Genomic DNA, 121,513 nt, shown 5'->3' on the forward strand with positions numbered 1-121,513 from the left:
GAAATTTATCAAAGGGATATGTATAGTAAAGACTACTTTAGAAGCGTGTTGAAGAGTCAAGCGCACATATACTAATGAATTCAATTATGTTTCTCGCACTTTATATAGTGACATCCTTGGTGGTAATGTACACAGAAGGCTAGGAGGTAGGAATTTGAATTGTCTGATAAAATAATCCACGTGGAAGTGTATTTCACATGAATTTGTGATAACACGTGATAATTTAAAGTATCGAAAGATAAAAATAGAAAAGTCTGACTTCGCGTTGGTATGTAAGGTTTAAAGATGTCAATATCAGCGATGTGAGGTATTTTACAACAGGTAGGGCCTTCTTTTTCAGATTAAGATGAAACGGCTTAATATCCGTACTGCACCTTTACACGTCAAGCAATTTTACCAGGAAGTATGGCTGAATATAGTCTTTCCAGTAAATTTGAATTCTTTTTTTTTTTTTTTTTTTTTTTTGTTGTTTTCTTTTTGTAAAATTCTGTAAATAATAAATATATTTTATGTCTTTAACTGTAAAAGTAAACTTCTTTCCCGTTCGTCTTATCTTATTTCATGACGGCAGTAATCCTACCCTAATACACATCGAATTATTGCACCAGTTTACGACAATGAGATATGTAAATTGTTATATATAACACCACCCACCACACATATGCATTGTAATATACGACTTGCTTTATTTGGTTATCGATAAGATAAGTTATTATTGCCGCAGACATATCACCAAATCTCTCCTGTACAGATCGATCAACTTGAAAAAAAAGTTTTGAGAATGATAAACAAAAAATGTCTCGTATAAGGGACTGTATTTTCAATGCAGACAGTTTCGTAAGAGGGTAAATATAAGATCAAAGATGGCAACATCAATAATGTCTTATATAGCTGTAGAATTGTCTGAGTGCACCTAACGTCTTTATACTTGTTGACATAATGCCAAAGTAATGTCTATCGTAAACGAAAGTAAATAATAGATAGGTAATTATGATACAAAACCTGGACAGGAGGTCAACGGAAACGACTGTTGTATGTACATAGGGTAAAGTATGTACTTAACACGGATTTTATTTTGGGAATACCACGTGCAAATTTATAGATTATTTGGAAATTATTTGACGTTTGGCTGTTAGTCGGAAAAATTATCGAAATACATTCTTGCAAAGGAAATATTTCTGAACAAGAGAAAATCTTGTCAATGCATTCCAATATCTTATTGTTGCAAATCTTTTCTGGTGATCATGTTCATCTTAACAAATCCATCTTTCAATTAGAGTTTCGTGTTTTGTTTGTTTTTGGGGTTTTTTCTTGTTTATTGTGTGATTTTTGTTTTTATTTGTTCCCTATTACTGTCACTTAAGGTTCATAATTAATCACAGTCTATGCTAATGCATATCTGAGAAAGATGATCGTGATTTAATGTCTCATTAAATGTCAGTTTGCTATTACCGTAATAGATATGTGATACTTGATTATCAGTAGGAGTAAACACCATAATGGAGAGACTATATCTTTGAATCTCGTTTGTCAGAGTTTAAATACATATCTTATCAAAATACTGGGAGATTTGGATAGCAAATATAGTAGTGGAATACATGTCTTAAAGAAGAAATATCAAATCTTAAATACCTTTATTTTAATTATAGATATTCACATAATGAAAACGAACATCAATGCAGCCAGACATTAAAGTATAAACGACATGTTTCAAACTAAACTAAAAGAAAGACCTGATTGAATATCCGGTAAAAGGGATTCAAAGATTGAAACCTCCATTTTCCTGCTATATCGAATACACTTAAAATGCGATATCTGGATTGATGAACAGTAGTATTGTATTTGCCGCTGTGTTTGTTTACAGAGTTGCAAAAAGACGTGATTAAAATCGCCTCCATTTCGAGAGAGCTCTTTATCACGATAATTACTATTTGAAAGATAAATTGATCTATGAGATGGAATATTAGAAAACAAATAATAACTTATACATGTATTATTAATACCATTAAACAAGACTGCTTGGTATTTAATATAACTTCCTGTCGTTAATTATCAGTGTACATTTCTGTGTCGATAACTACAGAACAAAATAGCAAATAGCAACAAGTAATAATGACTTTGACATTTATGTTGCCCTATGTATGTTTATTATATAGTGCTAGACCAACGAGGTAAGGCGCTGTCCGTCACTGTTAGCAAGGTGATTAGGCCAATGGCTTTGACTATCCTGACCTCCCACCTCTCCATATCAACATCATACTACCTCCACTCTGTTCAAGGACGTGTAGTTAAAGTTGTTTGTGTCATCATTATCTGGTCCAAACCTGAAATCTCCCTCCATTCCAGTGTTCAACGACCTTAGGACTTAAGGTCAAAATGTGTTTTTGACAAGACAGACATCTACGGGGTTAAGAATACGGTTTTACCCTTATTATTTGCTTTGATTTAAACGCATTTTGATGTAGGTACATGTATGATGATTGGACATGAAACTTTGAAACCTCGATTCATTGGCTATTCAAAAAGTTATCTACACTACACTACTTTGGTTTGTTTCTATTTTAACAATTGGTGACTTATAATTGCTGGTGTTATTGATCGTAGTATTTTCTGGTGGACTCTATATCAAGAGTCAGTGAGAATTGAATTTCCAAATAGGCCCATTTATCATCGAGCTTCGTTTATATTATTTGCAGAACCACCGCCTTAGAACTTAGTCTTTGGTCTTGAAATATATACTCAACAAAAAAAGAAAGGTTAACATGTTTCCTTGGCGAATACCTGTAAAAGAGTGAAAACAAAATGACGTTTGTGCAATATTAGAAAATGGTAATATTTTACATTACAAAATCCAATGGGGTTACCAAAATCATTCAAGCGTGAAAGTCTGTATTAGCGAAAGAGCTGCACGAGGTTTTCTGTGACTAACTTGTATCTTCGCTTGAATTTCATAAACATTCAAACTGACAACTGTTCCTTAGATCCTTAGGACTTAGAAATCACCGAATCTTGCTATCTATCAACTTTATCATTATGCCCCGGCTGTCACAAGTACAGAGAGAAAGGGCTGCAGGCATGATCCAGGCTGTGGAGTCTCGCCGTCGAGTTGCACGGCATTTTGGTTGCAGTGTTAAGACAATTTGCCAGTTGGTAAGTCGTTTAAACCAAACTGGGTCAACATCCGATCGTCCCCGAAGCGGCCGACCCCGTAAAACGACCGCCAGGGATGACCGTCGTATACGATTGATACACTTGCGCAATCGATTCGTAACCGCAGTAGAGACTACAAGGACATTGTTTGGGCGTCGTGTGTCTTCCCAAACAGTCCGCAACAGGTTGAGGGCCTACCAATTGTAAGCGCGGCGTCCCTACACTGGACCCACTTTGTTGGGACGTCACCGTAATAATCGGCGTAACTGGACCCGTGTTCACCGTAGTTCGGCCTTACGACAATGGAACAATGTTCTGTTTTCAGATAAGTCCAGGTTTTGTCTGCAACACGGAGACGGAAGGCGCAGAGTGTGGAGGCGACGAGGGGAGCGTTTTGCGAACTGCTGCGTCGCAGAACGGGACCGCTTTGGCGGCGGAAGTGAAATGGTTTGGGGTGTTGTTTGTGGGGGGACTAGTACCAGGCTTGTTGTGTTAAATGGCAATTTAACCGGCATTCGATATCGGGACGAAATTTTAAGACCAGTGGTTCTGCCATTCTTAAGACGCCATGGCGTGGCGCCATTTTTCAACAGGATAACGCACCAGCGCACACCAGTCGCGTCAGCAGAACTTTCTTGTAGCAGAATAACGTACAGGTGTTAGATTGGCCATCTAAATCACCTGATTTGTCACCGATTGAGCAAGTCTGGGACGTTCTTGGGCGACGCGTGAGAGAACGTCAAAATCAGCCGTTAAACTTGCAGGAGCTGGCCCAAGCCTTGATCGCTGAATGGAACAACATCTCTCCTTGAATTATCCGCCGGTTTACGAGTTCCATGCGACGGCGCTGCAATGCTGTTTACTTCGCAAACGGTGGCCATACCCGTTTCTAATGGTGTTACCTTTGAAATTGACCCCGACGTCCTTTACAGTCGAATAAAATCAACTGAACGCAAAGTTTTAAAACGAACCATGACTGTAGTTTTATCAGATTTGATCAATTACTTTATTCGTTCATGATTGGTAAGGATTTATGAAGGGGTTTATTAATTAAACACAGAATAAAGTAGTGTTACCTTTCTTTTTTTGTTTAGTATATGTTTATCATATTATCATGATACCTCTTGTTCAAACATAGATTCTACATATTCACAGTTAGTGTTTGCTGCCTGTACTGCGTAGAGAATAAACAGTATCATTTTGAGGTCATAACTTTTTATAATGTCTTGTTAAAGTAAAAGTATATGGTTATGAAATATACTAGAATGCATTTCATGAAAAGTGCTTCCAAGGCAAAAAAGAAATATACAGGGGATAAAATAGCGAACAGGATAGAATATTTTCTATTGATTAATCTTTAATTTATCTCTGTTTTTTCTACGATGCTAAGTTTCTGGGAAAAGGTAGCAAGGAACTTTACAAGTTCTTCAATCTAACTTACAGAACTTACATATATATTGGTGATTCTTATTTTTAACGTTGGTTATCGTCGTCACAACACCCAGGGACATATAAGAACGGTTGCCATGAGAGACACAAATAGTTGAAAACAAAACACAGAAATATAAAGAAGGTAAAAAGTATCCGACGCAATCAAGCCTTGTTTTATACAATACTAATAACGGAATATTTTAATCCTACACGTTCGAAAAATCATTATTCTAAAACGAAACTTTATAGAGAATGCCGACTTTGAAAAAAGACATCCGTCGTTAAAAAAGTGTTTATTTATTAACTGTGAAGTGCTGTCAAGAGCTGTTTCCTAGCTAATCGATTTCATTATTTCATCTTTTTATATATCATATCTATAAAATAATACTTTGATATCACATGCAGTATTCCTATCACTGGCAAATCTGCATCAGTTCTTTAAGTTAGTTTCTGGATTATAAATACAGAGCTGAGTAGAAACATAACCAAAATCGATCATGTATAAATAACTATTATTTTTTCATGTTTGTGTATTCAACTCTCACCCTCAGTAATTTGATGCGTTTCTAGCCTTACTTTGGAATATTTTTATCATGTTTGCCACATCTATGTTATTTTTCCCATAGTTCTCATCTTTAATGATATTTATATATTTGTAACAACATTGTCGATCGAAGAGTAACATTTTAAACATTTCAATCGTTCGTTGATTTATTTATTGTGGTTAGAATAAAAGTTCTTATAATACAACTAGTAAAAAAATTCGATGTGACTTTTCGATGACTGCACTGTCACTTTCATGAGACAAATGGCCAATGTGAAGCGGACTAGCACTGAAGTACGGAGCGTACAAGATGGTATGGAATCGACCATTTTTGTTGGCTGTACTAAATCATATATATACGTTAAGGTCGAAAATAATGTGACGAGATGTTTTACAGATTAGAGAAAAAAACATACCCAAGACGATAACAATGTATTATTTATTATTTATTATCTATTTAGTACTGGCGCACTGAGGAGTGTATAAATGGCAATATTTCCTTGTCGATCTTCCTGAATTTTCCAAGTCGATGATATTATTTTGCTGCGAGGAGCCGATCTTTGACTGAGAATACTTTCGCTTTGATCTAGTAACGTTTTGGTCTATTTGCTTTCTCGGTACTCCAGAGGTTACAATCACTTTTGCTCTCTGCACCCCAGTAGAAAAAAAACCCCAAAAACCGAACAATCAAAGGATGATACGCTCCTTTTGAAGATTACAAAGGAGCGACACTCCTGTGCACAAGGTGGTTACATGGAACTTCGATTTTGCCATGACATGTTCCAGGGGTGCACAGAGCGAAAGTAAACAATGATGGCCTGCTTGGAACTCCATGTCTTCCCGATGTTCATTAATTTGGAGCCCGAATTTCCTGCCACTTTTTCCCTCATTTATATGTCAAGTATTTTGTATTTTTTGAAGACCAAGTTACAGTTTATATGCAAAAAGCTTTTCTATTTTCTGAATCCATACAAAATCTGGAGTGCACTTACTATGTTAACTATGATCAATCTAAGTAATTACATGTAAGACCTGGAGGGAACCTTTTTTGTTGTTAAAAGCTTGGTGATAGGAATTAATTAAGTAACAATTACCTACATGTGGAATTACGTCTGAATAAGTTGTTCCATCCAAAGGAACCAATTACCAGTGCATACATGATATGTACCAAAGTGTCACCATAGTACATATGAACTGTGGGTTAGAAATCCACGCAAAGTCCTCTCATGTGGTTCCTTGTCATTAGCGACTGCGCAGTTTTTTAACGTATTGATAATGCTCTCAGTGAATGTCAAATATAAAGAGTGAATGATTAGTAGTTCGTCTGGTAATTATCGTTTAAAATAATTAATGTATCACTTCAACGCTTGTAATGCTTGGACTCTCTACAATAATGTATACATGTGGTTAATCCATGCCAGTGGTGTTTATTTTGGGGTACCTTGAGTAAAGTTCGGCCAAATACCATAGCAATCATCTTTGTTTTGTTTATTTGTGTATATGCAAATTCTAGGTAAACTACAACGAAACAAGAAGCATATTAACGTATACATTTTGTCACTGTTATTTGAACAAAAGGAACTGTTTTTTTTTTTTTTTTTTTTTTTTTTTAAATTAGAAATCGGATTTTTAGCTCAGAACAAATACACAATGCCTCCAATGTTGACATTTAAAAAGTTGCTTGACACTTTTGTATCCACAGAATTCACTGTTAACTTTTATTGTATGTAGATGTGTCTCTTGAGTATTTTAGTGATATGTTTATAATGATGGCTTTCAAATAATGACCGTTACAACGAAAGTTATCAATAATGCAGAGTAACTGCGTTTATGGCGTCATCAAGACTCATTTACATTTGTATGGCAGTATCTATTGGGAATGAAATATTCTGACGGAACATGAATGTATTAACTTGCTAAGTACCGATTAAAATTATTATGGCAATCAAGAGACACAAACTGCAAAAAATAAATGCGTTCTGGAGAGTAATTCCTGTATAGAAATAACAATTTCTAAACAAATATTTAAAAATTAATGGTATCATACCTCACCTTCATCTGATAAAGTCCCGGCCGAGGCTAGCATGTACCCTGAACGTTCTGCTATATTAATCTTTTATTATAGAAATATGCTGGAAAGCGTCTAGCCAAATTAATGAACTTGCATCCCATCCCCTCCTTTACAAAAGGAAGATATACTGTTAGAGTTGACAAAATGTATCAGTGAATTAATCTTTAATCTCATAATTAGAAAGAACTTGTGTACTTTTGTTATCTCCACTCATAAAAGCCTAAAATAATGTGAATAAGTATGTAGTAGTTGTGATATTAGTTGTCACGTGTATTTACAATAATTATAGGTCAGGGATATCTAATCAACTACGACAGGTTAACACAGATGCAAGTCTGTAGCTATCCATAAATTGAAAATTCATAATAGGGAAATTGGAATCACTGCGCTTATCCTACAGTTATAATCATGGAAATCGATTGTGTAGGTCAATGATATGATTTAGAATCTCATATCGTTCACACGAACAAGACATTACTGTAAATGAAATAAATTGGGTAACTGTCAATATTTTGCTGTTTATTTGAATTGCCGACCTATCATGTAAAGATGCATAATATCGTTAATTTGTCATTATATAAATAAACATACCATAACTAATCAAAACACAAAATCCCAACACCAGCACATTGTACGTTCGTAGCATTGTTTTTCTTCATTAAGCATGATATCATTAGCTTTGTTAGTTGAACTATTTTTATGACTTTTACCTCACGTTCAATTTTTTTTTCTTTATTTCAACAAACACGAAATATTACCATAGGACTCTAACGTAACGTCAGTAGTGTAATTAGTAATAGAAAGACGAAGCTTAAACAGAGTCACTAATGTTTAAGATAATACTATATAGTAGTATACTTATCATAGCTTGCAGAAAACCTATATCAGTGTAGACAAGCATTTAGAAAATTGACATATTACATTTTGAATTTTACTAGCGGCATTTCTCTACCTCCTATATCAAAGCAGATCTTTCCGTTTTGCTGTATGCTGCTCGACTAGTGAGAACGTTTCTATAGATCTATCGGTCAAGCGTATATCAAGTCAGCAAGATATCCCGGGTTCGAATCTTGACGGAAACACTTATATATATAGAGAGAGAGACTACTCTTATAGAAAAATGTCACATTTGACATTTGATTATGCTGATGTTTGCATTGACGTCCCGACATTCGATATCCATGAAAGAAAAACTTGGTATTGTGACTCAGCGGCAAGGCAACCATTAAAAACAAAATGTCTGCTTCATCGTTTAAATTGAAATCGATTAACGCCACCATTAATCATTTATAATGAGTTGTGAGTGACAATATACTTTTTATTATTCAAATTACTGCACTGTTCAATAGTTGGGTTTTTTTATTATTCATAAAGGTAGCGTGATGAGTATGTGACCAAACTACCGCAATGTTCAATAGTTGGGGTTTCAATACAGAGTAGACATGAAGAACTTTAATGTCAGGCGACATTTATTGTGCTTTCTTACGTTGACCATTTCTTTCGCTAGGTGTGGAAATGATTATTGCTTTCAATATGGGAACAGACCATATTCAACGAACAATTATATTATTTTGAAGGAAATCAGGCAGTGTGGATATCTGCAATGTATAAGAGAATGCTACTTCGAAAGAAAGTGTGTTGATATTGTTTACCGAAAGGCAGATCTCTATTGCAGTCTCATTACCAGGTCCTACGAACTATATAACTTTACAGTTGCAAACTTTAATAAGGTGAGTTTATATTGCATCATACATGAAAAAACACATGCTTTAAGTTGTATGCAAGACAAAGATAATAAATAATTGCTTTATAATTATACATAGGACTTATTTCGCGGTAGCTTTATAATATATGACTTTTATTTCGCTTTTAGTGAGTGATATAGCGTCCTCGTGCGGATTGTATTTATGTGTAAACGTAATCCAAATGTGTCATACATTGAGACTCTCTTGGTGAGTCTTTAAGAATACAAACAATACTGTTGCTTAGGTACCGAAAAAGGCTGATGACGCTTTGCTGTCGTTTGCAAATATCAAAGGTACATGTACATGATTAGTGCAACAGTAAAAATATTAGTCAAGTCCATCATATTTACCAATCCTTATTGAAAATCAAGTAGTCGGCAGATGTTTTCTCATCGGCCGCTTACATTATATTTTCCTACAACGAAATCTGTCAACGGGTTGTATATAAAACGTGGAGATATTATTTTCCCTTTTGGTAATTTTCAATCTCTGGATGGCAACAACCATGCATCCCAAATCAAGGATGTTTACATAAAGAAAACCCGATATTCAAGGATCTGTTACAAATGTATACTGTCTGTTTTCATGCTAGATGAAAACATGGGTTTTGAGTTGTGCAAATTGATGAAGATTAAGGAGGAAAGTTTATAAGTCATCATAATTCATTGAAAAAAACTCTTATGCGATATGAAGTTGAACGTTTGTGGTGCTCTATATAGTGACATAGCGTTGCCTACATTGTTCTCATTTGGATACATGACATTATTGACTTGAAATTAGAATGATTTTCATACTTGGTGTCGTCGATGTATCAGAAGGCACGTTTACTTCCGGATGACCTAGTTTTATTATCCATGAACTATCTCGAGCCTCTATGTAAATCTTTCTTTTGTCCATATTTCCCCTATTTTCATTGAATGTGAGTTTAAATCAAGAATGCGTTTACATTGTTATTTGCTTATTTTTTTAAGTATTTACCTTACATAGAGTAAAACAATATACCTTCTTTACAGGAATTAGTGTTAGGGCCTTGTGCTCAACAGATTTGTGGAATCAACGATACATGTGTTCCGTTATCAAGTGGAACAGGTGTTTGCATAGAAGAAGGTAATAGCTAAATTGTTTGGTGTACCGGATGCTTTTTTGGCAATTCTCTATATTTTTTTATTCGAGTAATGATTTGCGGTTTTCGATTATATTTGATTCAGCCGTTAAAATAACAGGTTATCACACCGAATTGTTTATCTCTCACATTATCTCATTACAAAAGATATTTAAACTTTCACGCATTCACATAACATGTTAAAGTGCGTGTAGATTTAAAACAAACTGATATAAATGTATGCTTGATATTGCAGTGACCACCTGTCCTACTGACTGGTTGATGTTCCAATCTAATTGTTATTTCTTTAGTAATGAAAAGCGGTCATGGAATGAAGCAAAGGTAAGTAATTTTTTGTTTGAAAAGAAAGTCTAGAGAAACAGAAAGAACTCGTTCAAGTGGCTTTAGTTTTTTATACCTTTTTTCTGCTCAATGCTTTATTGTCTTGTTGTAAAAGTGGAAATTTTGATGTTCCATATCCCTTCCTTTACCATTTTTTCACTTGTGGAACTGAGTATCATAGACGGGTGTATATTAAATATTCCTTACGTCTCATTCGAGTCAGTCTATAGTCAACCTCTCTGTTCATATAACAAGGAAAACCCAACATGTCAACATAATCATAATCCTAACTATGAAAAACAGAAATATCTACACAGAGGCTCATAAAAAATGAAAAGGAGGCTAAGACCAAGTAGTCCAGAAGAGTAAGTGTTTCCTGCTTCATCTGCGACAAAATCCGTAATGTAAACCTTAGTCAAATCAAGTAAGTAATGTCACGTTCTCAAATGAGAATAAGGTATACAAGGTGCATGTAAAATGCAATCACAGGGCGCATTATACTGTAATAATACTGAAAGGTGATAATCTATAAAAATCGATTATCATAATTTATTCGGTCATATTAGAATGGAAAGACATGCATGGTAAGCTTTGTTGAAACTGACCACAGAGCTGCAGAAAGCAGGTAATCTTGGATGGAAGAGCGAAGCTGGAATTAATTCACTTTGAAAGAAAATCAGTAAATAAGCGAGTAAATGCTGCATTGGGTGATAGAAGGCAGCTAAGGCATTAGCTTAATTTATGTATCGGAAACACTATACAAGATATTTTTATTGTCGAATTTTTTGTTCAATAGATATTCGAGTTATTTCCCTTGATTTTCTTTCCAAAAGTAACTAAGAGTTCTGTCCCTTGAATTAGAGGGCCATCGGTCATCTGATTGGTTTGTTACTTTCGCGCGGATGCTGAGACCTCTCTCATAACGCAGCCATCTTTAATTGTAGCAATACGTATTTCATTTAGTGGAGTGGATTTGCATTTGTTATGCAAAATTTACCCACCTACTTCCACCCTATCATCTGTTCTATAGTAACGTTATTTATTATAAGCAATTGTGGCGGTTTTTTTGTTAACCCCACATTGGCGTTTTATTATAATTACTAAAAAATAATCTTTTGTTCATTTTATGGTTTATGTAACTGTAAGATATGTTTTTAATTTCATAAATAAATAGAAAGTCACCCTCTCTCTAAGGGTGGCCTTTTTCATTCATATTCATTGTTGTGTCGTTTCTTGTCGTAGTGTGCAGATACATAAAATGTTTTATACTACTGCTATCAGAAGCTTATCGTATTATATATATATATATATATATATATATATATATATATATATATATATATATATATATATATATATATTATATGAAGGAGGATATGATTATCAAACAGTGCAATTTGTATTATTATATACAGGATATTACCATCATAATTCTGTGATCAGTAACGTGTCTGTATTACATACAGGATATTACCATCATAATTCTGTGATCAGTAACTATCTGTATTATATACAGGATATTACCATCATAATTCTGTGATCAGTAACGTGTCTGTACTATATACAGGATATTACCATCATAATTCTGTGATCAGTAACTATCTGTATTACATACAGGATATTACCATCATAATTCTGTGATCAGTAACGTGTCTGTATTACATACAGGATATTACCATCATAATTCTGTGATCAGTAACTATCTGTATTACATACAGGATATTACCATCATAATTCTGTGATCAGTAACTATCTGTATTACATACAGGATATACCATCATAATTCTGTGATATTCTGTAATCAGTAACGTGTCTGTATTACATACAGGATATTACCATCATAATTCTGTAATCAGTAACGTGTCTGTATTACATACAGGATATTACCATCATAATTCTGTGATCAGTAACTATCTGTATTATTATATACAGGATATCACCATCATAATTCTGTGATGTAACTATCTGATACAGATATTAATCATAATTCTGTGATCAGTAACTATCTGTATTACATACAGGATATTACCATCATAATTCTGTGATCAGTAACGTGTCTGTATTACATACAGGATATTACCATCATAATTCTGTGATCAGTAACGTGTCTGTATTACATACAGGATATTACCATCATAATTCTGTGATCAGTAACTATCTGTATTACATACAGGATATTACCATCATAATTCTGTAATAAGTAACGTGTCTGTATTACATACAGGATATTACCATCATAATTCTGTAATAAGTAACGTGTCTGTATTACATACAGGATATTACCATCATAATTCTGTGATCAGTAACGTGTCTGTATTACATACAGGATATTACCATCATACTTCTGTGATCAGTAACTATCTGTATTACATACAGGATATTACCATCATAATTCTGTGATCAGTAACTATCTGTATTACATACAGGATATTACCATCATAATTCTGTGATAATTCTGTAATCAGTAATCTGTATTACATACAGGATATTACCATCATAATTCTGTGATCAGTAACTATCTGTATTACATACAGGATATTACCATCATAATTCTGTGATCAGTAACTATCTGTATTACATACAGGATATTACCATCATAATTCTGTACCATCATAATTCTGTGTAGTAACTACTGTATTACATACAGGATATCATAATTTTAGTAACTATCTGTATTATATACAGGATATTACCATCATAATTCTGTGATCAGTAACGTGTCTGTATTACATACAGGATATTACCATCATAATTCTGTAATAAGTAACGTGTCTGTATTACATACAGGATATTACCATCATAACCATCATAATTCTGTACATCAGTAACTATTCTGTATTATACATACAGGATATTACCATCATAATTCTGTGATCAGTAACGTGTCTGTACTATATACAGGATATTACCATCATAATTCTGTGATCAGTAACGTGTCTGTATTACATACAGGATATTACCATCATAATTCTGTAATCAGTAACGTGTCTGCATTACATACAGGATATTAACGTAATTCTGTATTATATACAGGATATTACCATCATAATTCTGTGATCAGTAACTATCTGTATTACATACAGGATATTACCATCATAATTCTGTGATCAGTAACTATCTGTATTACATACAGGATATTACCATCATAATTCTGTGATCAGTAACTATCTGTATTATTATATACAGGATATCACCATCATAATTCTGTGATCAGTAACTATCTGTATTATTACATACAGGATATTACCATCATAATTCTGTGATCAATATCATATCTGAATTAAACATAAGATTATTTCAACATAACAGCGTGATTAGTTGCTTATCGTACTGTGTTATATATAGAATTATTCCATCATTAACTGTTATCTCGGTTCATTAGGTACGTTTCATGTATCGAAAAAATGAAAGTGTACATATATTTTTGATATATTTCTCTATTCATGAATATGAAAGTGCTGAACAGAATGCGTACTTGCTCCTTATTTTTGATACCATGTTTGTTCCTCTTTTAGGTCCAATGTGAAACAAAAGGAGGCAGTTTGGTTTCAGTATCAACAGAAGAAATAAATAACTTTCTACATAATAAGGCATCAGCCTTATTACATGGTAAATAGAAATGCTATGTGTATTTATACAAATATGATACTATGAAAGCATATAACATTACATCGGAATGTTTTCTTTTCATTCCATTGGACAGTTGACATCACGTGATGAACGTTGGCTTTTCTAAACAGTCGTAGTTGAAGCAAGTACAATAGACGGTGTCATAATTGTACGTGTTAGTTCTGGATTTTAAAAGCCCATTTAAGACAAGTTTCGTTTTAATGTCATTAATTTGCTAGACGTCATATTGATTTGAACGGTATCTCTTTATGTGTTCCTTCCTTTCGGATTTAAGTACAATTATTTCTTTAGCTTACAGACCTTGTGTAAACCATTGATGTTAAATGTTTTAAGGTCAAAAGCAATGACACATTTCTTTACCAAGTTATGATACATCTAAAATGCCTCGTTGAAATAAATCAGTCCCGGTGACTGACCAAGTGGTTTTTTTTTCTGTAGACCCAGAATAACTAATTAAATTAATATACTATGTATCATAATAACATTTGAATGATAATGTTGATTACATATACAACAATGTCATTATTGTGTCACTTATGTAACCGTCCCTGTATAGCCGTTATAAATCAATTGTTATAGAAGTGGGTAATTATAATGAGTTTGTGGTATAGTACGCAAAGAGTATTGGGTTCATCGTTGTATTGAAGCTGCGTTCACTTAATTGGGATTGCAAATTCCATGCATTTTAGAAAATAAGTTTTATGTATTGCATGAAATATTACAGGGGTGAGCAATGCTTTGAAACTTTTCAAATTTTGACTCTTAACACTGGAAAAAGTATGGTATGGATTTGATGCCAAGCAAAGCAAAAGTTACTGATAAATAATTTCCAATGTCGACCTTGTCTCAAGATCGCCCCATCAGGAAATGTCTTACAATGTACGTGATATGCATCGTTTGAATACAGAGAATTTTAGATAATGCCATGACGCTTTGTCTACAATTCTCTTATCCAACCTTTCGTTTTGTTTGTTTTTTATTTTTGTTCTCTTTTTTTTTTAGAATTTTGGACAGGCGCTGTAAAAAACAATGCAGGAGATTGGAAATGGACGGCAAATAATAAAGCTGTCACATTCCCTCTCTGGCTCAGTGTCAGCCTATCTAACTCCGATAATGAAGACTGTTTGATATTGCATCCAATAGGCATATTGTTTGATATGCATTGCACTCAACTTTATCGTTATATCTGCCAGAATTACTAGTTTAAAACACCTGTTCTACTGTTGACTATAGATCTCAGCAAAATAAATAAATTTATATTGACCCAGAAGATATTTTAAAGCAGATATGCCAATCGTCATATCTGTTTTACATATAAAATTGTTTCAATAATGACTATCAATATGAAGTTTTGGCACAAAAAAGAAAACATTCTATCCATCCAACTGTGTCATCTATTACATATTTATGATTTGAAGTCATATTAACTGTTCCAACACTGCTTATTCCAAGTTCTCGTGCTCTATACAAAACATCTATTATAAATTATAGAAATATCGGTGTAATTTAGCAGCCCGGTCGATCATTTTAGCATCTAATGAATTGTCCATTCGTCTGTACGCCACAACGGGTTTTTTTATAGCATCATTAAACAATTGGATTGCGTAGATGTATTTCTTTTACGGTAGCTGTATGCCATGTAAAATCGGTATATATGCGAAATGAAAGATCATAAAATATTTAAAACAAACATACTTCAAGCTGTCAATATTCTTCGAAACATAACAATCCTCTTTTGGTCGAAAAATGCCAGCTTTACAAAAAACTACCTTGTTGCTAAACCTTTCACAATATCAGCAACAGTGACTTGTCTTGTATTAAAAATACTTTTGTCAACATGTATTGGTGATAATAGTATAGGACAGTTGTTATTATATGACATAAAAGGGCCGTAATCTACATCTTGTGTACTATTTACACAACATAATAATATTGAATAACTGATATATAGTTGTGAACTATACTGTTGTATATTTCGCGTAAATTACGACCAAATTTTAGAAAAAAATATACCGAGAACGTAATAAAAAAAATATGATCGAGTTTCTGGTTCACAACATGTTCGTCGAGTTTGGAGGTCAGATCTTCCAACAGACTACTGGCCAACTTATAGGAACTTACTGTTGTCTGACTTATTTTTTGTTTTCATACGAGGTCATACAAAGTCGTTTAGTTTCATTTTCAGGTATGTAAATAACGTCTTGTCTCTATTGTATTTAAATAACAAGAAATTTATTGGCCATGTCCGTCGGATATATTCACCAGATTTGATAATCAAGGATACGACAGAATCTTCTACATCAGCTGCTTATCTGACATGAAAACGAAACTACGAAACTGACATGAACAGCTTTTCACCAAGCTGTTTGATAAGCGTAATGTTTCAATTTTCCTACTGTGAATTTTCCATTTCTGGACAGCATAATGCCTGCATTCGTTACCTGTTTACATATCGCAGTTAGTTCGATAGGTATTCAAGGGCCTGTTTCCATTTTCAAAATTCTCGTGCAATAAGTCGGCAACTGACGGACAAACTAGTACCAACAGATACAGGTCATTATGGGAAAGTTTCACGGTCGTCATAGTGATCTCAATGTGAGCTTTTCTAATTCGTTGTGTGATATGTGAAGCTGGACGTGTTTGATGCTTGTTAGTTTCTTGTGTGTACAATTTTTGTAAAGCATGTTCTCATTTGAGAACGTGACATTACTTACTTAGACAAAGATCTACATGACGAGTGTCGTCGATGAAGCAGAGGACACTAACATGTTCGGGACATTTATTGTATTTTCCTTGTACTTTTTCAGGAGCCTCCGTGTTAATCTTTCTTATGTTGATATTCTGTCCTAATTTCATTGAATTTCAGTTTGGATGATGATTATATTGTCTTGATGATGTTTTCTTATTGTTTTTACCGAACTCTGATCGACAGCTTTTATCTGTAAAGTTATTTATCATTTGAATAAAAGTGAGTTTCAGAATTATGTTATGTTTTTAATTAAAGCATTGAGCGAAAAAAAACCAGCAGCAAAACAAAAATGATGTTCGTTATTATGGGTAGTCGTTCCGTAGTTGTTCTCGTTTGCGAACGTAATGGTACTTGGATTGACAAAGATTTACATGGCCGGTGTCGTCGAGGAATAAGAAGACGCTTACCCTTCCAGAACACATGGCGTTATTATCCATGTACTTAGGAGTCTCATTGCAAATACTTTTTTTCGTTCATATTTCGTTTGAAAACTGGAATTAAAGTTCCAAATGTATATGATATAAACTATTTGCAAATATATTCATTGAGGAAACGTTGATATATCATTTTCATTGTTTAGATTATTGTTCAGTTTTCATACTACTATTGCTGATTAAAGTTTACATCATTTAAGTTGGAGGAAGAAATCTGTCAATGTTGAAATTATTTTAAAAATGAGAAATATTTGTGGATCATGTTATGTTGGTGGTCTATATGCAAGTCCGTCAAACCAAAACAAACTTGCGCTAAAATTTCCCGGTATACGGTAGGATATTGTAACATCCGAATGAATAAAAAATTAACATTACACGATAAATGGAAATATAGATATTATTTTCTCATTAAATCACAGCATAAGTCGTGACGTGTTTAACAATTTTTTAATTAATCAATATCGTTGGGAGATCGACACTGTTGAATGATCATCACATGTCTTCTGTGTCGCTGTTCGGATTTTTATCAAATACACTTGTAAGTCATAATATGTAAATAACTGATATCAGCAACATGTATAGATGCAATATTGAATATCAAAAAGTTAATACCACAGGGAAAAGAAAGGTTAAAGTACGAACGTTCAATGAAATATCGTAATATAAACGGGAAAATAGATATGGCAGCATGAAAGGGGACAGAAAGATGGCAGTATGAAAGGGAACAGAAAGATGACAATATGAAAGGGAACAGAAAGATGGCAGCATGAAAGGGAGACGAAAGATGACAGCATGAAAGGGAACAGAAAGATGACAGTGTCAAAGGGAACAGAAAAATAACAGTGTCAAAGGGAACAGAAAAATGACAGTATGAAAGGGAACTGAAAAATGACAGCATGAAAGAGAACAGAAAGATGGCAGTATGAAAGGGAACAGAAAGATGGCAGTATGAAAGGGAACAGAAAGATGACAGCATGAAAGGGAACAGAAAGATGACAGTGACAGTGTCAAAAGGAAAAATAACAGAAACAGAAAAATGACAGCATGAAAGGGAACAGAAAGATGACAGCATGAAAGGGAACAGAAAGATGGCAATATAAAAGGGAACAGAAACATGGCAGCATGAAAGGGAACAGAAAGATGACAGTAAAAAAGGGAACAGAAAGATGACAGTAAAAAAGGGAACAGGAAGATGGCAGCATGAAAGGGAACAGAAAGATGACAGTATGAAAGTGAACAGAAAAAAGATGACAGAAAGATGAAAGGGAACAGAAAGAGGGAACAGAAAAATATGAAAGGGAACAGAAAAATGACAGTATGAAAGAACAGAAAGATGACAATGAAAGGGAACAGAAAGATGACAGCATGAAAAGGGAACTGAACAGAAAGATGACAATATGAAAGGAAACAGAAAAATGACAGCATGAAAGAGAACAGAAAGATGGCAATATGAAAGGGAACAGAAAGATGACAGTGTCAAAGGGAACAGAAAGATGACAGTGTCAAAGGAAACAGAAAAATGACAATATGAAAGGGAACAGAAAGATGACAATATGAAAGGGAACAGAAAGATGGCAGCATGAAAGGGAGACGAAAGATGACAGCATGAAAGGGAACAGAAAGATGACAGTGACAGTATGTCAAAGGGAACAGAAAAATGAATGAAAGGGAACAGAAAAATGACAGAAAAGAACAGAAAGATGACATATGAAAGGGAACAGGAAGATGACAGGATGAGAGAGAACAGAAAGATGACAGCATAAAAGGGAACAGAAAGACGACAGTATGAAAGAGAGGCGGCAGACGATAATATGAAAGGGAACAGAAAAATGACAGGATGAAAGGGAGGCGACAGACGATGATATGAAAGGGAACAGAAAAATGACAGGATGAAAGGGAACAGAAAGATGGCAGCATGAAAGGGAACAGAAAGATGACAGTGTCAAAGGGAACAGAAAGATGACAATATGAAAGAGAACAGAAAAATGACAGTAAGAAAGGGAGGCGACAGACGATAATATGAAAGGGAACTGAAAGATGGCAGCATGAAAGGGAACAGAAAGATATAAAAGGGATGAAGCATGAAAGGGAACAGAAAATGACAGTATGAAGGGAACGACAAAGAAATATGAAAGGGAAGGCAGCATGAAAGGGAACAGAAAGATGACAGTATGAAGGGAGGCGACAAACGATAATATGAAAGGGAACAGAAAGATGACAGCATGACAGAAAAATGACAGGATGAAAGGGAGGCGACAGACGATGATATGAAAGGGAACAGAAAAATGACAGGATGAAAGGGAGACGGCAGACGATGATATGAAAGGGAACAGAAAAATGACAGGATGAAAGGGAACAGAAAGATGGCAGCATGAAAGGAAACAGGAAGATGACAGGATGAGAGAGAACAGAAAGATGACAGCATGAAAAGGGAACTGAACAGAAAGATGACAATATGAAAGGAAACAGAAAAATGACAGCATGAAAGAGAACAGAAAAAAAATGACAGGATGAAAGGGAACAGAAAGATGACAGCATAAAAAAGGGAACAGAAAGATGACAGTGTCAAAGGGAACAGAAAAATGACAATATGAAAGAGAACAGAAAAATGACAGGATGAAAGGGAGGCGACAGACGATGATATGAAAGGGAACAGAAAAATGACAGGATGAAAGGGAACAGAAAGATGGCAGCATGAAAGGGAACAGAAAGATGGCAGTATGAAAGGGAACAGAAACATGACAGTGTCAAAGGGAACAGAAAAATGACAATATGAAAGAGAACAGAAAAATGACAGGATGAAAGGGAGGCGACAGACGATGATATGAAAGGGAACAGAAAAATGACAGGATGAAAGGGAGGCGACAGACGATGATATGAAAGGGAACAGAAAAATGACAGGATGAAAGGGAACAGAAAGATGGCAGTATGAAAGGGAACAGAAAGATGACAGCATGAAAGGGAACAGAACGATGGTGGTATGAAAGGGAACAGAAAGATGACAGTATGAAAGGGAAAAGAAAGATGACAGTATCAAAGGAAACAGAAAAATGACAGTATGAAAGGGAACAGAAAAATGACAGGATGAAAGGGAACAGAAAGATGGCAGCATGAAAGGGAACAGGAAGATGACAGGATGAGAGAGAACAGAAAGATGACAGCATGAAAGGGAACAGAAAGACGACAGTATGAAAGAGAGGCGGCAGACGATAATATGAAAGGGAACAGAAAAATGACAGGATGAAAGGGAACAGAAAGATGACCGCATGAAAAGGAACAGAAAGATGGCAGGATGAAAGGGGACAGAAAGATGGCAGTATTAAAGGGAACACAAAGATAACAGTGTCAAAGGGAACAGAAAGATGAAAGGGAACAGAAAAATGACAGGATTAAAGGGAACAGAAAGATGGCGGCATGAAAGGGAACAGAAAGATAACAGTGTCAAAGGGAACAGAAAGATGACAGGATGAGAGGGAACAGAAAGATAACAATATGAAAGGGAACAGAAAAATGAAATCATGAAAGAGAAATGAAAGATCGTAGTATGAAAGGGAACGGAAAGATGGCGGCATGAAAGGGAACAGAAAGATGGCGGCATGAAAGGGAACAGAAAGATAACAGTGTCAAAGGGAACAGAAAGATGACAGGATGAGAGGGAACAGAAAGATAACAGGATGAAAGGGAACAGAAAAATGACAGGCATGAAAGGGAACAGAAAAAGCATGAGGGAACAGAAAGACAGGAGGGAACAGAAAGATGGCAGAAAGAACAGAAACATGAGTATGAAAGGGAACAGAAAAATGACAATATGAAAGGGAACAGAAAAATGAAAGAGAGAAAGAGGCAGACGATGAAAGGGAACAGAAAAATGAAAGGGAACAGAAAGATGGACATGAAAGGGAACAGAAAGATGACAGGATGAAAGAGAACAGAAAGATGACAGATGAAAGGGAACAGAAAGATGACAATATGAAAGGAAACAGAAAAATGACAGGATGAAAGAGAACAGAAAAAAAATGACAGGATGAAAGGGAACAGAAAGATGACAGGATGAAAGGGAACAGAAAGATGACAGCATGAAAGGGAACAGAAAGATAGCGGCATGAAAGGAAACAGAAAAATGGCACTATGAAAGGGGACAGAAAGATGACAGTATGAAAGGGGACAGAAAGAGGACAGTAAAAAAGGGAACAGAAACAGGATGGCAGCATGAAAGGGAACAAAAAGCGGAATACAGCATGAAAGGGAACAGAAAGATGGCGACATGAAAGGGAACAGAAAAATGAAATCATGAAAGAGAAATGAAAGATCGTAGTATGAAAGGGAACAGAAAGATGGCGGCATGAAAGGGAACAGAAAGATAGCGACATGAAAGGGAACAGAAACAGGATGGCAGCATGAAAGGGAACAGAAAGCGGAATACAGCATGAAAGGGAACAGAAAGATGGAGTCATGAAAGGGAACAGAAAGATAGCGGCATGAAAGGAAACAGAAACAGGATGGCAGCATGAAAGGGAAAGGAAACAGAAAAAGATGAAAGGGAATGAAAGATGACAACATGAAAACAGAAATGACAATATGAAAGGGAACAGAAAAATGACAGGATGAAAGGGAACAGAAAGATGGCAGCATGAAAGGGAACAGAAAGATGACAGTATGAAAGGGAACAGAAAGATGACAGTATGAAAGAGAACAGAAAGATGACAATATGAAAGGGAAAGATGGCGGCATGAAAGGGAACAGAAAGATGGCACTATGAAAGGGAACAGAAAGATGACAGTATAAGAGGGAACAGAAAGATGACAGTATGAAAGGGAACAGAAAGATGACAGTATGAAAGGGAACAGAAAGATGACAGTATGAAAGGGGACAGAAAGATGGCAGTATGAAAGGGAACAGAAAGATGGCACTTTGAAAGGGGACAGAAAGAGGACAGTATGAAAGGGGACAGAAAGAGGACAGTATGGCAAGGAAAAGAAAGATTACAGTATGAAAGGAAACAGAAAGATTCCAGGATGAAAGAGAACAGAAAGATTACAGTGTCAAAGGGAACAGAAAAATGACAGGATGAAAGGGAACAGAAAGATGACAGTATGAAAGGGAAAAGAAAGATGACAGTATAGACCACTGGTCTCTGTTTTGATGAGGACCACTGGTCCTTGTTTTGTTTAGGACCACTGGTCTTTGTTTTAATATAGACCACTGGTCCTTGTTCTAAAATAGACCACTGGTCTCTGTTTTGATGAGGACCACTGGTCTCTGTTTTGATGAGGACCACTGGTCCTTGTTTTGTTTAGAACCACTGGTCTTTGTTTAAATATAGACCACTTGGGTCTGTTTTGATCAGAACCACTGGTATCGGTTTTGATAAGGGCCACTGGTCCTTGTTTGCTTAGGAACATTGGACTCTGTTTTGAGTAGGAACACTGGTCCTTGTTTTGAGTAGGAACATTGGACTCTGTTTTGAGTAGGAACATTGGACTCTGTTTTGAGTAGGAACATTGGACTCTGTTTTGAGTAGGAACACTGGTCCTTGTTTGCTTAGGAACATTGGACTCTGTTTTGAGTAGGAACATTGGACTCTGTTTTGAGTAGGAACATTGGACTCTGTTTTGAGTAGGAACACTAGTATCTATTTTGATTAGGAAAATTGGTTTTGTTTTAATTATAAAAATTGACCACTGGACTCCAGTCTGACCCGAACCACTAGGCTTCCATTTGATCAGGATCACTGGTCACCAGTCTGATCAGGTGTAGATGTTTCTAGTCTGATATGGACCATTGTTCTCAAATTTTATCAGGAACACTGGTCTCAAGTCTGATTTGAAATACAGTTTCCTGTCTGGTTAGGACCATTAGTCTCCGGTTTGATCAGAGTCACTGTCTTCAGCTTAATTGTGAACACTAGTTTCTGGTCTGCTGTTCCCTAGATTGATTAGGGCCGCTGATCTCCAGTCTGATCAGAACCGCTGCTCTTCAGCCTGATCAGGACCACTGGTATTTTGTCTTCTTAGGAACACTGGTTTCCAGTCGAATCAGGACCACAAAAACATTTTGACTCGGTTATTAATATCAAATTAATCTATATGCATATGATAAGGATCCGTATTCCGAGATACAAAATAAATAATACTTACAATGTATTAGATATGTATAATTTTCAACGAATGACCATTGCAGGTTTCCTTCAATAGAGATTGAAATAAATGATGGTTTACTGTTTCATAAACGTAGCATGTTTGGGTGGTGAAGGAAACCAGGACCCGTATTCATGAAACCATTCTCATGCTCAAGCATGAATTTTGTGCTCAAGCCTTATGGCTTGTTTAAATTAAAAATTAATAAATAAGGCTGATTTTGCCGAAGTTTTATGAACAATTTTGAAAGGACTTCAAGTCAAAGCTATATTCAAAGTTTAAATTTGACATTTGTATTATTTTATATTATTTAGATTAATCATAAAAAGGTTTGCTTGAGCACAAAATCTATGCTTGAGCATGAGAATGGTTTCATGAATACGGGCCCAGGAGTTCCTGGAGAAAAACCTACGACCTGAGGCCAGTATCTGGCAAATGCCACACATAGACCTCGAACACGGGAACCAGAGTTTGAGGGATAGTTTATAGACGGCCTTAGCCACTCGGACATTGTGGCCAATAATAGGTCACATGTAATCACTGAAAAAAGATGAAAGCTCATGTCTGATTGTGTACTTCGGTGACTTTTATATCAACCCAGGATCATACAAAAATAGCATTTGAATTTTCATCTTTTACACTGAAAGGGCCCACATGTTCAACTAAATGACCATATGCCAAGACATGCGTCAATGACAGGTTTTTGTAACACCTCTGACATAGAATATTGGTCTACATGTAGTATATGGGGGTAAATAATGAAATAATATCATTTTCAAAACCAGGCTACCGATCTGAAGGAATACCTACGTTCTTTTTTATGAGACAACTTGTTATGGTTGTGAACTAGATGTCGAAATCAAAGAAGAAATATACGGAAGTCAAAATCATGAAAAATGATTGGGTCTCTAGTTGGCAATATCTTCGTCAAATTTGGTGGTAAGATATTCCAACAGAATATAGGTATACCTATTTAATTAACAGTGCTCCTCTGTTGGCTAGCTTGGTTTTGTTTTTCAAACGAGGCTGAATTTATTGACGAGCTTACCAAAACAGGTCACAAAGATCTTGCAAAGTCGTTTAATTTAATCTTAAGAGATATTGATGACGTCTTGTCTTTAAAAACGAGACATTTATTGACTACGTCCATCGTACATTTACTCATTTGAGAACGTGACATTACACACTTGGATTGACCAGTGTTGTCGATGAAGCAAAAGACGCCTACTTTTCCGGAACATTTGGTCTTATTCACCTGCTACTTTTTCTGGAGTCTCCATGTAAATCTTCCGTTTGTTCATATTTTGCTCTAGTTTTAAGGTTTGAATTTGAATTATTATTATGTTGCCATGTTGGTATTTTCTTGATGTTTTTGCGGCACCTAAACATATGTAATGTAAAAAAGCAATTACTGGCCTGTGGATTATTTACATTTCACAATTGGAAAAAGAATGACATATTCAAATATGTTTTAGTATATTTCAAAATATCGCAAGTTTAAAAAAAATGGAGGGTTGATTTGTTTTATAACCTTTCGTATGTAGGTATTTGACAGTATTGTGAACATTATGGCGTATTTTTCAAATCGGACTAAATGGCGCTGTTTTCAATCCTCTGATTTAGCCAAATTTAAGTTTTCATTTCCATAATCTGTATGTACATGTTCTAAACGAATGTGAATCTGATTGTTGTTCACGAGTCAATTTAAACTTACCTAAGTGTTATTAGATCTATTTTAAATTTTAGGCACATCTTTGTATATAACACCTTTTCACAGAAGCGATGCCCCTGTTTCCGGTTTCTGTCCACTCTGTATTATCTGGCGTAATTCCAGAGGTAATGGTGAAACCTTAAGAAAATTCAGAACAAGGAAAATTGCCGTTGAAGGGTTGTACAGAAGACAAACAATTAAAAAGCATCTTTAGATACAAGATCAGAGTTAGATACTATATATCCAAACTATTAATGAAACTGAACCTTGTCATTATTGGAAAGAACTAAAATATGCCATGTTAAGGCAAACATCTGGGACTTAAATTCCACCAACAATGTCTATCAGCCGCTTTCTCAAAGATCGTACAAAAGGCGCTTAAGGTAATAACACATTTAAATACAGATTTAGAGCAAGATGCAGTAGAGCCAACCAATTAAAGGTCAAAATGTAGTGAGGTACATTTCAAAGAAAGTTCAATGACTATGGTGCTGTTTGAAAGTCAAACAACCATGGCTATATATGTTCTTTATTGTGTACAGTTGATTTTTCCTAAAGAATTCCTTTGAATAGTTTCCGTGATAACACCATGATGTCTGATAACAATGCGTTTAAATGTGCTAGTTTGAACCATACCTGCATTTTTTAATGAAAATTTAAAGATATCGATTTTTTGGAATACCGATTGAAGTGAAGACATGCGTCAGGGTTGATTTATATCATTCCTTGCTACGTAACACGCTGTTATCCTTCTCTGTTCCTGTAGGAAGGAAAACGATACTTTCTTCGATTTCTAGAGGAAATATTGTCATTCACATCGGATGGGTTTTTTTTTCCAGATTGATAGTTACTGGATTTCTTTCCTACCAATGATTATAAGACTCTTTCATATGCATGTATGTAGGATAGGGATATTCCACCCGAGGGTCACAAAATATGGTGAAACCCGAGGCACTGCCGAGGGTTTTACCATATTTTGTAACCCCGTCAAACTTCAAACCATTTTTCGGTATATTGCAGGATGAAAATATTATTCGCAGATGAAAAACAAACCAGAAATGATCTCTGTGTGATTATATAGTATGTGTAAGTAAACATCCTCGAAAAGAAATTGTTCCGTCAAATACTTCAAAGAAATCAACAAGGAATGGATTTTTATAATTCAACATATAGTTTTATCATCAAAATCATATATTTGATCATTTTAAGAAATATATAAATGTATCTTTTTAGTGTTTTAACAATTTTGCAAAATACTGTGACGCTGACATGACGTCACCAAAGTCAAAGGAATTTCATTCATAAATTCAAGGCGTGTCGTCACATGATCTCCTATTCCGAGTCGCTGTCGATCACCATGATTCGACGACGTTTGGGTGGTGGAACATTTGTGTGATATTTACGGTGATTTGGCAATTTTCAATGTGAGAATCAGCAAACAAGGATTTGATGCGAGTTTCAGATTGTTTCTGTGATACAGGATTGTAGGTGTTAACCGTGTTTTCTTGTTGTGATGACGATGACAGATGACAGCTGACAGATCGATGTAAACAAGCAGTCGACGCTGTAAGAGTTGTCTCCCCTGAACACAGATTACTCCGCGCACGTGTTTGCCCATGTAAGATTATAAGACTCTTTTCTATATGGGTATGTAGGATAGGGATATTCCACCCGAGGGGTCACAAAATATGGTAAAACCCGAGGCTTGCCGAGGGTTTTTACCACATTTTGTGATCCCGAGGGTGGAATATCCCTATCCTACATTATAATAAATAATAAGATTAATAGAATCTTCCCCTACCCTGAGGCTGTGATAGAGCCTCGGGTTAGACAACAACAAAAATCACCCCAAGGGTTGGAGATTTCTCTGTCACATCCTCTGAGGGTAGGGGTTGATTATTTTTCTCCCACCCCATTATTTCCGCCACGACGTAAAAAAAAAAAAAAAAAATCCCACGGTACAAGTGCCTGAATGGCGCATGAATACCACCATTCACGTTTCCAAAATTCTACATTTTTCCGCGAGAGCAAAATGACAGACTACAAACGCAATATGAATAACCATTAAAAATATTTATTTTTTGGAAATTAGATATTTTAATTAGCGATAGATACATGGAAATACTTGTATTGAACAACATTTAACTCCGTATCATTTATTAAGGTAGGGTAGGCTTGCCGCGATGTCGTGGACAAAAAGGGGATTTCCCAGTTTATAATGACGTCAATTGTTTATGCGCGCGAAAAATTGCAATGGTGTGAGTGTCACGCGTGTGTTCATTCAGAATTAGAGTCATAGATGATCCTCCGGCGTATATTTGTGTTCACTGGACAAGGATTGTTATAGTTAATGTTAACTGTGATGTTACAGTCGCGCATTACGGAGCCTGCAAATAAAGCATCCACTCGTCGGTTTGAGTCAGTTGTAATAGCCGACTGAGGTCACCGAGTGTAGTCATGTGGGATAGATTTGAGCCATGGGTGTTCCACATTGGACATATGTATCCTACATGGGCAGAGGTGGGAGAAAGAATTTTCTTACATAGCTATCTTACATGGGCAAACTCTATCCAATATGGCGGGATATGAGAGAAAAAACAATCATATTCATGTTGTTCTCAATGCTTAGCATACTTTTCTAAGAAACAATGTAATATGTATCTCGAACGTTTCTTGTGTGGTGTACAGTGTTATATTCGCAAACTATATCATGCATTTTTTGTTTCTATTTATCGAGACTTGACTTTTAAAAGCCAGCCATTGAGATGATAGCAGGCTGGTAATCGGATGATCTCTTTTAAGTAGAATATTAACACAGGTTTAATACGACTTTGCCCAATGAGAAAAACAACGTCATTAAGAGGTAAGCCATATCAAGTGAAGTTATAGATGTTTTTATTGAAATAAATGTTTGTCTTTTATTGGTCAGTACGGAAGTGAACTGGAATCAAGTTCCAATATTTCGTAATGTGAAAATGCAACAGTTTCCCATATAAGAATTAAACTGATCTTGGACTAATGGAACTTTTTCGAAGCTGTGGTCTCATTATATTTGCCTGTTTGTGGGTTAATTATATTAGCACCATTAGATGGACAACTGGATACTGTAGTTATTTAAGAAACACCAGCTACTCAGTAATCAACAATATTATTCTAAGAGAGATCCGACCGTGCAGATATCTACAGTGTATGAGAAAATGTTACGGCGTCTATAAATGTGCTGGTATAGTATATAGAAAGGAAGAACTCCATTGCACCCTCATGACCACGACGCATAATTTCACTACTGACATCGATGTTGATACGGTAAGATTTTTTTAATATTAAATCTTACAATTTTTAAAGTAGTATGATGTTATAAAATGATTGATGAGGAAATTAACCATGTGTATGTTACAGGTATCATTATGACCAAAACAAAACAACTGGAATATAGAGATAATTTATTTGATAACATTGGTTTATTTGGGCTTTTCTCAGTTGCCCTTTTGGCTTCGAAATTTTGGCCCTTAGCATTACTGCTGTATCGTGCGGTTGAATACAATGGTTGGCTCTACTGTATCTAACTCTAAATGTATTTTATCAAAATATGTTATTCACTTGTGTGTCTTTTGTACAATCTTGTATAAGCTTTCGATATACAAACAATATAAATGATTTACATTAACAATCAATGATACCGTTAAAGCATGTGAAGCAATCTCTAAATACAAGCACTTGATAAACGTTACATAACATACATGGATGGACATTCTCATAAATAAAACAAACTTAAAAATAAGACATCTCAGAAAAAAATGTATCATTTGATCTGTTATTTCAACACATGTATTTATTGGACTCTCAAAAAATCGTATTGTCACGTTGTGTTCAGTATGATGTATATTATCGGTGAACGATTAAGATCAACACCAGTGATGAACTTTGTTCATCAGAAGGTATTATCGAGGGCATGCGCTGGGAACCTGTGCGCTATTGGTGAAACGTGCGTGCGCCTCTCGAGCAGGTATGGTATTTACATAAGTGTACATTCTGTAACTGGGACAGGTTATCGTTGTTAGGGAAGCACTTTATTACTTTGAATAATAAAGGCAATAACTTTTGTTTATAGGCCTTAAATAAAGATTTTGGACACTGTCTAGTCAAAGAAAGTTACACATAGATATGTACTGGTTCTGTATTGGGCTCTGTTAGACGACGGGGTTTCTCGGTTCTCTTTTTATTTGTTTTGTAAATATCATCTGTTTTGGAAATATTGCCTTGGTGATTCGGTTGTTTGTTTTCTGGGCTTATCGCCATGTGGACGATCAGGGTAATATTGAAACGGGTCTCCTTGTAGTATGTAATGACTTACTCACAACAAACGAGAGACTAGTCGCAGCAATAAGGGTAAAGTCAAAGATATAATCACGTCATCAGAGACGTTGACCTGAGATTATGTAGGACAACACTCTAACAGACTGAGCTATCGCGGTCTCTTTAAAGATTAAAAATATGTATAAAAACATATTGCCATAAATGGTAGCAGGCATTTACAGACATCCGCCTGTTAATCTTTTTCATTCCGTAGTACGACATGACACAACGCATTAGATAATACGGAAATAGTTACAATTTTATCTAAATATCGTTCCATACTGTTTTGGTCTAAGAACATCTGCTTCACACAAGTATATACGTACTGTATTGTGAAATCGTTGTTTGTACTGCAACTGTAGGCAGTTTTCAGAAAATAAACATCTAATACCTGCATGTCGTGTAATATCAATCACATATACATATATCGGATGAGCCCGTGCGTTGAGGGGGATGCCTTAAATGTTACTATAAATAGATTCATATCGGAATCATTATCTCTTCTGTAAAAGGATGATAAAATCAGATTATTGGATCGGGGCTCACAAGCACAACTATTCTTGGATTTGGACAGAAACCAATCAGACAGTTATTTTTCCTCCCTGGATGAATATTTACATCAGTCGTGGCCCGACAGAAAACTGCTTAAGAATTGGACCAACTGGTAAATTGCAAGACAATATTTGCCTGCTATATTACAAATACATATGTCAGAAATGATTGAGCACTGTGTGCCCTGTCATAACATACTGACGCAAAACAATATGCGCATTTGTTCATAGTTTTCACGTTGGTTTAGTGATATACAAACTATCATAGAATGGAATAAAGAATACAACTTACGCAACAATAAAAGTGATAAACGAGAGAGCATATAAAAAATTAGGGTATTAATGGTTAAGTAACCATCATTGCGAAAATTAAGATTTAAGTGTAAATTGTGTTATAGCTATTAAGGCTTTAAAACTTGTATGATATCATGTTCCCTCGGTGAGTAACTCAAAATGATAGTATGGTACGATAATCCATTGATGTATACAAAACGCCGACAGAAATATATTGTGTTGAAAAGCTTAACATACTCTCTTGTGCATAAATTATCATTTTGCTGTGAAAGTTATTTAAAAAATTTCTTTAAAAAATCTTTATAAAAATTCTAAACAATTTGAAAACCTCTGCAGCAATAAGTGTCATAAAACAGAAATTATGACACTGAATAAAGACGGTGTCAAAACATGCATTCCACCAAAGTTGCCATTCTATACTGATGATTCTTATCAAGTTATCTCCATTGGGAAATAACCAACGTTATGCTCAAAAATACAATATTTCTATAAAAATAACAGTGAAGTCTCAAAAAAGTCCTACCCAGGAAGAAATGCGAAACTCATTTAAGTAATTAAAGCACCTTAAGATGCGCCTCCCATTCATGAAGTATTTGATTCTACCATATCTATGTGTTGAGAAGAAGATTTTTGAAATTAAAGTAAATTTAACCTCTTTTTGCTCCGCCCATCGGCCCCTGGGGGTCAGTTAGGATCACATTGGGCATACTATCAAGCTTTCATCTTTCACTCATAATTCTAACCAAGTTTGAAATATTCCAATGGAAATTAAGCAAATTATGCTCACAAATATAGTTTTCCTATATAAGCTACAGTAAACTTTACCCCCTCCCAATGGGAATATGTGAGACCCTGGGGTCATGAAATTCACAATTTTGGTAAAGCACCTTCAGCTGCTTCCATTCACGAAGAGTATTTGATTCTACCATATCTGGGTGATGAGAAGAAGATTTTTTTCAAAATATTAGTCAATTTGACCTCTTTTGGCCCCATCCCTCAGGTCCCTGGAGGTTGGGACCGTATAATTCCAGGGCCAGGGAATGTTTCTGCAAAATTTCATTGAAATTGAGTCAGCGGTTTTTGAGAAGAAGTTGAAAGTGTTAACTTGTTTACGGACGCACGATGCTCAACGCACGAGGCCGGATGAAGGGTATTAGGATAGGTCACCATGACACTTTGTGTCAGGTGACCTAAAAAATAAAATGCTCAGTGTTTTCTTTTCAATGACTAAATAATTTCAAATGTTGACAAATAACATTTAATAGGAAAACCAACGTTAGTTCGCTGAATCTTGTTAAATTATGTTATGAACTATCATTATCAAGCGGTAAAACGTCTATCGTGGATATGGTAGACGGATTGTTGATCGGTGTCGGAGTTTCGAGACGAAATGACGGTGACTGCATTGGGGATATTGAACGAGGGTCTCTAGTCGTTAATGGTGCCATCGAGTTACCTATGGAAAACGACGTTGACGAGTATCCAACTTTGTCGCTGTCCAGTGCATTGATATCTCCATTCCAACTGAAAGGGAATAATTTCACTATTTACTTAAAATGTATCTTCAGCAACAAGATAGTCGCAGATGCGGCAGACGACTGTTTCACAAACTGAAAAACCGTAATGGAAAGCAGTTGTCATAAAGGATTTGAAATTAAGGGTAAAATTCATCTTTTGATAAATAAAAAAACAAGAATTAATCAGTTTAGCACAATAAACTAATTGAACTTATCATAAAGATACTTTGTCAAAGACGAGGAGGTTGTTTTAGTACTACTTAGATAGTACATACTATGCGTAATATTACATTTACATGAAAGTGGACCATTTGGTTTTTGTGGTAGTATCTGCACGAGTCGGGTATGTGTTTTCAAGGTCCGCACTAAAAAACAAGATTCGGGTCTATGCTCACTTTATGCTTTATAACGGCTATTAACAATTTATATAGTTCAAATTAACACTAGACATATCCAAAGAAATAACATTTGATGTGGTTTACTCACAAAAAAATTAATATATTGATAAATTGATAACACCTACGACGAGAGACGAATGTGTACTTTATTATGTCTTGTAACGTACTGTTGTTGTAATTCATATTAATTACATTTGAGGTGCTTATTTTTCGTAATTTTGTTCCATTCACGAAAAAGCAACCTTTACAGTAGTTAATGACATCAATACCTTCAATAAATGTAATCCGTGAGGACAAAGTAGCATAGCATATGCACATACAAGATATTAGCCTGTATTTACATTAATGTATAAATACTTTATCTTATTTTCTTGGTTCTTTGCTACATATATTCTAGTATTGATATTTTGCCACAATAAATGTATACGAAAAGTTGTATTATGTGGTAAACACAGTTTGCATAAGAAATCTTCTTTATTAATTTTCTCTAAGTGAACGTATTTATTATACATATTCCATGACTTTCCTGAGAATAATTCGTTGAATATACAATATCATGAAGGATAACTGTTCTGATGTTTAAACACATGGCATGCAGCTATATTAGCATGTAGAGGTACAGCATCGCGTGTCCTTGATTAAACCCTGCTTTCAAATTACATGCAGATGTATTTTATTCAAATACGCAAATACACTGTTTTACATCTTGGTTAAGTGGCGGAGTTTGTCAACCCTCAATCATAATTCTCATCAGTGACAATGATGTTTTTGAATATTTGTAACAAATTGTGATTTGATTTTCCGAATTATATATGAGAATAATGCCATGCTGTATTTTACATGTGTGTCATCTTTATGATACGTACCTGTTATTCATTGTTATATTTTCATACACGACTAATAGAATATTCTATACATGTGATAAATGAATCAGTAGTTAAATATTGAAAAAAAAACACCTGTCAGTGGTAAGTTCTCTGTCAAGGCGCCTTGAAGTGTCAGGAGGCCGTGAAAATGATACTACATCTGATATCTTCTTTTTCGGGTTGCTGAAAAAAATATATTAAAAATGTCAATAACAATATCTGCTTCTTCTCCTTAAATATTCATTGTACATAGACGTGTGATTTTGAGATGCATCCTTGGTTTGATATAATATCAAACTGCGGTAGGCAATGTAAGATACATTAAGTAAGCTAATCATTATTGAACTCGCGAAATAATTTGAATAACGTTGTTTCGAATTTTTAACATTGTAATTTGCTGGTAAAATGACAATTCACAGCTGGATACAATTGATATATAACGTATATATTACCATCAAGAAACTTTAAAATAACAATAACATCTTGAATAAATGATCCTTACTAAAGCCTCTTTATAGTAAGTATTGCGATAAAAGTTATCACGAGTCCAGTTCCAGCAACAATTCCAGCAATCATCCCAACTGTAACAAAACAGTATGATATCACTTTCTTGGTTCAACGTTGGTTAAACAAATTATTCAGTTCTAAAAAACTCGAAGTTTTGAAGCATTTTGGTTTTAGATTTTTCAAAAAAATAGAATTAGATAAACAGACAACAAAACTATGCTATAGCAACTTTATTTAATATGATATTGACTATTATACATTTAAATATTATTATCAATAGTGTTGTTCCCTACATATATAGAAACATGTTCTCTGAGTGTTAAAACTTAATCTTATTCGAAAAATTCACAGTACAAATATAAAGACACTGGCAGGGAAGTAACTCTTACAAGAAATAAGTCTCTTGCACAAGGGAGAATATTCAGAATAACACTATTTGAAGTGAAAATCTCAATCAACATGATGAATAGATAAATTGTATCCCTAATTGCATATTTACATTTTAAGAAACAGCACAATATATATTCAAAATGTCATTTTTACATGGTAAAGCAATATTATTTACAGCAACTGACAGTTGCAACTAAAAGGTTTTTTTCAAGTTGTACTTTCAAATAATGTAAGATAATTTCATTATTAGTAAATAGGTGACTTCACTATTTCGTTAGCATTTTCGTTCCTATTTGATTAGCTTTTCAACAGTTCTGTACTCCATTCAGTACCAAACGAGCAGGTTTTACCTGACCCAATGGTTGCTTCTTCCATTTCTTTGGCGGAATCCTCAACGGGCAAAAGAACTAAAAACAATCCACAACATAGATTTGCATTAATGTGATGAAAATATATCTGTATATACATATATATTGTTGAAAATGCTGAATATCACTTAGCAACATTTGACTTTGACAATTAAAAAAATTCCTTGACTCTTTGTATGTTGACAAATCAAAGTGTACAGGGTTCTGATTTTTGGTAAGTGATATAAAAATATTGAAGTAAAAGTAAGGGAGCAGAATTTTCCAATGATTGAGGTTATGTAGATCACACACCGGAACATTCTGTGATGCTGATAGAACCAGTACCCTCCGTAGATGTTCCTGATGGACAGGCCTTACAGAAAGTTTGTTGTGTAGTGTCCTGGTATGATCCAATATCACAGAGTTCACACTCATCTTCAGTGTAATACCGGCCAGGTCCACAAGGAACTACAAACAGTCATTTGATATATTTAAAAGAATCGTTGAACTTTGGTTTTTTTTTTTTTTTTTTTAGATATAAAATACATACAAATACTGGCAAAGTTATAAACATGATATTTCATATTTAACCTATACACTATTTTTGTTAGTGTATTTAAACCTGAGTATGTATGAACTGCTGGACCTACCACAGAAGGAAAAGACTTCCACCATTCCTACAGGGCAGTTTAAAATGGAATCGGATACAGACTGACTGATGTTCACTATGTATTGAACGCCATCTATTATGATGTTTGTTTCACCTAGCTCCTCCAATCTTTCCAAATCAATCACCGCCTGTGTTAGGATCTCGTAACATTCAGCCGCGCCTTCTGATAAAAATGTAAACTGTCATTACATAAATACGTTTTTTTTATTTTTTCAGAAATCAAAACTGATAAAAAAAGCTATTGTATTTAAAACGTTCTATAAGTTGTATATTCCTGTCTTAGTCAAATTACACTTTGTTTTTATTTCTTCACTGATATGTCTAGTAATGATATGTCTAGTAATGTCTAATAATGATATGTCTAGTAATGTCTAGTAATGATATGATATGTCTAGTAATGTCTAGTAATTATATGTCTAGTAATGATATGTCAAGTAATGTCTAGTAATGTCTAATAATGATATGTCTAGTAATGATATGTCTATTAATGTCTAGTAATGTCTAATAATGATATGTCTAGTAATGATATGGATAGTAATGTCTAGTAATGATATGTCTAGTAATGATATGTCTAGTAATGTCTAGTAATGATATGTCTAGTAATGTCTAGTAATGATATGTCTAGTAATGTCTAGTAATGATATGGATAGTAATGTCTAGTAATGATATGTCTAGTAATGTCTAGTAATGTCTAGTAATGATATGTCTAGTAATGATATGTCTAGTAATGTCTAGTAATGATATGGATAGTAATGATATATCTAGTAATGTCTAGTAATGATATGGATAGTAATGATATATCTAGTAATGTCTAGTAATGATATGGATAGTAATGATATGTCTAGTAATGGTATGTCTAGTAATGATATGTCTAGTAATGTCTAGTAATGTCTAGTAATGTCTAATAATGATATGTCTAGTAATGTCTAGTAATGATATGTCTAGTAATGATATGTCTAGTAATGTCTAGTAATGATATGTCTAGTAATGATATGTCTAGTAATGTCTAGTAATGTCTAGTAATGATATGTCTAGTAATGATATGTCTAGTAATGTCTAGTAATGATATGTCTAGTAATGTCTAGTAATGGTATGTCTAGTAATGTCTAGTAATGTCTAATAATGATATGCCTAGTTATGTCTAGTAATGATATGTCTAGTAATGTCTAGTAATGATATGTCTAGTAATGTCTAGTAATGATATGTCTAGTAATGTCTAGTAATGATATGTCTAGTAATGATATGTCTAGTAATGTCTAGTAATGATATGTCTAGTAATGATATGTCTAGTAATGTCTAGTAATGATATGTCTAGTAATGATATGTCTAGTAATGTCTAGTAATGATATGTCTAGTAATGTCTAATAATGATATGTCTAGTAATGTCTAGTAATTATATGTCTAGTAATGATATGTCAAGTAATGATATGTCTAGTAATGATATGTCTAGTAATGTCTAGTAATGATATGGATAGTAATGATATGTCTAGTAATGATATGTCTAGTAATGTCTAGTAATGATATGTCTAGTAATGATATGTCTAGTAATGTCTAGTAATGATATGTCTAGTAATGATATGTCTAGTAATGATATGTCTAGTAATGTCTAGTAATGATATGTCTAGTAATGATATGTCTAGTAATGTCTAGTAATGATATGTCTAGTAATGATATGTCTAGTAATGTCTAGAAATGATATGTCTAGTAATGATATGTCTAGTAATGTCTAGTAATGATATGTCTAGTAATGATATGTCTAGTAATGATATGTTTAGTAATGTCTAGTAATGTCTAGTAATGATATGTCTAGTAATGTCTAGTAATGATATGTCAAGTAATGATATGTCTAGTAATGATATGTCTAGTAATGTCTAGTAATGATATGTCTAGTAATGTCTAGTAATGATATGTCTAGTAATATCTAGTAATGATATGTCTAGTAATGTCTAGTAATGATATGTCTAGTAATGTCTAGTAATGATATGTCTAGTAATGATACTTACTTGATTTTGAATCGCAGTGAAGCATGACGGAGTACCCCGCTGAGTCGGAAGAAGTATCTCGTTTTCGCCTATCCTCACAAGTGTTGATAAACTTCTGATCCTCCTTGCAATCATTATTCTGTACGCCAGTCAGAGAATTTACAACCACTCCGAGTTTACCCAGTACAGTTATTCGAGAGTCTTCGTTCGACATCAGAGTATCACAGTCTAAGCCATCGTAGTAAGAAGTTCGAATTGCCCTCATGTCGTCTGGGTCAGTCGTTGCTGATAAATGTAATGAGCAGAAATATTCACGACTTTGATATATAGTCTTACAAATAACGTCTGTAAGTTATAAAAGGCAACATGGATGAATAAATAAAAAAAAATAATTCTGATTCAAAATTTCTGTGCTGCTGATTACCCTGAAATCGAGAAAGATAGGGTTATGCTCACCTATACAGGACGGAAGCCGTGTGAAGACATTGGTATCAATTTTAAAATCCCACTGGTCGAAAGTAGAGTTGCCGCACGTGTAATTGTCAGGGATAGGGATATCTGTCGCAAAGCCTTCGTCACATTCCAGTTCGCAAACGGTATCCACGCCGTCATTGGCACAGTTCAGGGAACCATTGGCTGGCGGAACTAGTTCTCCACACTCTATATATAGAGATAAAGCAGGATTCAAATCATTGAGCATGCGTCAACAAAAATATACGAGCATGGCAAATACACTTGTTGTTAACTCATGGTAAAATGTCTGATTAATAAGCTGGTAATGAGAGTAAAATGACGGCATTTCGTATTTCTTTTGTGATTAATTATTTGCGATGATAATGAGTTGATATTTACCAGGACAGGTCTCCTGTACGCAAATCTCTGTTTCAGTTCTGTCACCAGCGCACTCTGCGCCACCATTGTCCGGGGCAGGATTGTCACAGGCTCGAATACGAGTCTGCGTGCCATTACCACATGTTACACTACACTCTGTCCAATTTCCCCACGCATTCCATCCACCGTCAACTACATTGTTATCCAAATTAAACAACTTGTTACTTTACTAAATCATCTATAATATTCATGTCGTTAAAAAGTGGTTTTAGGGTTTAATTAGTTTAATAGCTTATATATTTGAAGTCGTTACTTTTAAAATCATATTTCATTGAGAAAGTCTATCTATAAAATACATGCCGCAGCCAACGTCTTATATGAACAAATGATACATTATTGAGGTCGGTAACAAGGAAAGATCTACAAGCTCTATGTTTAATAATTTGACACCTATCGTAGTATTACAATTTGTTTTAAGAAAATCAATCTAACATCATTGACTATTGCCTCAACAGCAGCAACAGGAATGAACAATAAAAGGACATCTGGGACTAACGTACCGAAAGCAATTTCACAGAGAACTCCTGTGAAGTTTGGCAAACATTGGCATGTGTAGTTATTGACACTGTCCTGACAAGTGGCGTTATTTTGGCAGGAATTCGCGTCGCAATCGTCAATGTCAACATCACAATCACTTCCAGTATAACCAACATCGCACTGACATTGGTACCTGTGGTATTCGTCAGTACAGTTCCCATGGATACACGGATTTGAATCACATTCCTTTATGTCTGGTTTTAATCAAGATAATATTTCATTTAAAGGTAATTTTTATGAATAATTTGGTTGATGAAAAATATGTGGGAGTTATACGGTAGTCATAGTGAATTCTATTTCTTTGTGTGAATTGATGCTCGATTGTTTGAAGCTCGTCAGTTTGTGTGTTGGTTCCAATATTGTGTTAATTTTTTGATCATTTGAGAAGGTGACATGACCAAACAGGTGTCGTCAATACAACAGAGGTCTTATTCTCCTTGTATTTTCTCAGGAGTCTCACTGTTTCCTTTTGTTAATATTTTTTACTAGTATAATTGGATTTGAATTCAGATCAAGATTCACATTTTGTTATTTTCTTGACTTTGTCAACGTTGATTCAGCTTAATGTTTATTGAGAAAACTTTGTTTCCTTTCTTTGATACATAGCCCTTTACGTGAAATTACCGTATATACTGTGCTATATTATAATATGTTTCGTAGAGAAACATTCGCATTTATTGTTTTGTAACAATCAATGCAAACGAAAAGTCAATTGTGTAAGATTCTAGAATTTACCTCAGACATATTTATCTTATAGACCAGATAATCGTCAGATTTGGTATTCAGAATTATAGATAACATGTTTCTAACAGCTTCTAATCAACGGAATTCATCAGACAATATTGAAAATGATAAACAGACATACCATCACAAACACTAGGAATTTGTATAAAGGCGTCATTCATCGTGGCGTTTAGAATACTCCTCCAGCTTACTACATCACCGGTTGCATCGTTAAAACATCTGTCTGTTACCAACGGATTCGATTCGGTGAACACGTTCAGCTGGGATATGGTTCCTTCGAATGAAGTTCCTATGAAAACGGAATTATCAAAAGTAGTACCAGTGGTCCTCATTTCTTTTAATGATTTTCAAGAACACGTGAACAAATCATCATTTCTCTGAACCGGTTATAATCGTTTAAAATCAAAACATTTTTTGTATCGCCCATGTATATTTGTATTACTAAACATATTGTAACGTAACCGATGTATTATGTCCTATTACCCTCACAGTACAATATAGATGATTAGGAAGATACAATATCATAAGTATGTGCTTACCCCCAAGTTTGACAACACCGCCAAAAACGCTCTGCACAGTAATTTCAGTGATGTTCATTACAAGGGACATGTCCATATAACACTCTAGACAGGCGTGTCTTCTTTTTAACATAAACACATGCCACTCTCCGTCATCAGGAACAGTGAGACCGCTGTTGATTGTCTGTCTATAGTAAAAATAGGGATGAAAAAACAATAAGAGGAAGACACAAAAACAATCTAGCAGACGATGGTTGGTATTTGGTACATGTTTGTGTCGCATTGATTGCAGAACTCTTAAGTCTAAAGTTAAATATTTCACGAGAAACATAGAATTAACATACAGTAAATGGTTAAGACAAAACCGACAACAGATTAATAGTTTAAACTGGAAATCACAGGCTGATTTTAAAGAAAAGAAAAATACTAAAAGACGATTGTATAAATTCACGAATAATAAGACCGTGTGATCCGGAAGAGTTAATGTGTTCTACTTAAATGACGATACCACCTATGTAAAATTTGATGAACTAAAAACTATCTCTACGTTCACAAATGAGAACAAGGTGAATAATAACGGAACCACACGGCATGTTATCGGGCATAAAAGACATCCAGCTTTATATCTTACACGGTCTAGACTATTTTTAAGATCATTATGACGACCAAAACATTTTTTATCGACGAACACCTCTCGAAACACTGTTGTGAGTTTGTCAGTTGCCAATATCTATTAAGCATGGAAACCCCCATATTTGAAAAAAAATTCCTTGCATATCTCAATACGACACGTCAACACCACAGGAAAGGGAAGTGTAGCTAAACCGTAAACTGACCTGACAAGAGTAGTGTTTAACAACTCTTCTCAATTATTGTGTTGTATTATGTAAAAATGTTCATATTACAACCGCTATGTCGTAGGATACATCATTAACATTCATAATAGTCATGAGAAAATAAAGGAAGTGCTGATATATCTATTATGCTCTGAAGGTTGATATTTTCGAGTCTTTTTTCCGTTATATTCAGTATGAAATCGAACGGCGAAAAGTTAATGACGAGAAAGATATGTCTTTTCATGACTTCCCTGAAAATCGCACTAAGCATTCGGTAAAACCGAAAACAACCATGGTATAAAAAAAAACATTTTTGTTAAATTTTATCATTTTTTAAGTTACAGGTTTTGATCCACAATCAACTAACAATGGTCTTACATATAAATATACTTTTTTGTTTCAAGAATTTAGCTTACCCATCTACACCGATTACTATTGTCGATAGCATTTGCACGGTTAAGGAGTTCGTCCCTGTCTCATCATTTAATGCAAAGACTTCTCCTATGCATACAGTGCTGCACTGTTGCCACCACACAACAGTGTATTCCGTCAAGGAGAGTGTTTCTATTTGACCGAGAATTACGCCGGCGGTCTGGTTGTCAGGGAAGTACACATCAAACTCTGCAAATATATATTGTCGATTATGTGTTGACTGATGAATACTGAAATCGTAATTTATTTATTAGATGCCATCAAATTCCACCTTACAAAATTAGATTTGTAACATAAATGGTGTGAATAGGTTTAGTTGTAACGACTAGTTGTAATACGATTACACACTATCTATATATAGTAAAGGTATGAAGAAGGGTAGGTAATTAAGATACATGATGACATATATCAAGTTTAAAAATAAATTTATATTTCAATCTATGCAAATCAATAATTACTGCACTTTCAGATTGCCAAAGAAAGACTTTGTCTATTAATTATTTGCAAAAACGTGGTTACCGACGCAATCCGTTTCTGATGAAGAATTATCGTTCTTGGTGATTTTGTTCCCCGGGCAGGCACTGCAGACTGTGGCTCCGTATTCGCTTTGGTAGTATCCTATGTCACAAGGTGTACACGGAGGCAGAGAGGACGGAGACGAAGAACCAGGAGGACAAGCCGCTGAAATATGTTAACGATGTCCGCATAGGAGAACCGTCAAATACAAAGGCAATGCTATCAGTTCAAATCGAGATAATCGGAAAACCCTACGAAAAAAGTTTTTATTAGAAGTTGTTATAATTAATTTAGATCTTTTTATACTGTTATACTTTCAGTACGAAACCAACCTCATTTTTGTGATTGTTGTAAACTAAATAAAGATTTTTTTTTTATTATATTGTGCAGTTCAAACATAACACGTAACAAGATAATGGCTTCAAAAGCAAAAGTAACTAGCTTTAGTGGGGTCAAAATTGACTGACTTATACATGTTATACGTGAGTAAATATAATTCTTGTTTACCCTGACAACTTGTAGGACTTGAAGAGCCTGTTGTAGAAGTAGATGTACCATATGGACATTGTACACATGTACTTTTCCTGGACTCTGACTGATATTGGCCGATTGGACATAATACACATTCTTCACTGGCGGCGTCATAGTAACTTCCACTCTGACATTCAACTAAACATACATCATTTATATTGACAGAACATATCCATATCAAGAACTACGGAATGAAAAAAATATAAATAAGACAACAATAATAAAATGTTTGTAAATTCATCTTAGCATTTTGCCATGCGTTTTTATTCATTTATTTTATGAGTTATTTATTTTTTGAAATTGTAATATGTTACTTATTATTCTGATTTCTGATTATATTCTGATAATTGTTCATTTTGGTCAATTGTGATCATTTTCGATGACTTACCACAAGTAAAAGTTTTCATAGAAGCGACTGTGTTTTCTTCACATTGGAGTCCCAAATTACTTTTCAAGATTTCAGCAGCTTCCGTAGTGGTGTTATCGTTCATCTGTATTGTCAGTGTTCCCAATGCCATATCAACTCTCAAGCTCTCGATAAGTGACTCGCCTTCCATAAATTGACTGTAGTATTCTTCTCCGTCCATAACTGCTGAGGAATTCAGCGCAATGTCAAAGGTGATGGTGAAGCCTGTCGATCGCTTTCCATTTGTGTTGCCACATATCACCTGTGCACCAGTAGACATTTACACACAACGTATGGTGTACAAAACTTATATAAACATAATATATCTATAAATTAATGCTTCTGTCAACTTTCATACCTTGATCAAGTAATATATATATCAGTATATAACTTGATTCAGCAACACTTCAATCAATTTTCGCATTCTTGAAATGTTCCAGGTAAACTTCCTTTTGACTTGTATAAACCTTGATTTACCCACAGTTCTATCGAATTAACTGTAAATAGCTTGATTTAGTTAACATGCAGTTGGCATACCTTTACGTTTTTCCAACTACATTTCGGAGATATGTCACAACCATGACTGAAAGAAGTAGACTGAAGTTTCTGAATGAAATTTTGCTTGATTTCCATCTGTGTTGACTCGTCAGTGCAACTTCCCGTGAAGAAAACTACTTCAACAGTTCTTCTTGTTCCCCTAGATGAACTTGAACCTGTGTAAAAATCATTTCATCAATATTAATAGGTGTGAAAATTACGTGGCTGATATCATTTAACATTCATATGTACCTAAATGTATTTATTAATTTTTACTTAGTGTTGATGATAAAGAAACTCACGCATGCAGTTGGGGAGAGGCAGATCCCATGACAAGCTACCATCATCATTACAGATAAGTAGATCAACGGCAGTGCTTCTAACTGAAATATCGTATCCCATCTGGCACTGCGGCTGACAGAATCGCCCCCCTAACCAGTAGTCACAAGCCAGTGCTCCATTATCAGGCGCTTCAGGAAGCTGACAATTCTCTGACACTTAACAAAAAACATACGATATGTCGTTAGAAGATTTATGAACGATATTTCTCTATGACAAGATAGTTTTAAACAAATAATGAAATTATCAATTGTTTTTAATGTTTCATTGAGACAATGGAATAACACATGATAAGCAATCGAACGTAGCATTTTCAAGTTAAAATATTCTAATGTCTGCTGCCACTTTCACATTTGTCACGCTTAAGGATGGAATAACTGATCCATCATCGTTATTGTGGAAGTGAAACTAATTAAATTAAACTCACATTCACAAAATGGTTGTTGTGTTCCCCAGTCCCATAGGCCATACGGAGGAGTTCCCTCTTGCTCACAGCTGGTTATAGATGAGGAAGCATTCAGTGTGGCGCCATCTGAACACTCAAATCGACACGTAGATCCTAGACGGTTACCCGTACAGGTAACAGATGTATATGGCGTTGGATACACGTGGAAACACCTGATTTCTGTGTCATATAATGAAAACTACGTTTTGTATTTCCGCCAATGCTACATCGTATATTACTTCAAAGTAATCGAGAATAAATCTGACTATGCTATGTATTAAGATTAATTTTGTACACTGTTTGAACCATTCATCTAAAAAGGATTTATTTAGTATCGGAAAGGTTGTAATGGGAAATAACTTGCTAGTTTTGCATTTAAATGTGCATGATTTGAAAATATTTATATACCTCTGACGGTGATTTTGAAGTTGAGAGGCCTTGCGGTATTGCCAGCACTATCGGTTGCTGTATATGTTACAGTATATGTGCCAACCTCCAGAGCATCACCTTGAGAAGGGCCTGCAATCTGTACTACAGCTAAAATGTCTCCAGAGTTATCCTCCACTTCCGGGGCCTCCCAGTATACCGCTACAGTGACGTCATGGCGAGCAATATAGAAGGTCTTCGACGACGGATATCGTTTAAAACTCGGTCGCTCAATGTCTGAATATGTATACATCATACTAGATTAGATTACCTGCCTTAGTATAAATTTTCTCCGCTAAACTGCACTTGTGTTTTCGAAGCGAGGTCTAGTGGAGAGCAGAAACAGAACTAACATCATCTACTATAAAAAGGAAACGTTATGAAATACTAAGACATTTTAGAGCTAGGTTTGAAGCACGCCTGTAGATCAACAATGGAGAACAATATATTCGATACTGGTCACAATTCTTCAATCTTTTTGAACATCAAATTAACGCAAAACTGGTCAAACACAGATAGTGATATTCTTTGCATGCCTGAAAATATGTTCCTAAGGCAATAGGAAAAAAATGTAGGTAGGAATTTCTAATTGCACACATGTATACTACAGATGTACACACATACAATCTACATAATATAACGCTGACGTTAAACCATTGTTACCATGATTGTATTAAAGACAATACTTGCCTACACAGTTAGGAACAGGAGCACTCCATAACTGATCAACTCCACACACCGACACTCGCCTCATGCCCACAGGTACGTCATACCCACTGGTACAAGTGAACGTAGCGATAGATCGAAACAAATTACCATTGGTGTATGTGATGCTTAGCAGTGGTGAAGGTAACAGTGGACCACAGGAATGCTCTACACAATTATATAAATCAGTTTAATATGCCAATTGAAACTGTCATTTTCTTAATAATTTACACATTCCACAACAATTTGTTTCCTTTATAGTTGCGAAACACCTAATATACGACATTTTGACAATACAATAATTTTTTAACTAGTTCAGACAAAATTCCCTTTAGAAATTAGAATACATAAATTGATTAGCAAATACGGAGATTTTACTTGAATGCTTAAGAGGCCTGACAAATTTTTATTGAACAGATATGTGACTCTAACAAATCTTGTTGAAATGACTTTGGAAGAACGGGATGTGTTCCCTACTTTGGCAGCCAGGTTGTTGAATTGTCCATGACGACCAACGTCCCGTAGACAAGCATTCGGTATAGTTCGGTCCAATGAGTTCATGCCCTTCGTAACATCCGAATTCACAGTAAGAACCAAGCACCATGTCATCACTTCTATGGCAGATGACATAACCGTCGGTCATCCGTTTTAGAACTGGACACCGTATCACTGGCAACAAATTGATAAAAACCATGAATTCAAGTCATTTTTTCGAAAATCCAAAACATAAACCAACATTTGAAAATCTGGCAAACACGATATGTACCTTTCGATCAGTAGGCACTAAACTCGCTCTTTAACCCTGATAATCGGATTGGTTTTCCGGAACAGATGAGATGATATAAGAACTATTTGTTCGCAACAAGTGTTTCCCCCGAGTCTTTCCAACACCCGTGCTCTCTTGGTTTAGCTAACATTAGTCAGTATCTCAATAATTATTGTTGTGATTTGAGTTAGTTACTTTCCTCTGATATAAAACAGAATGATTGACACGCAACGTAGCAACATACCAGTGACGTATATATTAAAGTTGCATTTTGCCATGTTTCCACTCCTGTCTCTTGCGTAGAAACCAATTGTCGCGCCAGGTTCAGAAATGGGGTATCCAGAGTTACGACTGGAGGATTTTTGAACACTGTAAATATAATTGAGAAGCGATAGGGACAAAATAGTCAGAATCCAATTTTTATTTAAGAAGTTTTTCATGTAAAAATAAAATTTCGCGTACTTTCTAAACATCGTACAGGACATCTTGACGAGTGAAGATACAAGAACTTGTCCATCTTCGATCGACTAATAAGTTGTAAAAATAATTAATTCTAACTGAAAAATGAGAGACTAAATGCTTATTTCTGAAGCAAAATGGAAGAATTTTTCACTGATGTAACAGACCAGACTATAGATATTTTCATAGATTTTATTTTCAATTTATCTTCAGCAATTCCATCTCCAAAACATAGCAACCTTAAGAGTACATATCGAATACCAGGATAAAATCAATTTAAAAAGTTGACTAAAATTTTGAGGCAAGAGCGTAAGGTGACTTAACCTTACAATAACATTCTTGCGGATAAGCCAGTGAAATGTTACTATACTATTTTGAGTTTCAGTCAGACAACTTGTAAAGTCACATTAAGTTAAACTTTAGACACAACTGAATTACATATGTATATTCCTGATAAATATACATAACTGTGTCGTGTCGGACGTCGACGTAAGGTGTAAATGTACACAATTTACTAAACCAGTGTTAAAGTGAAGGATACTGAATTCGATAAGGCGGAGTCTAAATATTGGACTTACCTCACGGTACCATCCGGAAAGTCCCATGCGGTAGGCGTGATCCAGTTCACCTTGGCATGAGTCTGGAAAGGGTCGCCATATACATGTTGGTCAGGTGGGCATTCAAGCTGAGGGGGAGTGATGTCTTCTGTATTTGTATTAAGAGACAGTGTAGTTATGAGTAACATCAACACAAACAACTTACACATTAAGAAAACGTACTTAGTTTTGGCACAATGAAATTCAGTGCATTATCATATTCTGGCAAATAAGCGCAAAGATGATTTTTTGCAATGTTACATTTCAGATAGTTATTTAAAAGCAAAAGGCCACCGGAGTTAGATTATGTCCTACAGGAATATTCACAATCCATTTTTCACATATCATTCTTAACTTTGTTCCTGCATAACAGGCTTTATTAGTTATTTTCGAGGCTAATGGTATTTTTTTTTCAAAAAAAAAGCTCTTTCATTAACAAGCAGTAAAATGATTCGAGGATAGGGAAAAAAATGTAAAAAGCCAAACGATCATTAGTTTTAACAAGCTTGAAGCTGCATATAAACTAAATATGATTTTAATACCTAAACTCGCTTATTTGATTATCTATTGTAATTTATGGAGATATATTTGAGAATGTTTTTTCATACTCATTGCTGTTGTTAATATTATACAATTTTCCTCCAAATAACTATTTTTCCATAGTCAAGATACAATCTAAGAAATTTGTTATATGTTGACGTCACTTTTCAATATCTTATGTATATCATAAAGCACATGTACGTACTGGGCTGTCTGCTTCTCTTGCTACACCGGGTAAACGTACATTTGACACCTCGGAATACTCGTCTGAAGAAGCGGCCCCACCTCCTTGATCTGGGACGAATTATAGGTAATGGATCTTCTCGACCTGTTTGTATAGAGATTCCTATTAGGATTGAAAGGGGAATATATACGCATCTCATAAAAACACACGATGTTTGCGTTGCTTTAAGGAGGAATAGTCGCGTTGAAAAGTGAAAACTTTCTTGATAAAACGTGATAATTGAAGTATTTAAACGAAATGAGGATCGCGTTAAAACGAAATAATTTTATTAAAACAAAACGAAACGAAACACAATATTAATAATTTGATATAAACTTAAGATGATAAATAACTAACGCGTTTAAACGAGATCACTGTTGCGTTTTAACAAGAAAAATAATTTTGTTTTGTGTTTCAAATGGCCTTAAAATGACTAAATGGTTATATTTCATTACTTTCCCCATGCGTTTGTTTTCAGGCAAGCGTTGTAATTCTCAAAATTATACTCTTTATAAAATTATAAATTGATACAGACTATCAACTTTAAACTAACGCTAGCTTTGATCGGAGATAGCCGCGTTCATCACGTGACCTTATAGAGCCTCGTTTTAACCCGCCGCTTTGATATGATTTCTTATTATATATAATTATGTATGTGCACATAGACCACGACTGCACTACCCTACAACAATGAAAATAGTGTTCGTGTTTTTGTTCTTCATCATCATTTAGAAATCATTTATGTGGGAATACATGTACCAGTAAGATAACAGAAGACACACAACTGAATAGCACATTTAAATAATTTAGAGTAGATACAGTAGAGCCAAACAATGACTTAAATTGAATCATATATTTGTTTCGTCCTTCTAAGACTTGTCAGTGATGTTAAGATCCTAAATGTTGAAGCCTTGTGGCGACTGAGGAAAATCAAGTGACCGAAAGAAAAGTCAAAATCTAGACTGGGAGGTGCAGTCCCATAATGAAGTAAATTTCTTAATTTTCATATATCAAATCATTTTAGAACAGCGTCAAATGCACATGTATACTCTGAACCGTGCCTCTGTTCGGTTGAGTTGAAACGTGGTAGGTTACTGCAAACCTTTCTTCGCCATTTTTAGACTTTATCGTTTATTTTCTGCTTCTTGTAACTGTTTACTTACATATTTCAAGTTCACCTGACCATTCTCCATCTTTACAATATACCCATGTTTGCCGAGAATTCTGTGTACAAGTAAATATACAAATGTGTCCGGGACTGACAACATCCTCTATAGGGGTAACACGGTTGTTTTCCTCGTCCTGGCATTTTATGTTTGTCGACGGCAAGTCGGTGGTATCACAACCTCCCTTTACTGTACCCTACAATGGATATACGGGAAATTAGATCACAAATATATACAGTATTTGTAAATGATGCTGAAATTTTCAACTACCGAAAGGAAGATGGTATTCAAATGACAAAACAAATGAAACAAAAAGACAAATGGCGAAATAGAAACATCAGCGACATACAATGTACCAACATTGACAGATCGGCTGTATCGTACACAAGGAATAGATCCAAATTACAAATAGAATATAGTATATAAGGATTAAATAGAACTGTCAGGAACAGTGTTCTCGTCAACTAACATACATGTAGAATTGAATTAGTTTTCGTTAGTTATTCCGAATGGTAACTATTTAGTCCACTTTTAATATGTCAATTTATCTTATTGTAACATACCTGTACTGTAAATATCTCCCAAAAGGCTGCTACAATCCACAGATATACGTGAAACCTTGTCATGACGGGTCTTCGAACGGGCGTCTCTGCATAGGTATGAGTGTGCAGGTGGACATAAAACTAATTGATAAAGAACTTCCGGGTACGTTGTATTTATATCTGCGTATGTACATTTGTTCAAAATAGATTACTTGTATGACTGGAAATCACTGTAACTTGTTCATTTGGAAGTGTTTGCCCTGAATTATATGTTTACCTGCTACAAAATTGTATTCGAGGCCTAGTTTAATACAATTATCTTAGATACTTGATGTTCCTAATCACAAAAGTTCTACCAGTGTTTAGATAATTGTATCGTAAAAGTATGAAGTCTGAATAAACTGATGAATAAAATTATGATTATTCTATCACGAACTCATCTGAAATACAAAACTTTAAATCTGCGATTTTGTCAAATTAAACAATAAAACGTGAATGTTAATGCAAAATGGTATTTAACATGCCTCTGTACAAACGCTCTTTCTTTTATGGCCAGTTCAATGAAGATGGAATGTCTTAAGCGTTTATCTATATTCAGATCAAGAATGATCATCTTAACGTGTTTTCCTATTGTCAGATCATGGTTAAATTATCTTAACGTGTTTTCCTATAGTCAGATCATGGTTAAATTATCTTAACGTGTTTTCTTATTGTCAGATCAAGGTTGATTTTCTTAACGTGTTAAATTATTTTAACGTGTTTTCATATAGTCAGATCATGGTTAAATTATCTTAATGTAGTAATGTTATTTTGTCATTATTTTAATATATGTGCTATATGCATTTGTTATTGTTTTAATATTATCGTTATGCGTTCGCGTATCAGAACCGGAAGTCAGCCTTTCGTATTATTCGGTACGTGGCGCATTGCGACATGGATTTTACATTGACGCCCATGTAGGGACCCGAGAATAGTACTTAGCCATGTCCCACCAGCATCGCTGTAATCCCTGGAAACTCGAGGACGAGTTATTTCCTGAAGGGGGAATATGTAACCCTGGTATAATACTAGCCGCAATATACCACTCGACTAGAGAGAACTTCTCTTTAGCTCGAATGGTTGAGCGTCAGACTAGTCAGCCAGGGGTCCCGGGTTCGATTCCTGGCGGAGGCATTGCGATGAAAAATGACCTCTGTTACATTAACGTGTTTTCCTATAGTAAGATTAAGGCTAAATTATCTTAATTGTTTCCTATAGTCAGATCAAGGTTAAATTATCTTAACGTGTTTTCCTACAGTCAGATCAAGGTTGATTTTCTGAACGTGTTATCTTACAGTCAGATCATGGTTAAATTATCTTAACGTGTTTTCCTACAGTCATATCATGGATAAATTATCTTAACGTGTTTTCCTATAGTCAGATCAAGGATGATTGTCTTCACGTGTTTTCCAATAGTCAGATCAAGGTTAAATTATCTTAAAGTGTTTTCTTATAGTTATATTGAGGATCGTTATCTTAACGTGTTTTCGTATAGTCAGAATAAGCATTACGCACTCAGTAACTGTTGTTATATAACTAAATTTCCAAAAGTCAAAATTAATGTTAAAGAATACAAATATTTATGAAGCAATTTAAGTTCTTTTTATAATTCAACGTTTTACTGCATTTGCATTTTTTTAAAGAACCAAAATGAATTACATATTTGTTGTCAGCAAATTCGATTCATTTGAAAAATTCCCAGTTTATGTATGTGTTATTTAATGTTTCTGATAGGCTTTTGTACATTGTATCCATTTAAAACTAGCCAAAGTTCATGTTTAACCACAATAGTTTAAATGTGTATACATATGTAAAAGTTCGCTGTCTGGTAATTCCACAACTGTCTGGTAATTCTACATGGTAACCCATGATTAAAATAGGACTTTATTTTGATGGCCGTTCGAAATCACGTGGACATCATTCTAACGTGTTACATAAAATCGATACAAGTTATTATCACTATGGCTTATTGTAAGATATGTAGTATTGCCTACTTAAGCCACTCCTTCTATTGATAACCTTTGGATATCTTAATACGCTGGATTTCCACGACGGTAATTACTTCCTCGTTCTGATTAATATATCTACAATCTATGTCATGAACTTTTTAAGAAGTCTATTGTTTACCAAAATATTTATTCAATGGTGCCATGGATTCTGAGGACTATAACCTACGTCAGCTAAATCATGCGACTTACTTCCTGGATCGTAGATACTGTAAACAAAAACTAAATCTAATTAGATTTGAAAAAACTCCGGTCGTAAAATAGTATTGTTTTCTGCTCGTGAAAGGGGAGTATTGTACGTGTATATAAAAGAAAAATATATATCAAGGTCTAAGCTGTGATAGTTTACTCGGAAACAAGAAATAAAAATTAGATAAAGCTTTCGTGGAAGGGGTATATCTTTCATAAAACCTTCTAAAATATCGTAGTTGAATTAACAGCATTTGCATGTGGAGATGAAATATGTCATCGAGTTTAACAGTTTATTCTGCAATGAACACTTCCCGTAAGAAAAGACTGTAAATTACCACAGGTCGTAGGCATAGAGACATTTAAATAGCCCCTCACGTGAAAATTGCCTAAAGGCGCATAAATAGTAAGTATTTCAATTCAAGTGGTCTAGTATTTAAAACGCCAAGGACGGTTAAATTCCCAATGCCAAAATTTCTAACAGAGTGCTTAAAATGTCAACGACATCTACGCGAAAAAGTGGAGAGTAGTGAAAGGCAATAAACTGATTTCCACAAAAGTAATATTGCATTGGCGGTTTTAAACAAAGGAAAGTAGTAGCTAAACCCTTTTATTACATCTTTAGCAGTGAAATATAGGGATATATCAAACTGATAAAAGTGACAAATATAAAAAAGTGATATTTTTCACTGGTGAAAAAATATCACTTTGAGGATTGACCAATCAGAGAGCCCGATACAAAGCTTCTCCAATTCCAGGCAGTACTACTTTTTTCCCCTTTTAACAAATTTTATTGTGTATAAGTGACAACAATAAATAACAAAATCCATGTCCAAACACAAATAAACATTCATTATGATTTATTTATGAGTCAGTATATTTTTAATGATTTTTCATAAAATGGACTTTTTTTTGCCGCGCACAACATCGTTGTATAATGAGTGAGTAATGTCTGGAAAAAGCATGATCAACTTACCCATTTTATAGTTATTGTAAGGTTGCCATTGTTTTGGTTTATTTTTGCGAAGAAAATGTAATAAACCTATATTTATCACCCTTTGGTCCCTGTGACATTTTTGATGCTCTCTGGAGAAAAAGTAACTAGGTGATGCAAGAATGATGATCATATGGCACAGTATTTATTGAATAACTCTCGTATTCTCACATTTTGCTCATTCTCTGTCATATTTTTATTCATACTAGTTCTCTAGTCTCCTGACTTCGCTTTGATTTAAACATATTTCATTGGTATCAAATATACAGGTAGGATTGGGCACAAGTTTTCTTAAGCCCATTCCTATAAAGTGTGACAAAATACATTTTAACAAGAAAAGACGACATGTTTAAATACAATTATTATGCGAAGAAAGAGAGAGAGAGAGAGAGAGAGAGAGAGAGAGAGAGAGAGAGAGAGAGAGAGAGAGAGAGAGAGAGAGAATTTAATCAGTTTCTTGTAAATCGGTCTCTCCTACAATGAACAACACAAGCAAAAATACAAAACATTTAAGTGTTAAATGTCTTAAACATCGTAATTGGTACATCTATCTACTACTAACAATACTAGACTGAAAATTTTCCGTATAGTTTATCAAAATTTCATTGTGTTGTGAGTTAATCCTGTGATTCTTTAAGGCATACCCGACAAAACAAAATGTTTTAAAAATTGTATTTAGCACGTCAACAGGTCAACTGATAATATTCCAGAGATACCAGGAGTCTTTAGATCAAAATCAGTACATATATCAACTGCTTATAATCCTAGACGGGAATCCAGATACTTAAGTATGTTTGTTATAGCATTACGTAAGGAGAATATTGTGTTTATTAACAACTTTCTCAGAAACCAAAACTTAGAGACTAAAACACTTTGATACTGACTTGCTTTTGTACAATTTTAACTTCAGCTTAATTAAATGTTATCAGAGCTGTCATATCATGGTGAAAAATAAACATGTAAATTATATTTAATTTAATGTTTGTTTTCATTTCATTCTACCCCCTCTGAGTATTCTATTTTTTATTTTGACATTATACATGTGCAATATCTTAACTGCTTTCAATTACAAAACTTCTTCGTTCTATATGTAGAAATGACACGACAATTGTTTTCGAGAGAGATTTTATCTACTTCTTATTACCATTAACTACATACTGTATAATCTATTATAAGATTGAGAATTCTCGTAACATACATGAAATAAACGATTTCATCGGCAAGTAGCCTTGTCCTCGCTGATTCACTATTAATCATTGGACTTTGTAATGACTTTCACACAAATATTACCAACTCTGACTTGTTGATTTCTCGTTACTCTTTGTAATATGGTGCATTTTAAACATTTGAATAAGGTATTTGATTATGCACAATAGACATAATCAATCAATCTTCAATGTTTCCCTGCCATCCGTGTTTATTTAAACTTTAAATGTTTATTTAAATACAATATCGAGTTGTATTTAAATATCTTCCAAATCCAATGAAATAATCGTGCCTAAAACTCTATTCAGTGTAGGAGGTATATGTTGAAAAGGGACAGCATAGGGAGTTTCTGGTTTTTAACTATATTCCTTATACTGTCACTGAACAATTCATATCAAATTACTATGTAAAGATAAAACAAACTTTCGGGCTTTATTTCAATTTCAGTCATTTCAGCCATATTTTTACCTATCCTGAGTCACAGTCCAATAATATTGATACATCATAGATATGTCCCTATGACCTTCAGTCATTCTGTCATTACCTACCTTTTGATTGGTGTGTCTATTCATTTATGGTTCACTCCGCCATAACCTACCTTTTGATTGGTTTGTCTCATCACTTACGGTTTACTCCGCCATAACCTACCTTTTGATTTGTGTCTCATCACTTATGGTTAACTCCGCCATAACCTGCCTTTCGTTTGGTGTCTCATCACTGATGATGTACTCCGTCATTACCTACCTTTTGATTGGTGTGTCTCATCACTTATGGTTTACTCCGCTATAACCTACCTTTTGATTTGTGTGTCTCATCACTTATGGTTCATACCGCCATAACCTACCTTTTGGTTGGTGTGTCTCAACATTTATGTTTTACTCCGCTATAACCTACCTTTTGATTTGTGTGTCTCATCACTTATGGTTCATACCGCCATAACCTACCTTTTGGTTGGTGTGTCCCATCATTTATGTTTTACTCCGCCATAACCTACCTTTTGATTTGTGTGTCTCATCACTTATGGTTCATACCGCCATTACCTACCTTTTGATAACTCATCACTTATGGTTTTGCTATAACCTACCCTTTGATTTGTGTGTCTCATCACTTATGGTTCATACCGCCATAACCTACCTTTTGGTTGGTGTGTCTCAACATTTATGTTTTACTCCGCCATAACCTACCTTTTGATTGGTGTGTCTCATCACTTATGGTTCATACCGCCATAACCTACCTTTTGGTTGGTGTGTCCCATCATTTATGTTTTACTCCGCCATAACCTACCTTTTGATTTGTGTGTCTCATCACTTATGGTTCATACCGCCATAACCTACCTTTTGATTGGTGTGTCTCATCACTTATGGTTTACTCCGCCATAACATACCTTTCGATTTGTGTGTCTCATTATTCATAATTATTGCTTCTAATATGCTTTTGAACAACCGCTTTGTATTGTCGTGGTTTCAGGTCCAAACGTTGGCATAGTTAGACTTAAAACTATTAAACTGACCACCGTATACAAATACCAGTTTATCTGTATACCAAGTATTGAAAATGTCACTTAGATTAAGAAATTATCAGAATCGGGCCTACTTCAGATATTTTCCAGGACTTCGATCCGAATACTTTCACATTTTCAGTAAATAAAAATTACTATTTATAATGACTTCAAAGTGCCTAAGGTGCATGTTTTGTGTAATCTACCAGTAAACGCTGTCTCTGTTTTCATGTTTACTCTTCAGTTTAACCTTCCAGCTTAATTCTTCTCTTGCCAACTGTATATGACAATATTCTCTTTTGAGTATTCCCTATGTTGTGCATGGATGTCATTTACCAAGTCTTGTAAGTATCGAAGATACATTTACTGTTCATGACCAAATAATGAAAAATCTCCCCATTCTTACCCGTGTCTTCATCTAGGTGGAATCAGTATCTTTTCCAAGCTATACGCGCAAAATACTGAACAGATACCATGTACTTATAACTCCAGTTTCGAATTATCAATTGTAAACTTTATACAAATTACAGTGCAAGCTAAAATGCAAATTGTATGCAAGATGTACAGCTAATATTATCTTCTGACCTGATCAAACGTAATGGTACATGAGAAGCTGGGAACTATTGTGTTTATCGTGTAACATACGGCAAATGTACTTAAGATCACTCATTATCACATTTTATCAATAAGCCCAATGACGATTTTGTGCATCCACACTAATTGTTATAGAAATCACGATGACTATAAAGATATATAAATATTTTAGAGCAATATTGTCGTAGTGGAAATGGCGAACACTAGAAAATAGCAGATATGTATAAATGTCCAATCTTCACATCTAAAACACTGTTTGAAAACAAAACTAGCCAGATCAGATTTTATAATTTATTTCAAAGAATTGTATTAGATTCGGCTTTTGGTATTGATAGTGCACGAGTATCATATGTAGTAAGAACGCCGCACGCAGGTCTACTATTTCTTACTGTTGATATTTGTTTACGGCCTTGACAGATATGTCGACAATACCGATCTATAATTTACACTAAACCAGCTGAAATACGTCATAATGGTATTCCTATTCTATGTTCCAGTTAAATCCCTTCAAAACTTCCTGCTTTTGACAATGGTATGGTTCACAGAATATTACCTGTCCTAAACAGATGTTAAACAACACGCCTCCAGTACTAAATGCCTTTGGGTATCTGGATATTCTTTACTGGCGTCAGTTGCGAAAATCGAAATCGACCGACTAAGGGGAGCTGAAGTTGGTTCAAAATTCCTAGTTCCGGAACTGGGAGCCAGATCCAAGTTCCATTTAAGGAAAACTTATATGTTGACAAAACGAAAGTCCAATACGCATGATATAATTCTAATTCGGTACAGGAATCGAACCCACAATCTTTCAGATAAAAATTAAGACTATCATAGCTTTTGAAACGAAATATGTCTGATATGAAACTTATGTTTAAATCCAGTTCTATATAAGACCTATCTCACTATTTATAGGGAGTGTAGTACGCATCGTATAAAAATCAGTGTTAACATGGAGTACAGTACAGAACGTGTTGACATCAGTGTTAACATGGAATACGGTACAGAACGTGTTTACATCAGTGTTAACATGGAGTACGGTACAGAACGTGTTGACATCAGTGTTAACATGGAGTACGGTACAGAACGTGTTGACATCAGTGTTAACATAGAGTACGGAACGCATGGTATAAAAATCAGTACATTAGTATCGTGATAGTTCCACTACGCAATAGTACACCATGGGTTTTTACGTTACCAAACTACAAGAATGACGTGTTGTGTTTACGACAGATAATTGCCATTACTCAATGTCACAACTGTAGTCATTATATAATCATATTTGGTCTTATTATGCACAATGCAATTATTTGTCTGGAAAACTTCCAACTCACTAACGAATTGATTGACCTGAGAAGGTTGACCGACTTCTTCCTGTTTCCTTATATAGAAATGATAATAAAAACAACTCGCAAGGATAATTACTTACTGACTGCAAATAAAAAAAATATCATTTCATTTCAGAATATGTTATTGCACTGATATTGGTACAATTGGAATCGGACAGCAGGAATAGTCTACACAAACTATCTCCTTAAAGTAATAACACTGCATACTACGTGGTTGGGAAAGTGACCCCATACCTTGTCGCGTCCATTCGTGGGAATTGAACCCTGAATTGTATTCAAGGCCTAGTTTAATACAATTATCTTAGATACTTGATGTTCCTAATCACAAAAGTTCTACCAGTGTTTAGATAATTGTATCGTAAAAGTATGAAGTCTGAATAAAATGTTCGCATTCTGGTAATCCCACAACTTCTAGATTCTACATGGTAACCCATAGTTAAAATAGGACTTTATTTTGATGGCCGTTCGAAATCACGTGGACATCATTCTAACGTGTTACATAAAATTGATACAAGTCATTATCACTATGGCTTATTGTAAGATATATAGTATTGCCTACTTAAGCCACTCCTTATTCTATTAATAACCTTTGAATATCTTAATACGCTGAATTCCAACGACGGTAATTACATCCTCGTTCTGATTAATATATCTGCAATCTATGTTATGAACTTTTTAAGAAGTCGATTGTTTACCAAAATATTTATTCAATGGTGCCATGGATTCTGAGGACTATAACCTACGTCAGCTAAATCACGCGACTTACTTCCCGGTTCGAAGATACTGTAAACAAAAACTAAATCTAATTAGATTTGAAAAAACTCCGGTCGTAAAATAGTATTGTTTTCTGATAAATGTGTTAGCATCGTGAAAAATATATATCAAGGTCTAAGCTGTGATAGTTTACTCGGAAACAAGAAATAAAAATTAGATAAAACTTTCGTAGAAGTGGTATACCTTTCATAAACCTGCTAAAATATCGTAGTTGATTTAACAGCATTTACATGTGGAGATGAAATATGTCATTGAGTTTAACAGTTTATTCTGCAATAAACACTTCCCGTAAAACAGACTATGAACTACCACAACTCGTAGGCATAGAGGGATTTAGATAGCCCCTCATGTGAAAAATGCCTAAAGGCGCGTAAATAGTTAGTATTTTAATTCAAGTGGTCTAGTATTTAAAATACCAAGGACGCTTAAATTCCCAATGCCAAATGTCATAACAGAGTGCTTAAAATGTCAACGACATCTACGCGAAAAAGTAGAGAGTAGTGAAAGGCAATACATTGATTTCCATAAGAGTAATATTGTATGGGCGGTTTTAAACAAGGGGAAGTGGTAGCTAAACATTTTTATCACACCTTGGTCCATCTGACGTTTTTTGATGCTCTCTGGAGAAAAAAAGTAACTAGGTGATGCAAAAATGGTGATCATGGCACAGCATTTTCGTTATGGAGAGCAAAATCAGAAAGGGCGTTTCTGCCCAGATTTCTTTTTAAATTCTCCATTTGATTAATGACACTATCGGCAGAATTTATTGAAGAACTCTCGTATTCTCACAGTTTGCTCATTCTCTGATATATTTCTATTCATACTAGTTCTATGTTGTTATATACGATATGATGGTTGCAATAGATTTACCACCAAATTTCCAGGTGGGAGTTCCTAGTCGATGGAATGTTATAACAATGACTTCTGAATCACCGAACATATGTGTGATCACTGTCGTACGATAATATCAGCAATGTTTTGTTAGGTAGTAATACCAATCTTCCCGGGAAATTTTAATCATTATAACTAAGGCTAAACACTTCCTTCTTCTCTTCGTGGAATCCATGTCATGGATGTTTTGAAGAAAATTATTGTAAAATAATACCTATTTAAAATGGCACCTTGGAATGAATCCAGATTTATTCTCTTGACTTTGCTTTGATTTAAACATATCCATTGGTATCAAATATACAGGTGGGATTGGGCACAAGATTCTTAAGCCCTTTCCTATAGAGTTTGACAAAATACATATTAACAAGACCAGACAACATGTTTAAATACGATTATTATGCGAAGAGAAAGAAAGAGAGAGCGAATATAATTAATTTCTTGTAAATCGGTCTCTCTTTCAATGAACAACACTAGTAAAAATACAAAACATGTGTTATATGTCTTAAATAGATCGTAATTGGTACATCTATCTACTCCTAACAATACTAGACTGAAAATTCTCCGTATAGTTTATCAAAATTTTATTGTGTTGTGAGTTAATCCCGTGATTCTTTAAGTCATATCCCTACAAAACAAAATGTTGTAAAAATTGTATTTAGCACGTCAACAGGTCAACTGATAATATTCCCGAGATACCAGGAGTCTCTAGATCAAAATCGGTACATCTATCAACTGCTTATAATCCTAGACGGGAATCTAGATACTTTAGTATGTTTGTTATAGCATTACGTAAGGAGAATATTGTGTTTATTAACAACTTTCTCAGAAACCAAAACTTAGAGACTAAAACACTTCGATACTGACTTGCTTTTATACAATTTTAACTTCAGCTTAATTAAATGTTATCAGAGCTGTCATATCATGGTGAAAAATAAACATTTAAATCCTATTTAATTTAATGTATGTTTTCATTTTATTCTACCCCCTCAGAGTATTCTATTTTTCATTTTGACATTATACATGTACAATATCTTTACTGAATTCAATTACAAAACTTCCTCCTTCGATATGTAGAAATGACATGATATATGTTACCGAGAGAGATTTTATTTACTTCTTATTACCATTAACTACATACTTGTATAATCTATTGTAAGATTGAGAATTCTCGTAACATACATGAAATAAACGATTTCATCGACAAGTAGCCTTGTCCTCGCTGATTCACTGTTAATCATTGGACTTTGTAATGGCTTTCATACAAACAGTACCAACTCGAACTTATTGATTTACTCTTTGTAACATGGTGCATTTTAAACATTTGAATAAGGTAATTGATTGTGCGCAATAGACATATCTTCTAAATCAAATGAAATAATCGTTTCTAAAACTATTCAGTGTAGGAGGTATATGTTGAAAAGGAACAGTATAGGGAGTTTCTGGTTTTTAGCCATATTCCTTATACTGTCACTGAACAATTCATATCAAATTACTATGTAAAGATCAATTTAACTTTCGAGCTTTATTTCAATTTCAGCCATATTTTTACCTATCCTGAGTCACAGTTCAATAATATTGCTACACCATAGATATGTCCCTATGACCTTCAGTCATTCTGTCATTACCTACCTTTTGATTTGTGTGTATGTGATGTACTCCGCTATAACCTACCTTTTGATTGGTGTGTCTCATCACTTATGGTTTACTCCGCCATAACCTACCTTTTGATTGGTGTGTCTCATCACTTATGATGTACTCCACCATAACCTACCTTTTGATTTGTGTGTATCATCACTTATGATGTACTCCGTCATTACCTACCTTTTGATTGGTGTGTATCATCACTTATGGTTTACTCCGCCATAACCTACCTTTTGATTTATGTGTATCATCACTTATGATGTACTCTGTCATTACCTACCTTTTGATTGGTGTGTATCATCACTTATGGGTTACGCCGCCATAACCTACCTTTTGATTTGTGTGTCTCATCACTTATGATGTACTCCGCCATAACCTACCTTTTGATTGGTGTGTCTCATCACTTATGGTTTACTCCGCCATAACCTACCTTTTTATTGGTGTGCCTCATCAGTTATGGTGTACTCCGCCATAACCTACCTTTTGATTTGTGTGTCTCATCACTTATGATGTACTCCGTCATTACCTACCTTTTGATTGGTGTGTCTCATCACTTATGGTTTACTCCGCCATAACCTACCTTTTGATTTGTGTGTATCATCACTTATGATGTACTCCGTCATTACCTACCTTTTCATTGGTGTGTATCATCACTTATGGTTTACTCCGCCATAACCTACCTTTTAATTGGTGTGACTCATCACTCATGATGTACTCCGCCATAACCTACCTTTTGATTGGTGTGTATCATCACTTATGGGTTACGCCGCCATAACCTACCTTTTGATTGGTGTGTCTCATCACTTATGATGTACTACGCCATAACCTACCTTTTGATTGGTGTGTCTCATCACTTATGGTTTACTCCGCCATAACCTACCTTTTTATTGGTGTGCCTCATCAGTTATGGTGTACTCCGCCATAACCTACCTTTTAATTGGTGTGACTCATCACTCATGATGTACTCCGCCATAACCTACCTTTTGATTGGTGTGTATCATCACTTATGGGTTACGCCGCCATAACCTACCTTTTGATTGGTGTGTCTCATCACTTATGATGTACTACGCCATAACCTACCTTTTGATTGGTGTGTCTCATCACTTATGGTTAACTCCGCCATAACCTACCTTTTTATTGTTGTGCCTCATCAGTTATGGTGTACTCCGCCATAACCTACCTTTTGATTTGTGTGTCTCATCACTTATGATGTACTCCGCCATAACCTACCTTTTGATTGGTGTGTCTCATCACTTATGATGTACTCCGTCATAACCTACCTTTTGATTGGTGTGTCTCATCACTTATGGTTTACTCTGCCATAACCTACCTTTTTATTGGAGTGCCTCATCAGTTATGATGTACTCCGCCATAACCTACCTTTTGATTAGTGTGTCTCATCACTTATGGTGTACTCCGCCATAACCTACCTTTTGATTTGTGTGTATCATTACTTATGATGTACTCCGTCATTACCTACCTTTTAATTGGTGTGACTCATCACTCATGATGTACTCCGCCATAACCTACCTTTTGATTTATGTGTATCATCACTTATGATGTACTCCGCCATAACCTACCTTTTCATTGGTGTGTCTCATCACTAATGATGTACTCCGCCATAACCTACTTTTGATTGGTGTGTCTCATCACTTATGGTTTACTCCGCCATAACCTACCTTTTGATTTGTGTGTATCATCACGTATGATGTACTCCGCCATAACCTACCTTTTGATTGGTGTGTATCATCACTTATGGTTTACTCCGCCATAACCTACCTTTCGATTCCTGTGTCTCATTATTCATAATTATTGCTTTTGATATGCTTTTGAACAACCGCTTTGCATTGTCGTGTTTTCAGGTCCAAACGTTGGCATATTTAGACTTAAAACTATTAAACTTTCCACCGTATACAAATACCAGTTTATCTGTATACCAAGTACTGAAAATGTCACTTAGATTAAGAAATTATCAGAATCGGGCCTACTTCAGATATTTTTCAGGGCTACGATCCGAATACTTTCACATTTTCAGTAAATAAAAATTACTATTTATAATGACTTCAAAGTGCCTAAGGTGCATGTTTTGTGTAATCTACCAGTAAACGCTGTCTCTGTTTTCATGTTTACTCTTCAGTTTAACCTTCCAGCTTAATTCTTTATTTCTTTAATTCAATATTCTCTTTTGAGTCTTCCCTATGTTGTGCATGGATGTCATTTACCAAGTCTTGTAAGTATCGAAGATACATGTACTTTTCATGACCAAATAATGAAAAATCTCCCCATTCTTACCCGTGCCTTCATCCTTCATCATTTCCAAACTAAACGCGCAAAATACTGAACAAATACCACGTACTTATAACTCCAGTTTCGAATTATCAATTGTAAACTTTATACAAATTACAATGCAAGCTAAAATGCAAATTGTATGCAAGATGTACAGCTAATATTATCTTCTGACCTTATCAAACGTAATGGTACATGAGAAGCTGGGAACTATTGTGTTTATGTACTTAAGATCTCTCATTATCATATTTTATCAATAAGCCCAATGACGATTTTGTGCACCCACACTAATTGTTATAGAAATCACGATGACTATAAAGATATATAATTTTTTAGAGCAATATTGTCGTAGTGGAAATGGCGAACACTAGATAATCGCAGATATGGTTAAATTTTCAATTTGCACATTTAAAACGCTGTTTGAAAACAAAACTAGCCAGATCAGATTTTATAATTTATTTCAAATAATTGTATTAGATTCGGCTTTTTTTATATTGGTAGTGCACGAGTATCATATGTAGTGAGAACGCCGCACGCAGGTCTACTATTTCTTACTGTTGATATTTGTTTACGGCCTTGACAGATATGTCGACAATACCGATCTATAATTTACACTAAACCAGCTGAAATACGTCATAATGGTATTCCTATTCTAGTTCCAGTTAAATCCCTTCAAAACTTCCTGCTTTTAACAATGGTATGGTTCACTGAATTGCACCTGTCCTAAACATACGTAAAACAACACGCATACAGTACTAAATACCTTTGGGTATCTGGATATTCTTTACTGGTGTCAGTTATGTAAAATCGAAATCGACCGACACAAGGGAGCCTGAAGCTGGTTCCCAATTCCTAGTTCCGAACTAAGAGCCAGATCCAAGTTCCATTTAAGGAAAACTTGTATGCTGAAAAAACGAAAGGTCCAACACGCATGATATAATTCTAATTCGGTACAGGAATCGAACCCACAATCCTTCAGATAAAAATTAAGACTATCATAGCTGTTGAAACGGAATATGTCTTATATGGAACTTATGTTCAAAATCCAGTCCTGTATAAGACCTATCCCACTGTTTATAGGGAGTGTGGTACGCATCGTATAGAGAGCAGTGTTAACATGGAGTACGGTACAAAACGTATTGACATCAGTGTTAACAATAGTATCGTATTACATATTGTAGTGGTGATTAAGATACACAACGATAGTGTCCATACCAGTAATTTTTACTCCTGAGCGGAGGTTTATTTGTAAGGACATGTCATAGTTCCACTACACAATAGTACACCATGGGTTTTTACGTTACCAAGCTACAAGAATGACGTGTTGTGTTTACAACAGGTAAAGCTATTACTCAATGCCTCAACCGTAGTCATCATATGATCATATTTGGTATTAATTATGTACTATGCAAATATTTGGTCTGGAAAACTTCCAACTCACTAACGAATTGATTGACCTGAGAAGGTTGTCCGACTTCTTCCTGTTTCCTTATATAGAAATGATAAAAACAACTCGCAAGGATAATTACTGATTGCAAATAAAAAAAATTATTATTTCATTTCAGAATATGCTATTGCACTGATATTGGTACAATTGGAATCGGACAGCAGGAATAGTCTACACAAACTATCTCCTTAAAGTAATAACACTGCATACTACGTGGTGGGGAAAGTGACCCCATACCTTGTCACGTCCATTCGTGAAATTGAACCCTGAATTGCATTCAAGGCCTAGTTTAATACAATTATCTTAGATACTTGATGTTCCTAATCACAAAAGTTCTACCAGTGTTTAGATAATTGTATCGTAAAAGTATGAAGTCTGAATAAACTGATGAATAAAATTATGATTATTCTATCATGAACTAATCTGAAATACAAAAATTCAAATCTGCGATTTTGTCAAATTAAACAATAAAACGTGAATGTTAAGAATAAATACTGCAAAATGGTATTTTACATGCCTCTGTACACACACTCTTTCTTTTATGGTCAGTTCAATGAAGATGGAATGTCGTAAGCGTTTATCTATATTCAGATCAATAATGATGATCTTAACGTGTTTCCTATAGTCAGATCATGGTTCAATTATCTTAACATGTTTCCTATAGTCAGATCATGGTTCAATTATCTTAACGTGTTTCCTATAGTCAGATCATGGTTCAATTATCTTAACGTGTTTCCTATAGTCAGATCATGGTTCAGTTATCTTAACGTGTTTTCCTATGGGAAGATTAAGGTTAAATTATCTCAATTGTTTCCTATAGTTATATCGAGGATCGTTATCTTGTTTTCCTATAGTCAGATTTAGATTTTATCGTGTTTTACTATAGTCATATCGGGGATGGTTATCTGAACGTGTTTCCGTATAGTCAGATTTAGCATTACGCGCTCAGTAACTGTTGTTATATTACTAAATTTCCAAAACTCAAAATCAAAGTTAAAGAATACAAATATTTATGAAGCAATTTAAGCACTTTTTACAATTCAACGTTTTATTGCATTTGAATTTTTTTAAAGAACCAAAATGAATTATATTTTGTTGTCAGCAATTTCGATTCATTTGAAAAATTCCCAGTTGATACATGTGTTATTTAATGTTTCTGAGAGCCTTTTGTACATTGTGTTCATTTAAAACTAGCCAAAGTTCGTGTTTAACCACGATAGTTTAACTATGTATATATATGTAAATGTTCGCTGTCTGGTAATCCCACAACTTCTAGATTCTACATGGTAACCCATAGTTAAAATAGGACTTTATTTTGATGGCCGTTCGAAATCACGTGGACATCATTCTAACGTGTTACATAAAATTGATACAAGTCATTATCACTATGGCTTATTGTAAGATATATAGTATTGCCTACTTAAGCCACTCCTTATTCTATTGATAACCTTTGAATATCTTAATACGCTGAATTCCAACGACGGTAATTACATCCTCGTTCTGATTAATATATCTACAATCTATGTTATGAACTTTTTAAGAAGTCGATTGTTTACCAAATGTTTATTCTATGGTGCCATGGATTTGAGGAAAATAACCTACGGCAGCTAAATCACGCGACTTACTTCCCGGTTCGAAGATACTGTAAACAAAAACTAAATCTAATTAGATTTGAAAAAACTCCGGTCGTAAAATAGTATTGTTTTCTGATAAATGTGTTAGCATCGTGAAAAATATATATCAAGGTCTAAGCTGTGATAGTTTACTCGGAAACAAGAAATAAAAATTAGATAAAACTTTCGTAGAAGTGGTATACCTTTCATAAACCTGCTAAAATATCGTAGTTGATTTAACAGCATTTACATGTGGAGATGAAATATGTCATTGAGTTTAATAGTTTATTCTGCAATAAACACTTCCCGTAAAACAGACTATGAACTACCACAACTCGTAGGCATAGAGGGATTTAGATAGCCCCTCATATGAAAAATGCCTAAAGGCGCGTAAATAGTTAGTATTTTAATTCAAGTGGTCTAGTATTTAAAATACCAAGGACGCTTAAATTCCCAATGCCAAATGTCATAACAGAGTGCTTAAAATGTCAACGACATCTACGCGAAAAAGTGGAGAGTAGTGAAAGGCAATACATTGATTTCCATAAGAGTAATATTGTATGGGCGGTTTTAAACAAGGGGAAGTGGTAGCTAAACATTTTTATCACACCTTGGTCCATCTGACGTTTTTTGATGCTCTCTGGAGAAAAAAAGTAACTAGGTGATGCAAAAATGGTGATCATGGCACAGCATTTTCGTTATGGAGAGCAAAATCAGAAAGGGCGTTTCTGCCCAGATTTCTTTTTAAATTCTCCATTTGATTAATGACACTATCGGCAGAATTTATTGAAGAACTCTCGTATTCTCACAGTTTGCTCATTCTCTGATATATTTCTATTCATACTAGTTCTATGTTGTTATATACGATATGATGGTTGCAATAGATTTACCACCAAATTTCCAGGTGGGAGTTCCTAGTCGATGGAATGTTATAACAATGACTTCTGAATCACCGAACATATGTGTGATCACTGTCGTACGATAATATCAGCAATGTTTTGTTAGGTAGTAATACCAATCTTCCCGGGAAATTTTAATCATTATAACTAAGGCTAAACACTTCCTTCTTCTCTTCGTGGAATCCATGTCATGGATGTTTTGAAGAAAATTATTGTAAAATAATACCTATTTAAAATGGCACCTTGGAATGAATCCAGATTTATTCTCTTGACTTTGCTTTGATCTAAACATATCTCCGCCATAACCTACCTTTTGATTTGTGTGTATCATCACTTATGATGTACTCCGCCATAACCTACCTTTTGATTGGTGTGTCTCATCACTTATGGTTAACTCCGCCATAACCTACCTTTTTATTGGTGTGCCTCATCACTTATGGTGTACTCCGCCATAACCTACCTTTTGATTTGTGTGTCTCATCACTTATGGGTTACGCCGCCATAACCTACCTTTTCATTGGTGTGTCTCATCACTTATGATGAACTCCGCCATAACCTACCTTTTTATTGGAGTGCCTCATCAGTTATGGTGTACTCCGCCATAACCTACCTTTTGATTTGTGTGTCTCATCACTTATGATGTACTCCGCCATAACCTACCTTTTGATTGGTGTGTCTCATCACTTATGATGTACTCCGTCATAACCTACCTTTTGATTGGTGTGTCTCATCACTTATGCTTTACTCTGCCATAACCTACCTTTTTATTGGAGTGCCTCATCAGTTATGGTGTACTCCGCCATAACCTACCTTTTGATTGGTGTGTCTCATCACTTATGATGTACTCCGCCATAACCTACCTTTTGATTGGTGTGTATCATCACTTATGATGTACTCCGTCATTACCTACCTTTTGATTGGTGTGTATCATCACTTATGGTTTACTCCGCCATAACCTACCTTTTGATTGGTGTGTCTCATCACTTATGATGTACTCCGCCATAACCTACCTTTTGATTGGTGTGTATCATCACTTATGGTTTACTCCGCCATAACCTACCTTTCGATTTGTGTTTCTCATTATTCATAATTATTGCCTGTATTATGCTTTTGAACAACCGCTTTGTAAAGTCGTGTTTTCAGGTCCAAACGTTGGCATATTTAGACTTAAAACTATTAAACTTTCCACCGTATACAAATACCAGTTTATCTTTATACCAAGTACTGAAAATGTCACTTAGATTAAGAAATTATCAGAATCGGGCCTACTTCAGATATTTTCCAGGACTTCGATCCGAATACTTTCCCATTTTCAGTAAATAAAAATTACTATTGATAATGACTTTAAAGTGCCTAATTTGCATGTTTTGTGTAATCTACCAGTAAACGCTGTCTCTGTTTCCATGTTTACTCTTCAGTTTAACCTTCCAGGTTAATTCTTCTCTTGTCATCTGTATATGACAATATTCTCTTTTGAGTGTTCCCTATGTTGTGCATGGATGTCAAGTCTTACCAAGTCTTGTAAGTATCGAAGATACATTTACTGTTCATGACCAAATAATGAAAAATCTCCCCATTCTTACCCGTGCCTTCATCTAGGTGGAATCAGTATCTTTTCCAAACTAAACGCGCAAAATACTGAACAGATACCACGTACTTATAACTCCAGTTTCGAATTATCAATTGTAAACTTACAAATTACAATGCAAGCTAAAATGCAAATTGTATGCAAGATGTACAGCTAATATTATCTTCTGACCTTATCAAACGTAATGGTACATGAGAAGCTGGGAACTATTGTGTTTATGTACTTAAGATCACTCATTATCACATTTTATCAATAAGCCCAATGACGATTTTGTGCATCCACACTAATTGTTATAGAAATCACGATGACTATAAAGATATATAAATATTTTAGAGCAATATTGTCGTAGTGGAAATGGCGAACACTAGAAAATCGCAGATATGTATAAATTTTCAATCTGCACATTTAAAACGCTGTTTGAAAACAAAACTAGCCAGATCAGATTTTATAATTTATTTCAAATAATTGTATTAGATTCGGCTGTTTTGTATTGGTAGTGCACGAATATCATATGTAGTGAGAACGACGCACGCAGGTCTACTATTTCTTACTGTTGATATTTGTTTACGGCCTTGACAGATATGTCGACAATACCGATCTATAATTTACACTAAACCAGCTGAAATAGGCTACGTCATAATGGTATTCCTATTCTAGTTCCAGTTAAATCCCTTCAAAACTTCCTGCTTTTAACAATGGTATGGTTCACTGAATTGTACCTGTCCTAAACATATGTAAAACAAAAAGTCTCAGCACTAAGTGCGGTTGGGTATCTGGATTTTCTTTACTGGTGTCAGTTGCGAAAATCGACCGACACAAGGGAGCCTGAAGTTGGTTCCCAATTCCGAGCTCCGGAAATGGGAGCCAGATCCAAGTTCCATTTAAGGAAAAAAATTCTGTTGACAAAACGAAAGATCCAACACGCATGATATAATTCTAATTCGGTACAGGAATCGAACCTATAATCTTTCAGATAAATATTAAGACTTTCATAGCTTTTGAAACGAAATATGTCCCATATTGAACTTATGTTGAAAATCCAGTCCTATATAAGACCTATCCCACTGTTTATAGGGAGTACACATCGTATTACGTGATCACGGTATAAGCGGCGGAACAAATATTATCATTTAGTTTAATGTTACTGTCTGTTCGATTCAATTTGGGACGAAATCACAAGCACAGTGTCGATCATTAAAATGAAAAAGGAAGGGTTGCGCCCAGCTGTCTTTCTATATATATTTTTATTCTGATAAAAATCGAAATGTCAACACATAATGACACAAAGTAAATGAGGATAACAAAAGTGATTTAAAACAGGAAATGTAACGATCACTTTCTCCCCAGACACCAATCAATCATTCAAACTATTACATACACGTATTATGTTATAGTATTTACCATTACGCCTTAACTTATGGCGTAAACAAAACACACGGGGTACAGAACAAGTCAACTTTGGATTAGCGTTGATTGTGATAGAAACGGATGCTGTGATTGTTATATATATATTTCTTGAACTCTTGTTAGATTTTTTTTACTGGAAGTTACAAAAACATCGCTCGTGTTTTTTATGTTCGGTCTGTTTTTTCCCTGGGTTTGTTTTACATGTAACTTTAACAAGCTATATTAACATTGTTAGTATTGCACAAATCCCTGTGGTCGTCACAAATTTTACTGAATGCGGACGATTTGAGTTTGGCGATGAATTCAGTCTTTGCAGATAATATGAAAGTGGAGTCGGTACAGTTGATTGCACTACTTGTATTCGTACTTGTAAGAGAATATGCTGAAATATAGAAGACGTGATGTAATCAGTTGGAAATATCATTTGAGAATGAATAAAAGGCATAATATATTGTGGTATTGTACACTTGTTCATGACAAACAAGACAACACTTTTTTACAAAAGCTGCGATGTCAATATCGCGCATAAGTCTAATGTGTTAATTGTCTGATTAACTTACATTTTATACATACCAAATATTTTGTAAATTACTTCTATAGAGATAATACATATACGATATTATATAATGAATTGATGTACATCTATGAATTTTTATTGCTTTACTTTTTTTTTTTTTTTACATAAATCTGCACACATAGTATTCAACTTACATCTGCAGGTGAGCGGTTCCTGGGTGATAGGGGCCCAGTCTCCGGATGCCCCGCAGACATACCATTGGTCAGGGTCAACAGAGACGGGAAGAAAGTAACCAGTGTGACAAACAACTTGGCAGTACCGACCGAAGTCTGTCTTCCAGTCGTTACACACTACAGCACCGTTCTCGGGCACCAGCAGGTCCTCACACGGCGTAGCTGAATAGAGGACAGTAGACTATGACTACGACTCTATTTAGGCTGCACATGGCATAGTCACAAAGGAGTCAGAAAATATTCAAATCATCTTGTCCAATAGATATCTGAAGTATTGTTTACAACATACATGTACAAACATTTCTCTCATAGCGTGCGTTGTACTCTGATTAATTCTTAAAATCATATTTGACATGTTTTGTGTTTTAAAACCAAGCACAATACTTACGTTTCACATCAACATTTATAATACATTCTGCAGTCTGTCCGTTAGAGGGTTTCACTGTTGCATATTGTATCACAAAATCACCCCAGTGAAATTCGCTTTCCGGTTTGGGATAATTTGTGAAAACTTGTACCTCGTTCCCAAAAGGATCGAAGATTGTTGGTGCCGTCCAGTTGACGAAATGTAGTGGGGACGTGGCATTGGCACTAATGTTGAAATCACAGCCTGTGATCACAGGGGGCTGTATATCTGGAGTGATATATTCATTTAGATTTGATTATAATTATCGAGATACTATTAACTATACTGCTCTAATTGGACGTACCTTCATGAAAACGGAGACGTGCTAACCTTTTATTTGAAAAGACTTTACCTTTGTCCAGTTTGATGAGCTTGTTTATAACGTGTCTCCTTTCAATCACTTTTACATATCAAATATACCATGGTATTTCAATTAGAAATATACGTTATCGATCAATTAAAAAAATTTGTGCTTGTGCATTGCATTGAACACGTTCCGATTCGAAATAAACAGTCACTCAGTTACCATTTGTTTGTACATCTGTAATCTATACAACAATGTCTATTTACAAACCTTCTGCACATGTTAAACCACTCCAACCAGGCAGACAGGAACAGGTAAACATCTCTACATTATTAGTACACGTGCCACCATTAGCGCACGGGTTACTGGAGCAAGTGTTCGAAACTGATGAATAAACACAAGAGCACATTGTTATTAAATTTGTAAAACACTGGATGGAATTAAGTTAATAACCAAGAAAAGTACATATAATTCAAAATGTTAGATGTTTATTTCTAAATATAGTATATACTTATATTTCTCTACGTACATGCGCATCTTGGGTTAGTCCCACTCCACGTTCCGGACAGCTGACATGTCCTCGTCTGTCCACCATCCACCAGCGTGTAATGAGTGTTACAAGAATATCCTACACTTGCCCCATACGTGTACACACTTCCGGTCACCTGACCATTATCTGGAGGTCCCGGGTGACCACAGTTTATTTCTTGTAAGAGAGAAAACAAATAGCATTTACGGTATGACATACTGACTTTAAAAGTTAAATTGAAGAATGAAGTGATGACATAACAACTTTGTTTAATGTTTAGTTTTTCTTATGTTTGTCGGCTTGAATCGAAGCACGTGCAAATGATAAAAAAAAGTGTACACACTTTATGTACACGAAAATATCAGTTCATTACAACATATACTATTTTTACGACAAAATGAATTTCATAAAAATCTCCCATCGCACCAAATACCCATCGCACCAAATAAAATGCTACACCTCTCATCGAAAGCGTCCGAGCACAAGATGTGATAGTAAGATATAGTCATTAAAAATATCCATTTAAATGTCCCTTTCGTATCAACAAAAATGTAATAAAGAAGAAAAATTGTCTGTATTAGATTCCCAGTTATCATCAACATCAGCTTCGGATTAATATTGCAATGTACCAGTTCAAAGCTTGTTTGTACATCGCGTGTAGACGATGGTGTATAACAGTTTCATCAGGAGACATTGCAATAAAGTGCACCACTCACTTTAGATATAAAAGTATGTAAACAAGTAATAGCGACTGGTGGTGAACAGTTATAAAACTGCGATTAGACATAATGTGTCCTACTTGCAGCTATCAAAATGTTTCAAGAAAACTGGACAAAAATTACACTAGGTGTCGAAGGGCTGTCAAATACTATTCAAATAAAATCAAGCCAAACTCTGAACATAAACAAGATTGTACTAAAGAAGCACAACTGCATAGCACCTTAACACAATTGAATAGCACATTCAATACAGCTTAAGAGTAAGATACAGCCAAGCAATGAACTCAGCTGCATCATACAGCTATTTCGGCCGTGTAGGACTCGTCAGTGATGCTACATCATACTGCTGTCTCGTCCTTCTAGGACTCGTCAGTGATGCTACATCATACTGCTGTCTCGCCCTTCCAGGACTCGTCAGTGATGCTACATCCTACTACTGTCTCGCCCTTCCAGGACTCGTCAGTGATGCTACATCATACTGCTGTCTCGTCCTTCTAGGACTCGTCAGTGATGCTACATCATACAGCTGTCTCGCCCTTCCAGGACTCGTCAGTGATGCTACATCATACTACTGTCTCGCCCTTCCAGGACTCGTCAGTGATGCTACATCATACTGCTGTCTCGTCCTTCTAGGACTCGTCAGTGATGCTACATCATACTGCTGTCTCGCCCTTCCAGGACTCGTCAGTGATGCTACATCATACTACTGTCTCGCCCTTCCAGGACTCGTCAGTGATGCTACATCATACTGCTGTCTCGTCCTTCCAGGACTCGTCAGTGATGCTACATCATACTGCTGTCTCGCCCTTCCAGGACTCGTCAGTGATGCTACATCATACTACTGTCTCGCCCTTCCAGGACTCGTCAGTGATGCTACATCATACTGCTGTCTCGTCCTTCTAGGACTCGTCAGTGATGCTATTGGCCTAAATTTTGAAACCTAGAAGGCGGTTGAGGAAATTCAATGTGATCGAAAGAAAAGTCAGTTACCAGATGGGGAGGTGAACTAGCCTTATAATTTAAGAAATTTTGTAATTTTAAGCACGCTTTTACATAAACATACACAGGTGTAATTGCTAGCGTGACATGGTATTATCTGAATACTGCATTTAAAGATCACACCTCAGATATTATCTTAAATTGGCATACCATAAATTGAAAACTCCTACTTACGGTAATTGCAGCAATTTCCATAATAACCAGCAACGCATGTGCAGCCACTTCCGAAACTACTGCCACCGTTGTGGCATACCTCGTTACATCCGGAGTAACTATAAGCAAGATCACTTGTCGCACAGTCACTGAATTCGTCACATCCTTCGTAAAAGAAGATATTCACCAGTCTCTCACGTTGTCTCTGACCGAAGCAAGCGCTAGTACAGTCAGACCATGGTTGCCAAGCAACCCAAGAACAGTTGCAGTGGTTCCAGGTTGCAGCACGTCCTCCTGATACAGAGCGGTATGACAGCTGCCATTGTGTCAGCAGAACCAGAGATCCGCCGATGAACAACGCTATCTGAATTAATAAGTGACTTATCGGATACAGATTTAACAGAGACAACAAGTCACACCACCAATTTATTACGGGTTAGCTTGATAAGTATGTACCCAGAAGAGAGAAAATCCCATTATCGGCTCTACTCGAAACAAGACAGCAAGTAAAAATCGAAAGATTCGTATGAAAGTGATAGTTTTTTCAGTAGTTATTGAAAACGGTCGTATTTGTATACAAATGAACAAAAAACATGAACTCCGAAAGAGGTACATGTTATTAACAATATTTCGATTACCAGGGTCATCTATACACGTGTGCAGTGTGTTGTTTTAAATCAAATATAAAAGCTATGGCATATAATATACGCGAAAGTTAAACGATGAAGGATCTATGTAACTAGAAAAGTTATTATGACATTCTTAACGGCCCGTCAACACATAAAAGGTCATTAGGTCCATCAAACGGTAAAACACACAGCGAAACTAGAGAAGAACTATTATATAGGCACGATCAAATCAATAAGAATGGAGATTTTAGTGGGCATATCATCATCAAGAATAAAAACATACTTACATTTAGTTCCCCCATATCTCAACTGCACTTGGAAATTTTACAGGATACTTCCGGCTTGGTGGTTTATCTAATACATATTTCAAGCTACCTATAAATAATTTCACGTTAACACGTGCATGGTATTTCCAGATAATATAGGGATCATTAACCAATCAAATATATCGGTCTAATGTTCAATAGATATACGTACCCGTGCACGCCCATTCGGAAATACAAAACTTGATAGGTATATACCGATATCATGTTTACACATTGAAAGGAGAATATAACGGGTTGTTTGTAAAATATTTGAAGTATTATCTTGATGTTTAAGGAAGTGATCTTTCTGTACGAGATAAAAACATCTTCAAAATAGACCGTCGTAGAATTGCCGAAATGTTGCTGATATTCATTGGCCTGTTATGCTTATCAGGAACGCACGGATCGTTTTCTGACATTCAGCTGCGGGCTAAAGTAAGTAAATCTTCTTGTTTATTAATTATCTTTTTATTGGTTTGAAATCGTTTTACAAGTTTTAAAAAATGTGACGGTGTGATCGAACCTCTTTCGAGAGCAATGACATTTAGCCCACGGCCGATTTCAGTATATGCAATTGGATAACTTCTACGTAAATTCTGGTAAAAGTAGTCCGTCTGTTGTCATTTTCCTTCCTTACACTGCTCCTAATGATCCGCCATTAATTATTATCAGTATGAAATGGCAAACTCTCTAAAGGTGATTGATCTCTTTACGACAGCAGTCGGCTTTAAGCTGAAGTAACTGAGATCTTAAATCTATAAAAAAAATATTATTTCATGTCTTTTTAAGGGAGATCATTTCCTTTAAAATATACGGAATTGAATTGTTTTCTTTTTTGTGCCATGAAAAAGACGCTGAAAAATAGAGAGTATTTGTTTCTGCACGATTACTACTGCTTTAAGTAATATACGAAGTTATACTGTTTTCTTTCATACGGTAACAGAACAGTCGTGATTATTGTAGCAGTATATGACACACTTACTATACAGGTGATAGACAAGTACACATATTCTGATTTGTGGTATTGGGTGGGTGAGAACTAGATGGACGCCGGTACTGGTGAGTGGCCATCTATTTACTGTACTGTCACCGGAGATGTCAGCAGTAAACTTAATGGTCACGTGGAATTCATTTGCAAAACAAATGAAATTCTCAAGAGATTCTCGACCGAATGTCCACTTGATCTCAACGCCATCCTCGTGTGGGATGTTATGTATACAAAATTTAATGTAGCTTGAATTCGGGTGTCAGAGTCCTTTATGAAGATACATGTACAAATGAGCTTACAGCGGTTAGCTTGAAAGTCTAGCGGGACCACAATTAGTATCAATTATATCTACTGACAACCAGCATATTGTATTTTTGAGAAAAAAAATTGCATATATGCATCGATATGTCTATTTCATTTTTGATGTATTAGACACCAGGTAATTGGATATGTATATCTTTTATATCGATTTGTCTGTTTATATTATAGAGTTTTTGCTCGCTTGCAACGTTCAACGATGTAGAGGACGTTGTTTGCGAAAATGACGGTGTGCTTATAGAGACTGATTTGGTGCCATCCGGTGCGCACTGTGTCATTACGCGCAACAACGTTGACCAGAACCTCAAATGCAAGACTGGTATCTGGTATAACGTGGACGCATATGAAGGTGAGAACAAAGGTCTCCAGTGCTATACTTATTATATGTTTAGTATACGTTTATTGATGTTTTCATTTTGTAATGGTATACGTTTTCATCATTGGGACATATATGTAAGAGGTTACCATCATTTCGGGATAAGTAGTGTATGATTTTGCAATAAATCTGAAATTTGCATGGCTGGTTGCCGTGTCGTAAATAAGAATGAAACGCTTAGCCTTCTGACATCGTATCGACCTATCATTACCAATAACCAAATTGTTCTCCTTAATGACTAAATTCGTTGACGCAGTCGCTTGATTTTGTTGAAACCGAAATTTTTTCATATAAATCTCTTCAGTTGTCAAAAGTTGTTTAATCTATGGTGAGGCAAACACTCCTTTCTTACTTGTTGAACTCAAAAAGTAAACGAATCGTGCCTTTGAAATCTTATTGAAAAATAATAGATCGCAATAATGAAGCTTTACACAATTTTTTTTAGGAAAGATATTAAAGAGAGTGAGAAAAGGATGGTGGTGGGGTAAGTAATAAAATTAAAGTTGTGTACACTATTTCAGCATGTTAGCCTGCTTTACATCAATATGATAATACACTTTTCATTAAAGATTTAAAAGATATGTGACAAACAAATATATGTGAACATATATGTCAATTTCAACAGGGCAAATTTTATATTGCTGCCTAAAAGCCATACGTAATGTGACATGCAATACGTTAAAATAATATTTCATCATTAAGAAAACACCTTACTCGTCTTTAGGTCGCCGCCGACGCCGACGCAGATACAGGGCGCCTACACCAAATAAGCCCCCTACAGTCACGTGTCCGACCGTCAACAGTCAATATTTTACAGATGCTCGGACAAAAAAGCAAGTGGTTACATGGAATAGCGCCACAGCAACTGACGTCGATGACACATTAATAACGTAAGTCTGTTATGTTTCCATTATTCATTCACTTATTTTAATTAAAATGTTCGTAGTTATTCAGTAACAATATTCATTCTCATACCCTTTTCCATATATTACTGCATTGATGTATTAATGTACATATTACTTATTGATTAAGTAGCATTTAAACAAGATAATTTATGATTTTGTAAACATGTATTAAAACCTTTAATACTTTTTTAATTGCTGTTCAAGGTCTACATTGCATTGAAACAAGTATAAACTCACTGTCAGCATGATGAATGACCAGAATATTACATTATAATTTCAGTTAATACAACTACTCTTTCCTGATACAGCTTTAAGCACCTTATAGAACGTGAACAGGGTCTATGTATACCCGACATGTGTTCTGGTCATTACAATATTAAAAAGGACAAAAAATCAGAGTGAAGCTATTAAATTGGTTTCCTCAATGAAAGCCAATTTTTTTATATATAATAGTTTCAATTAATGATCGTAATAAATTGATCATATAAAGGAAGTTGAAACAAAATTACAAGCTTAGAACGTATCTGACAGACATAGCATGTGGACATTATTTCATTTTCCCACTTACTTTCCAAATTACTCTGAAATAATAAATACTTTTACACAATTTCTAAACGGTGTTGCATTGTAAAAGCTATTCGGTTTTGATGCATTCATTTGTCAGAATTAAATGTTTTTTTAATGAATTCCTAATTTGAGTGGGTTTTGTTATCAGAATTACACAAGCACATGGCTTAAAAAGTGGATCAGAGTTTAGCGAGGGATATCACTCATTTGGATATACTGCTAGGGACAGACATGGTAATGCTGATACTTGTTCCACACAGTTTGAAATTAAAGGTATGTAAATATTACCACAATCTATTTAAGAAAATTATATACAACCATAAAACAACTTTTCTGTTGTGTTAAGTCTAATATGCAACTGCGTAAAAATGTTTACTTGATATATCATTATATGTAGATTTTATTTCAAAGGTAAAACGTGAATGATATCTTAATAAAACATGTACGTATCTCTGAAGAAAGAAAGAGCCAACATACTAACGAAATCTTAATTGAAACCCATAATCAATGACATATGATCAAGAGAAAGAGTTCTGCCACGGAAACTCCAGGAAAAATACAAAGATAACACGGAGTATTCCAACCAGGTAAAATACAATGATAACACTAGGAATTCTAAACGTTTAAAATACAAGGATAACACTAGGAATACTAAACGGGTAGAATACAAGGATAACACTAGGAATTCTAAACGTTTAAAATACAAGGATAACACCAGGAATTCTAAACGGGTAAAATACAAGGATAACACTAGGAATTCTAAACGGGTAGAATACAAGGATAACACTAGGAATACTAAACGGGTAGAATACAAGGATAACACTAGGAATTCTAAACGTTTAAAATACAAGGATAACACTAGGAATTCTAAACGGGTAAAATACAAGGATAACACTAGGAATACTAAACGGGTAGAATACAAGGATAACACTAGGAATTCTAAACGTTTAAAATACAAGGATAACACTAGGAATACTAAACGGGTAGAATACAAGGATAACACTAGCAATTCTAAACGTTTAAAATACAAGGATAACACCAGGAATTCTAAACGGGTAGAATACAATTATAACACTAGGAATTCTAAACGTTTAAAATACAAGGATAACACTAGGAATTCTAAACGGGTAAAATACAAGGATAACACTAGGAATTCTAAACGTTTAAAATACAAGGATAACACTAGGAATTTTAAACGTTTGACATACAAGGATAACACGAGGAATACTAAACGGGTAGAATACAAGGATAACACTAGGAATTCTAAACGTTTAAAATACAAGGATAACACCAGGAATGCTAAACGGGTAGAATACAAGGATAACACTAGGAATTCTAAACGTTTAAAATACAAGGATAACACTAGGAATTCTAAACGGGTAGAATACAAGGATAACACTAGGAATTCTAAACGGGTAGAATACAAGGATAACACTAGGAATTCTAAACGGGTCAAATACAAGGATAACACTAGGAATTCTAAACGGGTAGAATACAAGGATAACACTAGGAATTCTAAACGTTTAAAATACAAGGATAACACTAGGAATTCTAAACGGGCAAACGTCTTCTGCTATATCTAAAATCATTCAGCGTATAATTTCGTTTAAACAGGAAACGCTGAGTTCTTAAAAGATGCCGATGTAAACAACAACGACAACAACCCATGTGTACTAACCAACACACGTTTACTATTCATCAAATATATATGTACACCTACTGGAAACCCTAGTCTGTCTGAATTGTTCCTATTTAAGACCTCATCTAAGAATTATTCTTAAAGTGGTTATTTGCAAATCAGGATAGTCATATATTATGTTTTGATTTTTTGTGATACAGTGAGGCGTTGTATCAGTATGCCACCTATACCAGAAAACGGGAAAATGTCTTGTGAACCCAGCTGGTACGATCCATTGCTTGGCAGTACCTGTACATGTAACTGTAATGCAGGATACTCATTGTCAGGAAGCTCCACAAGAACGTGCCAGAATACCGAAACCTTTGACGGAACACCGGCAGTTTGCTCCAGTAGGTTTGCTGTACAATGTATATACTGCAATAGCCTTCCGGTATATTCTCAAGATTGTTGTCACATCTTCTAAGTTTTGTAAATAATGTCCACATGCTGTGTCTGTCAGATACGTTTTTAGCTTGTAATTTTGTTTCAACTTCTTATATATAATCAATTTGGTACAATCATTAAGTGAAACTATTTTATATCAAACATTGTTTTTTATTTATCTGATTTTTACCTATTACTCCTTATATTGTATTTTTATGGAGATGTTCAGAACGTCATTTTCTTGTCCTGTTTTGAAGAAATCCAATGTCCTGACGTTCCCGACCCTGAAAACGGACAAGCGGTCTGTTTGTTTGGTAATCTCTACCAAAGTGTTTGCATGACGTCATGCCCGGTCAATCAGGGTTACGGCACCGTAGCCGTATTCATATATTGTCGTGACGACGGAACTTGGTCGGGTAGTCTGGAGCCATGTTATGGTAAGGAACCGTGGTATCATATTAATATTATAGATTGAGATCTGATGGTTCTGTTTGTATGTTTCTTTACAATGTTTAACAAAATCAATGACTAAGGGCGTAATATATAATTCATTTCTTTATGTGCTACAATACAATACTTTCTCGTCTTAAATGAAGGTGAATTTTACAGTTCGCCAATAATGCACATTTTCTGGAAATATATAGAAGATGAGGTTGATTCATAGAAAGTCTCAATTTTGTGGGTTCAATTTTTCCTGAAGCCATCAAATTCCCTCATGGCAATAACGCAAGTGCAAAACATGTACATAATGAAACCTCATGGAGGTGTCATCTTTCTCGATGATGAAATGCGAAGCTATATTTTTTATCTATTTTTTAATAATCTTTAATCAAGTCCGCGCCCTAATGCATAAAACAAAACAAAAATCTCGTTTTCTGAAGTTGAACAATTTTAGATCAGAATAAAAATTAGATTAGAATAAAAATAGCATATTAGCAAGAACACGCGTTATCATGAGCATTCTTTACAAAACTTACACAACGATGTAGTAGTGTATGCATATATCAAGATCGGTTGAAGGGAGATCACTCGTATTCTAGGTGCATTGAGGTTACCAGAAATTAGAATGAAATAATATTTATCTACAGACATGTTACGTTGGCATGACGTTTCCTTATTAGAAGTTATCGGAAAAATCGTCAATTATCAGAATATATATACCATTTCAGGAACCATCGTTTCCACGTTATAATCTACACCATGCTACGGCGACAGCACACAGATTTTAAGACATATTTATTCCTTAGATTTCATTTAAAAAGGACATCAAAATAAAAGACAAAAAAGAAGTTTGCGACAGAGTACTATAATTGATGGATGCTGCGTAAATTGTGTTATTTATTACAATTAATAATCACTTGAAAATTTACCAGTAACTGCTAGGTATATATTTGCACCTTTCTCAGATTTCCGTGCACCATCCTTCACTGAATGCATATCAAGTCCAATAAAAGTATACACAGAAAGAGGTCAAACATCTGCCATCGTCTCCTGGCCATCATTGAATGCCACCGACAACTCCGGTAACGCTACCATAGTGCAGACGTTAGGTGCTGCATCGGGGAGTGAATTTGCCGTGGGGTCCCACTCTGTCAGTTACGTGGCTCGTGATGCTAACGGAAATCAGTCTCCAAGCTGTTCCTTCACTGTTGTAGTAGAACGTAGGTATTCTGTACTGATTTTATACTATCTGAAACTGCTGTGGAACACATATTTGAAAAATATATTAAAATGATAAGCATTCATATCAAAGGATATATTAGCATGGCAGTCTAATAGAAAATATTGCTGAATCAATACGCCTGAATAACATATAATGAATAATAGTCTTATTCTTTCGGAATAAAAAATGACATTTTAAGTGACATACTGTATATCGGGAAAGTTTTGCGGGTATTCAATGATTGCGAATTTAAAAACCCTTTCAAAATCAAATAAAAACTCCAGATTGCTAAAAGTTAATGTTTTCTTCTTTGTTTATTGTAAATGCATGAGTAATACATCTATAGAGCTGATGTACCTACATGTATCTGAACATTTTCTAGTCGTGAACACTTCTATGATTATTAAATTCTCGTTGGTATGCAAATTTCATATCTAGTTTGACTGGTCAGTTTGATCGCCAATCGATGTTAGAATTTACACTAAAATATTCAGCCTTTTCAAAGTAGGCCTTCCAAAATTCTGAGACAATGTAATCGCATAAAATAAAGCAAGCAGAAATTGCAAAAGGTACATTTTCAGATATTTCGCGAAAATTGCGCAGCGCAAAATATCTCGTTACGCGGTTTGTTGAAGTATTTGAAATATGAATATACAAGGCCATTATTTGCCTGACGTCCTTTATTTTACAGAACTGGAATGTGATCCCCCACATGGCATATTTGATGATGAACTACTGCAAGTTGATTGTCCGGGGTCTGAGTACAAATACGGAATTGAATGTAGCATAAGTTGTATTCGGAATTATACTATCATAGGTAATACAACACTTACATGTGAACGCGAGGGAACAACTTCCGGGACTTTGTGGGACTGGGGTGGAGGAGCACAGCCCGAATGTGATGGTAAGATTATAGACTTATTACAATACTGGATACATTTCTTTTTGATCGAATATGTTGGCGGTTGGGGAGAGAAGGGTGGGGAGGGGGTGGGAGGAGGATGGGGTGGGGAGAGAAGGGTGGGGAGGGGAGTGGGGAGGGGGGTGATACTTCCAATTTGATATATGGTCCATATTAAAAGTGATATAATTATCATCATCATCCATTGTAACTGCGAGATCACTGTTAACTTGTTCATAACATTTGTAGGGTTATTGCAGGTACCAACAGAATACAATTCCTTTGCCTGGTGCATAACAGATATATTCAATTGTAGATAAGTGTCCTGAGCTCACACCACCCATCAATGGTGCCTTAGTATGCCAAACAGCTGCGAACTACTATTGTCGACAATCCTGCAATGCAGACTCCGGATATCCACGAGGAGTGTCACCGGGTCAGCTGTTTATTTGTACAAACACACAGGTTTGGGACCCTGTTGCCGTAGATGATTGTACAGGTATATATCATTGTAATGAAAAGCCCATCAGATATTCATTCAATCAACAAAAGTTTAGATGTAGTTGTAGTATTGATTCAATTGTTATCAAATGCGATTTTCATTTTCTGTCCTTTTTTCTACAGATTTAGATAAAAACTTTCTTCTTTACAGGACGGAAAGTCCCAAGCTCAAATGTGATCAGTGGAGAAATGCATTACTTTGTTGGTGATTGTTCAGACACCACTGTCCAAGAGGGTCTGAAAATCAATTTTATAACAGTGTTGGAAGATCTGATTGCAACTGGATGGAACGATGTGTGTTCGTCATCTGGTAAGCACCAAACATATCCATAACACATGCATTGGTCTGTATTGCACTTGTTTTTTAGTTATCCTTTTGAGACACAGGGAAAACGCTATCAACATGTTATCTAATCGTGAGGTGAATATGGCGTATTCAGTGAATAGACTCATGCCTTCCCCTCTCTGTACTTCTAGGGTGTTCAGTAGACGATGTCACCGTCACATGCGGTGCATTGTCAAGAAAGAAAAGAACGACTGCACATAATGGAATGCAGTTCGTCGCATCCGTGCAATCGAGATATGCACGTAGCACCTCTGTCATCACAATTGAGTTCAGCGTCACGTTTCCATGGCAAAACGGAACAACAGATTACAATGACAACCTGTTGTACGGAGTCATCGATGCTTTAGAAGAAGAGGCTGGCAAAACAGGTAGTCGATTAGACTATGAAGGGTTAACGCCCTCCCATGACATAGTTGCCGACCCTTATCCGATGATCAGTTGTGGACTTGGTGAAAATCCGTCATATGTAGGTGGTGAAGCTAACTGTGGTGAGTATAAAGTTATCAAATACACTAATCTAACTAGCTAGTGTGGTCCGGAAACATGGCTTTAAAAATTGCTTGGTAAATTTGTTTTACGGAAGAATAAAACGTTAATCTTGTTTGTTTATTACAGATGATAAAAGGGGTGGTGTCAGGATGTGTGAACAAAATGAGAATTGAAAATGTTTCTGAATCAAATTTAACAATCCTAATCTAAGTAGGTAACATGTAAGTGTTACTGTTGGAAGCAATCGTTTTTCATTCGAATTACTGTAACAACCACAACAATTTCAGAGCGATATATCTCAGTCGAGGGCTAACATTCTGTAGCGAGGTCAGACACCGAGATGAATCCGTCGGAATCCGTCGGAAACATATACATGTATTAGGGTTTTTTTTTTTTTACCAAAACCGCTAGTCTGCATATCCAAATTCTTGTTTGGACTAAATTACTCCCCTTTTCGCCTATAGGTCAGAGAGATAACTGGATATAATGACATGTTCGTTATGACATCACTAAATGTCACGTAAAAGTACCACACAGATTGGGTGAGACACAAAAATTATAACACTGAGAGCAAGAAAACCGATAAATTTCAATGACGAACTATGAAGATGAATTTTTCTTAATTCATAACTGTACACGTATTCATTCTGAATAAAAGTAATTATTTTCTTGTTTTGTTGCGAGGAAGCCCTCTTCGTTGAAATAAAATTGCCGGCAAATTGTTTTACAAAAGATCAGATGTTTCATCATTATAATCATAAGAATACAAAACACATAATAAATCATACCAATACATACAATCATCGCAAATTGTTTAATATAATGAAGAATTATCAGTTTTGTCTTTTAACGGCAACAGAGGGATGTGCCACTGGGAAATACTTCGACTCTACGGTAGATGATTGTGTGGTATGTCCAATTGGGACGTACCAGGACGAAAGTCACCAGACTACATGTAAACCATGTCCGTCTGACATGTCTACTAAGGAGACGAGACGGAAGAATATAACAGACTGTTTTCGTAAGTTTGTAATGGTGCACATGATAAGTAGAAATAATGCACAATGCAGTCGTTCTTAATTAATAAACATTCAAAGAAATCATATGATAAAACCTTATACATGTATCTGTTTAAAATGGTTTGGGCATTCAAGAAAATAAACCTTTTTCACGTTTCTTTTGTATGACTTGTCTTGAAAAAATAATATAGGGTGATTTTATGGAGGCAGTGGTTTTCTTAGATATGTAATTCATGTTTGTTTGAAATATCCATTTTCTTTCAACCGATTCAGATCCTCGTATACAATGCGACAAGGCAATGTATAGACCTTTAATCTATTTCATATATGTTCGTTAAGTAGTACAACATTTACTAAGTAAGCACATTACCTGTAATTCTAATTTAAGTAAATTTGGGTTACCTCTTCTATTTTTATAGCCAGGTAATTAAAATTAATATTACTCTAAAAAAATCGTTGATTTTAACTCCTTTATTTTGCTAACGTTAGTCTGAGGTAGTTTTTTGGTCCTGCTTTTGACGTGTCACTAAACGGCACTCAATGCTACTGAATATATTATTTTGACATACCATATCTGTTAGTTTACAAACATACTCAATACATCACACACAAGTTGAAAATCATGATACCTCCGATAATATACACACATGTGACCGCTAATGATAAAAATAAACCATGTTATTGGGAACACATTCCAAGTTATGGACATCAATTTGCGACAAATTAAGAATATAATGTTATAAATTACTGACGCGTTATGTTTCCAGAGGTCTGTAATGCTGGCACCTACTCAAACAACGGAGTTATTCCTTGTACCAGCTGTGCCATTGGGACGTATCAGTCGGCAAAACACAGCACTGAATGTCAACAGTGTGACGTGGCTTTAACAACCGTCAACCGAGGAGCACAGTCTTCGTCTGAATGTATCGGTAAAGATTGTTGAATGACCAGATAAGGCAAAAACAACCATATAATAAGATCATTTTCAGGAACAAATTATCCTACTCAAAAACGTTTCAAAATACATTTGATAATTAACTAACTAATCAATTCAAAGATATAAATCGATGTATTTCAGTTCACAGGATAGACATGAATGGGTCTAACGCTGACAAGGCTCTAAATGGAATAACACAATCTTTATTTTATAGGGTTCGACTTGATATTGGGATCAACTGGAGGAAAAGTCACATTACCGAGGTTAACTTCCTCGCTGAATGCTTTCTCAATGATGTTCTGGCTTAAGTGTCCTTTCGGAAATATCACAAGGCCTGCCATTCATTTTGTAGATAATGTACCTAATGTGGACGTTTTTCAGATCACCGACTCGCATATGCTTGAAGTGTTCGGGTAATATATTTATTTAGATATTCCCTACTTTCAAATTTTCTTCAAAGATTAAAATCTGATTCCTTTACTTTTAAGAGAAAAAATGTATCTTTAAAACAAACTAAATGGGAAACTTTCTAGTCACAGCAAAAGTATTTTAATTTTGGAAGTTGTAAAAAGGTTAATGAAAAGGGTACTTGGCAAATAATCTATGAAGAATTTGTTGAAAATGGTTTCACGTTTTCATTCTGGTTAGATTAGGTCAATTAATTCACTAAATCATATTTCCAAACGTCAGTACTTTCAGTGAAAATATTGATATGCCTGCAAACCAATAACTGATGTTGAATTTCCACTACTTCAAACATCGCATGTTAAGCCAAAGTTGTATTGAGAATGCTTTCATCTAGATTTTATGTTTAATCTGCTCATCTTTGTGTAATGCATTGGGGTTCAAATATGAGGTAGATTCTAAAGAATTATATAACTCTGTCACAGTGCTGGCCTCGGTAACTTTAATTCATTTATTTATTCAATGAAAGTATAGATTTAATTTGATCCACGGTAAATTTCTATTGTTTCTTAAACATCTTTTAGAATTAGACACAGTATTGCCAAATTATGATCGAACTGCTTTTCACAACCTTTCGCTTTCGTTTAAGACAGTGTTGCTAAGAGGCAGTTACCAACTAAGACAACTAAATTTTGTGGAATTTAAACATCATATTCCAATTACATTTTTTTTATCTGGATGCAAATTATTTTCTATGTTATCAAGATCCTCGTATTCCGTTGCTTTTGATACCTGGACACACGTAACAATGAGATGGGAAGAGACAGCCGGAATAGTAGACCTGCTGATTAATGGAGTCAATAAGGCGTCTGTAACTTTCACAGAGAACACAGTAACAGCTGGAACCAGTATCGAGATAACTTCACACAACGGTTATAATGCTGGTAGGTACACTGATTACATGAGAATCGTAAAGCTTGTTAGGAAAACCAAAGATTAACATTGCATGCACCAATCTGCCACTGAAATACTCATTTTGTAATGTTTTGAACAGTATGCGTAAATAGCGAAAGGAAATATATATTATTGTTATTTTGGAGTACTTAAAATATATATTAGAAGAAATCGAACCAAACCTATATTCTGAAGAGATTGCTACATTGCAATGATTCGTAGAAACAAGGAAAATGATAAAAGGACATCCTAAATATCATCTTTTAGTTTTTAACATATCTTTTACTTAATAACGTATAAAAGTAGATTTTTCGCCGTGAATTATTTTTATTAAGATTGAAGATACTGTTTAGAGATGTTTGGTAATCATACATGTTACAGACTGCAGGCTATCGGGGTTTTGGATGACTGATACGAAAAGAGCTGATGCTGAATTACAAGATGACTTGATCACTTGCACGTCAGATTCCACTGCTAGTGCTATCTACAACATGGATGATATTAAACGCCAGAATGGAGTTCTCCTAGACATTCCCTCTAAATGTGACGGTAGGTATGAGATACCGATCGTAGTATTCGTTATCGTGTGACTTTGATCTGGTGGTTACATCACATCGGTCGATATCAAGATAGTGCTTTATCTTATACACATTTAACAAAATACATCTTATTGAGATTATGGGATATAGCTTTGCCTTTACAAAGCACTGTATAATTATAAAATAAACACAGAAGCAAGTGTGTAATGTCACATACTACAAATTACACAACTATCACAAAATTCACCCAAAGACAATATTCTAAACATGATATATTTCTGTTTGACAGACTGATATTTTACCATTACGTATGTTATTAATATATGTTTTGTTTAACTGAGACACATCATGAACAACATGTATTATATATCAATATGTACTAAACCATTGAGGCCTACGAATACATGCCCTAATGTTCTAGATAATTGTTTAGTCACTTATCACCTCATACCTTGTGATCCAAATGATAATTGTGTTTTTGCAGCTGTTGATGAATGCGCCAGTAATCCTTGTGGAGTTCATGAATGTGAAAATCTTTTGAACTCCTACGCTTGTTCTTGTGTTGGCGGTTACACGGGCAGCAACTGTGATACTCCGCCTGATTTCTGTCTGGATAATGCTTGTGAAAATGGAGCTGTATGTTTAAATCAAGCTTGGAACTATACATGTCAATGCCTTGGTGACTTCAAGGGAGAACTTTGCGAAGAATTGATAGGTGAAGCATTTGAGGTTAAATTTAACTTTGTCAAGTGTACTGTTTACCTTACCTTTGTCCAGTAAGGAAATATCAATTTTCTCTGAGTCAGTGAAAACGTCCTTTCTGGTGTATCTGGCTTCATTACTAACTCGAATTTACCAAGATTTACATTGGTGTCGTCGATGAAGCAGAAGACACCTACTCCTGAGGAACACCTGGTCTTATTATCCTTGTGTTTTTTTCCCAGGAGCCCCGTGTAAATGTTTCTTTTGTTTTGTTGCATTGGATTTAGGATTATGATTATGATCTTGTTGACATGTTGCTACTTTTTACTATTTTTATTAACAAGTTCTTAATGATAATTATATCGACTGACGTGTTTATATCACAGATATTTGTAACATATTCGTGTAACGATGTAACATGTGTAACGATTGACAATATAAACTTATGAATTAAATATAGCATGTTTAATTAAACAGTACATGGACAATGGGCTGAATGGGGAGACTGGACACCGTGTAATGCTACGTGCAATGTTGGGCAACAAACTAGAATTCGTACCTGTTCCAATCCCCCACCAGGACCAGATGGAAATAATTGCACCGGAAATGATCAGGAGATTCAAGCATGTAATACAGAACAATGCCCCTGTGAGTCTTGGTAAATTTTATATAACTCTTAGATAAATGAAAATTTCTAAGTTTACTAATGCGTTATTGGTACATTTGTTTATTGGTCGCTCAGTTTAGTCTCTAGGAGTAAGGCTTCACCAATTTCACTTGCGAAATGTAAACATAATAGATTGGAGATGCAAGATTATTGCTATCCAGAAATGGAAAATGCACAATAGGGAATTCGAAACCATCACGCTTACCAAACGGCTTTATGGAAGGCTGTCCTAGTTGGTTTCGTTGTAGGAAAAGACAGAGGATAACTAATGTAGGAAAGACTGTTGTGATCTTGGTTTCAAAATCTGGCGGACATGGTCAATAAGTATCTTGTTATTTAACGACAAAACGTAAACAAAATATATCTGAACGTGAAAGCTATATCGCTAAACAGTGATATATTTGTATCAAACAGCGTGTGAACCTATCGCATTTATACTGCTGAAAGCTAGGAAGGTCATTACGGATCACTGTGACACAGTTGATGACTACATCAGATGCAACCTAACATGTGAAGCTGGCTATGACTTCAGCAATCAGCCTTTGGACTATTATGAATGCGGAGGAAACACATCTTATGAATGGAACGGGTACCCACCAAGCTGTGGACGTAAGTGTTTGTTGTATTCCCATTTTTAATTGTGAGTACTGTATTTTGTCATTGTTTTCAAGATGGAATGAAAATAAAATCGTACAAATGAATATAATGAAGAAATAGAATAATATGTAGTCCAAGTGATGGTTACGTGAAGAATAACGCCTTTTAGTATGAAGCATTTGGTAAACTCGTTTAAATTTGGAACAATGCGTATTGCTTATATAATTTAATTATTAAGATATAATAAATACAAAATTCAGTCTGGTGCACCTCCTCATTTAGAATTCGACATGTCCTTCAGTCATATGACAACCTAGCTCCTTAGCATCACTTATGAGTCCTAGAAGGGCGAAACAGCTGTATGATGCAATCTAACTCACGAAGTTGTTCTATATAATTCTAAATCAATATCAAAAAGTGTTACTTACTTGTGTGTTTTTGTGCAGTTTATACCGATTTATATGAGATATGTACATTTTCATCCGCCGAATTGCAGTCCATAAAAGTGAAACTGGAATATACTATTGGCTGAAACTAGTTTCCGTTTCCTTTAGGTATTAGAGGTGGCAGAAGCTTTAATATCAAAGCCTCCGTGAGATACACTGATACGCTAACATGCGGTTCCTCAACAAATACAGCTCTAATGGCGAATGCAGGGAACGCGCCATGTGTGGTTGACAGTACATGTAATGTCACCATTACTACGGACACTTGTCATAAAAGGAAACGCAAGAGCGCGATCGGAACGACAGTAGAGATGTCGTTCGTGTTTAATCTAGAAAAGATAGGAGATTTAAACGTCACAGCGTTCATCGAGTCGAATATCAGTGAGTTTATTTCTCAGTACATTACATGTAAACGTTCGTTACACAAAAGTTATTTGATTGCCTTGCTGCCGTACAAACTGAAAACTTTAAATAATTATTACATGAATTTCATTCAAAAGTATATACAAACATAACCATGACTAGAAATGTTTGTTTCACTTTAAGAATTAAGATACATGTATTTTGTATTGTGGTATGTAATATTCGTTTTGCACATAAATAAAAAAGTGGTTTAAATGTGAATAATACAATTTATCATGTTTGCTATTCGACCTAATTTAATTTTTCTATCAGTAAGCTCAGAACTGCAGGCTTACCTTGCTATACTGGAGGATTATGAAGATACAGACGACCTAATTAACAGCACGTCCGAGGCATTTTTCAACGTAATTATCAACGGCAATACTTACACAATTGATCCCGATACCCTCGTGATTGACAGTCACACAGCCTGTGAAAACGGAAGTGTAGACTTTGATGGTGGTTGTGGTAAGTCTTGTACACTGGTTATTTTTTCACTTTGATTCTTTTATTTCGAGATAATGAATGCATCCTTTATCATTATTTTGATAAATTTAACATAACTAGTTAGTTTTCATTTGTTTAACATTTACAAAAATACTTACATTTCAACACAATTTCAATCTCAAGATGTATGTAATATACAAGAACAAAACGACATGACAGCTTTCGAAGTACAACGAGAATAAAGACATCATGTTCCGGAAAGGGACGCGTCTATTACTTCATCGACGACAGATATCCTATGAATCATGATTAATCTTGTTAGTAAGAAATGTTAAGTTCGGAAATGAAAACTTGTTTAACAGCAACGAAAAGCAAGGCATCGAATTTATCCAGCTACATATCAACAGTAAACTTCTCCGTCGTCATCATCGATCTGCATGTGGAGTACGTTTATCTGCAAGTGATCGAAATTCAAACGGCCGGGTGAAGAATTTTTCAACATGCTTGAAATGGTCATGTTTATCTCAATCGGTTACAAATAACTGTTGAATTATTTCGGTCAGATTGACAATAATATTTCAGTATCGGTGATCGATATGTCACAAATCATTTAATAGAACAACCTCTGTTAAAGAATACACTATTTAACACTGATGTAAAATGGATGGACACCATATGTCTTGTGATTGATTATCGACCCATGTCTTGTTGACATAAATGCATGCACAGAATTACTTAAAATGGTGTCAATAAACGGAAATGTGTACATTTCTTCAGGAACATGATTATACTTTCAGTTGAATGCCCGGTCGGAACAAGACAAGATGGAGTATGGTGTGTGTTTTGCGACTTTGGCACATACCAGAATGAGTCTGGACAATCGGTGTGTAAGCAGTGTCCAACTGGTTATACGACTGAATTCGTGGGGATGATAGAGGAAGAGAATTGTTCTAGTAAGTGGTGGTCACTAAATAGCAATTAGATACAAAAAATGTCTGATGTCATGTTTCTATAGTCTTATCGAGAAGATATTCGTATCATAAACAAAACAAAACAAAACAAAAGTGTGTGTCTTTCAACGTTGATAACTGTTCCTATTGTACACCAGCATTTAGATCATCTGCAATTTTATCATTGTCATTGAGAAAAATCTGTAGCTTCTTTGTAACTTACTTAAGTGCAAAAACAACCGGGTACTGGTAGTCCTTTAGGCTTTAAAACTGTAATGTAACATATTGTATGCCAACATTAAGGTTCCAAATTATAAAGCAATGTGTCATATACACTAGTATGTGGTGATCAGCAAATTGAATATCTCATTTATATAAGTGTGTTTAGATATAGAGATGGAGTGTGCCATAACATATATTCCACTTCGTTTTAAAGTAACTGTCGTAACAACTACATCAGCCATATCAACAACGTCCACTACCTCATCAGTGGCTTCTGCAGTGACGTCCACAACAACGACAACCACGCCCATAACCACGACAGCACCGTCCACAACTACGACAACCACGCCAATAACTACAACAACCACACCCACAACTATATCAACTACACCAGCTACTGTGACTACCTCACCCGAAACTACCACGAGCACGTTGATGTCTTCAAAACAGACATCAACTACACCATCTGAAAAGACTTCAGTTACAAGAGACAGGGCTCCGAATCTGAACTATTCCCATACGGAAGAGTCTTTGAGTAATAATTTTATAAGATTCTCGTCGCTAAATAACATTCTTTTATTAGTACGAGATACTGTTGAACAAGGATCCATTAATGTAAAATTAGTCCTTTTAGAAACATATTTAATTTGATAGAATAAACCTTCCTTTTTGGGATTGCGTTTCCTTGTTTCTCTCGAATTTGAATAGAAATATTGTCTTCTGTTTTTGTGTTCTGTTGTAGGTTTACCAGTTGTAGCCATTATAGGGTCACTGATTGCTGTCCTGGTGTTAATAATCGTTGCCTTGACAGGGATTTTCATGTATAGACACCGACTGTCCGTCAGGTAACAACGTCCTTAGAAATATCATCAGCATAAAGAAACCTTGCTGTGGAAGTACGATTCTCCAGAAACAAACAGCCTTGGAGTTTGATGTTAAATAAGCTTTCACATGCTGAATTATATATATATTATTTAATTTATTTCTGAAACACAATTGGTAACAAACACAAAAGATGAAAATCATACTGGGAACCATTAACTTTGAATCAGACATATCATATAATTAATATGAAAACATTGAACATAAATACAAGAATTTAAGTTGAATGTGATGGTCCGTTTATTTTTATCACTGCTAATATAACCTTAGCTTCTTAACCCGAAGTATCCACAAAACATGTTTAGGTCTGCATACGCCAAATAAGCAAATATTTTATTTTGATTTCTTACAGAGCACAGCCACCGGAAACCCGACAAATTCAAGACATTCATTTGAATATTAGAATGCATTCCAATATTCCAAATACTACTTCAGATGTCGATCAGGGATTACCTCCCCATTACCTTGCTCGTCCATTACCATCCATAGAGAAGGGAGGATTGCCATCTGCACCAATTTGTATTACGCCTACACCATATAAGTCTGATTTTTGAGACTTAAAAGTGTCATATTAGGTATTTGAAAAAGGCTACCAGTTTGTAAGTAATACACCTATACCTGTGGCATCGATATGACATAAGTTTGATTTTTGAGACTCAAAAGTGTAATATTAGGAATCTGACGTCTTGTGGGATGATTTTGCCTCGAAATTTAGGAGATACGACATTCTTTTCCATGGATGCCTAAAAGAAACGCCGCCAGGTTGGTCAGTATTAGACGAACACACTAACTCAACACCAACCAGCTATTCGTCTGTGCTCCTCGCCGTTATTTTGGACGACAGCGTACTTGTTGTGCTGTAACCACAGTATAATGAAAGTTTATTAATTGAATGCTGGATTTCTGTTCTATATATACGACCTACAGTGTATATATGGTATCACAATATGTGTGCTTCTTCGCCTGTATATAGGAGTAAACAACTGTATGTTATCAGACTAAACAATTGTACATAGTGGATTTCGTTCTACCTGAGGGTGTCCTTGGCTATTTTAACATCATGTTGTATTCTTTTACTTACCATATTTTATATTTTTGTAATTAACATTTCTTTATAAAAACAAAAAGATTTATTGGGTTGTTTTTTCAATAAAATTGTCAGCTAAAAATCTGTTTTTGTGAGGCTTTTTTCAGTGTTACTTTTGTACTAAAGGTTGCTATGAATGTGTATGAATGATCTCTCTCGTGAGCAACAGGATTTTATCACATTAAATAAAAGTAGGTAGTATTTGTAGCACCTTGAGTGACTACCCATGCAATAGGATTGAAAATTGAAAAGGTCCGTGGGGCCTGTGCTACGACTCATTTAGTGTTGTAACCATAGGAGTATGACAGGGTTGTTTATCTGAAAAGAGTATTAAAACCATAGCGTACATTACCATATGATATACTGTTTGATTAACGACGACAAGTTTTACAATATGGTGGTAAATATGCGTGAGAATATTTCAAAAATGAAAAAAAAATTGTTTCAAAATTGAAAAAGTATTATTTTGTTTTGTATATTTTTGTTTTACATTTTTCGGGTAAGACAATGTTTCAAAGAAATTGTAGTTTGAGTACACCAGAAATCGTTTTATATAATTTGGTCCTTTTTTGTAAGAACATTTGGTGAACATTTCAGGAAAATCGAGAACCGTTGAAAGTGTCATTTAAAAGCCAAAAGATTGATATTTCAATTTTAGTAAGTTAAGTTGAGGTTCGACGGGTAAATGGCGCCTTCCGATACAGATTTAGAACTAGTAACAGTATCAACTGTTTTGTCTTTCTAGGACTTGTTAGTGACGCAAAGGACAGAAATTGTTGAAACCTAAGAAGTAACAGAGGAAAATCAATATTGGCAGAAGGGTTATGCGTGTGAAAAGGAGCTGTATATATAAAAGAATAAAATAGAATAACAGAGACAAATAATGAATTGAACTACATCATGTTACTGAGCTGTTTTGGAATGAAATAATGTATGCTAATAAGTGGTCGAGATGTATTTACCCTGACAAATCTTTGTTTCCTTTCAAGTAAAAAGAAAATCTCAGCCGATATAAATCACAGAAATTCCCTATTTTGCAAGTTTATATATTGAGTGTAGATGAAAAACTTTATCAAATGCTTTAATAAAATCACACAAAATAGCATCGACACATCCACCTCTATCCAAACTTTCTGTCCACTCATCAATAACATTTAGAAGCGTAGATCTGCCATCAATGAATCCCAGTTCTCATATGGTTCATAATTTCTACTCCATTATCTTCAACGCAACGCTGGTAAGACAGAAGGACCAATGATTAAAAAGCATCCTTGTGGTCTCCTTTTAAAAATATAGCCGGTTATGTTGGGACATCTCCAGTCTTCTGGTAGTTTCTCTGTATTTAAGAATGTTTAGAATATCAACGAAGACGGATAACATCTACTATCGCATCTTTCTTTCAGTACTCTAACATCAATCATATCTGCTCCTGAAAATTTTGCAGATTCCAAGTAGTTAGGTTCCCATATTTACCGGAGTAATATCGAGTCTGGAATATGGTTCGTCGTTTAGTTTTTCAATCTTGTGCATTGCTTCCTCCGAGTCTCTAATGAACACGGTCTGAAGGAAGTTCGCGGGAATGTTAGCTTTTTCTAGATCAAATACAGCTATGTCTTCTTATTTAATGTTTAATCAGATTAGAAATATTTGGCTTTGTTTTAGATTTTGCATATCGCTAGATCTTTTAACTTGTAGCGCTATTTGAATTTCATGCAATTAAACAATCTTTCTAATTATTGTCCTTATTTGGTCATTAACTTTACAATATTCTTTGAATACCTCTTGATTCCCAGTCCATAAATATTATCTCCATAACTTACTCTTTCTTTTAAAATTTGATAATGCTTGTCAAGGGGAGTTTTACAATTACGGCCCCCGGATTTCCGTCCTGGTTTATCAGTTTACCCGGAAAAATTTTTTTTGTACACATTGCTTCAGTTTCTTTCCTAAAAAGGTGCCATTGAATTTCCACATTCATATTCCAGTTTAAAAAATACTCTTGCAATATATTAAATTTTGCCGACAGTTCAAGGTAATTTCCTTTGTCATACCACCGTGAATATAACACATACGAATGATTTGCATGGGATGTGCATTAATGACAAGACTAGGTAATCGCAAAATGAAAGCAAAATTCAGATAGAAGTGGTGAATTGTGATCGGTTACGACTCAAGAGTTCGAAGCTCACCTGGGATATTTTACATATATATATATATATATATATATATATAGCAGCTCAATGAAGGCGGAGATGATGAGTCTCTCCACTGAATTTTACTTTAAATTTTAAAATTAGCTTACCACAATGGATATCGGGATATTCCTGCTACTTGTGGTAATGCTGAGCGTAATGCAACAAGGTCCCGGTGTATACCAGGGCCTTGTATGGTGAGTTTACAAGTTTTCTTTATAATGTCGCTGACAATTTTGACGAAACGCAAGATATTCCAAGTAGAAGCCAATGCTATTGCGAGCTTACTAAAATAATGCTACATTTCTTCAAAGAAATATTTTATCTCTAAATTTCTTTTTCTATTAAGCGTGGAACCCGAGCCAGGATATGTCCAAAGATTTTACCACTTTATCACCGCATCGGAATTCGATAAAATTTGTCCAACGTCTGCCGATGTTACACTGGCAAGGATATGATTTTCTTCATCTCGGATGTTTTCTGTCTACCTATTGTCTGTAACAATCATTATTCATATTTAAAAAAACATTTAATGCATGTTTCATTTATTTCAGCGAATTGGTAATGAGATATGGAGTACTCTCCTCTGTGCCCTTGTCAGCGTGGTGTTATGGAACGCTCCAGCCATTGGGAGATGTGCAAAAAAGGGATATTCTACCATGATGTCTACGATCCATGAATGGAGAACTCGTAAGTAATATTGACAGATGAGGTACGCCACACTTTTTGTTTTATTTACTTGACATGTTTTACTCTATCATGATGTACGTTATAATGATGTATGTTATAATCTTGTATAGGTCCTTCACGGTGTCCTCACTGCGGAACGGTCCCGTGTCAGGTAAAAAGAAGATCCTTTTGGAAACCCTCAGGATCCCGGATGACGGACAAAGCAAATTTCGTCAAGCGTGCAAATGCAATGAAATTGTTCAATCATGGACTCGAGTTATCAGTGGTGCTTACCAAAGAACTTCCCCAGGATGATCTCTACTGGAGGAGGAAATTCTGTCACGGTTTGAAGAGAAACACGTTGTGCTGTTTCCACTTTGCATCCAGCGCCAGATCAAATATTGGTACCCAGTTCCTCGCTAGGTCGGTAGAGTATTCCTTAGATTGAAATAGGTAGATAGTTGTTGATAAGAAAGCAGTCTTCTGTCCTACTCTTCCTCCAAAAATATGCTTTGATATTAGCTATCTATCGAGAGAATCATTAGAAAGATTCTGAACATCATAACGTCATCTGAACGTTTGCGACTTACGGTTTCCTCTCTTTATTTGAGACAGGACGAAAAATAAACATATCACTGATTGAAATGCGTTCATGTCTCTATAACTGCAATTAATTCTGATAGTTGCTGTATACGGTAGGAAGTTATATATGGTTTAGTTATGAGAAATCAGAACATTTATCAGTGATCACGGATACAATATTTGAATACACTCAGTTCTAAAAATACTAAATTGTTAAGATGAGAAGTTTTCCGTCGTTATTTTATATTTTGAATGAAAATATTTGACTCCAAATGATCTTATTTGTTGACGGATTCATTGTTAAAAGTAAGCTAACGAACAAAAGGTAGCGTACATTTCAGTAAATACCTTCCGTAAGATTATATCTACTATTGGCAGTATTGTTGACATTTCAGATTAATTTCCTGTCCTCAGCGAAAGATGTTCAGGATAATCGAATGATGGAGATGTTGCATCGACGCCATCAGTTATGTGATGTTCCACTCGGTGTGATGTGTTTATTTGTACTTTCGTTTCGGTCAGATGTAACCGAAGCAATCTTGATCATGAATGATCTTATCGCCTTTTAACCTTTGATTTTGATCTAAATTTGTCTTTTTTTGGTCACTGCGAGAAATTTTGAAATTGTTTCTACAATATCAACATAACTCGAATTGATATAGAATATTTCAGACAATATTACTCTCCATCATCCCATATACATGTGCTTTATTTTTAATATTTCCAATATGTACATTGCATTCATATCATATATTATGTAAGAAAAAAAGTCAATATTCAGTTTTATTTTTCTATATATTGTATATGAATTAATGGTTTAATTTTATATGGAATTTCTGATAACCTCTAGATAAACTTCATAAAAATGTACTTTCCTTTTTAATGAATCGGCCAGAAGAGAAATTAAATACCCTGAATATCCATTATGTAGTTGTTGTGTTCAAGTTATAATTTCACATACATGCAGTTATATGTTCACACACACGCAGTTATAATTTCACACACGCGCGCACGCACGTACACATCACAATTGATAACAGAACATAATAGTCTCATACAAAAACATGTAATGCTCTGTCAAACGTGCCATATACATAAAAAAGTAACCAATCTCTAAGTATCTTATACCGATAATAATTTGAAATACAAGGGGGTTTGACATAAGGGTTTTCTAAATCTTTTAATCTTTGGAAATTGGGTCTCACTACTAAATTGGTTTGAAAAGTATTTTTAAAATCGTAAAAACAGAGAGTTGGTACTAACGGCAAAAGTTCCAACTGGTCTGAAGTGAAAGCTGATGTTCCCTAAGGCCCCATTCTTGTGCCTCTTTTGTTCTTATTTTTTACTAAGGATATTATTGAAGATACAAGTGTTATCTTGTACGCCGTTATCGACTCATCAAGAATCAGTGCCAACATTTTTAATAACAAGCTTAGTAAAGTCCATTATTGGTTCAAGAAGTGGTCAGTAATTTTTAACCCTGCTGAAACTGAAACAGTTTTAAACAGTAGGAAATATATATTATCCTTTCCAACTGATTGCCATTGGAACAAAGACGTAAATATAAAATTATCTGTTTTCATACAATGGTTCATGTTCTCGCCCGCAATACCTACAATATATTATTCCTCGTCGTTACAACCCTATCCACGATCACTCTACCAGTGTCGGCAATGATTTTCGTCCAATTCCCAGTCTTACGACTTTATAAAGTGAATCTTCTATGCCTTCTGTAATTGAACTTTTGAATTCCTTACCAGACTTAATTAAAGATTGTCCATAGATTCTTATATAGAAAAATCACCTCTTCGATAGTTCCCACGAATTACCGCCTTTCTATTATATCGGTAGCAGGGTTTGTCAAATCCATCATTCCAGATTGAGAATGGAGTGTAGCCCTTTAATATTCTACTTATACTGTAGAAATCTAGCTGATAGCTCTTTATGTTCGTGTATGGAAAACGAAGATACTACTAAACGCTATTGTTACATTGCAGTTTTTCTGTGCACGTGCCTTTGCTGCAATAAATCACACAATCTCAACTAAATTGCTCTTATTCGGCTATGATGTTTTTTTTTGCTTGTTTTTGGTTTTGTTTTGTTTTTTTATACGCAAAATTTCCCCCTCAGATCGAAAAGGTTTGAATAAGTGTTTTTTTTCCTCTCAATACACGCATGTCTTTCATTTACCGTGGACTTTATATATATGCAGTTTGTATATATTTCAGATTTGTGTTATGGAAAATCATAGAGACTCAGTCCCCATTTCTCCCTCTTCTACACCTATAGACAATATACTATGAGTATTACTGTTTTTTTCTCACATAGTATGGTAGTTTATGTCCTTAATTTAGATTGCATTTTCTCTAACTGGAGATGGATTTATATAAGTTGTAAAACTTGTTTCCATTACATTTCAATTTCAATTATATGTTTGATGCTACTACTGATGCTATCCAAAGATAAAATAAAATACAAGCTTATAATAAATACATCTAAAAATAGACACATCAACCGGGACATAGATTTACAATTCTAAGTCCGGGATGTAACATCTATTGTTATTTTCTATATGTTACTTTTTCAGTATTGAAATTGTACATGTTGTTTACAAACATGTATTGGTTTGTTCATAACTATTACATACGGCACACTGATAACGGCACATCCCAAACGGTGTATCACATCAAGTGTGACATTTAAAAACTTTTCATTGAAAGTTAATTGTTAGTTGTGTAATTATTAAATATTTTAAAAAGAAAATATAATATAATATGTCAGAGGACAAAATTCTGACAACCCCTTAGTCCGGTTACAAGTGAAAATCTAGATTAATCAGGAACTTAAATCGGGTGCCACCAAAAGAGTTGATTCTTCTGAAAAAAAACAGGGAACATCACAAAATAGGCCATTTCTTCTTGATATCAAAAATTCTAATTTCTGATATCAAAGTATGATTTTTATATCAATCGTCGTTTTATATATCAAGTATATTAGATATTTAGTAATAAGCAGCGTATTATGTTTTACGTTATCCATATATATTCAACAGTTGCTGAAATTCCCAATACGGGAGTTTCAACAGCTTATTTACATAATAATCTAGTCTGTAACAAAGTATCAGGTCCTTGTGTAGTCATTGTTGGCAAATTTTCAAAAAAAACAAAACAAAACAAAACAAAAAAACGCAGTGATCTGGTTCCGGATTATTTAATTCCGTCTCCGACTCCTTATGTGAAATGGAAGAACGCCAGTTCATACTTCCGGTGTCTGTCATCTGTTTCTTATGTTGACAAAAAAGACAGCAAGATATGGATAACAAAACTCCGCACTGTCAACAGAATGGGGATATAGGTTTGCAGGTATTTACTCATTTGTTGGTGTTTTATAAGCGATCTCATTCATAAAGCGAAAACGCTGTTGGTTATTTTCTTACCAACGTCGTACACATCCATCACACATAGGCAAAAGATCTGTTGACTGTAAAACACCTGCGTTTGTTTCAAAGCAGACAAAAAGAAAACCGTGCGATTGAGTTTAGATAACAATGTTTTGTTGAAAATAGATAGAAAATTATTTATGCACAGGGAAAATAAATACACATTGATACTGAACATTTTTCGGTCTGACAAAAATGATCGTCACTCAAAATCATCCATTTGAGTCAAGTATATTGTATTTGAAGTCGGTACACAACAATAAACACTAGCCTTTTATAACCGACTATAAGCATATGTGAAATGTTTTGAATCAGCATGCAACAAAATGACATATCTATAAAAACATACTACTTATAGTTGTAAAATAAGAATAATACATAAACACATATAACATTACATATAAAAGTTATCAGAATAAAATTAAGATATATCAATGAATACACACAGTGTAACAAAAACTAACAAGAGCACAGCTGTGTTAGTTAAAATAAATAACTTAAACAACCTATGTGTAAGTTAAGCAAAACAAATAATCAGCACTTATACTACAGGTGTTACTAATTAATTTGAAATCCATAGCTACTGAAAAGTATAAGAAGCACTAAAATACAGTTGCTGAATTAAACAAAAGGCTACAATACATAAATAAGCTGTAAAGTAAGGAAACAATTAGTTAGAAATAAACTCTTCTGCATGTTTTCCCATTCCCCTGCCTGATTACAGCTTTAAATTCATTAAAAAGAATTAATTTTACACATGTAGTGGGGTAGGAAATTCCAAATATTGGCAGCAATCATTTGCACCATACCTCACTGTCTTGCTAAACTTTGTAGGTTTAAACTCTAGAATATTTGAATGTATGATTAGAAAATTAAAACAAAGTATATAAACTACTATGATGAAAAAAGAGGAAAACAATAAATTTTATTGACGATAACACCACCATTACTCGAAGGTGTACATATTGGAGATCACTACTCATGCTTGCCATTTGCCTTTTTATCATGCATGTCTGCTCTGAGCAAAAGAAAAGAAAATCTATACTGTGTAATGGAGTTCAGCTCATTAGGTTCTGGTATTTCTTGTTAATTTATCATTTGATGCTGATGAAACCAGCTGTCTATAGTCCCAGTTCTGCATCCTCTCGTGACAATGCAATATTAACATGATTATAAACTTTGTATACACTCTAGCAAGCAGTCATTTACTTTTTGCCATTTGGTTCATTGTTTTCTGGAGATATCAATATAGCCTTTGATCTTTTAAAGATTATTAAGATATTTTGTTTCCAATTACTGACATGTACATATAGTTGAACTATGAAAAGAGACAAGACATTGCAGGTCAAGATCATTTTTTGTCTTGGTCACCTTTCTTTTTAGAGTGTTACATATGGATGTAGAAAATTTCAAGAAGCTATTATAGTTTGCTGTCATTTTCTCAGTCTGGATGGAGATAATGAGCTTGGTCAACTAAAATTTGACAAAGTTGAAAAATCAAGTCTTGAGTTCAATTCTTAACATTAACCATCTACACTGTAAAGCTCCATATTATAAGTGTGTTTCTCATTGGTTAATGGTGAGGCCATCCATGCATGACAAACTGACACGGTTTTTATTTTACTATCCTTGTTGCCAAGAAAGTGAAGAAAGTAGGATAAGACATTTGTAATATGTAACTAATGCAACTTTATGGAACTTACTGATACATTCTTGGAACTTTAAATATTCAAGTAGCTAAACAAAAACAAAGTATTGACATTAATAATAATGAATTCAGATATCAAACTTTTCCATATTCAGAAATTTGTGACTTCCCTTTTTTGTTTTGACAGGGTATGCTGACAGATGTCATGAATGAGCTGATTGATGAGGTCACACTTGGTCTGTGCTTTGATATCCACAGAGCCTCAAAGATTGGCACATTGTTTTTAGGAGATACAGATCCAAAGTAATTTTTTTTTTTGCTTATATCAGATATCAATGAATTAACTTTGAATTGTTATACAGCTTTTTTCAATGAAAAATCTTTTGACTGCAACTACTGATTCAAGTTTTAACACTATAGTGAGTTTTGGGACTCAAATATTTGAGTCCTGGACTCATGCTTTTCCTGTGTCACTCACCCAAATTTCAAGAATCTCTATATCTCTTTCTCACTTTTGTGCTCTGGACTCCCTAGAAAAAAATCCTGCAGAGATTTCAGAACTGTCTGATGTAATAAAGTGAGATTAAGTTTTCGATCTCATGTAAAAGTAATGCCTTCCTGCTACTTCGACTTTCCACTTTATATGTTTTACTAACTTTTCTTTTTTTTTCTGCTGATTAAAGGCACAAAAAATGAAAATACTAGATTTAAATCCTATGCATGTTAAATGAATAAATTAACATTATATTTATAACTCATACCAGACAAATTCCAGTCTTTATCACTAATAAGATTACATGGACTACATTGCCTGATTCTGTGAGGATATTAAATTGGACATCACATGTAACAGAGTGAAAAACTATGATGATTAATTGTAAATTAATACAATATAAAGAATTTGAATCCTTATGCGGATTCTCTAATCAACAAAGGTACTGAATTCCTTGTGGCCACTAGCAATCAATTGTACCCATTTTTCAGTCAAGTTTCAATACATAGTAATTTTTGAAGGATTTTTTCAGATGAGTTCAGAACACCTTTTCCAAAATTGTATCCTAAAGTTTGAGTAAATCTCAATAAAAGATATGGTGGTATGGGATCTCAGACTTTAAGTGAATCCCACTATTTAGAGATATAATGGGTTATCAAATTTGAGTGAGTCCCACTACTCATGGTATTTAGAGATATAATGGGTTGTCAGACTTTGAGTGAATCCCACTACTTATGATATTTAGAGATATAATGGGTTATCAGACTTTAATTGAATCCCACTATTTAGAGATATAATGGGTTATCAGACTTTAAGTGAATCCCACTATTTAGAGATATAATGGGTTAAAAGACTTTGAGTGAATCCCACTATTTAGAGATATAATGGGTTATCAGACTTTGAGTGAATCCCACTATTTAGAGATATAATGGGTTATCAGACTTTAATTGAATCCCACTATTTAGAGATATAATGGGTTATCAGACTTTAAGTGAATCCCACTATTTAGAGATATAATGGGTTATCAAACTTTGAGTGAATCCCAAGGGAAATGCTTGAGTCAAGGCATCAATTAACTGAATCCTGAAAATCACTGATATACATACATACATACATGTATGACTATCAATAGGCTTTACAGATGTAAAAACTAACATTATATCCAGTGTTTGATATAATATATTTGTGCTTTTAAGAACTCAGATTTTTAGCTCTACCTTGTTTCGCCTGTTTTCTGGATTGATAGGATTTGCCAGAAATATTCTAATGGTAAAAATCACTGGACTTTTCAGTGAAATATAAATGATCTTCATTTATGACCTCAATAAAAAAAGAATATATCTTAGATTTGATTGAATGTCAGGTTTTAAGTCAAAAATAAAATCTAGGTAAATCAAATTCTGTTGAAAAGTGTTGTCTATATTGCTGTTGTAACTGTATCAGATAATTGCTTACATGCAGGTGATGTGATGATGTTGGGAAAGTGACTACTAAGCCAAAGTATTATGTATATGTATGAAGTAGTTGTTAAAACAATTGTTGAGAAGAATGTATTTGTAGTTTAACATTAAAATCCATTAAATGTCTGTCACAATCTCATTGTAGGTCACAACGTGAATATGGTAAGTATACTTTTATTTTATTTTACTTTTGATTACCTGAGTAATTTCCGGAAAGGTGTTTATCTGTTATAAATTATAAGTCAATTAAATTCTGGAGAGTAATGTGATACATCATACAGAACATACCAGTACTAGTGTACTGCTTCTTGATATATATTATGTATGTACTCTGCACTAATACAGTACAAAATATGTTTGTATTAAATAAAACCATTTGTGTTTGCCTGCAAGTACAGGTGCAGTGAAATAAAACAAGTACCACTATTTGGTTTTGTTTGTAAAATGGTGAATAATTTTCTTCAACAGAAATAGTAGAAAAACTTGGAGTAGATGTGTTTGGCCAAGTGCCAACGAAAAAGCAATTTGAATGCGTCTGTCCAAATTGCCAGCGAAATCTTGCAGCATCCAGATTTGCTCCCCACCTAGAGAAATGTATGGGCATGGGCCGAAATAGTTCACGAATAGCCAGTCGCCGTCAGGCCCGCATTGCCAAGGAAAGTGAGACAAGGTACTCGATGCATGTATTATGCACTCTCTGGAAATTTTTTTAAGCTTCACTATTTCATTTGGCATTTACATCTTATGCACATTCTAGCTTTGTTTGAAAAGTTTTTTCAAAAGACATAGCTATCCTTAAATTTGTATCTTACAAATTGAGAATAGCAAGATTTTTTTTTAAAATTATTATTGAATTAGAAATAATTTAGTTATTTTAACAGAAATTGATTTTTATATCTTTGCTTAACTAGAAAGAGTGGAAACAAGATGATAAGTCAACTGTAATCCAACTGGACATAAAGAATTTGCATTTAGCTTAGTCTTTCAGGGAGTTTTATGTACTGTAGCAAAAAAAATGGTTTTAGTTTTAGCACAGATGTACCTTTATTGCAGAAATTGAGATTTTGAATACTTTGACCCAATTTTCAAGTGAATGTTTTAAGTTGGAATGAATCGCCAATTTGAATATTTAATTCTAATTTACTTGAATAGTTTTAATACAACTTGAGACTCGAATTTTAATGTATGGAAAATATTTTTGACTCTTTCAGCAATTTGTTTATTTCGTATTCCATCTACATTGTAAAATTTCAGGAAACTGCATCACGCTCAATAATTCTTACAGATCATACGTATACAATCAGTCATTCAATATTTGTATTTTCAAAATAATTCTTTCAGTAGTTTTTCTGATTGCCTTTTGATTTTGTTCAAACATTCAACAAGTGATATACAATAATATCAAGCTAGTTTTTTCACTGTCAGATTGTTTTTCTGATGTTAATAGATGTTTAGATGTTGTTTGTCATGTAATTTTACAGTAGTCGAGTAGCTACACTTGGGAAGGTTGAGAGTGACGAACACGACAGTCCTGATGATGATAACGATGTTGACTGGAGTTACAATGTAGACAAGAAAGGTATTAATTAACAAGTAATAAGGAAACCATTAGACTTCCTTAATGTTTCTGATGTAAGTATTTGTATGATTCTGATATATACATGTACTAATAAAGTCAATTTAAGGAAGTCAAACCTACAAGGTAAGAATGACTTGTAGTGTTCATGTTTTGAGTGCTGTCATACCATCTAGAAAAGCAATCTACAGTTATGGGTTTTATGTGAACAGTTTTATGTTTAAAGATAAAATCCCCTGGTCACCACAGGGATTGACATGAAACAGGAAAGATGTAACCAACTTATACAGAATTTTTTTAAGGGTTTGTAATTTTGTCTTTCCACAATAAATGAGAATTACAGAAACTATGAACATGCTACTTTTCCTTTGGTGTCTGTGTCCACTGCAACATGAAAAAGATGTCTTACGTTCAGCCTTTCAGAAAGTATATACATTTTATACAGCTAAATTTATTGTATAGCTCATTCATGTGGCTTACAACTTAAATCATGATACACATAGAGATTACGATACTGGGCTTCATTGATCACCATTTATCAGGTAAAATTTGATTTTGATGGATTTTTAGAATAATTTCATAGTATTCAAAAAGTTAGATGTTGTAGGATTTTTAATCTGTCCAATTTAATTGGAACAAGTAGGAGTGATACTAAAATTATTTTGTACAAGTCTGATTGTCCTTTTGTTTTTTTTTTAGTATAATTATAAAGTATAGTTTTTTGAGGTCAATGTGATAAAGTCAAAATTTGATACAAATGAATGATCATGAATATAAATATATTGTATGCTTTGATTTGATTTTGGTATTTATGTAAATCACCTTGGAAGTACATCAATACATGTTGCTTAGGAGCATTTCATTTTCAGAACTCAGATTTCACCGTTCAGGGTTATCTGCCCTTAGGTCACTCCAAAGGATTTAGACTGGCAGGTTGTTTAAACTTTTGATATGTGAATGTATTCACAAACTCTAATAGATTGACTTTGAGATGGTGCTTACTCAAGTGTATGTGATTTGTTTATGACTAAATGTGAAGCCAAAATGGGGCAATCATGGATGTTATTTCAATATGTAGAATGCTGTATGTAATAGCAATGAAATAATGAATATATATATATATATCGAATGCTAGCTTTGCATTGTATTATGAATATCACTGCTGAGGAGATGGCATTTCATTGTGTTGACAAAGGTTGTGGTAGTCCTGGAAGCAGAGAATAGTGTAAAAATAAAGGGATGGTTTTATTGGGAAGGATCAATCACTTGGACAGCTATCAATGTTTCACGATATCTATTACCATAGATTTAATCACGCTCCTGTTGTTTTAAAGACTTTAAAATGTATAACATGCTACCAGTTGTTTGGTACTCTATTCTACAGTACTTAATAATGGTCAGTGAGTGGTAAATACAAGTTGTGTACAAGTTATCTAATGAACTCTGGACAGATATATTGTGATAAGTGAACATCTACACTTCGTTAGATAGTGGTGGTCTTCAGAGGTAAAAAGTTTTAAAATCAAACTTGACAATGGGGATTGCTGGATTCTTAGAGTGCTTGTGGTCAATTTACCTGGTATTAACTAAACAATGTATTATTTTTCTTCCATTGATGATTGTTGTTTACTGTTGAAAAATATTAATAGTAAGGAATAGAACTTTAGTTATCTTGTCTTGGTTTCTTCATTTTACATTTACCCTGGTTGTGTTTATTTCAGTGAAAAAGTTGAAGAAAGAAAAGATTTTAACACACTCTCCTAGAAGGAACAAGCATAATAAGTTTAGGAATGGAAATCATTTAACTGGTAAGTTGAAATTTGATCTTTTAATGCTTCTGGCAAATTCAAAATTTGAAAAAAACATACTTTGATTAATATCCATCAAAATGTCAAGGTGGTTTAATTCAAGTTGAATGTCCAGTATAATATGAGCCCTTTTGGAAACAAAATATTGATACTGTATGTATATTGACTTGTACATTGGTAAGAACATTAAGACTTTGAGGCTATCTTGTTAAATACTTTGTAAAACAGAGAGAAAGAAGAGGATATTGCCGATGTAGACTAATTCCTTTCAATGTTAATGTTAGAGGGAAGGAAAAATATCTTCTGATTTAACTTTTTTTTATCATCCAGGTGATAACAACTCTGATCGCTCAGGGACTCCAGAACCTTCCACACCTAGTTATGAGTTGATGACAATTGGTATGTACAATGGTTTTGTCTATAACATTTGTGGTCAGCTATAGACAATAAAGCAGATCTTATAGCATTGTTTCACTCGTATGTCTAGTCAACTGTAGAAAAATGCAGGTCAGGGTTTTCTAGCATTTGTGATCAGCTGCATTTGTGAACCTACAAAATCTAAATTCAGATCAGGTATTTGGGTCTAAACTTGTCAATGTTAGAATCCTGAATCAAAGTTATAATTTTTTTTTCAAACTTTGAGTTTAGCTGCACTTGTTGAACAAACAAAATTGAATTTAGGTAATTTAAGAAATATGAGAAGATATTATAATTCATTACAAATTTGATAGAAATCAGTTGAATTGTTATCTTCAAAGCAAAAAGAAAAGGATAGAAATCTAAAAAAAAATCAAATCATGACTAAAACAATAGTGAACTACTGACTGTGAATTCTAATTTCAGTGTGTGAAGTGCCCTTTTGGTAATAAATGTTAGATTATTATACCACTTATGGTATGGTCATTAATTAAAGTCTTGGGAATTTGATAATATCCACCTAATGTGGTAGAAAACACTTTTGTTGTCATGAGAACAGTTTACTGAACATTTACATTGTACATTGTTAAGTAACTGATCTAGTGAATAAATAGTGGAAGTCTTAGTATTTTCCTGCAAATTAAAAATCTCATTCTCAATTGATTTTTACATTTAAAATATATGTCAATTAACTTTAAGGTAAAATCTAAAACATTTATTATATATGTAGAATCCAAATATAAATTGGCAGAGATTTTGTTATATTATACTTGACTTTTCTGTTGTACAGAGGAAAGAAAGCAGCTTCTCCTACAAGTAAGTACTGTATTTCCTCAAATGATATCTACGTATTGAGGTGAAATACAATATAGAAATATTCTACACTAATATATATAGTATATCGTTCCTATTAAAGTTTTCTTTACATAATCAATATGTATGTTAACTAAAGACAGTATGTAAGCATACAGGTGGCACATCTGAAGTATTTTGATTGAACAAAACTATCTGTAATAAACTGATTATTTTTTAGATTAATACTAGATTTTGACAGGCAACAGCTTGATTAAAACTAATAAATATATATATTCTTACATTATAAACATGTTTAATGTGTGGTGGAAGTTAATATCAAATCCTGATTAAATTATTAATTTTTTCAGACATGTGGCGTCATATCTGAACACACAAAGAAAATGTGCACAAGGTGAATACTGTAATCATTGTAGTGGTTAAACTTTGTTTTACTGTACAACATGTTTGTTGTAACTTATTTCAGTGATGTTTTCGGTACATACAAAAGATGTATGTGTTATTGGCTGAAATAAAGTGATAAGTGATAAGTTTACTATGATAATTACATTATTTTTCTTATAACAAATAATTCCATTTTAATATAGTTCAAAAAAGTGTCAGTTATATACTACAAAACACAAAGGTTTGGACCGTTCATGAAGAAATAAATACAATATCTGTGTTTCCAGATCTCATCGCTGTCCACAACACACAGATGAACAACGGCGACAAGTTCGGGTATTTCTCCTAGGGCATGCGTAAGTAGAATTGTCTACTTAATTTTCTTCTTGGAGTCACTATGCTGTGTCTTTTATTACCAAGTTATTTATTGTGACTACTTGTATATTTATCTATGTATCCTTACATTAACCTTTCATTTTTAATATAAATTATATAAAAGCTGTACGATCCTTTGTCAGCAGTGTCTAGGCCCAAACCTGTACCGTCTGGGTAGATCTTGATGTGTTGCAGAATCTAACTGCTTTCGGATGGTAGATGAAGTGATTTTATTATAATTATGTAATTCAGTAGTATGAAGTAAAAACCAAGAAAAAGTTTTGATGTCCTACCAGCCCCCACAATATTGTCATGTAGTGTATTGATCTACTGGGGTACATTAGTATGCGTTTTAAAAATCTCTTCATTTTTTATTATGTCAATTAGAAATAAAGGTGGTGATCTTCAGGGATACATTATTATCCCCCACTTTCACCGAAACAGGGGATATTAATTTGGGTTTGTCTGTTTGTCTGTCCATCTGTCTGTCACACTTTCATTTCCCTGTTCTAATTTCCCCAAATATCATCCAGTTTGGATGAAACTTGGTCAGCAGATGCATATTAGGGCACATGAGACTGAGTTCAGCAATCAGCATCATCTGTTAATATCTATGCATACTTATTAGGTATCCTTTTATTTCATTGGTTGGTCAGTTTTTGTGCTCTAACTTTCCTAAATATAATCTGATTTAGATGTAACTTGAAGTCCCACAAATATTATCAGTTTATCATTAAACTTAATATTTGATATGTGCAATAAAACATCTACTCTCTTTAATCCTTTACATCTTTCTTTGGCTTTAAAGCAATACATCATAGCTCAAGAGAATATATCATTCTACATAGCATTATGACATGTTTACTCCTAACCTCTAAAATATTTACTTACAATATGTTTGGAAAGCGGGGGATATAAATTCCATAAATTTGCTTGTTTGGTTTTATGTTTTAAACCTTTCGTCATGTTTATTATGTTGATAAATACTAAAGGTGTTTATATAAGCCCATGTTTACATTGTAAATTGGTTTTGTATACAGAAATGTGGAGGATGATGTTCACATTGACATTGACAGTCTGGATGATGTCGATAATCAGTCTCTCAGGGAATCTTTACAGTGGGAGGTCAACTCCTCGGCCTCTTCTCCCACTGATTCCACCTCCACAAACAACAGTAAGTATCATGGAAATTTCAAGTGTTAGTATCATCAGCAACAGCAACTTTTCAGCTGATTAATTATACTGGTTATTTTTTCACAGGTCATAAATGATTGAAAAAATAGAAATTAGATAAGTTCTGATCTGTGTTTATCTGTTTATGGGATTGGAAAGTTCAGACATCCTCAGCCTTAGGTGAAAATCTCTATATTGCTTAGCAGCAATAGTGCAATATTCACCTTGGCGAGGATCATTCACAGTGATATTTCAGGTATCTGTTCAGCCTATCAAGGATGTTTGTCATTGATTTTCATAGTTCAAAACTTTACACTAATTGGAGAAATCTGTATCGCAAATGAATGCAAAATGATAAGTGTTTTTCTTCTGCTGTTACAGGCACATCAGGTACCAAGAAAAGACCCCCATCAAAATCAAATTCTTCCAAAAATTCTAACTCAAAGAAAAAGAAAGGCAGCAAACATTCATCAAACTCCGTTACAAATTCTCATGGAGTGTCAACAAACTCTCTCACATCGTCGAGCTTGTATGACTTTGAATGACAGCAAAGACTAATCTAGTTTTTTACAATGTATTACAAAACTTAGTCCATCATTATCATCATCATCATCATCATCATCATCATCATCATCATCATCATCATCATCATCATCAAATTGCCCTTCGTCTGTGGTCTGTCTGTCTGTCCCGACTTAAAGAATTCTTGTTTTTTTTATTTCTTCAAAGATACGGGATTGGTACCTTGTTGTGTATATTCAATTTTGGGACTAATTTGGAAACCAACATGACTGACAGGTGACCATCTTGGATTTTGACAATGAAAGTTTGTTATCACTATTTCTTGAAAAGATGAATCAATTTCACCTTTCATGTGTAGGTTTCCGTTTGTCCTGTTTAAGTTGTACAGGATTGATGTTTGAACAGATTGGAAAGCAAAATAGCAAACAGGCTGTAATCTTTGATTTTGACAATTGAGGTTTGTTATTTTGTGATCAGAAATGTAGATGGCCAATATTGGTGACCATTTTAAGACACTTTCAGATCGTAAAAACCTTTTCTGTAGATACACTGGATAGGTACTTTTTAGATTTCATATACATTATATTGATTTCCATTTTGTTATTGGTGTTACTAGGTTAGTAATTCACTACTCACTACAACATATAAAGGATATAAGTGGAAAGAAGCTCTAACTGAAGAGCATAAGGCCAAGCGTAAGCGCCAACATCCCTAGAGGATCTCGTTTGATTTTGTATATAAAACTTGTGTCTGTACATGTAGCTCAAATTTATACAGAGTTCATCTTTAATTATTAATAATCCTAACCACAATTTTTAGATGAAAGGAATTTGTTGACAAATTTCTGTGTATATTCTGAACACCAATTTGAACAGTGAAATAGAATACATGTGTATTTTCAAATTTCAGTGAAGTTATTGTTGTGAAAGATTCAGTTAGATGGTATACATGTACTCAAAATGTAAATTTTGGCTTGTTTGTTTCAAATGTCATTGTCAAAGTACTTTACTTTCACAGAAATAGATTTTTAGAAGTCAACCTGAAGTTTACATGACTGCTTTACTTCTGAGTATATTTACTTTCAGAATTAAGTGCATTCTGTGTTAATTGAACTGTTGGTAGATTTATATCATCTTTGATCATATCAGCTTAAGAACTCTTCAAATGTTCCCTCAAGAATAGCCAGTTTGCCCTTGTCCATAAAAATCTGTGCAACACTTTTGAAATTTGCGGATGGCCTTTTTCGTGATCAAGGTACTGGTTATTGAACCAGCTGTAATTCCAATGGAGAAACAGCATTTATCATATACACAAACGATGCATAATTTCTCAAAAGGATCCTGAAAAGCTGACCATTGTTTGGCGTCCCAAGTGCTGAAACTTTGTATCATACAATTTATTTCAAATTTATTTGTTCAGTGTATGAAACTGTATCGGTCATATATTTCTTAAATGTTGATTGACATGTTTTTGTTTAATTCGGTAATGTTTTGACTGATATATTATCAAAACATATTAGAAGTTGTAGATAGTCTTTTAAACGACAAGTTTTCAATTTTTAGGTCACCTGAGACAATGTTTCACAAGACCTTTTGCAATCTCCTATTGTACATGTGTATTGTGCAATGTTCATCCAAAAATGATTTACATTTGCGACTTCTTCTAAATAATCCCTGAATCATTTTTTACGCAATTTTGCAGAAACCTTAGTGAATCAAAATTGTGAATTGTGTGCTTGAGCTTCCCACCCTTCAGAGGCCTTAGAAACAAGGCCAAAAGAGGTCATATTGGTTCTAATTTCAAAAATTTTCTCAAGATTCAGATAAAGTAGGATAAAAAATACTCTACATAGATGTAAGGATGTGCACTTTACCAATATTGTGAATTACTCACTGGGGACAAGGTAAAATTTACTACAATTTAATAATCAACATTATCTAGGGCATAAATTGTTTAATTAACAATGGAAATAACTCAGATTTGATTAGAGAGTATAACATGGGATGGTGGTAAATTTAATGCACAGTTTGCATTTGCATTACATGTTCAGTGTAGTTCAAGTTTTAATCTTAGGTTTTTAATTAATGATTCTATGACATATCCAAAGCTGTGTTACAACAACAAAAATGACAGCATTTAAGTAACTCAGGTGACTGTTAAGGCCCATGTATCTCTGGTTAATGAATGTACTTGATTGTGCCAGCATGTTTCTTAAGATAGGTATACAAGAATACAAGTGAGCTGTATGTAAATTTCTGTGTCTTTGAGACATACATTTGTACTACTGTGTTTTAAGGGTCTCATTTCTGTGATTTGTTCCTGGATTTTTGCAGGTTTATTATTTTGTATAATGCGGTTACATGTATTTAGTAAACAGCCCTTTAAAAGTGTCACAGAAAGATAGTTTAAAGGCAAAGATTTCTCAGGGTTCAGAATTTTCACACTTTTACTCAGATCTTAAATATGTAATTAAAATACAACGGTTGCTAAATATAAGCGCTATGCAAACCTGTGTATGCCAACATTCTGTGTGCTTTAACAAGAATGGAGCAGGACATTTGATTTATATTAAACATGTGTTGAAAATTTTGTAGAGAAAAATAATTTTTCATAGATCTATTCTAGATGGTATTAGAATTTATTAACAAAAATGAAGTATTATGATAGTAGTGATGTATATGTTTATAAATATGTATACAGCTAGTTTGATGAAAAGTTCTTTTTGTTTTTAATAATGAAAATGGGAGATGTTGAATTTTGTTTGCATAACTAACAGAGTGCTTATCAGTGGATTGTGTTTTCATTTTTTTACCTTGTTGAATTTTTTTGTATTGTTATTGTTTTGTAAGATATCGATAGGAGAAACATGCAGATGTTTCATGTAAAATATTTCTGTATTATACATGTAAGTATGCTGTAATGTCTTGTTAAATATTGAAGTGTTGAAACACAGAGTTTATGAATGAATTGATTGAATGTAGGAAAAGTTGTCATTGTTTAGAATTAGGAGGCTTAAAAAGTTGTGGCGTTATGATGCAGGGGATGAATATATCTATATATCAATATTGTTGAGAAATGTACACATGTATAGAATTTATCTATAGATAGGAAATTTCAAAGAGGGGAGGGGGTTTGCTTTTGAATACAGCAAAATACGTTTACTTTTGATTGATACAGTACACTGAAACTTGTTATTAAAGAATAAGCTTATAATGATCGTGATAACTTTGGAAATTCTAATATTTTTCTCCACATTCTTAAAAATGTTTTTAGAGATAGTAGATGCTGATGATGAGATCAGATGATGTGGGTCATTTTGTTAACTATGTTGTGCAGTTTTTGATTGTTAGAATTAAACTATCATTTTCCTTTCCTTTTCGGAGAATAATTATCGTTTGTACCCCACCTATCACATTACTGTATTCAAAGCTGACAACATATGCTGTGCAGAATGATTCATTTCAGTCCACCATCATGAGATCAGGGTGGGCTAATCGTCCTACATCATTGGTCCATCCTCTGTCTGAAGAAAATACATTATCGCAATTTCTTAAGATGTACAGGAAGGATATTTCTCAAACTTCATATGTAGATTACCCTTAACATGGTGTCTAGTTGTAACCATTCAATTATGAGAGTAATCAAGAAAACAAAATGGCAGGTGGCCATCTTTTATTAGTATTTTTCAAGAAGTGTTGGATGAATTATAATTTCATGGATAACTTGTGGCCATCTAGAATTTCAATATATCAATTTATTATCTTTTTTCTCTCATGAAGTATTTGACAGGTATTTCTCATATTTTTTAAATCAGTTTTATCAATTTACCTGTTAATGCAACAAATGGGTAAGATCAAAGAGTAAAGAAGGAATAGATCCAATTACATAGAACCAATTAAGATGATAAAATGGTGGGCTCCAAAGTCCTTCTGATTTCTGATTATCAGAACATATATGTAAAAAGGAGTACATTGTACATACAGCGATTTCAGTTTTACTATATACTATGATAAACATAAGTTATTAACCAATTAATAATATTTCTTGATATAAATGCTTGACAAGATTTCTTATTACATTCAATCTTTGTAGGGAGCTTTGGCCACTGCTTGCCAAACAATGGCATTTGAAATATTTACTATGTTGGAGAAAAAATGCTGATGACCTTCATTGTTTCTGAAAGAGTCTTCAAGAGTGACAACTTTTATTTATTCTTGTTGGTGACAGGAAAATCAGCACTCTTGTGCCTAGATATGTTAAGAACTTGGAAGACCAAGTTATCATAGCCCGTCTTGATTTGGTAAAATTCGTCAAAGTCGTTATCGTTGAATTTAATCAGTCTAACATTGGAGTGTTTCAGTTATTTCTAGCACAACATTACTGTAAATGTGCCAAGAGTTTGTCAGTTGTCAATAACAGGAATATGATGGTCATTGAGTAAATGGAATACTACATATTAATTAAATGTGTAAGAAATGAATGACTTTGATTTGGTATGAAAGTTGGTATAAATGTGCACTCATATTCACCTGGTGAAATATTGTGTGTTATAAAAAGTGGAATGCCGTTTGTATTGACAATAAATTATATGTTGTCTCATCACAAGTTCTATGCCTTTTCACTTATTAGATTTACCATTATTTTATCATAGTGCTTAAAACATCAGTGATGTATAGACCCTGAGACTTGTTCCGACTTCGGATATGAAGCTTACAAATCTGAAGTGTGTTCTTGTTAATGTTATTACCATTTTAAAGTATACCTTTTGTGACATATCTAACTAACCAATTAAATGTCAGTTCAGAAGTATATGTAATGGCTTCTATGCAAATGTCAGCTGTGCACACGTCATTACAAAATGAGACAAAACATTATTCAAATAATCCTTATTTCTTTACAACTTTTGGGTGGAAACCTACTGGGGCTTCATCCGTGGACACTGATGTATGTGCCCTTGGCAATATAACCATCACACTAAGGTGTACAAGTCTGCTTGAAATGAAAATGTTTCTTTGTTAGATTTATCGTCCAATGAACAACAAAGTGGCTGGTTGCTTCCTAGCTAACAACTTGTGAGAGGTCTGTTTCATATCTTCCTGAGAAATACAAACTGCCATGGGGGGAGAGCATCAAACCATGTATCTCGGATCTTCACCTGAGGTTATTAGGCAAACACTACCAGACTAAGCTATTGCTACCCCACTCGGTAAGAGTCCATGACAATGTATTTTAACAATTTTGAAGTATTCACAGACACATTTTTTCTTACTTCCTTATTATAATCTGGGCCTTATTTCAAGGTGGTGGCAGTTACTGGATGTTGATCAAAGATTTCAATGATGATGTCAAAATGAAGCAGAAAATGCTTACCTTTCTGGAATATTCTGGTCTTATTGTAAATTTTTCGTTTGTTTATATTTCAAAGCCTTCATACGATTGGTTAGAATTATTATTTTGTTGACATGTTGATATTTTTTTGTTTTGTAGAACAGTGAATGTTTGTACTTAGTGCAAAAAGAAAGAACAATATCTGTTTCCTGAATGAAAATCACATTTTCTGTTTGTACATATTTATTCCATTTGGACATGATATTACTGCACTCTCCACAACATAACATATGCGAGATCTTAGGGACTAGCAATTAAATTTCTATGTACAATCTAAGCGATTACAAAATTGGAAAACCATAAAAGCACAGCCTGTTCTTGGAATAGAGAGTTGATTGAAATGGATAGCAGAGCAGTTCTACATTTGAATATATATTGTGTTAAGCAAATTAGTTATATAGTAATACTGCTATCTATTACACTGGTACTATACATGTTGTACATGGTCCAATTTAAGTATGTATTGGAAGATTTCAGAAAATGTTATACACATTATCATTCAACCACAATTATAAGTAATATTCTTATGGTGGTGATTTTTAATTATCATAAATTACCAGAATAGAAGGATCTCTCACATTGTACTGAAATACATGTGTGAATACCAACCTTGTGCAAAACCCAAAAAGAAAATAATAATGGACAGCATATAGCATTCACTGGACATATTTCTAGATTATTGTACTGGGCTCCATTCTGACAGAACAGGTGTTGTGTATGTCTGTTACTATGTTCCAATAACTACCCTAGGTATTGTTCCCAGCAAGATTTTGCATATCTGGTATGCAAAGGCACATGTAGCACCTAGTTTTAAGGTGTCTTTTTACTGAAATAATTTTCTGGATAAAAGTTCTTTTTTTTTCTTATTTGAAATAAATTGCAAGAGTAAAATAAAATTTAAAAAAAATAGATAACTTCGAAATATAGAGGGAAAAAAATGGAAACAATACTCTTTGCCTTATAAGAACTAAGCCTCTCCCACTTAACTTTATCACAGGCAAATTATAGATATCAATTTTGTGACAATTATTAAGTTAAATGGTATAAAACTCTCACTGAAATATACTGGTAAATATATGTAAAAATTAATGTTATAAATAAATCTTATTGACCACTTATAAAAAATGTCTTAAATATTCTATAAGGTTATTGATAGTTGAGACATCTCCGGCTAATAACCTACGATGCACACATTATATGACAATTCTGTTAATTTTAATCCAAGAGAATAAGAATCTTCAAAATGAAAACTCGGCCCGCTTTTCATGATAATGGAATGGTTCAATTTGATATAAAAAATGGCATACATGTTTAGGTAATAATTTGTAGATGATGCAAGAAAGAACAGTATCACAAAAATCTGGTTTGTTATGATCAACATTTCAAGATTACTTTGCAGGTCCAATATCATTGTGACTTGAAATAATGTGATAATTATCATAATATAGAAGAAATTGTTAATACTATTGGTCTACAAGTTGTAAAACAAACTTGCTAACTTTCCCTGTCACACCATATAGAGGTTTTTACACTAATTACTTACAGGCACCATCTGACGTCATTTTTGCTGACATCATTTCATATCTATTTTGTACAAACATGAACTTTCAACTAGGACAAATATGTCCATACATGGTTTACCTGTAGGGTCAATATTTCCACGGAAGCAAATTCTATGGATTGAAGAGGACTGCAAAAACATCATTCATAATAAAAACCTGTGGCCTGTTGTGTATATGACAGTATGTACTTTCCAAATCATTAAATTCAACAGAACATGTAAATTAAGAGGATAAATACACAAAATTGGAGTGATTTATGAAAAAATATATCAGTTGATGAGAACATACATTGTAATTACTGTGGGTAACACACCTGATAACAAAGGATATATAGGTCAAGTTGACAACTAAAGTATGTACTTTACATGTTAGAAAGGGCCCTGCATTACATCAGACTACACCGAAGTGTTATTTAGTGATCTTGACATGTTGTTGGGAAATTTCTCACTTAAATTCAATTAATTGTACTTCATTGTTATAAAATATCAACCTGTTTTTCAAATTTGACCTCAGCTTTTAACCTGAAATATTTGTGTAATATATCAAATTCCGTCTTGACCTTTGATCTGATGACCTTGAGCTGTCATTTGTCGAATGCTCATTTGATTTCAGTTGATAACACTTCAATATGTTGTAACCAAAATACCTCCCAGTTACATACATCAAATTTGACCTGAGCATTTTGACTGATGACCCTGACCTGCAGCTGGGTGACTTCTCATTTGATTTTGGTGAATAATGCTTCATTATGATATAAGTAATATATTTACCAGTAACATTCAGATATAGTTTTTGTTGTTTATTCCAATTTCTACTTATAGTAATGGTGACCTTAATATTTGACCTCTGAAAATGAAAAACAATTGACAGTTAATAATTCCTGTAGAAGCAATGGAGAAAGTAATTGAAATCACCCATACAGACCTCAAGATATTTTCCTAAATATGTTTATAGTACATGACTTTGACCTTTGACCTCATAGCAATTTATCATAAGCTTCATTTGCTTTGTGGAAAAAAAAAGTCCTGGAGACATTCTTAAAACAGGCAGATTATGACTTCACAAAAGAATTTCCATGTTAAAGTATACAACAATGAAAAATACAAATAATGAAACATACGTTTATATTATACAGAACTGGATTTGTAAAGGATACTCCTCATTAAAGACTAAATCAACTTTTATGTAATAAAAGTAACATACAAAAAGAACAAAGAGCATCTATGTTTCTGTAATTTCAAACGTCTTAAAGAACTCCAAGTCTCTAAATCAAGAAGTCAGCTTTGCACAATTTTTAGTATGTATTTCTAATGTAACAGTACTTAAAAAAGTGGTTTTTTGATGTGACCTCTGAAAAATACAGTACATCAGGAAAGCAAACAACCAAATAAGTTAGTCAAACAGATTGTCATGAAAAGTACAATGAGCAGAAATGCATCAACAAAACAAATGTATTTTACTACAAGACAATTTCTATACAAATCAATTTCCTATAAATTTTCAAAGAAAACCAATTAAGTAGAAAATAAATCATCGAAGAGCACAATGACACAAACATATTAATACACATCTCAGTATCATATCTTAGAAAATATTGGCCCAAACACTTAACACAGTGTAACTTTCAAAACAGTTTCATAATGAATAATTTCCGAGCATTCAACATGTCCTCAATGTAAGCCAGTTTTGTGAACATAATTGGTGTCTGGAGGAAGATTGAATTTCGATTGAATTTCAGCACACCTACCTGTCTTTGGTGTTAAAGATCTAAAACAAAACTGTATTTGTGGAGCTGCCGGCCTCAAAACAAATAACTATGATTACAAAAACATGAAAGAAAGCCCTGAATACAAAAAGTACAAAAAAACACCACGTGTATATAATATTATAGATAGATTACATTAAACACTATAAACTTAACATTTACAAGTTACAGTGAGATAAATACTATAAAAAGGAGAAAACAAAGCAGAGTCTACACCAGAGACTGTTCTCTACCAACAACAAAGACAGTGTCCAAAGTCAGTAAATATGTCCATCTCCGTACTTTACACAATTATCACTACTGTCTAATCTAAACATGGTTTCTGTTTTTTTTTAAATATCTATACCAAAGTTGGTTTTGATTTTATAAATATAGATTATAAAGTTCTACTGTTAAATACATATACATGTACCATAAAACAGATTTGTCAATAAAACAAGAAATAAAACATTATCATTAACACAGGATGGTAGAAAAGATCAGTTTTATATAAAGTTTCAAAGTTGATACAAAACCTGAATATAACAGTACCATATACCTATATGTACTTCGTAATGAGATCTCACTGATATCTGGCAGTCTATAAGACTAGTTTTACTTTCCCAAATTTTCAAATACTAATGTGATCACTCAGAATTATAGTTAAAGTCAGAAACTGATTTATTGCATTACTGCATATATATATAGGCATCCTGCTTATTTCTCACTTCTGGTGAACTAAACACAAATCCACTTTATTTCTCTGAGGATTCTAGTGAAACATCCTAATTCTAGTGTAACATACCAAATTTTTCAAAAATGTCCTAACATCAACAAATAAACCTGAGGTTTTCATACTATGGATTTCGGAGACAACTGGTGTGAAACACAGATTGAACAAAACTGTTAAAGTTTCAATAGTATGATTTTCAATCAATGTTGCAGGATAAGTAGAATGCATGGTCAGTGTCTTATTTTGAATCAGGACAGGAAGACAAAAGTGACTCTCAAGAGGCTTGCCAATTTTGTCTTTCTTCACCCTCACCGAAATACAGCTTATATTTTACAACATGGTCATGTATTCTCTATGCAATTCTTGACTCAACATTTTAAGCAAAAAATATTTAGGTAATTTGCACAGTGATTGTTAAATATAAATAACAATGTGCATTGTCAGGTCCTAACTTACTTCAAGCATAAAACCATGACAAAAACATGTTAACAGATAAGTTTCAAACAAGAAGTGATTTTCTTATCAAACAAAATTTACAACAATTCCAATTTTAAATTTTAAACAATTTAATTGTCAAAGTCTCTTGGAGTTTACTCAAACATTTCAAGAATTAATGCAGACATATTGGTAGAATAAATTAAACAATACATGGGATTTACAGAAATCAGCACTGGTTAATTGTCTGTAAATGTAATACCTGCTGTATGCTTTGGTCCGCTAGTCTACCATTTAAAGGTACATATCTTCTACAGGTACATCACAGTATATTGAGATACTTGTCTATTGGTTATACATGTAATGCAAAAACCTTAAATGAAAAATAAACATTTTGGAAATTATATTTGTGAGATGTATCGGTACTAAATCACACA

At 34.4% G+C, this 121,513-nt stretch overlaps 4 protein-coding genes and 2 pseudogenes across 4 annotated transcripts; 3 read left to right on the top strand and 3 right to left on the bottom strand.

The window, feature by feature from the left end:
* LOC132556753 (uncharacterized) overlaps window positions 1-114 on the bottom strand; it is a 1,147-nt pseudogene extending 1,033 nt beyond the window's left edge.
* A 33,415-nt stretch (window positions 115-33,529) lies between these two features.
* LOC132556754 (sushi, von Willebrand factor type A, EGF and pentraxin domain-containing protein 1-like) lies at window positions 33,530-48,486 on the bottom strand. The gene is made up of 23 exons (XM_060221197.1): window positions 48,474-48,486; window positions 46,591-46,717; window positions 45,798-45,922; window positions 45,265-45,456; window positions 44,773-44,955; window positions 44,065-44,319; window positions 43,639-43,836; window positions 43,175-43,369; window positions 42,873-43,048; window positions 42,318-42,597; window positions 41,906-42,067; window positions 41,402-41,563; window positions 40,867-41,071; window positions 39,636-39,802; window positions 39,218-39,385; window positions 38,316-38,546; window positions 37,777-37,947; window positions 37,381-37,584; window positions 36,946-37,209; window positions 34,923-35,105; window positions 34,585-34,740; window positions 34,276-34,332; window positions 33,530-33,609 (listed from the first exon to the last, which is right to left on the bottom strand). Exons 1-23 carry the CDS (start codon window positions 48,484-48,486, stop codon window positions 33,530-33,532), a joined length of 3,954 nt encoding a protein of 1,317 aa, XP_060077180.1.
* Window positions 48,487-69,706: 21,220 nt separating this feature from the next.
* On the bottom strand, window positions 69,707-74,288 carry LOC132556740 (neurogenic locus Notch protein-like). Its single transcript, XM_060221182.1, has 7 exons — window positions 74,274-74,288; window positions 73,379-73,721; window positions 71,487-71,663; window positions 71,228-71,341; window positions 70,636-70,881; window positions 70,209-70,409; window positions 69,707-69,879 (listed from the first exon to the last, which is right to left on the bottom strand). The coding sequence occupies exons 1-7, from the start codon at window positions 74,286-74,288 to the stop codon at window positions 69,707-69,709; spliced, it is 1,269 nt and encodes a 422-aa protein (XP_060077165.1).
* A 360-nt stretch (window positions 74,289-74,648) lies between these two features.
* LOC132556756 (sushi, von Willebrand factor type A, EGF and pentraxin domain-containing protein 1-like) lies at window positions 74,649-93,130 on the top strand. Its single transcript, XM_060221198.1, has 24 exons — window positions 74,649-74,726; window positions 75,769-75,946; window positions 76,698-76,863; window positions 77,594-77,718; window positions 79,285-79,473; window positions 80,914-81,168; window positions 81,862-82,074; window positions 82,388-82,570; window positions 82,724-82,882; window positions 83,050-83,406; window positions 84,267-84,428; window positions 85,194-85,355; window positions 85,578-85,776; window positions 86,534-86,712; window positions 87,104-87,271; window positions 87,746-87,976; window positions 88,441-88,611; window positions 89,045-89,239; window positions 89,782-90,054; window positions 90,349-90,543; window positions 91,320-91,475; window positions 91,909-92,229; window positions 92,437-92,539; window positions 92,929-93,130. Exons 1-24 carry the CDS (start codon window positions 74,649-74,651, stop codon window positions 93,128-93,130), a joined length of 4,620 nt encoding a protein of 1,539 aa, XP_060077181.1.
* Window positions 93,131-95,969: 2,839 nt separating this feature from the next.
* LOC132556821 (uncharacterized) lies at window positions 95,970-96,947 on the top strand (annotated as a pseudogene).
* A 3,480-nt stretch (window positions 96,948-100,427) lies between these two features.
* LOC132556793 (ataxin-7-like protein 3) lies at window positions 100,428-112,817 on the top strand. Its single transcript, XM_060221239.1, has 12 exons — window positions 100,428-100,468; window positions 102,381-102,496; window positions 104,292-104,308; window positions 104,615-104,816; window positions 105,628-105,725; window positions 107,444-107,530; window positions 107,861-107,929; window positions 108,738-108,763; window positions 109,111-109,154; window positions 109,432-109,500; window positions 110,560-110,693; window positions 111,074-112,817. Exons 2-12 carry the CDS (start codon window positions 102,384-102,386, stop codon window positions 111,235-111,237), a joined length of 1,023 nt encoding a protein of 340 aa, XP_060077222.1. The 5' UTR covers window positions 100,428-100,468; window positions 102,381-102,383; the 3' UTR covers window positions 111,238-112,817.
* Window positions 112,818-121,513: the final 8,696 nt, after the last annotated feature.

The sequence above is a fragment of the Ylistrum balloti genome, unplaced genomic scaffold, assembly GCF_031769215.1.
Source record: "Ylistrum balloti isolate Yb309-2 unplaced genomic scaffold, AGI_CSIRO_Ybal_v1 Utg370590, whole genome shotgun sequence".
Classification (NCBI taxonomy): domain Eukaryota; kingdom Metazoa; phylum Mollusca; class Bivalvia; order Pectinida; family Pectinidae; genus Ylistrum; species Ylistrum balloti.

Bases quoted from the DNA above. Each gene is read 5' to 3' on its own strand.
- LOC132556754 (XM_060221197.1), bottom strand. The intron at 39,803-40,866 runs GTAAGCTAAATT...TTTTTACTATAG, and splicing joins ATAGTAATCGGTGTAGATGG to ACAGACAATCAACAGCGGTC. The intron at 34,333-34,584 runs GTGTGTGATCTA...GATTGTTTTTAG, and splicing joins CAGCATCACAGAATGTTCCG to TTCTTTTGCCCGTTGAGGAT.
- LOC132556793 (XM_060221239.1), top strand. From the start codon at position 102,384: ATGCTGACAGATGTCATGAATGAGCTGATTGATGAGGTCACACTTGGT. The intron at 108,764-109,110 runs GTAAGTACTGTA...TAATTTTTTCAG, and splicing joins GAAAGCAGCTTCTCCTACAA to ACATGTGGCGTCATATCTGA. The intron at 109,155-109,431 runs GTGAATACTGTA...CTGTGTTTCCAG, and splicing joins ACAAAGAAAATGTGCACAAG to ATCTCATCGCTGTCCACAAC.
- LOC132556740 (XM_060221182.1), bottom strand. The intron at 71,342-71,486 runs GTACGTAGAGAA...TTTATTCATCAG, and splicing joins GACTAACCCAAGATGCGCAT to TTTCGAACACTTGCTCCAGT. The intron at 70,410-70,635 runs GTAAGTATTGTG...TCCTCTATTCAG, and splicing joins TATAAATGTTGATGTGAAAC to CTACGCCGTGTGAGGACCTG.
- LOC132556756 (XM_060221198.1), top strand. From the start codon at position 74,649: ATGTTGCTGATATTCATTGGCCTGTTATGCTTATCAGGAACGCACGGA. The intron at 82,571-82,723 runs GTATATATCATT...TCTTCTTTACAG, and splicing joins TGCCGTAGATGATTGTACAG to GACGGAAAGTCCCAAGCTCA. The intron at 90,544-91,319 runs GTAAGTCTTGTA...TTATACTTTCAG, and splicing joins AGACTTTGATGGTGGTTGTG to TTGAATGCCCGGTCGGAACA.